The 123119-nt window shown below is 43.4% G+C and overlaps 1 protein-coding gene across 1 annotated transcript; it reads left to right on the top strand.

Moving 5' to 3' along the window:
• Window positions 1-750: 750 nt before the first annotated feature.
• Window positions 751-79441, top strand: LOC147706446 (complement C1r subcomponent-like). Its single transcript, XM_086932956.1, has 11 exons — window positions 751-889; window positions 19562-19784; window positions 22667-22859; window positions 29721-29864; window positions 29944-30140; window positions 31447-31594; window positions 32382-32503; window positions 53376-53454; window positions 56612-56752; window positions 77030-77104; window positions 78163-79441. Coding segments are annotated over exons 1-11 (2148 nt in total). The 5' UTR covers window positions 751-887; the 3' UTR covers window positions 78987-79441.
• The last annotated feature ends 43678 nt before the right edge of the window (window positions 79442-123119 follow it).

The raw sequence follows: 123119 nt of genomic DNA on the forward strand, positions 1-123119 counted from the left end.
AGCGATGACGGGGCAAAGGGCGGTGCAAGCTGCAGCGACCTCCTGGGCAGGGACCCGGCACTTAATATTTGACAAATTAAGCACTGCAAGGGACACAGGAAATAATAGAACAGGGCAAGCTCAAGTAAACCTGCAGAGTGTGTAGACTGTTCATTTCATTTAAAAAGAGTTTTTATTAATAGATTCATCATCTTTACATCACAATTGCGTGTGAGCCATCGATGGCCATGTGGCGGCGCGTGCAGGTCAAGCCTCCTCGGTGTCAAATCCATGTCAATGTTCGCACCTGTCTCAAACGTGTCCAAGGTTCAGAGAGATGGACAGAATGGATGGGACGTGGACAGGCACAGGGGTGAGACAGGGGATAGAAAGGACACCCCACAGGAGGGAAGCTGGGACCGGACAGAGACTCTGTCTGAAGAGAAGAGAAGGGAGGAGGCAGAAAAGTGCACTGAACAGGCAGGGCCTGTAAGGACAGGCACTCACAGTCACAGGGCAGCATGGGGGTGCCTCGGACAGGTACGGAGGAGATACAGCACTGCAATAATAAGCAAAGCTGGGCACAGGAGACCACCGGCCGGAGACCACCGGCCGGGGTGTGTGAGGGCACCGAAGGAAGACAGTGCGCAGACAACACGGGACCGAACAAGAGTCAATAACTTAGGCCGGGGCCGAAGCTGCTCTGTGGCCGGGAGGGGGCAGCACAGTCCAGCGATAGGAACGCAGAGAGAAATCCGGGAATTCCCTCACATCTGTCATTCTTGTGCCTGGAGCCAGGACACTCCCCGCGCCGCCCCCTCGGCCGGGATCCGCTGGGTCCAGGGAGCGCTGCCCCCGCCGGGCAGAGAGCGGTGTCCGGAGACGGGGCGAGCAGGGGCGGCGGCAGCATGTGAGTGTCCGAGGAGAAGGGAAGGGGCTGGGGGGAGGAGGGGGTGATGAGGGGGTGCTCCAGGGCTGGGGTCAGAGTGGACCAGATACCTCTGGTCCGGGCCTGGCCTGGCCACGCTGCCTACTGGAGCCGAACATGTGGTCTCCTAATCTACCCTGAAATACAGCCCCTGGTGTTTGCCCCAGACCCGTCCATCCTCCCCCTGCCCCACCCCCCACCCCCACCCAGCGCAGTTCTAGGCCCGACCTAGCTCAGCCCTCTCCTCGCTCTGTCATTACTTACTTCCTTGTGTCGAACAACTTTCAATTACGTTCCTAAGCACAATATTTAGTCCAGGGAACGCACGCGGTACTATCACTTCTTTTGAGACATTTCAAAATACTCTACCTGAGCCTTCTAATAGGACCTTTTATCGTCTTGAATCCCATCTCCCCGTCGTATGAACGGGTGTTACTTTTTTTGCTTTTATGTTCTTTGTTTTATTAATTGATTTATTTATATTAGTAATTTTTAGGTTTTGTGCGGGGGAGCGCCTAAGACCCAGTCAGAGACTAGTACCTCAAAATATTTTTACATCTCATAATACAACAAAGGACAGACGATGAGGCTTAAAATGATTTCAAACGCAGCTGTTTTGATAAGAGGGGACCTTGCAGTGTCACAGTAACCCGCTCTCTCACTCGCCCCCTCGATCCACCGTGGTTTCCCGATAGTTCCGTTATTCCCGGTCTCTGCATCGGGACACTTCGCTTCGGCTGTGCTTATATCAATCAGGTATTTGACACACATTTGTCAAATACCTGATTGATACTAAGTTATTGACTCTTGTTCTTGTGTTTGAGTGTCTGCCATATATTGCAGCACTATACCTCTACTTGTACTTTGCACGCTTTTGTAACCTGCACACATGTCACATGTCGTATTTTGATTGCCCACAATTGTCACTTTTGCCTCATGTAACTTAACGTTTGCTTTTGTAATTTGTTCACTTGTAATGTTCTCCTCATGTATCAGTTCTGTTCCTATTGTGAAGCGCTCTGACACCTTAGGTAAAGTCAGCGCTATACAAAAACGCATAAAAAAAAAATACAAGTTCCTTTCAGTTCCAGGATGAATTCTTTATTCAGGTACACATATTTTGATTTCGTAAGCTGTTGCGGACCCCTGAGTAGGGGTCCCCAAACCACACTTTAAGCACCGCTGCAGGCAATTGAAAATATTCGCCAATTTGGCAATTGTGCGTGTTTGTGCAGGTCAGAATTGTGACACCGCTAGTTTTTCATTAACGGGAAACTGCAGAACAAACTCACTGGAAGTAAAGGGGTGAAGACTTTAACTGGGGAAATCAGACCAGGTATTGACATGGCTTGGTGCGTTAATCACAGCAAAATGCGTGCGCACAAAGGAGAGGTCAGCCGGATCAATGTTAAGGGCCGTGCTGCAACGGGGCAAATTAGTGTGCGCAGTTATTGCGCATGCGTGCGGTGTTCATGCGTAATTTGAGCAAAGACAAACGCCAGATCAGGGGCAGAGTCGGATTGGGATCCCAATTCGGCCCTGGCACTGACGAAAAAAGTGGCCCACATTCAAGAGGCGTGGCCCATATTTAAGGGGCGTGGCCCACATTCAAGGGGCGTGCCCTTTCATGAAACACCATTTGCACAGACAAGGAATGAAAGTGGGAGGACACTGTTCTTGCACACGACACAGGGCCAAGGTGACAATGGCCTACATGCTGAGCAACTAAAAAAAATAGCAAGGCCCTTTTTGTCACAAAATTATTCCAGCCCTCCAGCACAGGAGCACCTGAAAAGCAGCAAAGCCCCTGCTATTACTAACCTACTCAGCCCTCCCCAGACCTTCAGCTCAGGAGCACATGAACAGAGGTAAGGCCCCTGCAATTAGTAAATTAATCAACCCTCCAGGCCTTGGGAAAATGTCCTGGCAGGGGAGCACAAAACACAGCTTTCTGGGTCATCCAAGGTAGCCAGGTAGCCAGGGGGGAGGCTGAGGTGAAGCTGGTGCATGGGAAGTGCCTTCCCAGTGTGTTCTGGCAGTTTGAGTATTTACCATTTACTGTAGTATTACCCTTGTACCTGTGTATGGTACCCTTTTGTAACTTGCACAAGTCACTTTTCTCTTGTAACACACTGTTTGCTACCTCTCACTTTTGTTTGCTTTAGATACTTGCACAAGTGCCACCATTGCCTACGTAACGTTTGTTCTTGTGCTGGAGTGTCTGTCATTAATTGCAGTATTATACCTCTACTTGTATTTTGTACGCTTTTGTAACCTGCACACATATCTCTTTTTCCTCCTGTAATGTATCGTTTGCTCCTCTTGTATTTTGTTTGCTCACTATTGTCACTTTTGATTCATGTAACTTAACGTTTGCTTTTGTAATTTGTCCACTTATAATTTTCTCCTCATGTATTATTGCTGTTCCTAGTGTGAAGCGCTCTGACACCTTCGGGTAAAGTCCGCGCTATATAAAATCGCATAAATAAATAAATAAAACAAAAACATTCCAAACATCACCAGGCCCCCACAGCAAGACCCATTCTTCCTCGCCCACTATGCCCTGAATGTGAAGGGCTGTGGGCGAGGTGTTAAGACTAACACCGTTTCTGGGCTGCATGGGCGCCAGGGGGCCGAGGTGCAAATGGCTCAAAGGCCTGAGAAACACCTGGCCCCCAGGGAGGCCGATTATTGCAAACAATCACCCCTCCCCAGCCCAGCCTCAGCTTGATTGCTTGGCAGGGTAGGGGTGAAGGAGAGCCCACAGCTGAAAATCGCTGTCTGGCCGCACAGCGAGGCTGCTTTCATTTTCTCAGTCTCTGTCTCCGTGCCCTCTGTGGGCCGGTTTTTTTTCTCCCCTTTCCTAGTCCACTCTCTGTGGACTGGGACAGGGGAGGAAAAAAAACAGCCCACTGAGGCACCGGCCCTTCGGCCCATTCCCGAATGCCCGCCTTGCCAATCCGCCCCTGATCAGGGGCCCTCTGTCATGATAGGCTCCGCTGGCACAGCGCCTAGCGCCTGCTTTCATGCGCCAGCAGTGTATAAAGTGAATTTTTTTTTAACCCGACATTTCACCAAGTTAGGCAATATTTTGGGGCAGCACACCTTTGAAACAGTGAGTAGGATATCATTCTTTTTGTTTCTGAGCAGTGCTGTTATAATAATGCACTGATTCAGAGAAATATGGAGATACACAAATTCACTTTATGCACTGCGGGTGCATAAAAAAAACAAGCGCCGGGGTCCGCGCTGTCCAGCGAACCCCTCAAGACTTGATGCTGCGCCCCTGAACTCAAACTCCGCTGCAGGAAATCCGGATTTACTGTTGTGTGAACAAAGTTCCTCAAAATATTGGGTCTACTTACATATGATGCAAGGTACAGCACCAGAACAAAGTTACTGCACTACCCTGCATGTATGTATGTATGTATGTATGTATGTATGTATGTATAGGCATTTATATAGCGCACTACTTACCCGTAGGGTCCCAAGGCGCTTCGACCGCTGCGAAACCCTTCCTGGCTTCCTTGAGAGATGGTCCCTTAATGGGTATCTCCAGGGTGAGACCAGGCATCCCCGGCGGTCTGGTGGGGCCGTTAGTGAAGATGAGGCAAGCTAATGCCCAGAGTTGCCGAGTGTGATCGCTGATCAGAGTGGGCACCGTGGCGAGAGAATTATCGAGTCCGCTGACCCTGGTCCAGAAACCTGCCGCGCCGGGAATCGAACCCTGGTCCCGGGCCGTCCTCTGCTCTCGGGTCTGCCGCCTCTAACCAGTGAGCCACACAAAAGGAGAGAACTGTGATGCTAGCTGTGCCCTCCATCCCCAGAGATGCTGAGAATAATAAAAACTGTGTTACAAATCTGATGGCAGCGTCTCAGCATAACACCCTAATAAGGAAGTTATAACCCACATTAAGGCAGTTATGGGAATAGATGTGCCCGCAGGCCCAGGGGTAATGCTTGAAGTTTAAAGTTTATTTTATTATGCTTGATTAATTAAAACCATTGCATTTACCAATTCTTTTAAAATAGAATATCTTACACTTTAATGATAAAAACATTGTTAAAAATCCCGGCATTTATAAAAAATGAGTGAATAGGAACAAATAAGTCATTCAAGTCATTAGAGGAAATGCTCAAATTATTAAAACTTTCTGCGCATTGCTCATGTTAGATTATACATTTTGTTTCTACCGTATCCATTCTTGTAGAAATGATGTCTTTCTTGTAGTAATTAGTCCTTGGCCAACACAGACCGGTGTTTCAATCTTTTGGCGGTTTTGTCAAGGAATTTAGTTAGCCGGCAGTTTAGCTGCACTATCTCTGGGTTAAAACACAACATGACTGCTTGTCTGCAAGACCTAGCTCCATACTGTCTAAACACTGGCTTTAGCAGGGTTATCCTTATGTCTCTTAGCTTCTTACAGATGCATATAACATGGATAACATCCTCGACACCACAGCCGCATAAACTACAAGACTGGTCTCCTCCTTTCCTCTCCTCTAGATACTTGTAACTTGCTACTCTTTCCAAACAATGGCCATCGAGAAACCAATTAAGATGTTTCTTCTTATGATAGTTGACTACCATTATTTTTGTTTTGGTGAAGTTTATTTTTATCGCATTTTGTTGTGAGAATGTATGAGTTGCATTCAATAGATGCTGAAGTCTAATTGGGGTCCGACTTATCAGAACTAAGTCATCCGCATATAACAAGTTTGACAGAGTCGTGTTTCCTAGTTTTGGTGCGTGGGCTGCGCATCTGTTCATCTCCCCCGGAAGATCCGCTAAGAAGAGATTGAAAAGCAATGGGGCTAAGACGCACCCTTGTTTCAGCCCAGGGGTAGTGCTGTTGGGTCTCTGGGGAGAACACTCCAATAACTGCCTCTAAAGACATAGGCCCAGATTCACAAAGGTGTCACGCAACGCAGCGCAACACCCAAAGAAGCTGCACTGCGTTGCATGACAGGGCGAGGCTACAGAGTTATGGCTCTCTCCTCCCCTCTCCCTAGAGCTGGCGCTGATTTGTGCTGCCTACGCCAGGCACACACCTTTGCGCCATAGTGCATAATGCAAAGTCGGAAAAGCAAGGAGAAATATTTCTTCTTTTAATGCCTGCTTTTCAGGGCGTTAATTGTTGGCACTAGACCCTGTCTACCAATGTTGGTATATAGGATTTATTTGGAAATCCGATATACACTTGTGGCCTTGGCTAACAACATTCTTTTAAGGTACAGGCGACTACAAGGGGTTTTGTTTAAACATGTAAAATCGTTGCATCAAAATATCACTTATGAGTGCCCAGATAGTGGCCTCAGACACATAAATTCTCAAAATCAATTTAGATAACCAAAAACAAATACATCTAAATGAGGAACTAGTGTACTATTTCTTTGTTAGAATTTATAATCAAACAAACCAAATTGAGGGGACATAAATAGTCTCATTTATGGTAGTGACAGAAATTAATAATCATATGGAAAATTATGTTCTTGTTACCTGTGTATTAAACCCAATTCAGATGCCTATTTACAAAGCAATTTGCCTAAGCCACATCCAACATTTCTCTGGCAAGAAAAATAAGTCATTGTTTATTTTTTGAAAACATTGTCTTGGGTAGTAGGTTAAACACATAGGGCCTTATTTTGAATATCGGTGGAGGATACAATAATTATTGCAGCTGATAATAATCTGATACCAAGGTAATCATAATTTATTGGATAAGATAGTTATCACATATTCTAAGTTTTTTTGCTGATTGCCCCAAAATCTGCATCTCCCAGTAAATTCCTGATTTTTTTTTAACTTGTTAGCTTGCAGCAACTTTGCCCCACAACATTTTTAACGAAGGGTGCGATCTTAATTACATCTGGTAAATACCTGTAAATGTAGCACTACTAGTACCTGAGATGTGTGCAGGGATCGCAATTTAATGGGACACCTTTAATCAGGCCCTAAAGGGGTTATTTAGAGATCTGGTGGATGCCCTCGTCCACCCTTTTTAGAGAGCATGCCAATGTATACAATGTTATTATGGCAATGTGTTGTGCATCCACCAAACTCTAAGTCACACCTTAACCCTTTTGGTTCTATTTACACTTTCTCCAAAGTCTTTTCTGTTATTGTTAATATTTGTTTACGGGCCTTATGTGGATGCCAGTTCCTAATGCTGGAGCCCCTCTTACCCCACCTCATCCTCCTCTCTCAGGGTCATCTGTTCTGTTTTCTACACATTGCACAGCCCTTTCATAAAATTCAATTTTTAGCACCTCCATGTGGTGCATGGCACATAGTGCATGGATGTGTGCAAAGGCACTACATGTGCCCCTAGGGCCACTTTGCAGTGGCTCATGAGGAATGGAGGCCCTGTTTGGGGCCCCCAAAGTCCCTTTCTGATGGCCTTTTCACGGCGGTCAGGCAGCCTGACGGAAAGGGACATCGTAATCCCGACGGTGGTGCCTGCTTCGGCACCGGCTCCATCCGGGATCACGATTCCGACCTCCACCCCGTCGAGATCACTGATCCTAGCAGAGGGGGAGGTCCGTCCCCCAAAAGACAAGTGTCTGAACGCCTGCATTGTAAAGTTACAGTCGGACTGAAGGGCTGTCCGTCGGTGGGACCGCCACCGATGGCATGTTGGTGGCAGTCCCACCAACATCATAATGAGGCCCTAATTGTCTGTGATGTGTGACAATGATCTGCATATCTTAATACAGGAGTAGGATATTGTTCTGGGCACTGGTGCTTGGTCGACAGTGTGCGTGTGTGTGTGTGTGCACACACGCTCAGGATAGTGCACTATTCTTGTGTCCTCATTCGTTTGATGTTGGGAGTTCAGCATACCGTTTTTTTGTGTTTATGGATCCTTGCACTTAATGGCACATAGAATCAAAGACACAATATTGTGAATACCATTGTGGTTTTGACTATCGATGGTAAGTATATATTTTTTTAAACAATCATATCAACGTTTTAAATAACTATTATTTAATATTGTGGTTTTGGTTATTTATATCGATCTTATGTTTTTTAAAAAAAATATTAACATTTTTATTTGTGTTTTATTGAGGTATTTTACAAATATTTTTAGACTAATGTTTTATTTTATTCTTTTCATTAATTTTGGAAATTACTTTTTTATTGTTGAGTTAACTTTGCATATGTTTATTAAAAATATGCAATTGTTTTTTACATTTTTAATTATGATTTAGGAATATTTATTTTTTAAATGTAATGTTATTTATTTTTGAGATATTAGTTTAATAGGGGTTTTGGGGGAGCATTTTGCAAGAGTGTTTTTATTATTTTTAAAATTAATTAAATGTTTCATAATATTTGTTTGGATATACTATTCAAATGTTTATTTTAATTTATGATTCAGGTTGTTTATTTCATAGGGTTTTGTGTAGGTAGTTTTTTAAAATGTAATTTTTTTTAAATGTCATTAAAAACGATTTGTGTTTATTTTGGTTAAACATTCATAAAAAAAACTTTAATAATTTTAATAAAAAATGTTTTATTTAAGAAACTTGTTTCTGAAGTTTTGAACCATTGTCAAGTTTCTATTTAAGAGAAAACATGTTTTACTTAATTTTTACAAATGTAAAGATGCATTTTGTAAGTTAGATTATTGTGTTACTCTAGGTTGATATGGCAGATATAATATTTTTTTAAGTATTTATATTTATATTACTTTTATAGGTTTCATGTTTTAAATAATATGATTTTGCTTTTTTACTTTATTAGGTAATACATTTCTAATAAATTTATTGTTTTTTATAAATATTTATTTATGTCCAATTTTTCAATTTTTTCTTTTGTTTAGTTTTAATTGGGAATAGTAAATTTGGAATCTCCCCCTTCCCCCGACTCCAACACTTTCCCCTATGTTGTTAAGTTCGTAGTGGGAATAGTAACTCTGACTCAAGCCCCACGCCCAAGTGCCCAATGTTTTCACTAATATTGCTTACTTTTTAATGGGAATAGTACATTTTATCCTCCAAAGTCCAGTGCTTTCCTGAAAGCGGGTTTGTTTTAAGTGAGAATAGTTGATATGACCCCTCCAGAGTTCAATGCTTTTCCCCATTTTGTTTAGTTTGACGTGGGAATAGTAAATCTGCCCCCCTTTGTGACCAGGGATTTCCCCAGTGTTGCTTAGCGTGGAGTGAGAATAGTACATTTTACACCAAAGAGCCCAACACTTTCACCACTTTGTGTAGTTTTCAGTTGAAATAGTTAATGTGACCTCCCACCCCAGAGTCCAAAGCTTTACCCAATGCTGCTTAGTTCAGAAGGGGAATAGTAAATCTGACCCCTCCGGCGTCCACCACTTGCTCCATTTTTTTTGGTTTGGACAAGGAATAATAAATCTGACCCGTGTGCCACTATAGCACCCATCATCTGCCACTGCATTGCTAAATTTGGATTGGGAATAATAAATCTGAACACCCCTGGGCCCAATGCTTTCCACACCACAGCTTAGTTTGGAGTGGGAATAGTAAATCTCCCCCTTCCGGATCTCAACACTTTCCCCAGTGTTGATTAGCTTGAAGTGGGATTACTAAATCTGCCCACCCTACTCGTATTCAGCACTTTCCCTAATCTTACAGGGTTTGGAGTGGGATGTAAATGTAAATTGATACTTGTATAGCGCACTACTCACCCGCAAGGGTCTCAAGGCGCTTGTACGAATATCGCAGTGGAAACCATCCTGGCTTTCCCTGTGAGGCGTCCACTCCTGGGCACCCCCAAGGTGGAGGCCAGGCATCATTAGTGTTGTTGGGGCCTTTGTGGAGATTAAGCAATCTATTGTCCAGAGTCGCAGAGTGGGACTCCATGATTGGAATAGGCACGAGGCAAGAATTATCAGGTCCGTGGAATTTTTGAGCCTAAGACACACCGAGGCAGGGAATTGAACCCTGGTCCCAGGCCAGACCTCTGCATCAGGGTTTGCCGCTCTAACCATTGAGCCACACTTATCCACTCGGGGAATTGAACCCTGGTCCCGGGCCAGACCTCTGCATCAGGGTTTGCCTCTCTAACCATTGAGCCAAACTTCTCCACTCAGTAAATATGCCCTCTCAGCATCCTGTGTTTTCTCCAATGTTGTTTAGTTTGGAATAGAATAGTAAATCTGACCTCTCCCAAGTGTATGTTAGTTTATAAAAAATGTAAATGTTCTAATTTTTTTTATATTTTTGCATATTTATAACAAATTATTTAGCATTTTTAAAATAAAAAAAGCTTTGGTTCATGAAGATGTTCAGTTTTGATGATATTTTCAGATACATCAATGTTTATATTAAATATTATACTTTTTCAATTGATCTATGTTTTGTCAATTAAATATCTTTCAATGTATAAAAGTGATATCATTTTTTATTTAACTTTAATTTAAACATGCATTTTTAAAGAATAATTACAAAATAAGTTCAATGTAATCATATACAATATTTTTTAAGGAGAACTGCAACTTTCAATAAAAATTCAAAGGAATTTTCATTAAATATATTTAGGGCCCTTTTACCAGTTTGGCAGTCCGAACGCCACAGAACCACATTCTCCCTCGCCAGCAGCCCACAGCGCTGGCAATCTAAAAACCGCTGTATTACGAGTTGACAATAAGGCCAGCGTTGTGGAGGCAGGGATCTTACAGTGGTGGTGCGTGCTTTTACCAAATATATCAATGCCTGTGTGTGAATTTCAACTGCATATGTGTCGGATGCACACATATGCATGATATATGTGGAAAAATATCATATACTCATTAACATCATTCAGCCCACATGTGGGTAGTCCTAGCAATGGGTATATGGTATGAAAAGACTCACCTGCTTATCACTGCACACAGGATGTAATCCTCGGGGTGAAGATCCTGCTGTGAAGGGGGGACCTGGAGACAGGGCTCCATGTCAGACTCTGCCCGGAGGAAAAAGAAAGGGGTGAGTACGTACCATGAATCCTATGTCTCTGCCTCTTTGAAGCAGGCGGTTGGACCGCCGCAGTCCGCTCGTAGATCAGGCAACTTACAATATGCACATCGTTAAAGCAGCTCCCCCGTACCGCCTTATGGCAGCTGCCTTCCCCAGATCGCGAACCCATCGGTCTGCTGCAAGTCTCGGAGGTCCAGCAGCGGGTCTTCCCAAAGCCAATCTGCCCAACCCATAATAAAGAAGTTGGACTGCTGAGTTCTTCACGCTGGGACTGCCACTGAGATAGGACAGCCAAACTCGTCATAAGTCCCTTAATGTTTTAAAATTATATCGTCCAAATTTGTCACATTACATTTTCTTCCTAATATTGTTGTTAATTTTAATGTTAATTTAAAAACGTAATCTTATTGTAGTCTATGGGCCCGATTCACAGACCTAACGTAAGACAAAATCCTAAACTTACTACGTTTGGTATTCACAGAAGTTAGGATTCTGTCTTAAGACAAAATCCTAACTTCTGTGAATACCAAAAGTAGTAAGTTTAGGATTTTGTCTTAAATTAGTTCTGTGAATCAGCCCCTAGATTTTTGCATTGGATCATTTTAAACATTATAATTATTTTAAGACAATTGTGTGGAATCAATATTTTTTAAATTTAATTATAGGTGTAGTTTGTCAATATTACAGTTATCTATATTTTAACCTCAATATTATTATAGGTTGATAATTTTGTATTCGATATTCAGGATAACTGCTGGTTTTGTGTTTCCACAAGGCCCTACATTGCACAAGTTGTGTGTGGCTGTAGAAAAATGATGCACAAAGAACTGCTATGCACAGCATTGCGGTCTTATTACCGTATATTTGTCTGGGGCCCCTTTCATGAGGCAAGTATCACTCGTTATACCTGGGCCACTCTCGCAGCATGGAAGTGCATAATGGCATCACAGGCACATACGCTCTCACTCTAGTGGACTTCAAATCAAGCCACTTGTCTTTTTTTGCTTCCTCTCCCCCTGAGTCAGTTCTTCTTCCCACTTTGCAACAGAGGGTACCCAGGGGGCCCCCTTTATTTCCCCTAGGAAACCTTGCAGGACCCTCTAGTTGATGGGTACTCACAAACATTTTCCCAGGGGGCCGCAAAGTTTGGTCTATGGTGTGACCGATAGTGGATATGAGTGGGAATGAAAAGTGGGTGTAGGGGAAGCAAAAGCATCTATATCTAGTGGCTGTCTTTAAAAATGAAGGTGTTCCTAAAGTTAAGGGCCTAGTTACTTCCTTTCCTAGCTGCAATTAACCTTTAAATAAGTGCTTGCTGTATATTTAATTTTGTTGTCCATGTTAGTGCTGAGTTGGGTAAACAGCAGCACAATGCTGCTGCTGCCCAGGGGGCCCTATGCAAAGGTCAGGAAGGCCGCATGCGGTCCCCAGGCCGTACTTTGAGTATCACTGCTCTAGTTAGTCGTTTGGCTTGAGGCATGATGCATGGGGCTCAAACCCTGGACCTGTGGCCTTTCCTGGGAAACCAGTACCACCCGTACATTTGTCGCTGGTACTGGATAGGCCAGGGATTATCATTGCTTCAGCTCCAGGGCATGTGTTTTCACTTGCAGCTGGTGACTAGGCCTGTACCAGATCCATTGTCATAGAGAAAGATACTGGATTAGCGGCCAGATTCATCAAGCTTAATTGCGCTCGCAAAGGGCCAGATTCTGAGAATCTGGCCCTTTGCGAGTGCAATTTTTGCATTTGGATTCATCATCCCAAATGCAAAATTCGCTATTAAAGAATTTGCACATTTGCGAGGAATTGCATTTAAGGAATCTCTATTTGAGATTCCTTAAATGCAATTCATGAAACATTTTAAAATTGCGAAATCGCAATTTTGGGCCGCTATTTACCGCGAGGTCAAACCTCGTGGTAAATAGCGAAAACTTTGAAAAATGCATTTAAATGCATTTTTCTAAGTTGCATGTTACACACACACACACACATGTCCTTCGGACATGTGTGTACGCAACACCAATATAGATTATATTTCAGGGGTGCTACAGGGTGTCCTTCGGACACCCCTGGCACCCTTGAAATCGCTTCCTTATTTGCGATTAGCTAATTGCTAATCGCAAATAAGGAATAACTCCCCATTCATTCCTATGGGCCTTTAGGCCTTTAGGCCCATAGGAATGAATGGGGAGTTATTCCTTATTTGCGATTAGCAATTAGCTAATGGCAAATAAGGAATCAGTGGGAATCGCAAATTCAATAACGATTCCTACATGAATCCCGTTTTGCGAGTCCTTAATAGCGAATCCTTAAAATTCGCTATTAAGGACTCGCAATTCCTTACCTTGATGAATCTGGCCGTAGATCCCTCTGACAGACAAACTCACATTACTCCCTGTGCACGAGTTGACTCATTATTCCTCAGCCAGATAATAAGAGCTGAGTCCAGAACATACAGGGTATTACCTCAGAGTGTAGCAGTAGCATGTCCCCTTTCACTGTCCCCTAAGCGTCTAAGGACACAATTTTATAAGCAGTCTCTGATCTCCTCTTCAGGGCGCTCGATTAGGCAAATGACTCCCAAGCTTAGCAAGAAGTAAACTATTGGTATTTACTATTCACTGCATTAAAAATATTAATATTTAAAGGATATAGTTTCATAATATTTGTTTGGATATACTATTCAAATGTTTATTTTAATTTATGATTCAGGTTGTTTATTTCATAGGGTTTTGTGTAGGTAGTTTTTTAAAATGTAAATTTTTTTAAATGTCATTAAAAAAGATTTGTGTTTATTTTGGTTAAACATTCATAAAAAAAACTTTAATCATTTTAATAAAAAATGTTTTATTTAAGAAACTTGTTTCTGAAGTTTTGAACCATTGTCAAGTTTCTATTTAAGTGAAAACATGTTTTACTTAATTTTTACAAATGTAAAGATGCATTTTGTAAGTTAGATTATTGTGTTACTCTAGGTTGATATGGCAGATATAATATTTTTTTAAGTATTTATATTTATATTACTTTTATAGGTTTCATGTTTTAAATAATATGATTTTGCTTTTTTACTTTATTAGGTAATACATTTCTAATAAATTTATTGTTTTTTATAAATATTTATTTATGTCCAATTTTTCAATTTTTTCTTTTGTTTAGTTTTAATTGGGAATAGTAAATTTGGAATCTCCCCCTTCCCCCGACTCCAACACTTTCCCCTATGTTGTTAAGTTCGTAGTGGGAATAGTAACTCTGACTCAAGCCCCACGCCCAAGTGCCCAATGTTTTCACTAATATTGCTTACTTTTTAATGGGAATAGTACATTTTATCCTCCAAAGTCCAGTGCTTTCCTGAAAGCGGGTTTGTTTTAAGTGAGAATAGTTGATATGACCCCTCCAGAGTTCAATGCTTTTCCCCATTTTGTTTAGTTTGACGTGGGAATAGTAAATCTGCCCCCCCTTTGTGACCAGGGATTTCCCCAGTGTTGCTTAGCGTGGAGTGAGAATAGTACATTTTACACCAAAGAGCCCAACACTTTCACCACTTTGTGTAGTTTTCAGTTGAAATAGTTAATGTGACCTCCCACCCCAGAGTCCAAAGCTTTACCCAATGCTGCTTAGTTCAGAAGGGGAATAGTAAATCTGACCCCTCCGGCGTCCACCACTTGCTCCATTTTTTTTGGTTTGGACAAGGAATAATAAATCTGACCCGTGTGCCACTATAGCACCCATCATCTGCCACTGCATTGCTAAATTTGGATTGGGAATAATAAATCTGAACACCCCTGGGCCCAATGCTTTCCACACCACAGCTTAGTTTGGAGTGGGAATAGTAAATCTCCCCCTTCCGGATCTCAACACTTTCCCCAGTGTTGATTAGCTTGAAGTGGGATTACTAAATCTGCCCACCCTACTCGTATTCAGCACTTTCCCTAATCTTACAGGGTTTGGAGTGGGATGTAAATGTAAATTGATACTTGTATAGCGCACTACTCACCCGCAAGGGTCTCAAGGCGCTTGTACGAATATCGCAGTGGAAACCATCCTGGCTTTCCCTGTGAGGCGTCCACTCCTGGGCACCCCCAAGGTGGAGGCCAGGCATCATTAGTGTTGTTGGGGCCTTTGTGGAGATTAAGCAACCTATTGTCCAGAGTTGCAGAGTGGGACTCCATGATTGGAATAGGCACGAGGCAAGAATTATCAGGTCCGTGGAATTTTTGAGCCTAAGACACACCGAGGCAGGGAATTGAACCCTGGTCCCAGGCCAGACCTCTGCATCAGGGTTTGCCGCTCTAACCATTGAGCCACACTTATCCACTCGGGGAATTGAACCCTGGTCCCGGGCCAGACCTCTGCATCAGGGTTTGCCTCTCTAACCATTGAGCCAAAATTCTCCACTCAGTAAATATGCCCTCTCAGCATCCTGTGTTTTCTCCAATGTTGTTTAGTTTGGAATAGAATAGTAAATCTGACCTCTCCCAAGTGTATGTTAGTTTATAAAAAATGTAAATGTTCTAATTTTTTTTATATTTTTGCATATTTATAACAAATTATTTAGCATTTTTAAAATAAAAAAGCTTTGGTTCATGAAGATGTTCAGTTTTGATTATATTTTCAGATACATCAATGTTTATATTAAATATTATACTTTTTCAATTGATCTATGTTTTGTCAATTAAATATCTTTCAATGTATAAAAGTGATATCATTTTTTAATTAACTTTAATTTAAACATGCATTTTTAAAGAATAATTACAAAATAAGTTCAATGTAATCATATACAATATTTTTTAAGGAGAACTGCAACTTTCAATAAAAATTCAAAGGAATTTTCATTAAATATATTTAGGGCCCTTTTACCAGTTTGGCAGTCCGAACGCCACAGAACCACATTCTCCCTCGCCAGCAGCCCACAGCGCTGGCAATCTAAAAACCGCTGTATTACGAGTTGACAATAAGGCCAGCGTTGTGGAGGCAGGGATCTTACAGTGGTGGTGCGTGCTTTTACCAAATATATCAATGCCTGTGTGTGAATTTCAACTGCATATGTGTCGGATGCACACATATGCATGATATATGTGGAAAAATATCATATACTCATTAACATCATTCAGCCCACATGTGGGTAGTCTTAGCAATGGGTATATGGTATGAAAAGACTCACCTGCTTATCACTGCACACAGGATGTAATCCTCGGGGTGAAGATCCTGCTGTGAAGGGGGGACCTGGAGACAGGGCTCCATGTCAGACTCTGCCCGGAGGAAAAAGAAAGGGGTGAGTACGTACCATGAATCCTATGTCTCTGCCTCTTTGAAGCAGGCGGTTGGACCGCCGCAGTCCGCTCGTAGATCAGGCAACTTACAATATGCACATCGTTAAAGCAGCTCCCCCGTACCGCCTTATGGCAGCTGCCTTCCCCAGATCGCGAACCCATCGGTCTGCTGCAAGTCTCGGAGGTCCAGCAGCGGGTCTTCCCAAAGCCAATCTGCCCAACCCATAATAAAGAAGTTGGACTGCTGAGTTCTTCACGCTGGGACTGCCACTGAGATAGGACAGCCAAACTCGTCATAAGTCCCTTAATGTTTTAAAATTATATCGTCCAAATTTGTCACATTACATTTTCTTCCTAATATTGTTGTTAATTTTAATGTTAATTTAAAAACGTAATCTTATTGTAGTCTATGGGCCCGATTCACAGACCTAACGTAAGACAAAATCCTAAACTTACTACTTTTGGTATTCACAGAAGTTAGGATTCTGTCTTAAGACAAAATCCTAACTTCTGTGAATACCAAAAGTAGTAAGTTTAGGATTTTGTCTTAAATTAGTTCTGTGAATCAGCCCCTAGATTTTTGCATTGGATCATTTTAAACATTATAATTATTTTAAGACAATTGTGTGGAATCAATATTTTTTAAATTTAATTATAGGTGTAGTTTGTCAATATTACAGTTATCTATATTTTAACCTCAATATTATTATAGGTTGATAATTTTGTATTCGATATTCAGGACAACTGCTGGTTTTGTGTTTCCACAAGGCTCTACCTTGCACAAGTTGTGTGTGGCTGTAGAAAAATGATGCACAAAGAACTGCTATGCACAGCATTGCGGTCTTATTACCGTATATTTGTCTGGGGCCCCTTTCATGAGGCAAGTATCACTCGTTATACCTGGGCCACTCTCGCAGCATGGAAGTGCATAATGGCATCACAGGCACATACGCTCTCACTCTAGTGGACTTCAAATCAAGCCACTTGTCTTTTTTTGCTTCCTCTCCCCCTGAGTCAGTTCTTCTTCCCACTTTGCAACAGAGGGTACCCAGGGGGCCCCCTTTATTTCCCCTAGGAAACCTTGCAGGACCCTCTAGTTGATGGGTACTCACAAACATTTTCCCAGGGGGCCGCAAAGTTTGGTCTATGGTGTGACCGATAGTGGATATGAGTGGGAATGAAAAGTGGGTGTAGGGGAAGCAAAAGCATCTATATCTAGTGGCTGTCTTTAAAAATGAAGGTGTTCCTAAAGTTAAGGGCCTAGTTACTTCCTTTCCTAGCTGTAATTAACCTTTAAATAAGTGCTTGCTGTATATTTAATTTTGTTGTCCATGTTAGTGCTGAGTTGGGTAAACAGCAGCACAATGCTGCTGCTGCCCAGGGGGCCCTATGCAAAGGTCAGGAAGGCCGCATGCGGTCCCCAGGCCGTACTTTGAGTATCACTGCTCTAGTTAGTCGTTTGGCTTGAGGCATGATGCATGGGGCTCAAACCCTGGACCTGTGGCCTTTCCTGGGAAACCAGTACCACCCGTACATTTGTCGCTGGTACTGGATAGGCCAGGGATTATCATTGCTTCAGCTCCAGGGCATGTGTTTTCACTTGCAGCTGGTGACTAGGCCTGTACCAGATCCATTGTCATAGAGAAAGATACTGGATTAGCGGCCAGATTCATCAAGCTTAATTGCGCTCGCAAAGGGCCAGATTCTGAGAATCTGGCCCTTTGCGAGTGCAATTTTTGCATTTGGATTCATCATCCCAAATGCAAAATTCGCTATTAAAGAATTTGCACATTTGCGAGGAATTGCATTTAAGGAATCTCTATTTGAGATTCCTTAAATGCAATTCATGAAACATTTTAAAATTGCGAAATCGCAATTTTGGGCCGCTATTTACCGCGAGGTCAAACCTCGTGGTAAATAGCGAAAACTTTGAAAAATGCATTTAAATGCATTTTTCTAAGTTGCATGTTACACACACACACACACATGTCCTTCGGACATGTGTGTACGCAACACCAATATAGATTACATTTCAGGGGTGCTACAGGGTGTCCTTCGGACACCCCTGGCACCCTTGAAATCGCTTCCTTATTTGCGATTAGCTAATTGCTAATCGCAAATAAGGAATAACTCCCCATTCATTCCTATGGGCCTTTAGGCCTTTAGGCCCATAGGAATGAATGGGGAGTTATTCCTTATTTGCGATTAGCAATTAGCTAATCGCAAATAAGGAATCAGTGGGAATCGCAAATTCAATAACGATTACTACATGAATCCCGTTTTGCGAGTCCTTAATAGCGAATCCTTAAAATTCGCTATTAAGGACTCGCAATTCCTTACCTTGATGAATCTGGCCGTAGATCCCTCTGACAGACAAACTCACATTACTCCCTGTGCACGAGTTGACTCATTATTCCTCAGCCAGATAATAAGAGCTGAGTCCAGAACATACAGGGTATTACCTCAGAGTGTAGCAGTAGCATGTCACCTTTCACTGTCCCCTAAGCGTCTAAGGGCACAATTTTATAAGCAGTCTCTGATCTCCTCTTCGGGGCGCTCGATTAGGCAAATGACTCCCAAGCTTAGCAAGAACTAAACTATTGGTATTTACTATTCACTGCATTAAAAATATTAATATTTAAAGGATATCGTTTTTGTATTCTGCATCAAACATGTATTGTTGTGGTGCTCCTATATTGGTGATGAATTAATACCATTCTCGTGTTCGGTGTTTGCCACCCATCTCTTGGGGTGCCTTGGCATTCCGAATGTATAGTTAAGACATCCCTCCTGTGCTGTTGAGTGACCTCAAGGTTGGGCCACCCTACTTTACCCTTTGCAATTTACCACTGGTGTTTATTTTTGCGGTTACTGCCTTCCCATTCTGAGACCCTATTTTCATGAGGCGAGCTGGTGGCATCTACTTCTAAACAAGACTAATCTGACTCTCTCCTCTGCTCCAGTTGGCTTCAGTTGGAATAGTAAATACACCTCATGGACTATTTTGGGGAAAGTTGCACGTTTTCAGATAATTTAAGGCCAGAGTTAGAATAGCATTTCTAGGATCCACAAAACCCTCTGCAAGCCTGTCAAACAGATGGCAAAAAACTCAAACTTGCTATAGTCAACATGGCAAGTCCCTTGACCAATGGCCAGTGAGAACCCATGACAAGGAGCAAAAGGCAGAATAGTATTTCTTCTATGAGAATATGCAGAGAAAAAGAATGTGCTTTCATGAAACAGAAAGAAAAACTTTGACTCTTCAACACTGGCTAAAAGCGGACATTTAAGATAGATCTGTCGAGAAATGAGTTGCCCGCAGTAATGAAGTACTTCTATGAAAACAGAACTTACCTAGAGTAATAATGTTCTTGGTGTCTCTTTGACTACAGGAGCGAATACGTTGTGGTAACTCTGCTTATTTGTAACACTCTGTTTGTGTTCTCAGGTTTGCGTTCTTCGTCTGGAGTTCCTTCATTGGACTGGTTGGATCGGTCGTGATAACCAGGCCTTATTTCGGAGAGATCAAGTCTCCCAATTTCCCCAACCCATACCCTAATGACAATGCGAGCTCATGGGACATTATGGTGCCCAAGGGTTTTTCGGTGAAGCTCACTTTCTGGCAGTTTGACCTGGAGCCATCTGAGTCTTGCCTCTACGATTATGTGAAGGTGAGTGTTAAAGGTAATATCTCCTATGTCGTGAGCTATCAAGGACACTAACGTATCAAGTCAAGTCAAGTCAAGTAATTTATATAGCGCGCTACATACCCAGAGGGTCTCAAGGCGCTTGAAGAAGGGTGGGGAATTACTTGTCGAATATCCAGGTTTTAAGTTGCGTTCTGAATGCTAGGTGGTTTTGAGTGAGGCGAAGGTGAATGGGGAGTGAATTCCAGGTTTTAGCTGCCAGGTAGGAGAAGGATCTTCCTCCCATGGTGGTTTTGTTGATGCGAGGAACAGCAGCAAGGGCTTGGTTGGAAGAGCGTAGCTGCGGGAGGGGGTGTAGAAGGAGAGTCGCGCGTTGAGGCATTCGGGTCCAAGTTCGTAAAGTGCTTTGTGTGCGTGGGTGAAGAGGCGGAATGTTATCCTCTTATTGATAGGGAGCCAGTGGAGGTTTTTCAGGTGACCAGAAATGTGGTCTTTACGCGGGATGTCTAGTATGAGTCTGGCAGATGCGTTCTGGATGCGTTGTAGTTTTTTCTGGAGTTTTGCGGTGGTACCGGCGTATAGTGTGTTTCCGTAGTCCAGGCGGCTTGTAACCAGTGCGTGGGTGACCGTTTTTCTGGTTTCGGTGGGGATCCAGCTGAATGTTTTTTTGAGCATGCGAAGAATGTTGAAGCAAGATGATGATACGGCGTTGACTTGTCTGGTCATCGAGAGTGAGGAGTCCAGGATGACGCCCAGGTTCCGTGCGTGGTCTGTTGGGATGGGTGCTTTTCCAAGGGCCGCTGGCCACCAAGAGTCGTCCCAGTCTAGGAATACCACCTCCACATCTCTAGATCAAGGTCTATCCTCAGTTCACTCACCAAGCACCACTTCTCTGTTCTACTGCTCCCCTCTGTGCTAGGGAGATTTAGCAGGCATTCCCACCCAGTTCTAATTCAACATCTGTCTTAGGCTGTAGTGAAGGCACAGCTCCTCTTTTACCACTCTCTTTTCTGTACATTCTTAAGGCACACAACCACCTGTCTCCTCTACATGCCCTTCTTCATGTCTCTATCCATGTCTTCTACAGGTAAGCACCTCCTCTTTTAACAGAAGCACTCAGCTTCATTGCGATTCAGATTTAATACACCACTTTCACTGCCTGGCGCATCGCTCCACTTCTGTAAGTTCCTCTACCAGGACCTAATGCACAAACTTACATGTGTACTACACTTGTCAGGACATTCTGAAGTAATAGACCTCTACATCTACAGCTTTTGTCTGGGCTGGACAGTTCTACAGTGCACCCACACCTACACATCTTATCTGTATCAAAGGAGATTGTTGCAGAAATCCACCTCTAGCACCCTCTTCTCAGTGATGGGTACAATAGACACAGCTTTCCACTTCTAGCACTCTCTGCTTGGTGATAGAGATACAGCTAACACATCATGCCACCTCTAACAGTCTCCAGAGCAGTGGTATATTGCAAGCCCTTTCCCCAAGAAACAGCCTTCCCCTTCTACTCTCTCCTCAGTGATGGGATACTCTGAACACACTGTGCTACTAATAACACTAAGGGGTCCATTATGATGTCGGGCGGATTTCCTCCGCCAGGCTGGCGGTGGCTACCGCCAGCCTGGCGGAGGAAATCCGCCCGACATCATCAGCCCAATTCCCCCCCTGCCATATTAGTATGGCGGGAGGGACCGCAGCGGTGACAAACAGCGCCCGCATGTTTTCCGCCCCGGTCGCCTTGCTGCCGGGGCGGAAAACCAGTAACATGGTGGCGGTGTCTGTTAGACACCGCCCGCCATATTACAATGGGCTGTGGACAATGCCTTTCCGTGGCGGCAATGCCGCCACGGAAAGGCATGCGGAGACTCCCTGCGGGGGCCCGTTGCGGGCCCCCTGGGAGTCCGTGGCTTGGGGGGTGCACATGGGGGGTACCGATGGTACCCCCCCGCATTTCAAAGTGCAACATGGCAGGCACCGCGCGGTGCCTGTCATGTTGCCCTTTGAAAGGCACAACATGCACTTTTACCATTGCAGTGGGCGGAGAATTCAGCTCCGCCCGCTGCAATGGTAAACATACAGGATGCGCCCGCCTGCATGGCGGGCGCATCCTAATGCCGATGTCGGGACCCCCGCACTGTTAGCGGGCGGTCCACTTCTCCGTTAGGGTGGCGGGCGGCCAAAGCCCGCCCGCCATCCTAATGGACCCCTAACTGAGGTGGTGGGAGATCAAAGACACAGCCTACCACTTCTACGCATCTCTTCTCAGTTACGGGATACCTCAAACCCAGAGCTAGTATGCATCCCTCCACTTCTAACCTATCTCTCCAGTGATGGACACCTCAGACTCACCACTCCACTTATATTTTCTTTTCCCTGTTGTGGGGCACCTCAGACACATCCCTCCACTTTTAATCTCTCTCCCCAGTGTTGAGGTACTGTAACAACACCACTCCACTTTTAGTCTATCTCCCCACTGATAGAACACTGTTAACACACCAGCCCACTTGCACCCTCTCTCCTAGGTGAGGGGGTCCTCTGAACACAGCACTCCACATTTACCCTCTCTCACCAGTGATGGGATACCATAGGCACATCCCTCCATGTATATCTGCTCTTTCCACTAAGAGATACCTCAGACACATCCCCTGAACACATCCATCCAGTTCTGCACTCTCTCTCTTGCACCCTTTCACTCTTCTTCCAGTCTCTCTTCAGTGGTAATATATTAACGAGGCACATCAATAATTTTTAAACCCTTACTCCTCAACAATCGGACACTTGTGTCCATTAATTTCTGCAACAGCAGTCAGAAGACATCCCAACTTTACCTCTGACAATGCCTCTATATTTGCCAATCATGCACAGGTTTCTCACCTTCTCTTGATCCCTAGATCTCTGCAGACAAAAAGGACCTGGGTCGGTACTGCGGGCAGGTGGGCTCCAAGTTGGGCAACCACCCTAATCAAAGGACGTTTGTGTCCAGAGGGAACCGAATGAGGCTGTTCTTCAAGTCAGACTTTTCCAATGAGGAGAATGGCACCACCATTTTCTACAAGGGCTTCCTGGCCTACTACCAGGCAGTAGGTATGTGATACCATGCAAATACATCCTAACCTTCAACCCTGTAGCAGGTAAGTGACACCAGGCAAAGCATTCCACAATGCAATGTGTTCTCTAGCCCATGTTCAGACATTACACCGTACCAGGACATCCTGGTCTATAACTAGGCCTCAGTAATGACATCACTCAAGCTCATTCCAGCCTATAGCATTTGGTATAATGTTATGTTATGTGTTATATTGCATTTAATGCATGAAAATAAAGTCAAAGCTTCCTTCTCCTCCCCTCTCCCCCCTTTTTCCTTCACTCAGACATTATTGTTTATTGATTCCTTCTATTCATGCACCTTTATTATGTATTTTTTATTTTTTATTTATCTTGTATGATGCATTTCTGATGTACTACCCTTTTGTACTTGGTTTCAATAAACTTGAACTTAAAAAAGCTTCCTAACCAGTGGCTATTCCATTTGGAAGCACTCCATTCCATGATAACCATTGCTAACCCCCAGCAATATAGTTAGAATTGCTGCACAATGGCCGGTCTAGAGTAGAACACAAGCAAATCCAGATACACGTGGACTCCTTATTCTCTCTGAAGCTACAACTGTGTATGGTGCTCCTACTTATCAAGACTCACTGAGACAGCCTAGATGGGTAGGTGGACATTTATTAGCCAATGAAAATATTTCTTTGTAGAATTCTATTCATATACTTTTATCTTCTTAGTATCTCGACCTTGCCTCCTAGGAGCAGTGTTATATCTGGGTTTTGCAGTTACATCACACCGGGTAGCATTATACATCTGTTGGGTTGTGCTCTTGAGGAGTTGGAAGCTGCTCCTGGAGTCTCTGGATCATTAAATGACTAGCTGTCTCCTCATACTTGCTTCCCTGCCAGTGAGGCATGCAGAAGCCTGATGGTTGGGTTGTGAAGGGTCTCTAACTAATAATTAGACTCAGAATTGGTGGTTTAGTGGAAAGAATGCCAAATGAGTAGTGTTTTTGGACACCAAGTTGTTTTAACTGCAATACACATTTCAAGCATAAATCATAGCCCTTGTTTTCCTCCAAAGTCTGTGGAAACCAGTTTTGCTGTTGTTATTGAAACGTTCAGCAGGTTTGATCTGTTTTTTGTTGGTGTTTTTGATTTTAGTTTTGTATCTTTATCTTTAGTTTGTTTCAGTTTTGTGTTTATGCTTTTGCTTTGTTAATAAAAGGGATGAATTGATTCAGCAGCTTTCAGCAGTATTTGACACTGTCCACCAACAGTCACTACTGCAAAAACATAATCAACTTGGAATATGTGAAAATGCTCTAACATTGAACACCTATTACTTTAAAGGCAGAAAAAGCTTTTTAAACTTCTTATACCTTCGCCTTTTATTATCAGTCCCTCATACTTAACTGAGGCATCCTGCAGGAGTCCATCATATCTCTTCTTTTAGACAAAATCTTGCTAACCTCCATACCAGACCTAATTAAATCATCAACCTCACCTGCTACAACTATGTAGATCATATAAAAAAAGAATCTAAAAAAAGATGGCTCTGATCATCGCAACAAATCAAAGCTTCTTGACTACCTTCATACAATAAATGTGCACATTATGAATAACCACCCAAATCTCAACAACACAATGGCAGAGATCATGACCTATGAAGCTTGGCAAAACATCAGCGTTCAGCCATATGAACCGAGGAATGCCATGCCCCTCTAACGACATCAAGCGAGGAAAGAAACCCCAGGGTAACCCTGGATATATATCCATCCTTGATATCACGTCAACAAGGTCATAAAGAGCAGCTAATACAATGAAAATGCTGCAGTATATTTTCCCATACCTTCTATAATAACAAAAGCAACAAACTGTCTCAACACTCGTAAGCTCCAATCATAACTATGTCAACAGCTTTTACTTTGGTACCCTCAGTTCCATTAAATGCAAAATGCAATTAGTCAAAAATGTTGCTGCAAAACACAACCTCACCCTTTTCTCAGAAAAACAATCAACTCCAGTTCTACAATCAGTCAACTGGCTACCTACAGCAAGAAGGGCAATGTTCAGTGCAGTCTGCGTTGTCCACCGAGCCTCCCAAGGAAAAGCCTCATGATACCTGCAAGTTAAATTCAAGCAATCACAAAAAATAGGCCCCCAGTGTGCCAGGTTTGCACCGCGGATCATCATGCCACCTTGCAATACCAGATCCGTAGAAGGCACCTCTTTCGTAGTACAAGACTCAAACCTATGGCGGTCACTCCGGCCAGTATTTGAGATGTTTAGACTTACGAAGAGAGATGAAAACATTCCATTTCAAAGATAACAACATCATCTAATAACCTTGGGATAGAAAGTGGACTAATAATCGCTACTTAAAGTACACACTACATTACGAAGGACCGCCCTCTGCTTACCATGGGTGCCATAAAGGCCTCTGATAAGTATCTGCTGTAGGGTCAAGTGAAGGGTCACCTGCCTGAGTGTCCTCCAAAGAAGCTTCTGGTGAATCCTCTGCAATGCATTGCTTAAATCACACAATTTCCAACACTTGATAGATAGACTTACAGATGATTCCCAGACAAAGGATCAATCAGGTTAAGGTACATGAAGATAACACATATTCATTATTTTCTCAAAGTACAGTAAATGAGGTTAGTCTAAACATCCCTTGGACCTTCAGTTATCTGCAGCATAATGAGATACATTTTACCAAGGAGTGCTCTGTAGGGGCTTGTTTGCGCATTCTATAAGAATTACCTGAAGAAATCACTTCACACGGGAACAGAAAACAAAAGATACATCGTTTGCGATTGCCGGTTGAGTTTCTCCTGAAATAAAGAAAGATACACAACACGAAACAAGATGGCAACCAAACGTTACCCATTTTAAATTGCAGCCTACATTACCAGTGGTGAATCTAAAGGAGAATAATTTGCGAGTTACACGTTAGTTACCAGCTGCTTGTAGTTCAAACAGCATGTACAATATATAGAATTATAGAATTACTGGGGTATTTTTCACTGATGTTATAGAAAATTAGAGTGAAGCTCGAGCTGTCTATGATGTCATTCAGAACCCCGAGGTGAAAATCATCCCTGTGATTGATGGCTACCCATCTATAATTTTATGTTATCTATACTTCCAATACCCTTTCACTATCATTAACTGCTTTCAGTTCGTCCTTTTTTTTTTACAACTAAATATATATAAATATTTGAAAAATACATTCTTAAAAGTTTTAATATCTAGAATAGATTATTTTTATATAAATATCATAAATTAACAGCATGAGGGGTTTCATTCTGATACCTCTTGAAAATTATATATTGTAGATTTGCAAAGTAAAACATTGGTGCCCTTTCAATTTCCCCTTTTTCTGACTAAAGTGCACTTTACAAATTAATGTATTTCTTCAATTGAACTCTTCCATCATGGGAGGTGTGACCAACTTTCAAAGTCTTCTCTGGTTGCTGTTTGCGACAGACACAGGCATGATCAGTCAAATCTTTTAAAGTTCATGTCTTTTTTTAAAGTTTAGAATGCTTTATTGATATTATAGGCAATGAAGAGCATCAGTACAGAATCTGAAAGCAACAGGATATTAATATAATAGAGCATATTATGAGGACTGGTATCAGGAAATATCCTTATAATAGAAAAACAGTGCTAAGAAGAAGTGCATTTTAAAAATAATTTTTTGAAGCTAAGAGAAAGAAAAGAGAAGCAGAAAGAAAGAAAAAGAAAAAGAGAAGAACATGGGGAGATAAAGTAGAGAGAAAGAGGAGTCCTAAAAAAGGTACAACAGTAAACATTTTTAACAGCGGTGTTAAGCATATAATAAACAACAATAATATATATAACAAGAAGAATCAATTTGATACTCTAGATAAAAACGTAATTAATGGTAACCATAGTAAGTCTCTTTTAATCAACAAAGAAGTGGTAGTATCTTGAGATCTGTCCATTCTGTGATGATGACATAGTAAATTCCACCATGCTTGATAAAAGATTTTTGTGGTATCTCTACAGTTAGTGGTGATGATCTGGAGGGAGATTGCTAGAAATAAGTTGATGAAATTGCCTTCATTGTTATGATTGACCCAAGCGGGGAGAGGTTGCCCAAACAAACATGTTTCATGTGGAAGGGGATATTAGACAATAAAATGTCGTTTAATTTGGCCATACACGAGACCAAAAGGCTTTGACAAGGGGACAATGAAAAAACATGTGAAGAAAATCCCCTTTCTCTGCAGGGCAGGACCAGCTTTTGGGAGAGTCTATTAATTTGAATCTAAAAAGGTCGCTAGGAGTAAGAAATATTCGATTATAAAAATAGTATAGGGTCTGTGTAGTACTGGCTGAGTGTGAAGTAGTGTGTATTTTGGACCAAAGGGAGTCCCATGAGCGAAAGGGGAGGTCAACGCCCAAGTCTTTTTCCCGTATTAATTCCAAAGGGGATTTGGTTCTGACAGCAGGAGAATGAGATAATAACTTATAAATGGTGGCAGCTTTAAATTGAGTGGAGAAATCAATAGAAACAGAGGAAGGGGATTGATGTTCGGGTAGAACACTAGGGTTTACAGGGAGGTAGTAGCAAGTGAGGACATCCTTGAGTAAAGTATATTGGGATGCATGTTGCAGAGAAATACTATACAAAGATTGAAGTTCAGAAAATGACATAAAAGAACCATCTTTCAGCAATTGTTGGGGAGTAATGATACCTTTATCAATCCATTCCTTCCAGAATAAGGCGCAATTGTGAATCCTAATTTTATTATATCAAATCGGGATGCTTAGGGTTCCTTGAGTCGGAGAAGGATGTATGCCAGACGAAACTACAAGAGCCCTTGAGTGGATAAAAGTATTAAAGGACATGCGCTTCGGAGGCGTAGTAACGTGGATAGCAGAGAGGAGAGAGAAAGGAGAGTTCTGGACTTGTTCCAAGGCACTTTTTTTTTTTGCGCTTAGCTTAGCTTAGCTAACATCTTGGCACGCCCACTTTGCATGTCATTAGTGATAAATATCACTGACATGCAAAGCGGGGCCCAAGATGGTCGCTATCTCATACTAGCTGTCGCTACTGGTGTTAGCGACAGCTAGGTAATAGGGAGATAATTTTATCTCCGCTTTCTTGGCTTTTAAAGCCAAAAAAGCGGAGATAAACCCCCTTGATAATATGCCCCTTAGTTCCTTCATTCTAGCAGGGTAGAGTAGGTGACTGCTAAAAGAGGCCATGATTCCAAGTAGGCTGGAACTTAGGGAGATTTACTGCACCCTGTAAATACCAGTTCTCACTGGTAAATACCGCCTATTAAGAGTTTGTTTTCTCTGACATAAAGAGGGAAATTACATTCATCAACGAATCTACCTCAAATTCATCAGGGTATGATACATTTTATGGTAGGGTGGTAATTACCGCAGATCTCATAGATCCGATTTCTGCAGAAACTGGACTTGTACAGGGAATGAAATTTATCAACCCACTTGAAATGACGTACAGGTTGTGTGCATGGTTTGTGGTAGGTTATTGGGATATCATGGAAGATTCTCACAATGTCACACCTGGAATTTGCGGGTGGTGCAAAAGGTATCAGAAAACGAATGGGCCAGGGGATAGTACAGGATAATAATTGAGAAAGCAGAATGCCCATCAGGCTTAGATAATAAATAGTTTTTCCTCTGAGTGCTTTATTGTTCAGTTTTCCAGTCAGGCTGGCTGGTTGCTCCTGGAATAGTTACAGGAATTTGCTTGTTTGAGTCCTAGCTTACTTTGTTGTTATTGTGTATGCGTGTTGCTAGGCCTTCTGTTCTGTGTGTATGTTATTTTGTTTCAAGGGGGCTGAATTATGCCTGGATTTTACTTTAATGCCACTCTTTTTTAGATAATACTATTTTAATATAAAAAAAATGGAATGTTTTGTGTTTTTGATGTACAGTAGACAAGGGATGGGTTATTTGAGTCGTCGGCTGCTGCTCTTTGGTTCACTTAACCATTAGAAGGCCTAAACCTACCCCCTACCTTGATTGTCATTACAAATGCTCCAGAGGCCATGTTCCTTCCACCAGAATCTCAAGCAACTCCAGACACTAGTAAGCCTTTTGAGGGAGGTGCAGCTTAAATCCCCCAGCACAGCAACCTCTGAACCCATTGCTGCCCTTGCCCTTCCCATTTAGGGAGAATCACTCAAGACAACCCAAAAATAATACATGAAAATGCTCAAGTCAACATGGGTAAACCTTTGGATGTTGTTTTAGGCAGTATTCCCTCCTTGTTAGTCTGTACGTGTCAGAAAGCATCAACCACATGTAAAATAATTTTGACGCCACCCCAAAGGACAAGTCCATTCTGACTTGGAAGGCCGCACCCCCATTGGACGAGAACACTGCAAATCCTGCTCCATTACAAACCTCTTAGGACTTACTGACATGCTCCTTGAATTTTTGGCATAAGAAGCTAGGAACCCACATCCAGGCACCCACAGTCCAACGATGAAGATTATACGAGACAGTCAACAAGGGATGAATGAAAACACCTCCTAATCTTCTAGGATTGCCAGTCTGAGAGAGCATCAAGGCTTTTCTTCAAACATGACCCTCATGATTACTGACCTGCATACTTTAGGGCTTGTCCAAGAGTGATATATATGCTGGCCTTTCCTCCTGAATTGGCACTGATTTACTGAAAAAGGACCCTCATTCACCCATGCTATTCCTAATTCCAATTCCACCATACTATTATTTTCACTGCTGGTCCACCTCACCTCACTCTTCCCTTTTCACATCACATTCACTCCACCTTCAGTCCATCTTTCTGTTTTCTCTATCAGGCTCTCCCCCTCATTCAATGCCCTAATCTTATAATCCTCTCACTCCATTTAATCCACAGACCTTAATGAATGTGCCCAGACCACTGATGATGAAGCCCCAGCAGAGCCGCCCTGCAGCCACATCTGCCACAACTATGTAGGAGGCTACTTTTGCTCCTGTCGCCCGGGTTTCCAGCTGCAGAGTGACCGGAGAACTTGCCAAGGTAAAACCATGGGTCACAAACCACAGCTAATCTTTGGATCTTGTGTGGTCAGTTGTAATTATTAACCTCTGTCTTCCAGTTGATTGCAGCAGTGAACTGTACACTGAGGAGTCTGGGTTAATCTCCAGCCCAGAGTACCCCCAGCCGTATCCCCCAAACCTCCAGTGCAACTACAGCATCCGCCTCGAGAAAGGGCTGTTTATCACACTAAAGTTTCTGGACACCTTTGAAATCGATGATCACCAGCAAGTGCGCTGTCCATATGACCTTCTGAAGGTGCCTCGAACTGTCCTTTGGATGCGTCTACTTAGCATACAAAGCATTACTGGAGAGAAAATGGGGACCCACCTTAAGAATGTTCATTATTACATCTGCAGGCAGTACTTTGCCCCCCCCCCATCACTGTTCACTTCATTGTTCTTTTCCCCTTTCCTTTTCTTTCAACAATTTCATTCATTGACTCGCTTGTTAAGTTGCTGGTTCTCTTTCCATTCTTCAACTCATCTCAATTGCCATATGTCTTCTCCTTCTTATTTTTTCTTCATCTTTTAGCCTCCTAATCTTCCCTATGTACAATCTCCAGCTTCCTTAGTTCATAGACTTGATCTCATGCTTTTTTCTTCAACCACTAGCCCTTTCAGTTTTTCATACTTACAAATCTTCCATTTACCTCAACCAATCATTAATTTTATGTCTCAACTAACGTAAGCCCTCTTTCCGTTTCTGTGCTTATATACCTGCCCATCCTTCCCTCATTTCTAGATTCACCTTCATTGTTTCATGCCAACAAACCCTTTATGTCTTCAGTTCATTGAGATTAATTTTTACAATTTTACATTCATGTCCTATTTGTTCCTTTTATCCAAGACGTCTCTTTCTAAACATTGGTTCAACACCTTTCCATTACTCTATCCAGCTAATTGTTCTTTATTTTTTCCTCTAGCAGTCCTTCCTCCCACTTTCTTGTGTTGCATACATTTATTGTGGTTTACTGTTATCATTTAAATCCCATTCTTTTTTTCAGGCATCCTTCACCAACCCATTACATTTTCCTTCTAGAAGTCTATCCACACGTACATCCAAATCCCATTCACATTGTTCATCACTTCAACCATTTTATTTGTGCAGTCCTCTTTCTCCCTTTGATGAATTAGTTTACCCATGCACAAAAGTTCTCCTTTTCCCATTAATGAGGACATTGGTCCATCCTTCCAAGTTCTCTTTATGTCCATCTACACAACTCTTGACCCTTTTGCATCCTTCCACTCATTCATTCATCTTCAATGTGTCTGTGTGTATTTAGGAATTTTCCCTTTTATCATACAAAACATCAGTTCATCCAGCTATCATTCACTCTGTTAATCCATGTGACAATCCACCTTGCCCCCCTTTCTCCTTCCACCAGTTACTGTGTCCTAAAATTTGGAACCTTACTACTTAGGGATTGGTCCAACAAATTTTACCTTGGTCTGCTTTGTTATTGTTGTCTCTGCTCTAATCAGATTATTGGAGTCCCTGACCATAGTTTTTCCAGGCTCACATTGCAATAGAGTGACCCGATGCACTACCTTCTGTACCCTAGATAGAAGCCGGAGAACAGGAAGTTGGTACTTACTGTGGCAGGAAGAGCCCAGGCCTCATCAACACCAAGACCCACACTGTGGACCTCATCTTCACGACGGACGACTCTGGGGACAGCCGTGGCTGGAAAATCCGCTACACTTCAGAGAGTAAGGCTACTATCTTTGCCTCCACAATGTTTCTGCCTCCTTACTTCATGACAGATTTCAAGCTCATGTCTCAACAATACTCTTACATGCGATGGGCTTTTGAACATAAAATCCCAACAAAAAAGCTTCTCTTTCTCAAGTGGGTTGTTTGAAGGTTTTGAAATATGTTTCACATTTATCCCAACAAGGATTGCTCAAGTCCATTTTCATGATATAGACAGACTGTAGAATTTATGTAGAATTTGTAAATCCAATGCAGGATCTTTCGGCTTGCTCTATGGATAAAATTGAGTCAATTTAAGGTACAAGTTGTTATTTTTATAAAGGATGTGGTGCTAAGTTGTGCAATTTGGAAATTAGGTTTAGCAGTTCAATTACTGGCTGTGGAACAGCGAGATCATAAGTCTCACTGGTCCATATTTGTAATCCATACCTTCTCGCAAAATTATATGATCGCAGGTAAATAGCTGTGGGCGAGATCTGCTGTCTGCAGAAACAGGGATAAGAGAGATATACTCCCGCATTGAATGCTATTGACTAGTCTGGCCAAAACTAGAACATGCATTACTTGCCAGCAGTGTTTTTTTCTGGTTTACAACTCTGCCATCATACCCCAAAGAAAGCAATCTGTAATGTATCAGACTGCATTGCTATGGTCTCCAGGCAGCTGGAACACAGGAATGAATGCTTGAATGTGCAATGCTTGTGATATGAATAGTATTGTGTCTTCTCACCTGTACCTGAAAGCCTGCTTCTACATCCAGCTCTCTTGTGTTCCTGCCTAAAGGGATAAGCTGCCCGCAGCCCGTCCCGCTCGATGAGTTCAGCATCATCAAACCTCAGATTGCAGATTACCGTTACCAGGACTATATCATCGTGAGCTGTAAGACTGGGTACAAGCTCATGGAGGTGAGTCATCGGCACAGATGCTGTCCAGTCTGGTCACCCCTTCTTCTGGTCCTGCCTGATCTACTTGTCTTATGTCTGTATTGTAAATTCCTTGTTCATCACTTGTTTCAGAGATCATCGTTTACCTGCTCTCCCTCTGGGTCATCTTTCGTTTTCTATTCCAGTCTCCTCTTCCTATATTCTGCATGGTTTACTTACTGGCTCCTACCTGTTACTCTCATTCCTCTATCCCACCTCCATTCATCTTTCTCCTCTATTAAGTCAATTTTACCTATTTTACTCTACCTCTCCTTAATCCTTCTTTCCTTCTTTCTTCTTTTTCAACCTTAATGACTGTCTCTTTATTCTCTCTATCTGACACTTATTTGTATTTCTTTTTCTCTTATCTTTCTCCCTTAGTGCCCTTTTGTCTTTGTCAGTCCTCATATCTCAATAAGGTTTGTTGGCTATTGGGCTCTCTTTGTGGTCACAAACAAAAAAAAGAAAGCACCCATGGAACTCTGGGCCTCATTCAGACTTTGGCAGTGCTACGCCGGCCTTGCTTTGGCACAGCACCGCCAAAGCCGTGCACGGACTGCATGCCAGACTACGAGTTCAACTCACGTCTGGCAGGCTTTTAGTTATCTGTTCCTACAGCGGTTCCCTGAAAACTGGCACTGCAAGGGGAACGAAAAAAGCAGTTCCAGCCGGCATGAACTATGAAGTCCATGCTGTGCTGGAACTTTGGGTGCATTCAAACAGGGGGTACATGTTGTGCTCCCCTGAATGCATCCCATTGGTGGCAAGGGCATGGGGTCCCTGGAGAGCCTCTTTTGTTTCCCCACCGCCAGCCTTTTTGTGGTAGGTTCACCGCCATGAAAAGGCTGGCGGTGGGGAAACTTGGACGTGGACTGGGGCGGTCCTGTCTTGCATATTGGATACCCCTGTCCGCTGCACTACGACCAAGGAATGGCAGTTCCCTAGCCCAGCGATGGCGGTCCGAATTGCAGTATCAGAATACGTCAGCCGCAGGACCGCCACCGCGAGTCTGGCAGTCAAAGACCGCCAGACTCGTAATCAAGCCCTTTTGCATCTCTAATTATATTTGTAAACTCAGTATAAGTTTTAATATTAGAACTATAGGCTTTTCAGAAGCCAAGGAGCCAAACAGAAAATTAAACCAGCACCAACCTCCTAATAAACACCAAGTGAAACAAGTCAAATCATTTAACCTGATGTAGACATTCATCAACAGAAGGAGAAATAAATGTTAGTTAATGTTTACAGAATACAGCTCCAGCAAACCAAATCAGATACAAAGTTAAGAATGTTTTTATCAAATCACAGGAAGGCATGTCAAACATTTTTAACAGGTTGCTTACTGAAGTATTATGTTTTATAAACACTAACATCACCACACTCACAGATCCCTAGAGATTGAGAATAAAAGGGCAATAAAAAAATGTAGGGAGATTCTCTTCCATAATGAGTTGCTATGTCTTCTTGATATTTTCGTAGGTGTCCAAATACATTGTGGTAAAATGGCTACTCCCCAGCGGTGTTGAGTTTAGAATTCCTTATTGAAAATTAATATATACTTGGCGTAATGTGGAACACCAATTGGGGCAAGCATCCACTCCATGGTTGTCCCATAGGTTCCATGAAAGTTCCAAAATGTTGGCAAGTACACAGTACCACTAAACCTTAAAGTAGTCCTTTCCTATGCCTCCATTCTCTATTGCCTCTGGAATATTACACTACTTAACGTTCATTTAGTCATTTTCTCTAAGACCTCTGAGGCTTCTTCTGAAACCTGGTCATAGTTTGCTGGTATGCAGAAATTTTTTTTTGAGCCCGCAACTCTAGTGATTCTATTATCCGAACCAAGACATCCATCTTACTGCCGGTTCTGCACCACCTGAATCTTACCCTGATGCCGCTGTGGTGCATACAATTTGACCATGATGTAACAGCAAAGTATCTTTAGCAAATTCTCAGCAATCTTTAAAGGGCCTCCACATAGCCGACCTTTAGAGTTACTTGGGGAAGTGACAGTGGTTGGGCGGTGTCCTTTTACGTGATCCTTGTGTAATTTACCAGCACTTCATACACATGACGCGTTACCCTGAATGCACAGTAGAAAACTGAAGGCCATATGTATGCACTTCCTGCTCACATTTTGCAATCAGTAGTTTTGCAACCATGAAGCTTTTTTGTGAGAGTCAGCAGACAGCTAATGTCTATAACCCTTTCGCTGCTAGGCACCCCCCGTGCTAAGCCTTTTTTGGCTATTCAGGGTAGTTCGCACTTAGGCCCCTGTAACTTTTTGTCCACATAAGTTATCCTCGTCAAATTTGCGTCCTTTTTTCCCAACACCCTGCGGTTTCTAAAGGTACCCAGGGTTTGTGAATTTCCCTGTAGGGGATGCAGAAATAAGCCAAAATTTAGTTTTTTTGTTTAAATGGGAAGAAATTGCTGCAGAAGAAAGCATCTGTTTTTTTCCCTACAAATAGCAATAACACAATGGTTAGTGGTGCTGAAATCAACATCTTCTCAGCTTCGAAGGACAGGCAGACATTTGTCATGAAACTTGATTTTAACCTCCTTCCAGCAAGTGGTATAAACAGGTGCGAAACTAATAATGGATCCTGGAAAGCATTACAAATCGGCTTACATTTGGAAGGCAGAAATGCAAAGAAAGTCAATTGGTAATAACACTTGTTCTACTATTCTGCGTTCCCCTAAGTCTCCAGACAAAATTGCTTCCTCACTTGTGTGGGTAGGGCTAGTGTCCGCAACAGTAAATGGCCCAATACGCAACGTGGACACATCACATTCTTCCAGTAAACACTGACCCTTTTTTGCAATGTGTCTAGCTGTGGATTTTCCGCCTGATTCATCATGCTCCCGTTTTGCGAGGCCCTAATAGCGATTCATAGCGAATCGCTATTAAGGACTCGCAAAACGGGATTCAAGTAGGACTATGCAATAAAAATGCGATTCCTTACAATTCCTTATTTGCGATTAGCTAATTGCTAATCGCAAATAAGGAATAACTCGCCATTCATTCCTATGGGCCAAAAGGCCCATAGGAATGAATGGGGAGTATTCCTTATTTGCGATTAGCAATTAGCTAATCGCAAATAAGATTGCGATTTGAAGGGTGCCAGGGATGTCCACAGGACACCCTGTAGCACCCCTCAAATGAAATTTCACACAGGTGTTGCACACACACATGTCCAAAGGACATGTGTGTGCGCAACATGCAACTTAGAAAAATGCTTTTAAAAGCATTTTTCTAAGTTTTTGCTATTTACCGAGAGGTCTGACCTCTCGGTAAATAGCGGCCCGAAATTGCGAATTAGCAATTTAAAAATGGTTGATGAATTGCATTTAAGGAATCTCAAATAGAGATTCCTTAAATGTAATTCCTCGCAATTTAGCGAATTAGCAATTACCGATTTTTGCATTTGGGATGATGAATCCCAAATGCAAAAATAGCGCTCGCAAAGGGCCAGATTCTCAGAATCTGACCCTTTGCGAGCCGATTTCAGCTTGATAAATCAGGCTGTTTGAATCCTAGCTCAGACGGCACCAAGGGAAACCTAGCAAACCTATACATTTTTTAAACTAGACACCCATGGAAAGCCAGGATGGGGTGAATTGTGTGGCTCTCTCTAGGTTCAGTCACCCAGAATCCCTTGCAAATCTCAAACTTTGTCAAATAAACCTAATTTTACTCACATTTCTGTGATGGAAACAGTGCTTAATTTGAGCCAGTGGTTTTCGGTGGTCGGCAGCGGCACTTAATTGTCAGCACCGGTGCCTGTGACAGTCTACCACAAGGTGGCTCTGTCTGGATAATTTAAAGATGACTAAAACAATAGTCAATAATTAACTCAATATACATTAAAAATGAATATTACCTGCCGCCCAAGCCATTCTTATAGCTTTGGGGCCTGAAATAGTCCAAACTGTCACACTTGTTGGAGTGTGAATGTTAGTACTTGTGTTGTTACTATCACTGGCGGTGCTGGCAGGGGCAATGTGTGATACAAGGTGCATTTGCCTCATGATGATAGCCCTAGCACTTATTTCTTTGCAAATGAAGCAGTGGATGGAGTTCTGGAATCTGCGTGGATCTACAAACCTCCATTCACCCAGCATTCCCCAAAGTTTCCTAATAAAAATGGTACCTCACTTGGGGAGGACTAGTGCCCGCGTCAGGAAACGGCCCAAATTGCAACGTGGACAGGCACATTTTTACTGTGAAAACGGACACTTTTTAGGTAAAGTGCCTAGCTGTGGATTTGAAACCCTAGCTCAGCGATCACTTAGGGAAACATAGCAAACCAATACATTTTTATAAAGTAGGCACCCAGGGGAATCTAGGATGGGATGACTTGTGTGGCTCTCACCAGGTTCTGTTACCCAGAATCAACGAATGCAGACGTTTCCCTTGAGTTTCTATATTCTAGAATTCGATCACCACATAAATTATCTTGGATTCTCTGAATAGTTTAAGTGACTTTATTCCTCATGCATTCTGCGCTCACAAACCTTTGATGGAACCACAAACTAAGCACTTACAGTCTAAAGCTATATGAACTACGTAGCCGAGATGTATATGTTTGTAAAAAATTCTTTAATTTAAAATTTCATGAAACAAAATTTTTTCACATTTATATTATATAAAACACAATAATCTGTATCTCATTTGGTTGGTCTTCATATGTATATCAACACGCTGTTATTCGGTTCTATTCACGTTTGTTTTTCAAATCCTCAAAAGAGATATCAGTTCATCTTACATTTATAATTACATTCAAATACAATAAAATAAAACCAAGTCGACGCGTTTCAGTGGATCTTTGCTGTGCGCACCACCTTCCTCAGGACAGTTTAAAAACACTTCTGTAAAAACAATATACAAAAAACCACAATCATTTATTTATCCTTGGCATACGTTTACAAGACGTAAAGACTTCAGAAGCTTCAGTGCATTAACAATTTGATCATCATGAAGACATTGCTCTTAAATACAGTATATACATTATTTGTATACTTCATACAAGCCTAATATGCATGATTGTCGATCTTCCATGGGTCCCTCATCATAATCTTCTACCCATTCCCTGTGCTGGTTTTGTGTTCCATGTTAAATGCAACCATTCTCTCATTTACTTACTGCTCATTTATTGTGGCCAGTATTTGAATCACCCGACTATGCTATACTCAACATTCATACGTACAAAATGCAGCGCCCAGATATATTGGCATACCTTTGGTCTCATAACCATACGGCCTCGTTGTTTATTCACGAAGCTGATTCCGGACTCTTATTATTCGTGGTCCTATATTGAAGGAAACATGATGTTTATTTAATGTTTATCCTTCTATGTCTATCTCTTATTTTCATGCCTTATACTTACTGGTTATACTATACAGGATCTTTGTTTTTAGACCAATTCCTATATTTAGTTTTTCAGAGTTTTTCCGCGTTTTGATAATTCCTTTTTACTATCAAGGATACATCCTGGCACCTAATAATAAGAAACAATTCATACATTTTTTATATATAGGATGCTGGAGTTCCCTTTCAGATCTTTTTATACATTGCACTGTTTTCGCTTACCAGTATAAAGATATTTAAATATAATCCCATGTGGTTCTCCTCTTATTCATGGGTTTATTCCGTTTATTTTATACTTCGCTTAGGGACTTTCATCTATTTTCTCACTCACAGTATTCTGCCAAAGACAAGATTAAAAATAAGGGAACATCTTTCAGAACCTCCCAGTATGTAGTACTTTCTAACAGGAGTAACGCTGTTTACTTTCTAGTTCTGGTAGTTAGTTTTGTTGCTCCTCGCTATATTTTTTATTTAAAGAGATTGAATATGAGCATATATTTTAGTATCTTTAGTATGCACTATTTACTCTCTCCTTTTTACAACTAAGTTTTACTGCCTCCTTCACTATCATTTCTGATCCATAGTTACATAAAGGTATTTCTTCTACGTAAGATTATCGCTCCTCGTTATAAATTACATAAAGGTAGCGTCGACTCAATGTGTAGTCGGTTGCGATAATTTCGCCAGATTATGATGAGGGACCCATGGAAGATCGATAATCATGCATAGTAGGCTTGTATGAAGTATACAAATAATGTATTTACTGTATTTAAGAGCAATGTCTTCATGATGATCAAATTGTTAATGCACTGAAGCTTCTGAAGTCTTTAAGTCTTGTAAACGTATGCCGAGGATAAATAAATGATTGTGGTTTTTTGTATATTGTTTTTACAGAAGTGTTTTTAAACTGTCCTGAGGAAGGTGGTGCGCACAGCAAAGATCCACCGAAACGCGTCGACTTGGTTTTATTTTATTGTATTTGAATGTAATTATAAATGTAAGATGAACTGATATCTCTTTTGAGGATTTGAAAAACAAACGTGTATAGAAACGAATAACAGCGTGTTGATATACATATGAAGACCAACCAAATGAGATACAGATTATTGTGTTTTATATAATATAAATGTGAAACAATTTTGTTTCATGAAATTTTAAATTAAAGAATTTTTTACAAACATATACATCTCGGCTACGTAGTTCATATAGCTTTAGACTGTAAGTGCTTAGTTTGTGGTTCCATCAAAGGTTTGTGAGCGCAGAATGCATGAGGAATAAAGTCACTTAAACTATTCAGAGAATTCCAGATAATTTATGTGGTGATCGAATTCTAGAATATAGAAACTCAAGGGAAACGTCTGCATTTGTTGGTTACTACTTACCCTATTCCCTTGGTAGAGAAGGGTTACTCTCCTTTTATTTATTCTGTTACCCAGAATACCATGCAAAACTCAAATTTTGTCAAAAAAACACATTTTCCTCACATTTCTGTGATGGAAAGTTCTGGAATCTGCGTGGACCCACAAACTTCCACCCATCCCGCATTTCCCAAAGTCTGCCGATAAAAATGGTACCACACATGTGTGAGTAGGCCTAGTGCCAATGACAGGAAATCGCCCAAAACGCAACGTGGACACACAATATTTTTACAGTGAAAACAGAACCTTTTTTGCAAAGTGCCTAGCTTTGGATTCTGAACCCTAGCTCAGACGGCACCTAGGGAAACCTAGCAAACCTATATATTTTTGAAAGCTAGGCACACAGGGGAATCCAGGATGGATTGGCTTGTATGGCCCTCACCAAATTCGGTTACCCAGAATCCCTTGCAAACCTCAAACTTTCTAAAAAAAACCCACATTTTCTGCAGATTTCTGTGAATGTAAGTTCTGGAATCTGCATGGTTCCACAAAATTCCTCCCACCCCGCATTTCCCAAAGTCTCCCACTAAAAATGGTTCCTTACTTATGTGGGTAGGCCTGGTGCCCGGGACAGGAAACAGGCCAAAACGCCATGTGGACACACCACATTTTTACAGTAAAAACTGTCCCTTTTCTTGCAAAGTTCCTAGCTGTGGATATTGAACCCTAGCTCAGCCGGAACAGAAAGGGGTAACTTGTGTGGCTCTTACCAGGTTCTGTTACCTAGAATCCCTTGCAAATCTCACTCTTTGCAAAATTACAAATGTTCCTCATATTTTTGTGATGGATAGGTCAGAAATATGCATGGGATGCACAAAACTCCACCCAGCCCGCATGTCCCAAAGTCTCCCAATAAAAATGCTACGTTACTTGTGTGGGTAGGCCTAGTGCCCATGGCTAGAAACAGCACACAACGCAACATGGACACATCACATTTTTCCTGCGAAAACTGACCTATTTCTTGCAAATTGCTTGGCTGTGTATTTTGAACCCTAGCTCAGCCGGGACCTATGGAAACCTAGCAAACCTATACATTTTTGAAAACTAGACACACAGGGAAATCCAGGATGGGGTGACTTGTATGGCTTCCACCAGGTTATGTTACCCAGAATCCCTTGCAGACCTCAAATGTTTGTAAAAAAAATATTTTCGTCACATTTCTGTGATGGAAAGTTCTGGAATCTGCGTGAATCCCCAAATTTCCACCCAGTATGCATTCCTCAAAGCCCCCTCATAAAAATGGTACCTCACTTGCGTGGGAAGGCCTAGTGCTCACGAGAGGAAATGGGCCATAACACATCATAGACACACTACATTTTTACAGTGAAAACTGACCCCTTTTTTTGCAAAGTGCCTAGCTGTGGATTTTGAATGCTAGCTCAGCAAGCTCCTATGTAAACCTAGCAAACCTATACATTTCCGACAACTAGACAACCAGGGAAATCCATGATGGGGCGTCTTGTGTGGCTCTCATCAGTTTCTGTTACCCAGAATCCCTTGCAAACCTCAAACTGTGTGTAAAAAACAATTTTTTCTCACATTTCTGTGATGGAAAGTTCTGGAATCCGCATGGATCCACAAACTTTCATCCACCCCGCAATCTCCAAAGTCTCCCGATAAAAATGGTACCTCACTTGTGTGGGTGGGCCAAATGTCCACGGTATGGAAGGGCTTAAAACATGTTGTGGAAACATGAAAATTACCCATCACAAAAGGGTCTCACCTGGGTTTTTGGCCCTGCACTCGGCGGCCATCTAGGGAAACCTACAAAACCCAGACATTTCTGAAAACTAGACACCTGAGGAAGTCCAGTGAGGTATGGCTTGCGTGGATCCCCCAACATTTTCCTACCCAGAATCCCCTGCAAACCTCAAATTCAGCTGAAGAAAATCAAATTTTTCTCAAATTTCTGTGTGAGAAAGTTATGGGATCACAGGGCCGAAACAATTTCCCACCACTCGGAGTTCCCCCTGGTCTCCCGATAAAAATGGTACCTGACTTGTGTGGGTGGGCCAAGTACCTGGGACTGGCAAGGGCTCAAAACGTGTTGTGGAAACATGACAATGACCCATCACAAAACTACCTGGTTTTGCAAGTGGGGGGTCACCTTGGTTTTTGGCCCCAGGCTCGGCTGCCATCTAGGGAATCCTACCAAACTCACACATTTCTGAAAACTAGACACCCGGGGGACTCCAGGGAGGTATGGATTGCGTGGATCCCCCAATGTTTTCGTACCTGGAATTCCTGCAAACCTCAAATTTAGCTGTAAAAAGTCACATTTTTCTCACATTCCTGTGTCGGATCACCGTGCTGGCACAAATGTGCTACCACACAGCATTCCCCTCAGTCTCCTGAGTAAAATGATACCTCATTTGTGTGGGTGGGCCAAATGCCCGTGACTGGGAAGGGGCAAAAACATAGGGATTAAGTCGATAGTACAGCGAACGGTAAGCGCTACATAAAAAAAAAAATGTTTTTAGGCGATTTTGCATGGGACACCCACACAAGTGAGACCAAGGGGAATGCTTGGTAGTAGGAAATTTGTACCTGTGCGGTGCTCCTACAACTTACCCACACAGAAATGTAAGGGAAATGTAGCTTTGTAAGTGAATTAGAGTTTTGCAGGGGGATTCTGGGTAAGAAAACGCTGGGTGATCAATGCAAGGCACACTGCCAGCTAAGAGTCAGTACACGCGCACCACCATCCATGCACACCACCAGCCAAGCACCATCTAAAAACACACCACTAGTCAAGTGCCATCCATGAACATCACCAGCCAAGTGGCATCTACGTACCCGGCCAGCCAAATGCTATCCATGCACACAATCAGCCAAGCGCTACCCCCACGCACCGCCATCCAAGAAGGGCCGGACTGGGAACAGCAACCAGCTCTGGCAGATTGCTGCTTGACTCGCCGTGTCTCCCACTTTTGTTTCTGGGGCTGGGGGCAAAACTAGCCCCCAGTGACTAAATCGCCCCACAGCCAGAAAATTGGCACCCACCCCTGCGGCCCACTGGAAAAACACCTGGTGCCTGCTCCGGCCAGTCCGGCCCTGCAGCGAAGCACCATCCATGCACACAGCCAGCCATGCACCAGTCCACATACACCGCCAGCCAAGCACCACTCCACGCACACCACCAAGCAAGCCCCAATCTACATACACCATCATCAAGCGTGAGTCCACCCACACCATTAGCCAAGTGCAGGTCCACACAACACCCCCAGCAAAATGCCAGCTAAAGGCCAGTACATGCAGACCATCAGCCAAACTCCAGTTTACACAAACTCTCCCTGGTTTGTTTTCTGGCCTCGTGTGGGTGCAGATGAGCCTAAAAATATCAACAAAGCAGCGAAAATGTGTGCCTAAAAAAGAGAGCAATCCTTGCCTTGGCAGAAAGACTTATTTGGGGGTTGGGGTTTTAGCCTGTCCATTCTCAGCAGCCCGCACGCCTACGTATAAAAAGACAACAAATCCCTGGTGCCTAGTGGGATTTCTGCCCGGGAGGGGGGTGGGAGGGGGGGTGGGGTGGTGCCGATTAGGAATCCCATCTGCCTCCCAGGGTATTCAGAAAGACTGCAGCAAATTTTTATGGAGGGTGGGGGTATTGGCATGCCCACTCTGGGCATCCCCCACCCCAAATTATAATAAAAACATAATCCCTGGTGCCTAATGGGCTTTTTCGCCCCACCCAGAGAAGGCACTATTTCCCCCATCTGCCTCCAAGGGGGGCAGAAAGACTCTGTTACACTTTTTTGGTGGTGGGGCATTTGCATGCCCATTTTGAGCTGCACCTACCCCTACATATAAAAAAAAATCCCTGATGTCTAGTGTGCATTCTGCCCCTCCTCAGGGGCAAAGAAGGGGCTATTGCCCCATCTGCCTCATCATGGGGGGAAGACTGTGGATTTTTTTGGGGGGATGGGGCATTGGCATGCCCATTTTGGGCGGCCCCCATCCCTACGCATATATAAAAAAAACTATTCCTGGTGCATAGTGAACTTTGTGCCCCCCAGGGGGGCAGATCAGGGACTATTGCCCCATCTGCCTCCTATCGGTGGCAGAAAGACTGTGGAATTTTGCGGGGGTGGGGGGATTTGCATGCCCATCTCGGACAGCCCCCCCCATCATGACTCCCAGGGGGGGAAGAAGGATTGTTGAATTTTGCATGAGTGGGGGCATTGGCAAGCCCATCTCGAGTAGCCCCACCCCTACATACGATTAAAAAAAATCCCTGGCATCAAGTGGGCTTTCTGCTGCACCCGGGAGGGCAGATCGGAGGCTCTGCACTATCTGCCTCAGGGGTGAGGGGGGGGGGGGGGGGGTGTTGCAGAAAGACTGTGGAACTTTGCAGGGGTAGGGGCATTGGCATGCCCATCTCGATAGCCCCCACCCCTAAATACAATAAAAAAAAGAATCCTTGGCATCCAGTGGGCTAAATATCCCCAAAAACAAATGAGGGGAGCAAAGGGCCTTGCCCAAGGGGCCGCTTCTCCCTCTCTGGGTAGATCCCTGCTTGGGGATCGCCCTCCTGAGGCCACCAGACGCACTGAAGGGGTTAACTACCTCACAATAACGAATGTTTTTTTAAATGCAGCCTGTTTTCATAAAAGGAAATAGTGCTGACAAACGTTTATCATTTTATAAATGTATTACCACCCCGTGTTGGGAGTCGGTAAGTTTGAAATATTTTGCAATCAATTACGGTTACAAAACTTTGGTATAACACATACCCATTGGCTATTTGAAAGGAAGGCCTAGGCCATGCCCCTTCCAAATTGTGAATTGGTATTGATTAACCAGGCCATTTTAGCGGTTGGTTAAAATGTACAGACTTCTAAAGTGGTTTTAGTACATTAAAAACATTTTAACAGCCACAAACACATTGGGCTTAATTCACAAACGGTCTCCGCAGCCATGGCGAAGGCCTTGCAGTTGTGTCGGGGGTCCTGCACTAGTACAGCAGTTTTCCATTGCGGAGGTCTCGACACGAGTGCAGGACCCCCGCCGTGACTGCAGAGGCCGTTTGTGAATCAGGCACATAATTTGGGTGTTTGGGACCCTTACAATACTGAGTTCATTTTACCCTGCATGCTTAGTGAATTCTACAACAGACTGTTATGCTGAGGTGCCCTTGTCACAGACATAGCTCATTTAAGCAAATTTTGGAACTTTAGCAGCTGATGTGCTACCAAAACTTTACTAACAATGTTGTGATAAGCAGGAGTTACCTATCTGCAACTACAGTTTTTAGGCACTTATATTTCTCATTCATTCACTTGCTTTGACTAGCCAATACCAGTTTGCCAATCCTTGCGGTGTTGTAAAAACAATATTATCTAAAATGTATTCAATACTGAAGCACTTCCCCCTCATTTGGAAGTTTACTACCTCCAGTAATTGAGAAGATAGACCCTGAGCTGTAGCCTTAGCATCCTCAGCAGATTCTATATCCTAGAGGGTGAGCAGCATATTACATCCTCATTGGGGATGAGGGTAGGTTGCGTGTGAATATATAAATGATAATAATGGTGGGGGAATTGTGATTAACAGGAAGCAATTGTTTCACCTTCAGTACTGACACTTTCATAGCTGTGCTCTTAACAAAGTTTATTTATTTTATTTTTATTTAATGCGATTTTATATAGCGCGAACATTACCCGAAGGTGTCAGAGCGCTTTCCAAAAGAACCAGTTGCGTTACATAAGGACTTTGGATTACATGAGTTACATAAGAGATACTAACAGAAAAAAAATTGCAAATGTACAAGGTGTAAAGTCACACAAGGAAGAGATAAAAACTGGAAAAAATTGCACATGTACAAGTTGAAAGTCACTCAAAGAAGAGATACAAACAGATTAACTCTAAAATCACATAGGAATGGTAGTAAGTACAAAAGTCTACTACATATACTAGTGGTTAGAGTTCTATATCTACAAATAGTAAATTCAAACAGGATTACATTTTAACAGCAATTAGGCTTAGATAATTATATAATACATATTTACATAGATATTTAAAGCCCCCCAGCAGAAAGAGAAAAACGATCAAGGGTCATCAGGAGTCCTGAGGGAAGAAGGAATGCAACAAAGGTCAGACAAAATGGCGGGTCCGGGTCGGGTATAGACGGAGACCATCTCAGGCGGGAAGCACAAAAGTCAGGAAAGTCAAGAATCCAGAAGAAGAACACAGAGAGCAGGATTCCATGGAATAGAGTCAGAGGGGGACACAGCATAGGACAGGATTCCTTGGCGAGGGACTGGCTGTTGGTCCGGAGTTATCAGGAGGCATTATGTCCTCCGCAGGCGCCATTTTGGAGTCAGGCAGGACCCCGTAATCCTGTTATTATCCGCTAAAAAGAAGTGATCCTGGAAGGCACTCTGATAGCGAAAGTAGGGACCCAGCAGATCCCGGCGCGGAGAATGGCGGCAACGCAAAGGAATTGTGCCCTGGCGTCTGCTCCGGAGGTGGCACATGCCCAATCGCCCGTGGCCCCGAGGGCACAGGAACACAAGCGGCCATCACAAAAGCAAACAGCAATCCGGACATCAAAAGGAATATAGTATAAACCCCTTTTGGAGTTGCTAAGCAGTACAACCTATTTCAAGGATGTAAGATTAGTGAGGCTTACTTGTTATTTAAAGTGGTTCTTCAGCACCCTAGAAATCCACATCAAAGCACACAGCAGCCGAAAGGTTCGTGCTTTGAAAGTGTCTTTTCAGAGTACTCCGACATGTAGGCTATAATGGCTTTCTTTTTTCTTTATTGGGTATGGCATTTATTTGCCTCATGTTAATCTGCTTGTCTCAGTAGCCAGCAAGTAAATCAAGACAGTGTTCATCTTGAGAGCCCGGTCTTCGAACTTTGTTATCCCTTGATGCTAGCACAAACTACCATGCTATATTTGACCAACTTTCGGACATTTTTCTGAACACATCAAAAAATAACGTACATCTCTCTTTGTAGCTAAAGTTCATAAAAGTCTACCTGTGGGCATTCAGTGTTTTTTAAATGATAAAGAGATAAAGTCTTCCTTTAAGTTTGGAGAATGGGATACTTCATCACCAACTTTGTGGATATCATACTCCCAAATAGTTCAGAAAATTTTCCCTGACAAAACCTACTCGATGTTTAACACAACAATCTTGTTTAACCTCTTTCTAGAAAGCATTACTTCAACCAAGAAGTCAGAAGCCTTTTTAGGTTCATACATAAATTTAACTTTGAGCCAGTTACTATAATATTCCACCAATACCAGGTCAAAACAGCATTTGATCGGGAGAGCATTAAATGAGCCCCCAAATCCCATCCTTACTATTCCCCAAATTTGACCCCTATGGCAATGGGTGGGCGGCGTCGTTTTAAGACCTTCGATGGCCTTTCTCCAGTAGCACAAATGATGCATTTCCATGAAAAATCTTTATTTACAGGATCTATAGACGGCCATCAAAACAGGAACAAATACTCCTCTTGGTCAAGGAGCACCCAACATCACCTTCAAATGCATCAGTGAGAATTAGTTTCCTTTGAGGAACCGGAGATGCTAACCCCTCCACACAAAATAACACACCTTCATCTTTCACTGACAGCTCTTCAGAGAGCTTATGATAAGATCGCAAGTTGGTGGCGCAGATTAATATCCCTATCCACATCCTTCACAACCAACCCTATGATTTTTTTCAAAACAACATCTTGTTTCTAAGCATCCTTCCATGTTTTCCTCCATTTCTTCTTAGAACCGCACATACTTGCTCCACCCTCAACAGCTGCAATACAGCAATCCTCACATTCATCAGTCATTTCAATATTGTTGCCCCTCTCTATTGGAAACCTAGATAGGAAATGTATCCTACAATTCTTTTGATCAGGTATATGAAGAATATAACATTTGAATTGCAGAAACTTTGTTGTGATCCTTGCAATTCTAGCTTGTAGAACTCTTTCTTCACCATTACAGAAACAAACCAGTGGTTGGTGGCCAGTTTGTAACTTGAATCTTCTTTCCCATATAATACTGTAAAACATTTCCACTGCCCACCAACATGCCAGTAATTCTTTTTCAATGACCGGGCAGTGTGATTGTTTTAACCCCACAGGCACAAAACCCACAGCAAATTCATCTTTGCCTACTCCATGAGTGAAAATGGCTCCTAAACCATGCTTTCTGGCATCTACAGGGATACAACATGGCAAATTGGTATTGTAAGGTTCCAGGCCTTTAGAAGCTTGGCCTTTCACCCACTCAAATGTTTCCCGACAACCATCTCCGCAATCCACATTTAAAAGGAACATTGTTGTTGCAACATATTTTTCAAATTAACGTCAGCGTTGCATAATCAGCTAGGGATCAAGGATTGAACTTTGGAGTGCACTATCAAACATCTTCTCAAAGTTGTGCTCAATGATGGAGAAGATTTGGACAAGTATCAGGAAATAGTAAAAAAACAAAACTGCATTTAGGATGTAATGTGAAACTAAATATAGGTATGTTGAAGCACAATTAGGAGTCCTTAAATTACCTGTCATCCACCACCACATCTCGTTCAAAAGCCACAATAGTTTTGCTAAAAATTCTCAACTAAATTTCCTTCATCACTAACAACATTGACACAGGCATTTTTATTTTGTGCACTGGGTACCCGGGCAAAATGCCCTACACCTCCAGACCACATATCTTTTTTTAATGTTGGGTTCATCCTTAGCCCCCTTCACCATTACTAGAATTTAATAACCCATACCGCTTTTGTTTATTTTTTCTTGTTCCCCCCATTTTGGAAAATGTTATATTTGCTTAATGCATCGGTTTCTTTTCCAGTCATGCACAATTCTTTTACCTCACCTTGTGGATTTTCAGCATTCTCCATCATCATTATCCACATTGACTTTGGCTTTTTTTCCCTTGCTGCTCTGCATACCCTAGCGAATGGGTGTCAAAAACCACACTCACCATGTATTTTATTTTTTGTTCCCCAGTCATATGGGTAGCACTCTTCACCATTACCAGAATTTACAGTTTACCTGCCCCCTCTGATTCCACCTTTTTAGAAATCTTGCGTAGCGTGTACAGTTTCTCAATCAGTTCTTTAACCATGGCTCCACATTTTCAATGCCATTTACTATCTGAACAGCTTCTACGCTTCTAGCAGTGAAGGTTTCCAAGAAGTTCAGAACGTTTATTTTCTTATCAGATCATCTTACAATCAGTCGTTCCCTTATCAGTGGTTTAGTAAAAATCTTAAATTGACAAGCAAGCTTGAGTGCTAGCACATCTGAATCAATAGTCTATTCTGAGAGCTGTTCTGTGGAGAAGAACACTTCTTTGGACAGCCACATTTTATTGAACAGTAAAATGTCCATTAAGCCTTTTTGCCAACTCCTTGTGTTGGTCATACTCTTCCCACTCTGGCAGTTTAAACACAAAGTACTGGAAAAATATGTTTGCTCTCCATTAGAAAATACTTCTCTTCCTTTTTGTAGATACATGATCTCTTCAGTGGTTACAAGATACATATCAAAGGCCCTGCACCTTCCCTTCCAATGAATTGTTGACTGGTTTGTAAATGATGCAGCTAGTTTTGAAGATGGTCCAGGCCAGTAAGGTGAGGAAATGGAGTTCTATCAGGATGAGGATGATGTGATCATATTTCTTCCAACCCTGGATTAAACATACTGCTGCATGCAGGATATCCCTAATAATGTGAAGAAGATATCTGACATCTTACACGAAATTGAGGAAACTGTACCCCTCGATTGCCCTTGCCTACCGGACCTTATCACCCCATTAAACATCCCATCATTAGTTGAGTTCGCCCCTATGTCCAAACTAGAATTACTTAACATCATAGGCCGAGTTAAATCGGGTTCCTTGGTAGACCCCTGCCCTCCTGACATATTCAAGGTGGCAATGCCAGGAATAGAGGAAGAGGTCCTGCACTTATTGAACACCTCTCTTCGCACAGGACAGATCCCTCTAGCCTTCAAAGAGGCTCGCCTGATCCCCTTATTGAAGAAACCCGGTGCAGACACAAAATGTCTGAAAAACTTCCGGCCCATCTCTCAGTTGCCTTTCTTGGCCAAAGTGATTGAGCAGCATGTGTTAGCTCTTCTCTCGGCCCATCTAGAGAGTAACAACCTGCTGGAGACCAATCAGGCAGGGTTCCGTGCTAATCATAGCACGGAACTAGTTATGCTATCTATTCTAGATGAGCTAAGAACCCGGGCTGATGTAAAAACACCAAGTGCCCTGATACTATTGGACCTCTCCGCGGCGTTTGACACCGTGTGTCACAAACAGCTCCTGTCGCGGTTGAGATCCTTTGGTGTCATGGGCACAGCACATGCATGGCTTGCATCATTCCTGCAGGGTAGGACACAACGAGTGCAGCTGGGCGATTTACTCTCCACCCCCGTGCCGATCACCTGCGGGGTCCCACAGGGCTCTGCTTTGTCACCCCTACTTTTTAACATCTACCTGCAGCCATTAATTGCTCTCCTGAATAGGATGGATTGCCTAGTGCATAACTATGCCGATGACACCCAGATCATCATCCGGCTGGATGATGGCCCAGGAGCATCCACTAGGCTACAGGACATACTGAAAACCACAGTTAATTGGATGTCTGAGAACTCTCTGAAGGTCAATCCAGACAAGACGGAAGTGTTGCCCATTTCCATCTCGGGCAACCCCTGGAGCGATAAATTCTGGCCTAAAGAGTTGGGTACACCACCAAAACCGGCAGCCGCAGTCAAAAGCTTAGGCCTATATGTGGATAACAAATTATCCATGGAAAAACAGGTTTCCACTGTAGTGGGCACCTGTATAGGCCTCCTAAAACAACTAAGGAAGATCTCTGCATTGCTTTCATTCCCTACTTTGAGACACGTGGTCTCAGCCACAATTCTGGCTAGGCTGGACTACGGGAACTCCCTATACCTAGGCTTGCCTCAGCGGCTGCTGGACAAGCTTCAGGGAGTTATGAATGATGCAGCTAGGCTCATATTCAAAAAACCTAGGACTGCCCACGCCTCTCCCCTGATGCAGGAGCTGCATTGGCTCCCAATACGTCAGCGAATTGTATTCAAGGGATTGTGTATTGCTCACAAGGCTCTGCACGGCAAAGCACCCAAATATTTGAAATCCCGAATATCCCTCTACACACCGGGTAGGACTTTGCGTTCGTCGGACGCCACTTTTCTGTCCCAATCTCGCTTCAAACTGACCACGGTGGGGGGCCGTGCGTTCTCCAACGTGCTTCCAGCTTTGTGGAATAAATTGGATTCAGATCTCAGGAAGGAAAGTAATTTACTTCCCTTCAGAAAAAAACTAAAAACTGTGTTGTACAAACAAGCATGGAGTAGCTCTTAGGTGCACAGCTGATTTCAAGTGAATGTAACATCTCATTACGTAACATCTTTCACGTAAATCTGGACAGACAGCGCTTAGAGACCCCTGTGGTTATAACGCGCCATACAAATTAAATAAATAAATAAATAGTGCCAGTGTGGAGTTGGGGGGACATTGAGCAAAGTGTTACCATCCTCCAGATGCAAGAGTATAGAGCTTGAACAGCAGTTCTGAAGCCACTTTCTGAAAATTACAGTTTCACGTACTTTACAAAATAGGGAATTGGTACCAGGCTGTCTTTGTTTTTTGGCAGTGTGTTCCTAGAGGGTGAGATTGGTGTCCTGGGTTTTTCCAAGTGACTTGGTATTTGGTGTAAATTGGGGTTCAAACTGGTCATGGTCCATGTAATTTAACCATGTTTTTACTATTTCTTGCTTCCTCTTCTTGTCAAGTAGCATGAATTCTGTTTCGGTTGGGTGGAGCTTCAAAGAGGAGCTAGACATCTAGGTCTGGATGAGATGCAGGCAGTGTTGGAGGTGCTGGATGGCAAGAGCAGAAGGGAATTTTAAGGAAGTCAGGTGTATCATTGGCATGTTGATGAATACTGATTCTGTTATCTCTAAGAAGAGCCCGTAAGGGCTCCATGTAGAGGTTAAAATGATGACGGGAGACAGTATGGACCCTCAGGGACTCCGAAAGTGATGGGGATTTTTTGGGACTTGGCCGTACCCATGTGAACAAATTGATATTGATTATAAGAGTAGGTACAGAGCCAGTGAAGGACATTGCCCGTGAACATCATTCGAGACTCCAAGGTGTGGGGTCAGGGTTTAATAGTCGACTGTGTCAAAGGCAGCTGAGAGATCCAGCAGTATCAGGATGCTGGGATCTTCTTCATCTGTGGTCAGGAGGGCATTGCCTAAGATCAGTAAGGTAGCGGTCTATGAGCTGCAGCATGATCAGGTTAGCATTTATATGATCATGAAGTTGAGCGTAGACTGCTTATTCAAAGAGCATTGTGATGTAGGGCAGTAAAGTGATAGGTCTGGCTTGGCAAGGTCATTAGGGTCTAGTGTGAGTTTCTTAAGGACTGGGAGGGTCTGGCCTGACCTGATGTGAGCCCTCTTAACTCTGCAGTAGTACTTCCCTTAGTGGATGGAACACCATGAAGATTTAATTTCGAATGCCATTGTCTAGAGATGTTAGCTGTGGTGGACAGGCTGTGCATTTGTTTTTATCCCATTTATTTTTTCTGCAAGGACCTGAATGGTATCCCCAAACAGATGGGGATATCCAGGGTATTTGGTTGTCAAAGCTGATTTGCATTACTTATGGAACTGCTAGGATTTAGACCCCTGCCGGTTCCTGAGAAGTCTTTCATAATGATTGGCAAAGTTTTGTTTGTGTGAGAGAATGCATTGTTCGTTGTCCATCTCAGGCCTCCTCTTCATGGCCTGCTTTGTCTTACCACTTTTTGTCTAATGATTCCTCTCTTTTTATGGTGTGTATTTAACTATAGGCTGAACATCATGGTGAAAGTTTACAGATTATAACAACATGCTTATCTCGTCAGATGTGAGGTTGAACACCAGTTCTCCATCCATGATGATAACTTTGGCCTTTTCCCTCTTATCCCCAGAATAACATTCAAGTTAGCCGCTGAATTTACTACACACTTACCACACTTTCTTTTAAAAAACTCGATAGGTGGTACACTGGAACCTGTCCCTGTTTGGAAGAGTGTTGTTATTTCCTTCTAGCTGAACTCCTTATTGCTGCCATCCTTATCCATGCAACTACAGCAAGGAGACAGGAGATAGAGCGCCTTATGATCCCTGCAGTTGTCATGGGGTCTAGACATGGTTTACTAGCAAAGAGCAAATGTGAATGTCTAGATGCTTTCAACTTTTTTGTGTGCCTTTGGGCCTCTGTGCCTCCCAATTGAGGTGATATTTAGTTGCTATTGATTCTAATGCTTCTCCTTTATCTCACAAAAATCGTGGTAATCTATGTAGATTCGAAACAAACTGTCTGCCTTATCCATTAGGCTGTGGAAGGAATGTACATTGTTTGGAAGTGATGCTCTATGGATTAGTATTTTGTGCCGTTCTTCATTGTTACTCTCACCCTCCTCATCTTGAGCCTGGTGATCATTATCGTCTACAGCACATCTTTTATCTTCTGCCTCTTCATCTACTTCATGTCATTCCTAATAATCAGAATTTGACATTTTCTCCATAGATTTCAGTCTGTTTTTGGTCCTCCTTTCCACTATTTCCAACTTTACTATTTGTCTTCCACTCCCTTTTGTTTCTTATGTGTTTCCTTCACTTTTCTCCTTCCTCTTTCCTTTTACCCTTTTTGATGCTTCCCTCAATTTCCTCTTTGTCATCTCATACTTACTTCCTCTCTTTATCTTGTCCTCGCTCTTAATTACTTTTGCTTTGATTTTTTAATTAATCTTGTTCTGTTTTGCTATCTTTATTAACATCATATTTTCTCATGTTCTATTGTACCTCTCTGTTACATGTTTATCTAATTTGCTCTTCATTTTCTCCACTGAGACACTGGCTCCCTATTCTCCTTTCCTCTTTGTTGACTTATATCAAATCTCAAATCTCTACTAACAAACTTTATGACAGATAAAGAACTCTTTTGGCTAAAGTCTCCATTGTCAAGTTCACCCATTGCTCCTCATGGAAATTCGTCTTCTTCTAGAATGGCGTAGAGCTGAGATCCTTCACGGCCATCTGCCAGAACGATGGGACATGGCACAGGGGTCTCCCTCGGTGTGAAAGTGAGTGTACACAATATTGTTACTCCTCCTTTTGCTGGCACCAAAATCAACTAATTGCTGATGCAACAAACAACCAACACAAATTGTAATAGACTTGAACATCACCACCAGACATATTTGCTCTCTGTGGACTGCACATAACCACATTCATAATCATGGGCTTTCATTTCTCATAGGGAACATTTTTATCAAATTAAACAAGATCTGTGTGCTCTCCCAGCTCCATGATCCATGCATCAATAGTAAACGTAATGGACAAGAAGACCCTGTCTGACTGTTACATGTTCTGTCATGTATACATACATACTTCTCTGGCGGTGATAGTGTCTATGGAGTGAGGGATAAGACAGAGTTTTCATAGGCAAATGTTTTTGTTTTAATAATAACTTTGGCACTGTTTGATGATATCTGCACCAAACCTTTCCAAAAAGAGTTCTTCAATGTTGTCTTACTCATAGAAAGTGTTGTGCCGATCCGTCAAGCATTGACAAAGAGAAACAGGGTCAAGGGGAACAAAGGTGCAATTTCTGATTATAATTCCTATGTTAAGCTTTGCTCTGTTGTAGTGAACAGCATTACATTAAAGTTGTCACAAAGTTAGAACTTTACTCAAGGACTGTGCTTTTATTAATTTGATGTTAATCTATTTAGTAGCTTTAGAGAAATCAGCATCACACACCCCACCTCCATACTATGGTCCGGGGAGGGGGACCACGTGCCTCCCACCCCTTTTAAAATGAAATTGGCCCCCAAGGATTGGGTTCCTGGACCTTAAAATGGCTCAGGGAGGGGGCCGTACAACCCCCTCTCCATAGATAATGAGCTGATCTCCTGCCCCTGCCCCTGGCCCACCCCAAAGGCACCCCATTCGAAATAAAGATTTTTTTTAAATTACCTTTATTGCAGCATTCCTGAATCACATATCCGGGGACCCTACCTAGGTCCTGTGACCTATTTGCTAGTCCTATAAAAATAAAAGGTAAACCTGCCAGCAATCCAGGTCCTGGGGCTAACCCACCCTACCACATGGCCTTCAGTTCTACACAGCAGGAGTTGGCCATCAACAGCTGCGAATTGGGCCACAGGCCTGGCATTGCAGTCATGTGCATCAGGTATAAACCATCTTCTTTGGGCTTTGAGCAGGCCCTAACCCTAAGCCAGGCCCTACAGTTAACCCCTGCTACAGCTTGGCTAACAAGGGTTCTGCTCAACCCTACTGCACACTGGCAAAAAAATGCATAAAAGAGGTTGGCTGTACACAGTAACCAGGGCACAGGAAGATGTTGCATGTGGTATAGGGGGATTTGTGAATCACTAGGCAGACTTCTTGGACCTTGGAGGTGTGCTGGTTATGGTTATGACTACAGACCATAACAGATATACTAACCATAACTTAAATACCAAATATAATGCGTATGCTCTCAAAATATTTACACCAATAAATAACAACACCTAAAAGTAAAATGTAGTTAAATAGGAATGCATACTCTAACAATAAATTAAGGCTATATCCAGATTTGTCTATTTCATAGTGTTAACGGTATTATGATATTGAATTTCATCTTTAAGATTATTTATGTCATTTTCAATAACATTGGTTACATCAAGGGAGATGTTATGGGCATTGCATTTGTTTTTTGAGTTATGGTTTGCATGTCTGTTGTGTGAGTTCGGAATTACATGCCTAACTATAACGTATTATTTTCAGAGGGTTTTCTATTTTAATTCACAGCCATAACTCCACGTTAATTGTGTTTTTCAAATGAATGTATATGGTTCTCATACAGTCAGGTGGCTGCTTGAGACTCTTACACAGAGGAGGGGATACAAAATGGGGCTGAAGACCATAACAGAGTAGCAGCAGCAGCAATAGTTAAGTTGTCCTATGGAGAAATCGAATGAAAACAACTATAAGGTCCAAAACATAATTGATGGACACTCACTGGTACTGTGTTGCTAACATCCAGGTGGAAAAAGTATTAGAGCAGCAGGTGCAGTATTAGTTGGATAGGTGGTAACATGTTTCATTGTCTTTAGAGGGTGACAGTGGCATCTTCTGTTTTAAGTTCATTTCAAATAGTGGGACAAGGTTTCTGATGTACTTGGGGTGATGTGGCGACATTTGGTAATATGTGAGTTTAGAGCTAAGAAGTTGTCTTGTATCCATTTTTGTAGTTTACATACACAAAAACAAAGAGTGAGTATATTTTCAGATATAACTGTCTATTCTCAACATTTTGAGAAATAGAGAGTACCAGCTTCTCAAACACCAAGATCAGTGGTTCAAGATACAGGTTGAGATGGAAATGTGTGCCAGCATGGAGCCCAGAGGGACATCACATGACTGTGCTGCCCTTCCTGAGATTTTGTGTCTACTCTTTACTATTTGAAAATGGCTACTCAAGAAAGTGGGGAGCTAGTTCAGGGCTCAGCTTTGAATGTCCGTTCAATGCCCAAGTGTTGCTAGTATCCTACATTGATAAGCTGTGTCATGGGCTGCTAATAGAACAAGAAGGACAGTTTTGCAGGGGTCTCAAAAATCTATAGTTATGAGTGGCTGTCTCTCTTCTGTATTCAGAGCAGAACACAGATTAACAGATCATAGGTAGGTATTCATAGGTAGGTGTTTGTCATTGATGTGGAGTTCTACTCTCTATGTTACACCATGTGGTGGGAAAAGCCTTCATTTTACCTCGTGTGCACCATGTATTGGGGACAAGATTGATGCACCATGTGTGCCTTCTTCCTGTTTTCTAATATGCTATGGGGACAAGTTTGAGTGATAATGATATCTCTTCTGTCTTTATTACACCATATGATGGGATTAGACATAACATGGCTATAATGACACTTATAACATTAAAACAAACAATTTATACATGTTATGTTCTACCTCATGCTGTTTTTTAGTATCACCAATTATAAAATTGTATTTAATGGCAGCAAAAGCAACACCTTTACCAATTCTCCACAAATAAAAAAATAATGTGAAAATGTACTCATTTTATGAACAAACAGTGTTTGACATATGAAATTGTACACCACAAAAAGAGTAGATTTAATTGACTATACTAAGTTTAACTATACTTTCTCTGAGTGCTGATGTTTTGAAATCACAAGGTACATGTTTGGACAAACAAATCCTTTTGTCTTTTAGTTGTGAGCTGCATGACGCCTCAGAAGTTGACCAACGGAGTATACAAGTATCAGACGAAATCAGACGTCAACACTTACCAATCTGTGATTAAATACGAATGCAATGAGCCATACTACAGAATGGTGAAACAGAGTGGCGAGGGTAAGTGGCTCTATAATATGCACATCTATGATGAACTCTGGGCAAGCAGTGCCCACCAGAATCATGAGATTGAAGAAAATTATCTCAAAGTCTGATTGGCCAATGAGCATCCTGATTGCAAGCTGATCGCCACTTAAAATTGGTGCAATATTAAACATGTTTAGGATCCAAAGCATTAAAACAAGAACTGGATTGAAAGTTCATTTTCAAATGGTTGTCACCCAGAACCAAAGCACGTTTTCCAAAAGGGAACATAAGGAATGTGTGATAAATAGTAGAGGAGGTTATAAAAATCAGTTTGGGCAGCGAAAAGGGTGTGGGAAGACGCTACATCTTATACCAGAAAAGTTTGCTCCTTTGCATCATGGTACAATTTGCGCTCCCTTCAGTGTTGAATGTAGAGTTAACACTACAGTCAACACTAAGGGAGCGCAAATTGTGCACAGCGTGTACCATGATGAAAAGGAGAAAACTTTTCTGAGTTATAATGCAGTGTCTGGCCACACCTTTTCCCTGCCAAGCTGATTTTCATGACCTCCTCTACCATTTAGCACATCTTCCTAATGTTCCCTTTTGTAAAAATTGCATATGGCTGAGATACCCGCCACCCCCTCTCAACACAATCCCCAAATGAGGGAAACCGGAAACAGTTCTTGAAGTTTTTGGAAGTGGGAGGGAGTGACCCTCCCGGCCGTATTTATTAAAAACAAAAATTAAAACATTTAAACATTAATGTACAATTTCATACCACACTGCGATGTTTGGCTAACCTTAACAGATTCTCTAATACAGAGGTTCTCCTAGCCGATCTAACATCCTACAAAACATTTACTTGAAACATTGAAATTGTACATCCTAACGTTTAAGGGCCAACGGCAAGGTCGTAACCGGTGTCAAGATCCCTAACCAGACATACCCCCCCCACTTGGGAGGGGCGACAGCACTGAGGCGTACTCACGTGCAACTACTACAATTTCCCTTGTCTTGACGGGGGCACTTATCAACTCGACGCCAGTTAAAGGTCGTTCGAAGACTCGTGTGAGGTATCTAGAAGGTATCGTAGACCTCCCCCCAACCCCACACAACTTACCGCATCTGCCGTCGCAGATGTCACTGGCCCCGGGAAATTCCCCAGGAGGGGGCTGTAACCCCTCCTACACAGGAAGGGGCCTTGACCGCCTTTCCTCTTCTTCCGGCGACCCATCCTTAGAAGGGACCGCCTCCCCGTTGAGGGGCCAAAGGCCACCTCCCCCGAGCGCTCCCATCCGTGTTGGGTGACGCCCACTCATAGGGATCTTCCAATTAGTGCTCACCGATCATGACCTTACCGCCTACCGCCTGACCGAAATAAATACGACAAGTGCTAACTAAACGAAACTACATTGGCCACTATGACCGAAAAAACTGTGTCTAAATGGACCTTAAATCCGACATTCTTTAATCACCAACTTGTAACATTATACCAATCTTTATTACACATTAAATATCAACATAACACCAAAACAACCTGAAAACGAAATAGAATAACTGATCAACTTTATTAAAACAACTAGCTGTCCTCAGGGGCTGGTGGGTGGGTCAAAATTGGCTCTTCGTTCCGTCTCGAGCTCACGTGCAGCGGGGAGGTGCAGCTTCAGAGCACAGGAACAAGAGGATGTCTTCTGGTCTTGCGTCTCTTTTTATCCATCTTCAGGGCGGGCGTAAACCCGCCCCTGCCTGCCCCGAGGGCGTGGCCGGCGGCGTCCGTGTCTAGGCCAGCCCACTCAAGGGCGGGAAAAAGCGCGCCCCGGCTACGCCGCTTCGGGCATACCAGCCGAGACGCGCCTCCCGCCCAAAAATGTCTTCCCGGGGGGATCGAGGCACTCTGCCATACGTTCGGGGGGACCGAGTGGTCGCCCCTTTCCATATGGCTGAGATACCCGCCACCCCCTCTCAACACAATCCCCAAATGAGGGAAACCGGAAACAGTTCTTGAAGTTTTTGGAAGTGGGAGGGAGTGACCCTCCCGGCCGTATTTATTAAAAACAAAAATTAAAACATTTAAACATTAATGTACAATTTCATACCACACTGCGATGTTTGGCTAACCTTAACAGATTCTCTAATACAGAGGTTCTCCTAGCCGATCTAACATCCTACAAAACATTTACTTGAAACATTGAAATTGTACATCCTAACGTTTAAGGGCCAACGGCAAGGTCGTAACCGGTGTCAAGATCCCTAACCAGACATACCCCCCCCACTTGGGAGGGGCGACAGCACTGAGGCGTACTCACGTGCAACTACTACAATTTCCCTTGTCTTGACGGGGGCACTTATCAACTCGACGCCAGTTAAAGGTCGTTCGAAGACTCGTGTGAGGTATCTAGAAGGTATCGTAGACCTCCCCCCAACCCCACACAACTTACCGCATCTGCCGTCGCAGATGTCACTGGCCCCGGGAAATTCCCCAGGAGGGGGCTGTAACCCCTCCTACACAGGAAGGGGCCTTGACCGCCTTTCCTCTTCTTCCGGCGACCCATCCTTAGAAGGGACCGCCTCCCCGTTGAGGGGCCAAAGGCCACCTCCCCCGAGCGCTCCCATCCGTGTTGGGTGACGCCCACTCATAGGGATCTTCCAATTAGTGCTCACCGATCATGACCTTACCGCCACAGGCCGGATAGTTGACCGGCTATCCGGACCCCCCACAAAACTCCTACCTAAAGGTCATGTTTCAAAGATTTCAACCATGCTAAGAGGTCTCCTAAGAACAACTCATTCCCCACCCAAGACAAATGCACACCATCCCCCGAATACATCCTGTCATCATTAATACAGCTATGAGAAATAGAATGCAATGTCCTGGAACGGAACAACCTACTCACTTTATTGTTAAGCTTTCTAACAGAGTGATTCAAAGCAGGTATAGAGATAGCCCCCCGCCACACTTTTCGTGGAATCAAATGGGACCATGCAATCGTGCACCCCGGAACTCTCCTCGCCAACCAACTTACAGTGGAAAGCATTGCCTCCAGGAGTAGTCGTCTACCGATGGTGACCAAATCATTGCCCCCAACATGCACTATAACTATAGACGGCGGTGACCTTGTCCGCCCTAACAAACCCTCAAAAAATGTTTGAAACTGGTCAATACAGAGACCGCCCCTTCCGTAGAAGGACATCCTGTACCCGTATTCCCCAGCTACGTGAATCATGTCACCTGCTTTGAATACGTCTGCGGCACGCCTCACGTATGAGTGGCCCACGACCCACACCTCCTTTTTCACAGCCGGTGATGTCTGACCGCTGACCCGGTGTAAGGTCGACTGCATAGTCCGCCCCGCCTCGTAGGCTTGCGTAACTGAAACCAAACAAAAACAAGAAGCGTGAGTACAGAGTACATAATTACAGCTTCACAACATGTGCAACCGCACATATCTTTTATAACAATTGGAGGACCAACGCCCCATTCGTTTCACTTGCTCAACATTAAGACCCCTGGCTGTAGCTTCCGTAGCAGCCCCTATCCGAAAGGAATGGGTCCCAAATTCGCCCGGGTTCAAGCCCGCAGCGGCAACTGACATCGCAAGCACCCGCTGAAACTGAAATTTCGTCAGTGGGGTGGCGTCCGCGTGTCTTAACAAAGTCCCCCCCCATGATGCCACCCTTCGTGCTAGGTAATCCTCTAAACACTTCACCGGACATATGGAGGACCCAGGAATCCTGCGTATGATGACGCAGTCACCCATCCCATCTTGGTCAGTCTTAGACCTTACAAAGGAGACAGTCATTGTTTCTCCCCTGATCTGGACGTGTTCCTGGCACAAACCCCCCGCCACATCCAGTTTGTTCCTTGCAACTAGTTCGCTTACCCGCATTGCTCCGTGAAATGCTAGCGTAAACGCGGCTCGGAACAGCACTGCCTCAAACTGAGATGAACATGTGGCAGGAAGTGTAGCCAACAACTGGGACAATCTATCCAAACCTATCGGGCGCCTTTCATCTACTCTGCGACCCTCAAGGCGTTGCCACCCACGCAGCGCTTTCTGTACAACGAAAGACGCTGTTGGGTCCTGGATAGCGTGTGCTCTGGCAACAAAGGAAATGGCAGCACGATGCCTCTGGGCCGTAGCCACCGATTTCCCAGCCCTACGTAAGGACATCAGGAAATTCACCACCCATTCCTCATGACCCCAAAGTCGCTCTCTATCACTCCCCAAAAAGGCTAAATAAGCCCGAAACGCCCCTTCATATGCCTTCCTCGTCCTTGGTGCTAGACTCTCTCCCACGAGGTGACGAAGTTCGGGGCACCGAGAGACCAGAGAGCTTCGGTAAAGGGTGCCGGCTCCGGGTCCGCTGAGGGAAGGAAACCCGAAAAAGCCTGCATTTGAAAACGAGACAGTGCGTCAGCTGCCTGATTCATCACCCCTGGCACGTGTTTTGCTCTGAATAGCACGTTCAATTGCATACATAGTAAAACAATTTCTTTAAGCAGTCTTAAGATCAGTTTACAACGTGCTGCCTGACTATTGATGCACTCGACCACAGTCATATTGTCCGACCAAAATATGACCGAGTGATTTTTGAACCCATCGGGCCATGTTCTCAAGGCCACCAAGATGGGAAACCGTTCGAGGAAAGCAATATTACTCGTCAGACCCTTCTCATGCCACCAAGTCGGCCATCTTTGTGCCGACCATTTTGTGCCGAAGATGGCGCCAAAACCTATGCTTCCCGCCGAATCTGTCCATAGCCCCAGCTCCTCAGAAGACACGGCTGGTTTATTCCAGACGATTCTACCATTGAAATCCGCCAAGAATGCTAACCAAATACGCATGTCCTGGCGGATCTCGGCCGATAGTCTCGTGCGATGATGGCCTTCTTTAAGGCCGACCATCGCTTGGGCAATTGAACGGGAAAAGGGGCGGGCCATTGGTATTACCCTCAGGGCAAAATTCAACTGTCCCACCACCTGCTGTAATTGTTGCAGCGTAACTTTTGATGCATTTATACACAGTTGCAGCGCAGCCCTGAACTTCAACACTTTCTCGGCTGGCAAACGGAAACACCCCTCAATGGAGTCCAACTCGATCCCCAGAAACTCGAGGCAAGTCGTAGGACCCACTGTTTTACCCGGCGCCAATGGCACGCCTAACTGTTTCATCAACACACAAAATTCGGCCAAGGCCCGGCCACATTCAAGACCCCCGGCTGCCCCAAGAAATAAGAAATCATCAAGGTAGTGCATTACATCTTGGAAACCCGTTTTCTTTGTGAAGACCCATTGTAGAAAACAACTGAATTTCTCGAAATAAGCACAGGATATAGAACACCCCATTGGCATACACCTATCCATGTAATAACAACCCTGAAACATGAAACCTAGGAGACGCTGGTCGTCTGGGTGTACCGGGAGCAATCGGAACGCTGACTCGATATCTGACTTCGCCATCAGCGCCCCGGGCCCCAGGCGATTCAAAATGGCTACGGCCTCATCGAAGGATGCGTACCGCACCGAACACACTTCTGGATCGATTGCCTCATTTACGGAAAGACCTCGTGGAGCCGATAAGTTATGAATTAGTCGGAACTCTCCAGGGTCTTTCTTGGGGACTACCCCTAAGGGAGAACAAACAAAATTCTGGACTGGGGGTACACTAAACGGGCCAGCGACCCGACCTCGAGTCACCTCTTTTCGGATCTTATCCTGTACTACGGTTGTATGCTGCAGGACGGAAAGTTGGTTTTTACACTTATCCACACCCTGAAAGTCCCCTACCGGGATGCGGAAACCATACGAAAAACCGTTTCGCAGCACCCCAGCAGAAGTACGATCCGGGTAATCACTGAGCCAAGGGATCATTGCCAGGGTATCAATGGGAGTGGGTAAAGGCGCCCCTCGGACTATATTAGACCTGTTTGGCACCTCCTCTCCCCCCGTTATCACCCGTTCTGGCTCTGCACGAGGCCTCAGGATGGGACGACCCACAACCACTACATTCATGTTTGAATTTACACGATCCCTGCGGTCTCGTACATTTTCCTTTGTTGTAATTAAAACAGAAACCCTTTCTTCCGGTATTGCCGGTAGGTTTCGAGTGATCGTCGGCCCCCGAACCTGATCGAAAGGGCGTCCCCGCATATTGTCGGGAGGATTCACCCACATTACTTCCCACCAACGGCATTTTTAACATCCCTGACTCCTTCATTTTATCCCAGGTCAAGGCATCATAACAATCCCAGGTTAAACTTTTATTATGCTCCTTTTCCTTTCTGAACATATTATCGTAACAAAACCAATGATTCCCCTGGTGCGATGTCGAGTACCCCATGATTCGTGATTGGTAGATTGGGAACTCGGAAAGCAACTCAGGCCTACGTTCCCCCAGGATTGATGTAAAGATTCCCCAGGCATTGCCCCAATTGGCGATATTCTCATTCACTTTAAAGGCGGCCATTTTTGCGCGCCAAACACTCGGATGCATTAGGTCCTTCTGACTCTTTACATGCTCCACCTCATAATGATCAACAAGTAACGAAAAAATGTTCACATACTCCCCCGCCCAAATCTTTTCCTTAATTGCCAAAGGAACATGTTGCCCCAACTTTTCCCTCCGAGAGGGTGTTGACTCATCCCTCGCGATCGGCAATGGCCGCTTACCTGCACCTGACGCTGCCTCTGTGGTCGCAACCGTCCCTGGTGCCTTGTCCCCCACTGCAGCCGGCACGGGCACCTTGGCTGCTTCCCGTTTCTCCCGCAATTGCTTAATCAGCTCCTGCGCTTCGACAGCCGTGGCGCCCTCGTTACCTTTTCCCAACCACGCTGCCAATTGTGCTGCCAACTCGGGCGGCATATCATCCTCGGACACGGGGGTGATCGGATTCCCCTCCTCTGGCACGGGAGTTGGAGCCTCGAGCGGAGCACTGGGACCGGGGATCTCCTCTCCCGCTGCCCCCCTCCTGGGCCTCTTGTTTTTCCCCCCCGGGGCTGCTCCCGCCAAAAGGACGTTTTGGACCCCTTTCTTCATTCTTGTCCACCCGCTTCCTTAGCTCGGACATCTCCTTCATGAGAACACGCAGCATCTGGTCGGTATTCATGCGCTTTCCAACCTTCTTCGGCATTCTCCAACAAAGTAACTGAAAAACAAACAAGAACGATTAAAACGCTCAAAATTGGCTCTTCGTTCCGTCTCGAGCTCACGTGCAGCGGGGAGGTGCAGCTTCAGAGCACAGGAACAAGAGGATGTCTTCTGGTCTTGCGTCTCTTTTTATCCATCTTCAGGGCGGGCGTAAACCCGCCCCTGCCTGCCCCGAGGGCGTGGCCGGCGGCGTCCGTGTCTAGGCCAGCCCACTCAAGGGCGGGAAAAAGCGCGCCCCGGCTACGCCGCTTCGGGCATACCAGCCGAGACGCGCCTCCCGCCCAAAAATGTCTTCCCGGGGGGATCGAGGCACTCTGCCATACGTTCGGGGGGACCGAGTGGTCGCCCCTTTCCATTCTGGACCATTGATTACACCTCACAGCCTGAGCCAGAGAGTAAGGCCCGGGTGCAGAGAGTACGGCCCAGGTGCGGAGATTCCAGCCCGACTGCCGACATAAAGATACGACTTGTAAATGATCTCTGTGAATACCAAAAGACGTAAAGCTAGACTTTTATTTGAGATTCCCATTGTTTTTAAAGTGTTGTTTTTAATATCATAAAAAATATTGATTTCGAAAATGTATGTAACATCATTTCTAAATGTTATTTTGTATGTAATTTATTGTAGTGTGTTTCATTTTATATGTTTATTAATTGATTTTATTTGTGTTTTTGTATGATAATTTATTAATTATGAAATTGTTAAAATTGATCTTTTTAGCTAATGTTTAAACATAATGGATTTACAATTTTTTTAGCAAGGTGATATTGGGTTTTTAGGGGAAAAGGGTGGGGAGATTTTCAAAAAGTGGTTGTTTTAACGTAAATTGTTAATTATTTTAATGATATGCCAATTAATATTGTAAACTGTTTACATTCAATCTGTTATGTTAATAATTTTAATGAATGATCATTTATAATTCACTAAAATATATATTAATTATATACAATTTAAAAATAGTGATTTTATTTAAAAAAGCAAAATAAATATTTACATTGCAAACTTTTTTGCATTATAATATATAAACATTACATTTAATAAAGTAACAATAAAAAATTATATAAATATTTTATATTTAAAACATTTTGTGGAAAGAATTATCATAAATAAAATAGTTTAAATATTTTTTATGTTGAAATTTGTCATTGTAAAATATTTTTTTCCAACGATTATTCATTTAAAAAATTGGTTTTATATATGTTTTAATTTTCTGATCATTAACTTTGGATTATGATTTAATTTTTTATGTTATGGTTCAAAGTTTTGTAATGGTACTAAATATATTATACATATATTCATCATTATTAGTGATAACACTAGTATTTCATATGTTAATGTTTAAAAATGAATATATAGGTGTTTCGTTTTGGTTAGTGTGTTTTTTAATTAAATGTTTATTTTTGTAGATCAAAACTTGTGTGTGAGTATCGAGTATTGATTGGTTATATACCATTTTTAGTCTGTAGCACCTTGAATAAAATGTTGGATTGCAGTGGAAATGGTAAACATTACCTTTTTAATGTCTAACAACTTCCTCAATTGGGTTATATTGGAGTTTGTGTCCAACACCTTCCACAATTGACTTAGATTAGAGTGGGGATAGTAAATGTCACCCCTTTAGTGTGCAGCACCTTCCCTGAATTGGTATAGATTGGAATAGGAATAGTAACTGTCACCCCTTTACTGTCCAAACATCCCACAAATTGGTTTATAATTTTATGGGAAGAGTTAATGTCACCCTTTTAGTCTCCAACACCTTCCCCAAATTGTTTTAATTTGTAGTGGAAATAGTAAATGTCACCTTTTAATGCCCAACACTTTCCCCAAACTGGTATAGTTTGGAGTGGAAATCGTAAATGTCAACCCTTTAGTGTTCAACACTGTCTTCAAAATAGTTTACTTTGGAGAGAGAATAGTACATGTCACCCCTTTAGTGTCCAATACCTTCTCCAAATGGATATAGATTGGAGTATGAATAGTAACTGTTACCCCTTTACTGTCCAACAACTTCCACAAATTGGTTCAGATTGGAGTGGGAATAGTAAATTTCATCCTTTTAGTGTCCAACATCTTCCCACAATTGGTATAGACTGGAGTGGGAATAGTAAAAGTCACCCATTTAGTGTCCAACACCTTTCCCAAATTGATTTAGATTGAATTGCAAACAGTGACTGTCCCCCCTTTGTATCCAACACCTTCCCAACATTGGTTTAGACTGGAGTAGGTAATAGTTAATGTAGCCCCTTATGTGTCAAATGCCTTCTCCAAAATGGTAAAGATTGGAATGAGAATAGTAAATGTCACCCTTTTAATGTCCAACACCTTCCCACAATTGGTATAGATTGGAGTGGGAATAGTAAAAGTCACCCATTTTGTTTCCAACACCTTTCCCAAATTGATTTAGATTGAATTGCAAACAGTGACTGTCCCCCCTTTGTATCCAACACCTTCCCAACATTGGTTTAGACTGGAGTAGGAATAGTAAATGTCACCCATTTAGTGTCCAACACTTGGTTCACATTGGAGTGTTATTATTTCATTTTATAATTTTAGTGTGAAATCCTTTGTACACATGGTATTTGTATGTGGTAGAAATATTTTGTGTTATTTAATTAGTATAAAAAATAATTAGTTGTATGTTTCTAATAAATACCATTAGTAATTACATATTTTCATGAAATAAAGACATGTAACACATTTTCAAAATGTTTTATGTTTTCAAAGTTTATTTAATGTATAGATTTACATTTTGAAACATATATATTTCAACTTAATATAAACATTTTCATATAGATGGATAAATAAAACATTTGAAATGTATTTTATCATAACATAAAAAAATTAATCATATTTAAATACTATTGAATTTTGTACATTGTTCACTTTCTCCCCATTGTTTATTACTTTTTAATTTGTTGTATATACATATTTGCAACATCTTTTTAATGTATGTTTTGTCAGTATATATTAAATAGTTGTAAGTATTTCATGCTATTATTTATTTTATACTTTACAATTCTTTAAAAAATTTTACAAAACATCTTGACATGTTTTACATGTTTAATAATTGTAAACATTTTAATACATTTAACCCACCTCTTTAATATTTTCCCTATCATTTCTATAGGAAGATAGTCTATTTTTAAGTTTTGTTTAGCTGCCTTTTTTTATGGCTACCTTCTATTTTGTAGTCTATCTGTGTCATTATTAGTCTATTTTCTGTGATCCAGGTTGTGGCAAGGTGCTGCTGTTTGATGGAGCAGGTAAGTCCTTCATAAGATTTTTTTAAGGATTTTCAGAGTAGAAGGTTTATAGGGGGGAGGTCTAGAGATTAGTTATATTGTTATTAGTGGGTATTTTATACATTTAGGGCTTGATTATGATGCCGGTCGGAAACAAAAACTCCAGACCCCTTGTTGGATTCGGTTCCGACAGACTCGTGGTTGGAGGTTCTGCTTCCGATCACCGTTCGGAAAGTCTCTCATTGACTTCAATGGAAGCCTGTGTTCCGACCAACAACACAGGCTCCAATTGAAAAAGGGATGGTTGCGGAAAACCTTGCACCCTGTGGTTGGCAACCCATGGTGCCTGTCACACTGTGTATGGTTCTATAGGGTGCTCCCCCACAGCCCCCAAAAGGAGGCCTTGGGATGAAGGGGGGCATGCTAGGGGCCCCTAATGTCAGTTTCCAACAGCCTTTTTGTGTCGGACGGTCCAAGTCGGAAAAACTGTCCAATTCCAACATCTTAATTCGTCGGTCATAAATGCGGTCTGTAGAGCTATATGATTCAGCTTCGACCAACTCGGAGTTTCCGAATGCCAGTCGGAACAGATTCGGAATAACCAAACATTTACTTTTCCATCATAATCGGTTGCTCAGAAATGTTTCAGACTCGGTCGGAAACATAGGATCCGACACGGTTAAGGAAAATTCGAATACCGTTTGGAGTCTTTCCCACCAATATTGTAATCAGTCCCTTAGTTATATTAATGGTAGTGTTTTTACTAGAGTGTAGTTTTGGGTTTTTGTACACTGTTTTAATAATGTATTATTATGTTACATTGTGTTATGTTAACTATTTTATGATGATTTAGGGCCTTATAGCGAGTTTGGCGGTCTGTGAACCTCTGTGGCTGCGGTCACCGTATGACCGCTGCAAGGCCTGAGGTTCGACCGCCTGATTATAATATTGGAGCACATGGGTCACTGACGACACTGACGACACTGCGAGTACACTGCCGACCACAGGGGTCGCGGTTGGGGCAAATCAGCTGCCATAGGGCGGTACAGAGGAGTCTCACTGTCGTCCATATTACGAATTGGCCTTTTGACGAGCCAACCGCAGTGGTGAGATCACCGTCTAAAGGTCGGCAAAAACGAAGGGTTTAGGATGTATATTCACCCCTTTCCTGTTCTTCCCATCAGAGTTTGACGTGGATTCCTTTCTCCAGGTCTCCCCTACACAGCAGCATCTTCACTCCTAGAAATACGATCCTGTCTGTAGCGATACACAGGTAAGTGCTCTTTACAGCATATTCAAATTGCTGGGACTGCTCACATATGGTGGTATTTTTCCACATGCGTCATGCACATGTTTGCATTCGACATATGTGCAGTCGAAATGTACACACAGTCATCAATTGTTATGGAAAACCATTGCCCACCACTGTAAGACCGCCACAGCTACACCACGGGCCCCGCGGTCTACTCATAATACTGAGGTCTTCTCACAGCTGCGGGGTTCGGGCAGTCAAACCGACAAACGGGAATGTAATGTGATTTTTAGCTGGGTTTTCTTGTTCACTTTATGTTTTTATCTTCGAATGTGATCTATGGGCATTGGAAAAATTTTTTAGGAAATCAATTTTAGTTTATAATAAACTAATATTTCTAGCTTTGATTTCCTTTTTTTGGGAATTTGAAATGTCATTTATGTTTTTTAAACACTTTTTTTGTATGGTTCCTAGATACCTTGGATTGCTTTGAGGAATGTCTATTAGATTAAGTCTATTTTTGAATTTTTTGGGGAGTGTTTTGGAAAATATTTTTCCCATTTTTGGTGGATTATTATTTTTGACTACATAGATACAAAGTAGGCCAGGGCGGAGTTCTCTGAGTTCCGCTATGCCGAACTCAGCGAAGACTCCAAAAAACCTCATCCACGCTACACCGAGTTCCACAAGTGGCGGAGTGCATTAGGTCGTGCTGTTTGAGCTGATTTTTAGTGCTGGGTGTTTGTCCTGCACTGGAAAATTAGTGTGAATGGCACCATACGCAGCACAAGCGAATGCTGCTTCTTTCTGCCACTCAAGTAGATGTTCTACTCGAGCTGCAGCTTCCTCAATGCTAATGGAAGGTTTCTCAACAGACGCAGTAGTGGTCATCCATGACAGCCCGCAATGAAAATTTCACTGGGAGGTAGTCTGGAGGAAGATTTTCCTCACTCGCGCTTGCCAACTTAACATTGGTGAATGTGGAAAGAAGAAACTTGTTTTTCGGATCTCCACGGGGTACATGGACTCATGGAGCACAGAGTGGGAAAAACTCCGCAAACTCAATCAGTGCAGCGGAATTTCACACCCAGGCCTAATGCAGAAGAAAATCTGCAAGTACAAAGCATCCAGGGCCCGATTGCCATTTTTGGTGGAGGGGTAGTGCGGCAGTGCAAACCACCCTGCCAGCTCTCCGCCAAAGGTCGCCGCTGCCTACCTGCCAGATTATGACTTTTCAGTGGTCTGGCTCGCAAGCGGCGTGGCGGTCCCGAGGCAGTGCCACTTTCAAAGGCAGTGGTGCCTTTGGCACTACAAGAATCCTGCACAGCATGGACTCGAAAGTCAATGTTGTGCAGGAACATATGTGCATGCACACAGGGTGGCACATGTTGTGCCCTCCCTGTGTGCATCTACATGTGGTTGAGGCACAGGGGGGCCCTCTATGTTTTCTCTCCTCCAAGGTACATGGAGGAAGAACCTCCATGTAAACCTGGAGGAGAGGGAACTCGTAATATGATTGGCGGGACCATGGCGGTCCCTCCAAGCATATTGTGGCATCTGACCATCACTCGTCAGAGAATAGCAGTTCCCTGGCAGAGCCGGCGGTCCCGGGGCAGTTCGACCACCCAACTGCTAATGGGGCTGTCAGACCACCGGAGAGGCGGTGGCTGGATCCGCCACCATCGCACCAACACGAGTCTGGCTGTCCCCAGACCGCCAGACTCGTAATAAGGCCCTAAGTCATATTTTTTTGGGGTGGAGACTCTTTTATGTTTGTGTAAATATTATGTGATTGTTATTTGGAAATGTGTAGTTTATGTGTTGTGTTTATTTTACTTGAGGAATTGAGTTTTGTTCTTTGATTGTTTTGTTTGTGTAAATAATTTATATTTTATTTTATTATGTCAGTCTTATTTAACATTAGAGGGTTATGTAATGTTTAGATTGAAGTGGAATTTAGACTGAATAACCTCCTGACCTCCATCATCACAGTTCACATCTGCTCACACACCTCGCAACACTCAAGATTAGCATGTTGCAAAAATAGTTGCTTCATAAGTATGGTAACCATCAACCATTAGTTTTGGTAAATAATGGTTTTGGTAAATATGGTAACCATCAACCATTAGTTTTTGTAAATAATGTTTGTTTGTGCGAAATCGTACATTTATTATGTTCATAATATTCAGGAAAAACTCTAACAAGGTTCAGTATTGCTGGTTTATGAATATTGCTTTGAACAGGATCTGTGGCTCCCACCTGGTGGGCACTACAATGCAAACGAATGTGTACAAAATATGTATCCTATTGCGGCTTATATACTTCTGGATGTTTGATTGCAAAACTTAACCATTATTAAAAAAAAATGTGTTTAGATTGATGTAATAAAAGTTTATGTTTATTATTTATATTACAAATGATTTGTGATTTTGATTTAAAGTTTGTGACTTTTTTGGGGACTTTTGTAGGTTAATATTTATTTTATAATATGCGTTTTGGCTATTATTTAAAAGTAATCTACTCATTTGTTGTTTATGAAGATTCTGACTTTACATTGTAGCATGTTGTACATTCTTTTGGCTTGCTTGCTAACTATAGGTGCAATTTGCCTAACAGATTGATCCATTCATATTTGTTGGTAGCTTTGCTCTTTTTGCAATGGTTATATAAACTTATGTAGGTAGGTTTCTGCCTTGTGTGGATTGGAAGGCCATTGTGCCATTCTTCTGCTGCATTGTGTGTTTTTACTTCCTGTGCCAAGGTGCTGTCATAGACATTCCCCACCATGGTATTTGAAATTTGGGTTGGCGTCTGTGTCTGGAGCGATGCAGTTTGCAACCCAAGTGTCTTCGAAACAATCTATTAGGAGACTTAGTTTTTCTTCATTTTGTTAGTCAATTGTAGTGGTTAGATACCTCTGTGAAGGGGGCATGGGTTAGTGCAAGAGGTGTCTCCATATGTGTTGATTGAAATGATAGTAACAGCCCCGTATGGCTGTGTGTGGTAACTTTTTTTAAAATGGTTTAAAGCATGGCTTTTTCAGAGTCTATTCTTATTTTGTGTAGGTAGTATGTAATGTATGTATGTAGGTATGTATGTATGTAATTAAATTTGTAGGGCGCACAGCTACCCACAGTGGGGTTTCCCAGCGCCAAGATGACAAGGCCCAGAGGTCAAAAGATAGCTTATTGAGGGAAGAACCAAGTCTTCAAGTCCTTACGGAACTTGGCAAATGAGGATTCAAATTTCAATGTCACAGGAAGAGAGTTCCAGAGCTTCGGACCAAGGTGAGCGAAGGAGCGACCGCCCATTCTGACAAGTCTGATCTGCGGGATCGAATAGTTACCCAGTGATGAGGACCTGAGAGAGGGGCGGGGAACATAAGGGTGGACGAGGGACAGAAGATAAGGGGGCGCTAAACCCTGCTTGATTTTAAACATGAAACAAAGCGCTTTGAACTTTATGTGGCTCTCTATCCGCAGCCAGTGTAAGTCCCGAAGGAAAGGGGAGATCGACGATCTCCTAGGGACACTGCAGAGGAGACAGGCAGCTGTTTTCTGTACCAGTTGAAGCTTCCTCTGAATCTCCTGGCTGCCACCCAAGTAAAGCACGTTACTGTAGTCCAGGCGAGAGATGACAAGGGCCTGGACCACGGTTTGTCTGGTAGAAGCTAGGAGCATCCAGAAGATTTTCCGCAGCCACCTTAAGATGGTAAAATAGGTGGCTGCTACACTGACTGCTTGTTGACGCATAGATAGAGAATAATCGAACATGAAGCCCAAGTTGCGCACTTGGGAGACAGGATGAGGTAACGGACCCATTTCTGAGTGCCAATGTTGAGGGCCCCAAAGATGTTTGTCCTTACCTAGTATCACTACCTCAATTTTGTCCCCATTCAACTTCAAGAGGTTAGCCTGCATCCATTCAGCCACCTGACTCAGGCCTAGCTGAAGAGTGGAGGGAGAGCCGTCCTTGTCCGAGGAGAGTGTAAAGATAATTTGGGTATCATCTGCGTAGGAGTACAGGGCTAGCCCCGCCTCCTCCACTAGTGAGGCCAGGGGTCTCACGTAGATATTAAAGAGCATTGGACTCAACGTGGAACCCTGGGGGTCCCCATACGCAGATGCTCGAACAGAGGAAGAGCAATTAGGGGAACAAACCTGGAAGGTTCGCTGGTTCAGGAAGGAGGCTAACCAATTCAAAGCTGGTCCTACCACTCCCGCGATTCTAAGTGCCTTAAGGAGAATAGAGTGCGACACCGTGTCGAGCGCAGCACTTAGATCCAATAGGATAAGTGCTGCAGTTTCTCCCTGATCCAGGCAGAGCCGCAAGGCCTCTGTTACCCCTAAAAGAGCCGTTTCTGTGGAAAAATACGTACGGAACCCTGATTGGGAAGGATGTAAATATCCCACCTTCTCAATATGAGAAGTCAAATGGATGTTAACGTGTTTTTCAAGAATCTTTGAAAACACAGGCAACAGAGAAATAGGGCGGAAATTAGAGTGGATATTGGGGTCCGCCCCCGGCTTTTTCAGCAAGGGAACCACCATGGCTCTCTTCCAGTCAGCAGGAACTGTGGACTCGCGCAACGAGGCAATAAGTAAGTCTTTAATGACCAAAAGGAAGTCCATAGAAAGCTGTCACAAAACTGCAATAGGAATAGGATCCTCAGGGGAGCCAGATTTCACCCTTTCAAGTCAGCTAAGGAAAGAAATTTGATCCAGCCGAGGCCACTCAGATAGCAGGACTTATTTTTAGATAAAGAGCGACAGTTGATACTCCAGAATTTAAACGTGGAGTTAACTGAGCCCTAAGAAACCTTAAGAGGGAGGGTTCCAACTGACTTGTTACCGAACTGCAGCTGAAAGTGAAATTACAATCGGAGCACTTGACATAAAGGTCCGACAGTATATCAAGGGGTGCACAGATGTGAGATGATGGCTGGTCGCTGGGCGCTGCTGGGCGCTGCTGGGCGCTGCTGGGCGCTGCAGGGCGCGGGCGGGCGAAGACAGGCTTTCCTCTGGCATGCCTCTGGCGTGCCCTCGGCGTCCCCGCTGCACGCGTGCGCTGCGCGCTTGCATCCGGTCATTTATAAGCGGCCTGTCGAGACCGGGGGCGTGGCTCAAGGCGGAAGTAGTCCTTCCTCACCACTCGCGGTTATGAGCGAGGGGAAGGAGGCGCCGTGTTTAAAAAGTAATGCAGATTAGCTGACAACACCCTCCCAAGCAAATCCCACAAGTCCCAACCATAAAATCCAGCGAAGGAACAAGTGTTCCTGTGAGAGTTAAAATTTTAAGTGCAGGTATGCGAAATCAGGCTTGGCAGCAGGCCTAATAAAGTCTATTGCAGACAAACGCGCGCCTGCACCTGGTCGCTTATAAGTGGCCAGTCGTGACCGGGGGCGTAGTTATTTGTTTAATGTTTAATCTGGTTTAAGCGGCCATAGTAAGTGCTGCTTTTTGGCAATAGGGCATATATGAAAGCAATATTTGTATTCTGATATTATGCATGTATTGTGTATATTTGAGTTATGTCATATAAAAGGAAAGGTGTCTCTGTATATGTCATTGTTAAATGTTCAATTCCTGTGAACCAGTGCCTTCCTCTCATATATCCTGAAAAAGCTCACTTCTTTTTCTGTCACATTTGGGATGTGGTTGTGTTCTACATGAATTACGTTATCATCTTTTGTAGTGGCACTTCCATAGCATGCACTAGAATAATATTTGGTTCTTTACCAATTCATATTTCCTGTTCACTTTTTTGGTTGGAGGTGTAGCCCATGTGGCTTAGTTACTGTTTTTCTTTCTGAGAAGGAGAGATATCTGGCTTTCTCTCTCGTTGTGTAGTAGAGTAATAGTATAAATATATTTTTTTGAAAATTACGTTTATCCATTTTTACATATACAATTATGCATCTACTTCTATTTGTTACACTTACATGAATGTTCTTTTCAGATTTTTCACACCTTTATGGAGCTTTTCTGTTGAGGGTGCTGTAATGTCGAGCAGGAGCTTTCTGTTCTGTTGGATGAAAAAAAGGCTGTATTATTAGCGGTCCGGTGACTGTGCCACAGCGGGGGAATGCTAGGCTTATAGGAAGAGCCTGTAGCATATCCCGCAGCCTTGGCAGCAACCTTCAGCACATCGGTGCACTGTGTGCCATGCAGCATGTCGTGCATGGCATATAGTGCATGCACTCGTCAATCAGATAGACTCTTTCACTTCCTCTTAGAGAAAGGTTTTTAGGACAAATCACAATACTCTTCAAATCCAACCAGAGAACTGTTTAGATCCCTCTAGTTTTTTATTTCGTCTTGATTTCTTCATCTTAAACCCTTGCAGATCAAAAAATATTTTGATGATGGTGCAAATTACTTAGTGATACAGATGCAAAAACTCTCTTATTTCATCCTCCATCTCTTATTTTCAAGAGGTGTCATACCATTGCTGCAGCTTGAAAAGCTTGCACTGGCTCGCATCAAACAAGAGGATTAGATTTAAGTTATACCTCATGCATAGAGGCTGTTATGAAATGGAATCCTCTAACCTATCAGCTTGCTTCTGCAAGCACAGTCCAACATGGAGATCACACTCTCCAAACAAACTTTACTCTTTTTATTTCCCAAAATTCAAAGCTCAAGTGCTAAAAGTAGGGCATTTGCTGTTTGGGGGTATATGTCATTTGCTGTCTGTGACTATAAGCCTTGAAATGTATTGTCAGGAGTCTGAAGGGCATTATATCTTGGTCAAATCAGCGACATGACGACGGTATATGCCTGAACGTATTGCACTTTGTATGTCTTCTTCTTCTTGGTTTATGTTTGTTCAACTATTCACTTGTTGATTTAGAGGCAAATGTACATTGACTTACAGAAGATTGTTCATTGAAACACAGGCAGGAGTACCTTAATTCACATTCAGGGGCCAATTCAAATCGGTAAACCAATCGTACGACCAAATCGAATCCGTAGCCCTTTCCGTACCACTCGTACAATTCCATCCGAATGGCATAGTACGATTCGTTTGAAAAATATACGACCGAATCATTGCGAACCGTGCAAAAAGCAAGGGAAAATCTGTACGACACTGACCCTCACAGTGAACCGTACGAATCGTAAACATGCTGTACGATCCGACAAGTACCATCCGGACCGGGGAATGAGAACGCAATTCGTACGGAAAACGTTGCGTATGAGCGATTCCTACGGAGAGCCACAAATCACATACGCACGTACCCCAACGCACCGTACCCCTATGCACCCTACCCCTACGCACCGTACCCCTATGCACTTAAGCCTTGACATGTATTGCCAGGAGTCTGAAGGGCATTATATCTTGGTAAAATCAGCGACATGATGACAGTATATGCCTGAACGTATTGCACTTTGTATGTCTTCTTCTTCTTGGTTTATGTTTGTGCACTTACTCAAGCAAGCAGGTGTTGATTTGGAGGCAAATGTACATTGACTTACAGAAGATTGTTCATTGAAACACAGGCAGGAGTGCCTTAATTCACATTCAGGGGCCGATTCCAAATCGGTAAACCAATCGTACGACCAAATAGAATCCGTAGCCCTTTCCGTACCACTTGTACAATTCCATCCGAATGGCATAGTACGATTCGTTTGAAAAATATACGACCAAATCGTTGCGAACCGTGCAAAAAGCAAGGGAAAATCTGTACAACACTGACCCTCACAGTGAACCGTAAGAATCGTAAACATGCTGTACGATCCGACAAGTACCATCCGGACCGGAGAATGAGAACGCGATTCGTACGGAAAACGTTGCGTATGAGCGATTCCTACGGAGAGCCACACAATCACATACGCATGTACCCCAACGCACTGTACCCCTATGCAACCTACCCCTACGCACCGTACCCCTACACACCGTACCCCTATGCACAGCACCCCTACGCACCATACCTCAATGTACGTACCCCTACGCACTGTACCCCTAAGCACCGTACCCCAATGCACCGTACCCATACATACCATACCCCTAAGCACCCTACCCCTACGCACCGTACCCCTAGCCACCATACCCCAACCCACCATACCCCAATGCACCGTACCCTTACACACAATAACCCTAACCACCATACCCCTACGGAAAATGCTGCTTCGATCTGTATGGAGGTCGCATACTGCGTGTTCCGAATGCGATTCGTACGGATTTTTAAGACGTATGGTCTTTGCAATTCGTACGGAGATCTGCTTTGGGTCCAAATCGTACTTCATCGTACGTACGGGGATGTTTAAGGGTACGATTCGTATGGGAAATATGCTCTGTATGGCTATTTGTAAGGGATTTTACCGAATCGCAATCGGCCCCTCAGTCATAGATAGCTTGGATCCAAAACACAGATATATCTCACCTCATCACATGATGGTGTGATCTAATGCATACATATGCATGGACAGACAATAGTGTACATTGGCTTAGTGATGGGGTGCAGTCATCAACTTTTAGGTACAATCAGTAAAATGATTGGACTAGTTCATAGAGAAATATTAATGAAAATTCATACCATGTATCCTTTCACTTTCTGAATACCAGTTGCTCAGGTGCTGAAATCCTACTATGCTCAGGAGTCTGTCTGTTTCTCCAGAATATTTAACATTCATCTCTCCCACTGGCCTCCTCTCCTTTCCACAGGCCCATATACCTGCACTGCAGAGCGTCGCTGGAAGGACAACCATGGCTCTGAGGACATCCCGCAGTGTCTACCAGGTAGGTGTTGACTTAAAGATGAGGGGATATTAGTTAACACTGAGTATGAGGAGCTGAGAAATGCATTGCCCATCTACACAAGGGGGACTTGGAAACACATACCCACACTCATCCATATTTAGGATTTAGGAAAGGTGAAAATATTCACTGCTTAAAAAAATTATACTTGACAATTCAGTAGCAGCCCACTTTCTAGCTGAGAAACCAGCTTGTCCTTAAATCGCCCAATGGTTTCCTTGCCCTGTACCATGTACAGTGCTCCACTACCATTCAGCTAGGTTTCTGCTCTACAAAAACCCCACACATACAAATATGCATAAAACATGCATCCTGTCAAGGAAGAAAGGGTTCTCAATCCATGCACTCTGGATCTGAAAAAGCAGCCTCTGGCAATCAAAACTGCTCCAGCATTGCTCCGAACCAGGAAAGAGCTGAGGACACGCTTCTCCAAAGAACTTTACATCACTATAAGTAACATTCCACTTCCACTTTCAGAACCCAACTTCTCCTTTATTCACTCATTGACGGCATCCTTGCTTTTGACCCCGTCCCACACTCAGCGCCTTTTGACTTTGCTTGTGTTGTACAGAAACAGGATACGTAGAGTAATACGTACATTACAGTGGCCTTAATGCCACTGCACAGTGAAAGGAGGGGGATGACAGAAACAATAACAGAAACGGAATTTAGAAAGCCTCCTGACAGGCAAGGACATAATTGAGTTATTGAATGTCAAGGGAAATAAGAGGTTGAGTAGGCTCCATGGTGATAAGGATTGTAAATCCTTGAATGAGCTGTGTAGGAATGTACGAAAAGAGAGAGAGAGGGGTAAATTGAAACAGAGCAAGAGAGAGCATGAGATAGAAAGAGAGACGGAAACAGAGAGAAAGGAAGCAGAACGTTTGAGAATATATATTGAGGAGATGTAATGTTTTGCATTCTTGAGTTGTGCTCATTCTACCAGCCTGAATCCTGTCTGGTTGATGAGAGAAGGAAGATATACTGGAACAGACAGGAAAGGAGCTGGGAAAGATAATGTGTTCCTTCTTCTTTTATAGTGTGTGGGAACCCGAAGCACCCTGTGGAGCACACCGGGAAAATTATTGGCGGGGACAAAGCAAAGGCTGGAAATTTTCCTTGGCAGGTGTATCTGAAAACAGAAGGCCCAGGTGGTGGTGCATTGATCAGCGATCGCTGGATTCTCACTGCGGCTCATATGCTAGTCTTCATAGGGGACAGTGATACAGAGAAAAGAGTGAGCGATGTGACTGATGTGCAGGTCTTCATGGGCGATATTGATGTGCACAAGCAGATTGAACTGGCACCGTACCCTGTAGAAAGCGTATTCTTTCACCCCAAATTTATCCCTGTACAGCACAACTTTGATAATGACATTGCTTTGATCAAGCTGAGCAAAAGTGTGACCATGAGTGCAGACATCATGCCCATCTGCCTGCCCTGGAAGAACAACAGCCAGGTTTTTTATGAAGGGGAAAACTTGGGCTATGTCAGTGGATTTGGTACCACTGAGGACAACAAACTACCTACCAACTTAAGATATGTCAGACTTCCAGTGGCTAGGAATGACAAGTGCAAGGATTTTCTCAAAGAGAAGAAAGTAGACGGTCAAACCCCGGTGTTCTCTGACAACATGTTCTGTGCCGGCTTCCCACCGGATGGGAAGAAGAAGAATAAGGACTCATGCCAGGGTGACAGCGGAGGAGCCTTCACGGTCTTGGACCAGGAAGCAGAACGCTGGGTCGCCACAGGGATTGTGTCCTGGGGTTTAAAATGTGGCAGTGGCTACGGCTTCTACACCAAGGTTAACAACTACAAGCACTGGATTGAGGAGGTGATGAAGGGGGAACCTCCAGTCCTCTGATTCCACTCACAGAGTTGAAGCCAACCCAAGAGGGAGTGGGGAAATCTCCATCAGCTCCTTCCACCCTCTTTCTGGCTCTCTGTGCCAAGTCATATCTCATTCCATGTCTGGAAGAGAAGCTATGCCTGGTGCTCCTGTGCTCTTCACAAGGCAAGGAAGTCCTCTTAACCTCTTCAGCCCCTGTTTCTGCTTACAAAATCAGACATTCATTTTAAGAAAGGGAAACCTCAAAAAAATGTGCTAAAGCCTTGCTGCCTGGTACTAACTTGCTTCATAGTTTTGCACCTTCAGACCCCTCAGTCCAGCTGCAAGGAAAGTTCCTAATCAAAGGTTTATGGGAGTTTGACAGTCTTCTTTGTTCCTTGCTCTTGGTTGACAGTCTTTGTGTTGACTATTCTTGCCTTAAGCTAACATCCCAGTTGCTATTCCAACAATAAAAAATACAAATACTGAAATACGCGGTTTGTTGTCACTCATTGATCCACCAGGAGGTAATATTGGCTTCATCTGTTGAGCTTGGCTGTGTCTCAACCAATTGCAGTAAGCTTTCAACAGTGCACTCTTCTGTGACCTCACCAACTCTGTCACTATTTACCAAGTGCTTTAATGCTGTGCCTGCCCTAGGTCAGTAGGTGCACAAGACCAGCTTCCGATAAGGCAAAAGAAGACACTCAGAACAAATTATGCGTTATTAGGTGAGAGAACATGTATATGATCATGGGAGAAGACGCAGTGTGTATTGATTTTATGTATCTATGTATGAGCAAACTGTTGTTTTTAATGCTTCCGATATTTTTTCATGTAAAAAATAGCCCCAAAACAATTTTGTCTTGTATATATTATTGATTTTGCTCGATCGTCTCTGGTAGGCCCATGGACTTTAATTAGGTGTAGCAGTTGCTCCCCCGGGCTTGCTTTTCACCCCTGGCTCTTTACTTGTACTTTTGTTTGCAGGGGTCAACAGACATTGACGAAAATGGATAGCAACCAAAGTTTTTAGAGGATTTCTAATTTATTTTCTTTTAATTTACATGATGCCTGTCCTGTTTCTCAACAGCAGCAAAAAAGAGAACTGAAACACTATGGTGGGGCTAGGAGAAGACCCTATGATGTCATTAATGGTTAAAATATCATTTCCGCTACTTGCTTTGAGGTGAATCAACTTCATCAGCAAATTCTCTTCACTTGAAGTGTCTGAATGTTGTGAACCCCCATAATAAATCTGAAGGATTCAAATTCTGAGGTGGTTCCCATTCAAGCACTCTGGGTTCTGAAAACTATTGAAAATGATGAGTACCATTGAGGTAGCTGCTACTTCTAATGTTGCCTCCTATCTTCTCAGGTGAGCCCTCAAAAACATGAGCCCAGATCTACACAATATGATCTCCCACCTCACTTCTATATTTGTATTTTCCCAATAAATATTTGTCAAATGATGCCTTTAATCATACATTTCAAATGATGCCTTTACTCAGACATTTTAAACCAGCCAGCCTGACATTTGGAAGTGTTCTTTGCAGGATAATACACTCTTTCCATCACTGTTTGGCTCTCTGCTTCTTGAGCATTTCAGATTCCTCTTTTTCTTCCTGGTTCTACTGGAACCAGCTATTACTGCACTTCTTCTGATTAAAAAATACATATTTGGACCCAGATTATATAGTGAAACATAGACCTATTGCAGGTTTCTCAAAAACTCCCAGTGAGTCCCTGGAAAACAATCTTACCCACAGCTTCAAAGACCTCAGATAACACTGATGCATTAGACAGATATCTATCTAGAGTTCAACTCTGTTTTGGTGCTAAGGCCATTAATGTCAGTAGTCCAACAGATAGAGCTGCAAACCATGTAATTTTCTGTAAAAGCCAAATATACAACTGAGGTTAGCATCTCACTCAACTACTACAAGAGCCTGACCATCTACTCATCAGAAAACGAAACATGGGAGCATTGCAGCTCTGACGGTAAATGGATATAAGACTGAAGTCAAACTCTTTGGAAGAAAACCGGTATTAGCAACCAGCAACTACAGGGCACCATAGTCACCTTCCTTGGCTAAAAACTTACTCTGGCCACTAAGGTTAAGAATGGCCTGGTGTGGCTTTATCTATAATTGACAATAACATAACGTGCATTTTTAAAGCAAATGTCCATCCTTGATACTCAAAGCGCTGAAATAAAAGCTATTTATTAAAATCAATTGTTACTCAGTTTTATCGACCTCAACATGATTAACGGCTGATGGATCCCCCCCAAATTTGAACCTGGGACCATGAGGTAAAACACAAATCCCTGAAATAGATGCATTAGTCCAATGAGCCACCAACTGTGCTATGATCTATGAGATTACAGTGGTAGCCAAATAATAATATTTCAGTGGTACAAGTTAAGAAACATTCTATAAGTTTACCTTTAAATTTAAGAACATCCATGTGAGCTCAGTCGCTAGCGCTGCCTTGACTATGCCAAGGATCTCAACGTCAGGGTCACCAAGAAGCTTCTGCATGATAACAAGTAGCATAGACCTCTGAGGTAAGACACATTCCAAACTTAACAGATGCAATCAAGTTTCAGAGTATTGGGACAGATATACTGGTTGCAAATTGGATCCCATATGGAGAGGCGGTGTGAATTAAGGCTTTCAATTTATGGAACACGTGGTCTATTTAAGATGATTGCATTGTCTCAAATGTGTATGTGCTGCATAATTATCTCTTTTCCTACAAATGTCAGTCCTCACTACAGTACGAAATCACAGGTTACCTCTCGACAGGGGGCATACTAAGGGTTTTCTTCAGAAAATTTGTACAATCCCCATTTAAGTATGGACTAGTATTGCTGACATTCAACTTTACTATTGGGCAGCCCAGTTAATTTCCATAAATGCTGGACCCTGCAATATGCCTGGAGACGGAGGCCCTTGGCATTCCTCAACTTCTGTCACTGTTGTATTGCGATAGACCCCTCTATGTCTCTCCCTCCAATCACTAAGATCTCACTAGACTGCTGGCACTGGGCGCCGAGGGGAATGGGCTGTCATAAGTGCATTACTAATAAGACACTCCTGTGGTTTTGCACATGGTTGTCATCTATGGACAGATTGACTGGGTTCGGCGCCTGGGATATTAATGGGATGCCCAAGGTGGGAGATGTCTGGGAAACAAGCCACTTTAAGGCATTTGAGCAGCTGGTGGCTGACTTTAATCAGCATATTTCCCAGTACCTCTGGCACATACAACTCAGACATGCATTAGATGATCACAAGGCGGACCTTTGCCGCTCTTGACTCCAACCCACTCGAAGCACAATTAACATTGGGTAAGATCGAAACTAAAGGTACCCCAATGGTGAATTCTCCTGATCTCTTCCAACCCTTATAGGAGAAGTGGGAAGAAGATTTAGGCCCCTCAGAGGAACAAGACTGACTGGATTGTTGGAGGCCAGGGTGGTCGCCTGCCAAATATTTCGGCCTTGCTCTGCCTAATCCAGTACAAGTATTTGCATTGCATATACTATACGCCATCCAGGTTGCTTAAATGGGTCGTGGAAGGGAGGGGTGGTGCCTTAGATGCCGTATGTCTGAGGGAACCTTCTTCCACGAAGTGTGGGAATGCCCAGTGAATCAGGCTTACTTGATGACAATACATTCTGCACCTACTCAGGTTAGTGGAATACCACTTGTAAATGACCCCAGGTTCATCCTGCTTTGCATTTTTTCAGATGAAGCTGGAAATTGGGCATGGAGAAAACTTGCCTTCACTGGCCTGTTAATTGCTAAACAAGACATAGCAAGTCAGACATTGGAGGGCTCCCTCTGCCTCACCCATAGTCGAGTGGCACAGGGGCATGGATATTCTAAAAAAAATCACAATAATCTGGGGTGGGTGGTGGGCTTGTTTTCATTGCACAATTGCTAATGCTCATTAGTGAGATGCTGATTTACTCCTGGTAATTGCATATATGAATGTATGATTATATTTCCTCTCCTGTACACCTAAGCAGTGATTGTGGGTTGTGAAGTGTTTTATATTTTACAGTTTCAATGTCTATATTTGAAAAAAAAGCAAATAAAAATACATTTTAAAAACAAATGGTCACAATTTGTGACCAGTAATTTTGGGACCAGTAAATAATTTTCCAAATCACCTATGTATAAATAGGTTGGTTTGGAAAATTCTAATTTAGAGTTGGCTCAACCTGTCCTAAATATATATTCATGTTTGAGATCACAAATTGCAACTCACTTCCATTAGAGGCCATCATCTGGATGGTGGCCTGTTGGGGTTAGCAGACCACCATATCTGTTATTGCTTTCAATATACTAAGCTTTTTTAATGCAGTCCATTTTCCTTAAAGGAGACTGGACTATGCTTAAAAAGAAAAGTTTATGTTTAAAAAAAAAGTGTGTTTGAGAGGTGGCAGTGGGCCCCGGGGCCACTGCCTCCTTCCTAACAAACATTTAGGGCCTAATTTTGATGTTGGGCAGATTAAAACCACCCAACATCGTTTCGGTCGTGGTGCCCCCGACCTCCTGTCAGCGGTCCCGACCTACCAATTAGGATGCGGCCGAACAGTGTTCAGTCGCACTCCTATTCTTTACAATGGGACCATGCATTCCAACTAGAATGCATGCTCCCATTGTAAAACAAAGAGGTGCTGTTCATCCCTGCACCCAGTGGCAGGCACCTTATGGTGCCTGCCACAGGGTGCAGGGATGAACAGGGGGCCACCATTGGTGCCCTCTCGGCCACCAACCGGAGGCTGTGCACGCATGGGGGCCCAAAGTCGACTTCTGCGAGTTTTTTTGTGTCGGGAAGGTCGGAACAGAAAGGCTGTCAGAATCTGAAATTGTAATCTTTTGGAAGGAAAGAACCACCCTTGGGATTACTGAAGTCATTCCGACTGGTGAAAGCCAGTCGGAACGACTGGTCCGGTTCCTCTCTGACCAGCACCATCGAAATAGGTCGGTCCGAAAGGAATCCGACCGACTGATTACGAAGCATTAGGAAACGGTCAGAGCTGTTTCCTAACACATCGTAATCAGCCCCTTTTTTCTGAATGGGTTACCACCCCAACCTGTTGGTCAGTAACATTTCAGTGGTTTACGGCTGCTATCTGGAACCTTAAGAATTGATCCATAAGGATAGAAATTGCTATTTGGAAGGAACACATACAACATCCCCCTTCCAAATAGGGATTCCTTGTCCATCTCTAAACCCATGTTAGGAGTGGGAAACAAGGTACAGATGCTTAAAATGGGTGTTCATAGCAAATGTAGCTGTAGATACACATGCTTAGCATACTCCTTCCATTTTGTGTTGGGCTTAGACGTTTGCAAGTTGTTTCTGTTCATAAAAGTAAGTCATGAGATGTGACGGGACTCCTCCTTTTGGTGTACCTTGTGCATGGGCACCAACTCCATGTCAGATTGTTTTTCATACAGCGGGTAAGAGAATGTATGGACTGTGACCATAAGTAAAGTGCATGAAGCGCAATGTGCACTAAAAGTTATAAAGCAAGAGATCGGCGTCAGGCTTCTGAGAGGAGGGCCGCTGACAGATATTTGTAAGGCAAGCAACCTGATTAACACCACATACGTTTACTATATTATATATAATGTTGTGTCAAGAATATTGGGACACCGCACATCGTCGACAGGAATTTCGAAGGTAAAAAGTTCATTTTTGTGTTGTTTTGAATATTGTTGTAAAAAACATCGATGTTGAAAATATCATTGCATGTAATATCGTTTGTAAGTGTTAATTAGTATGTATTGTATTCTAATGTGTAATATTGTATGTTTTATTATTTTTTATTTTAGTAAGAAATTATTTTATTTATTAAAATGTTGAAGTTTGTATTTTTAGTTGTAAGAATGTATGTAATTATTAATATTTTTAGTAGCGGGTGTGATGTTGGGTTTTAGGGGATAAGCGTGGGGAGACTTTGAAAGAATGTATGTGTTAATTTTGATAAATAAAAGGTAAATATTTTAAAGATATGCAAATTAATAATTTTGAATTTTTAAATATATTTTGTCACATTATTTCAATTGTATGTTGTGATTTAAAAAAAATTATGTTTAAATACATAGATTATTTAGAAGTATTTTATATTTAAAAATCATTTAATTAAAAAAAGTGTGTAATTTTGTTTGTAATTTTTATAAAAAAATGTTTTATATTGAAGTCTTTATAAAGTAAAGAAATATGGGGTGCGTGGCTTCACTAGCCACGATGGCGGACGCAACGAGCTAGAGCTCCACGCCAGTGACCCGTCAAGCGGCATCCATCAACCGCAGTGGCGGCCCCGGAGCGCACCGAAAGGCGTGCGCTGCACTGCAGCCCTACTGAGGGACTGGCAGAAGCAAAGAGCTTAGGACAAAACGGAGAATTGGCAAGTTTTGGGTTAGCCGCGAGGCCAGTGCCGCCTGACTCTAGAATGGCAGCCGCCAGAAGCAGCCCAGGCCCAAGGATGACACCCTGAACAACCGGGCCCCAAAACTTGTGAGGGCCCGATTGGGCCCGGGAGGAGAGCTGTAGAGTGGCCCTGCCCGACCGATCAGCAATCTGGCCAGCTGGGCCTGAGGAACTGGCTGAAATTCAGACAAGTCGGCGCCCGACTGGGCGAACACAAAAGGGCGACCGCACCGGCCTGGCGGAACTACGGATCGTGAGGCTGACGAGCTGGGGGTGGACCGGCCTCAGGAACACAGTGCAAGTGAAAGCTGAACTCCCACTGGAAGACTCGAAAGGTCTGGGTAATCACCTGGCTGCAACCTGCTGTGTTGCCACGAAGTGCTGTGCCCGGTGACCGAGGTGACAATCCTGGTGGCCAGCTGAGCCCGCACTGCTGCCATTGATGAGAGTGGAGTCTAGCGGGGAGCATAAGTGACTTGCCGGTGGCCCCTGCGGGTGGTTCTGAAGTGCGGCTGTACCGGCGGAGACCAGGTGCGATGAGAGGGGGTGTACCCTGGCCTGCGCCCGTGGCTGCCGAGGTGGTGCAGGTTTGGGCATAAGGCTGCGGCCCACAAGCTGCTCATGGTGTCAATGCCGGGAGGGGCAAGAAGGCTTGCAGGGGTGATGGCACGACCAGATGACTGAATGAGGGAACCCCGGCAGCTCTAACACAGCAGACGACATGGTGTGCAGCCCTGATTCACCGCAAGCAGCGCGCCGGTTTGTGGGTGGAGCTCTGTGCAGCGGGATACCCAGTGCACGCTGTAATTACCATCACAGATAAAAGAGACACTTACAGGTACGGTTGGGCCGCGTGAGGCACCTGCATAGACCTAGGACTAAGCGTGTGGTGCACCCTGCTAACAAGTTCCCATACAGCACAATGACTTTCGTCTTCTAGTTAATATCTGCTAGGAGCCTGGGGGAAGCCAAAAGCCACAGCGCCACAATCCCAGAAGGCACCATGGAGGGACCATACAAGCCGGAGAACAGAGGGTAGGGAACGAGATGTGCCATGGCACCCTACTTCTGTGATTGGCGACTGGTCATCGGAGAGGCAGACAACGTTTCCACCCTTGCCCAGGCGCACAGGAATGGACATGAGGTGTGGCCCTACAGAGAAGACCTGAAGGAGGGGGAGTGGTGGTGACACTGGGAACGCCAACCGGGGTGGCAAGTCCAAACCACCGACTGCGGGAACGGGGTTCTGAAGGCCAGGGGTCACCCTCATTCCCCCATTCCACCCAGAGATTGTTACAGTGCCACGGCACAGCCCCTCAAGGGACCCTGTACCAGAGGGCCTCACCTACCTCCCCCATGAGGAGATCGTGTACGGAGCCCTAGCCCCAGCTAGACCATTGAAGTGGGGGCCCTCACAAATAAACCCGAGTCAGCCCGGATTCAAAGACTGGATCAAAGAGCCCACAGAGGCACAAAAAATGGGGGGAGGTGACTGATTCCACCAGGACTCACAAAGGCACACCACCCACGGCCCACCACCCCTCCAGAAGGGGGTTCTGAACACGTCGAGGCAAAGTGGGGGAGTAGGCCAAAGTCACCCGGAACTGGAGACTCGGGGACAACCTCCCATCCACAGCTAACCACGCGGGCAGAGTAACTGGGAACCTGGGACACCTAAAGACAACCGGGGTACCTCAGCCGCCAAGCCAAATGAGACCGGGGTCTCTGACATCAGCGGGGCAGAAGACAGGCGCAGACCCCAACACCATCATGTTGGAGAAACTCGACAAGGTTCTGGCTGCTATAGAGCACTAACGGGTCACGATGGAGGAGCGCTTCAGCACCCTGACAAGAGACCTCAAGCTGCTGTGCGATGACAACAGAAAACTGGCAGACAAGGTGGGAGATGGGGAAAAAACACTATTGGCAATGATACCTAAAACTCAGGTACAACAGAACTGCATCAAAGACTTGCAGGCCTGTGTCACGATTCCTTAGGACGAAGCAACCTCCGTATCCTGAACCTACTGGAGGAGGAAAAAGATCATTTTGAATATACAGAGGCCTGGCTCCGACACCTTACACCTCGGGAAGACCTTACCTCATATTTCTCAATCGAAAGGGCACACAGGGTTCCGGCACGATGACTGCCCCCGGCCTCACGTTCTCGCCCCATGCTGGTGAAGCTACTCCACTTTTGGGATCAGGATGCCATCTTATGAACAGCCAGACAGAATGCCCCCATCACGGTAGAGGACAAAAATGTCATGCTCTTCCCAGACTACTCCACAGCGGTACAACGGAAATGAGCATAATTTATGGAGATAAAGAGACGACTATGAGAAAAAGGCAAACCTTAAAATAATACACAACAATACCATTGTGTTCTTCAAGGATCTGCAGGAAGCGACAGACTGGCTGCACTCGAGCTTAAAGACTGGCTCATAGCAAAAAAAAAGTTTCAGCACCGGGAGTCAAAACCACCCAGCCTCCGAGACATGGAGCACAAAGCACCCAGAGTCAATCCGGAAAGAAGTCACTCCCAAAACCACTTGCAATGCCGAACCTGGAGCAGATCATAGTGGAGCGCAGGAAGGCCACACAAGCAGTGGCAGAAATGGGGGCAAATCTCTCAACCTCGGATCATGGGGACACTCCACATATTTTCACACCCGAAGAAGATCCCAATGACTCAAGCGACTCTCATGAGAACTCTGGGACCTTGACCTCCGTCAGGCCACAGACGACCACCACCAACACATGCCCTCTGATCGCACAAGCGGCCCTGCCATCTCATCCCACATCACACACTGAGTTTCATGCTAGTGCAGACCCCCAAACATCACAGCTGAGAGTGACCCCCACTAGAGACACACAGACCTATGAGGGCCCATTTGGCGTGGTGGGTCTCAGTGGTTCGCGGACGTCAGTCAAAATACACCTTCAAACGAAACGTTAGTGAGTATATAACTGTACCAGTTTGGATGTGCTATTTGTTGCAGCAGATCCCTTGTATTGGGTCTTTCAGCCTAAAGAGATATAGTTCAATCCCTCGACCAACCGTATACCCACTCCACCACAAAGAGATGAACCATTCGCTGACACACTTACACTTCACACCAGGCATCCCACACCTTCCATGGGGTTTTCAAATGGGACCCCCGGGACATCCCTCCCTTGTTGTGTGTCCCCTCAACCACCATGAGTTCGCCGGCAGATGTTAAATTTCTCACTCTAAACGCACATGGAAACAATATGTCATCTATGCTTACATTAAATGCCAGCAAGGGCAGGTCATACTCTTGCAGGAAACTCATCTTACAAAGGGAGAACTTGATAAGCTTCAAAAGCGATGGAGGGGTACCTTTTGAGCCACAATGTATTCGGCATAAGCGCGAGGAGCCCTCATTTGGCTTAGGCCGGGAGTCCCCTTTTGGAGACTAATAGAAAGATAGACCCCAACGGTAGATACTTCCAGCTAGAGGGACTATTGGATGGGCAGCCAATACTGTTCGGTAGCATTTATGCTCCAAACGCTGAACAAACACTATTCGGGGAGACCCTCTCACGAAGCCTTGCTCAATTTACATCTTCACCGTGGGTTTTGGGTGGGGATTAGAATTGCGCGTGAGATCTCCACTTAGACAGATTGCATCCACTGACCTTAACATCCCAAGTCCATGCGCACACAGCCCGGTTCCAGGCCTGGGCAAATCACTTGTCATTGACAGGCGCTTGGCGACATTCACACCGACAACGAAACTCTACTCCTACCATTCAAACCCCCACAACCTACGAGTACGGTTGGACCGATTCATGTGTACATGCACGATTCTCCCTCAAGCACAACACTCAGACTATTTTGGTAGGGTAATCTCAGATCACGACGTACATTTTTTGATGCTTAGATGGCGTCCGCCCACACCACCACAGTCCCTACCTGGAGGCAGTACGTACTCCATGGACTCTAGGACGCTCGAGTGGGATACCTTCAAGGTGGTCATGAGGGGTGCATGCATCCGACAAATAGTGGGGCAGCAGGTGGTATAAGTGACGGAGCAGCACCTGGCGCAATTATCCAGAGAAGCAGACACACAGGCTAATCTCCACACGCAAATAACAGAAGCCAAGACCAAATAGCAGAGGCTTGTGCAGATTTGTGCAGATACAACTTCTGAGCCTACGCCGCCAGAGCTCACAGGGAGGGAAACCGGGCCAGAACCTTGCTGGCGTGGCTAGTCCTGCAAGACCAGAACACCCAACCCATCACCAGTATCAGAAACACGACAGGCAAGGTCATTTACGCGCAGGAAGACATCATGCTAAACTTCTGTGAATATTGCAGTCCTTAGTATAAGGAACCATCCCTTGACAGAGGGCACATCCAAAAAGTACTACATTCCAGCACTATCAAACAGAAGACGTACGACAATCAGACCTCACTAGACGAGCACATCACGACTGCGGAGATCAAACACATGATCCATCATCAAAAACAAAGCCCCGGTACATGACGGATTCCCCATAGAATACTACCACACATTCTCCCAGCAACTAACCCCCCAACTGGACATAGTATACAGAGAGGCACAAGAGACTGACTATTCCCCCAATCCATGTGAAACTCCGTACTGGTGACTTTCCCTAAACCGGACCAAGGCCCACTGCTAAGGTCCTCATATCAACCTATTACCCTACTGATGGTGGACTGTAAAATACTGGGGAAGATCCTAGCAGGCAGAGTAACAGGTGTGCTCTCACGCTTGGTACATCCGGACCAATGCGGGTTCGTGCCAGGATGAAACACCTCTCAGAATATACATTGGCTATTTCATATTCAGGATGGGGTGCAAGACCAGTTCCCGCATCCCACGTGCCTTATACTTTACCTGGAAAACGCCTTTGACACCTTGGCATGGCAAAATCTATTAGCGGGTCTGCAACGAATAGGGATGGGACCCCAACTCCTAGCGTACATAAAGTGTTATACACTGACGTCACCACCGGGGTCCGTGTAGGCCAACATATCTCTCCACCTATTCAGGTGACCCGTGGGACGCGTAAAGGATGCCCCCACTCCCTGTTGCTGTTCGCCCTTGCAATGGAACCACTGGCAATCAGACTTAGGGAAGGGGGTGAGCTTTGGGGTATACCACTCAAGGGGCGAATTCACAGTGTGTCTCTCTATGTGGATGACCTCCTCATTTACGTGAGAGACATGACAGCGGACCTCACACCTCTGTGGGCCACACTGGATGACTTTGAGAGAGCTGCAGGCTTAAGGCTAAATTAGGTCAAATCAACTATTTTTCCCCTTCACCCAGACACCCCCCACTGGGAGATAATGGCCTGGGAAATCAGGTTAGCCTGGAATGGGACCGCTCCTAGGTATCTGGGAATCAGGCTGTACCATACTCTGTGGGGTCTCCTTGAGGGCAACCACTATTGATCCCTACGGGGAATCAAGACCAAGGTCGCCTTCTGGCAAACACCTCCATTAGGCCCAATAGGGATGGTGGCTTTTTCAAACACGATCGTAGTCCCCCATCTTCTCTACTTTTTTGCAAATGTCCCAGTGATCCCTCCAAGGGCCTTCTTTCAGGAACTAAATTCCTTACTTCTGACCCTGGGTTGGGGCAGAGGTCGCTGCAGAGTTGCTCTGACGACATTACAGCTCCCTTGAGACTTGGGGGGGCTGGGAGCCCCATCTTTTGAGGCCTACTTCCTTGCTGCACAACTGCACTGGCTCTCGCGTTGGACAGCGGGGCGTCATATGGAGGAAATGGAAATGTCAGCGGGGACGCTGTTAGCTCCAGAAATCACCCTAATGTTCCTACTGGGGTCTAGACCCAATCCCTCCCTCTCTGTTTTGGTGAAGGTTGCCCGATCCTGCATGATGTGGATCCACTGTATTTCTCGAACAACGCTAATGTACTCCTCATTATTGCCACTTGCGGGTCTACCTAGGGGACATAGCCACTACCCATCTAGGGATTTACAAACCGATGGCCAATTAACCTCGTTTGAAGGTCTAGCAGAGGGAAGCAGGCTTCCTGCAGGACGATTCCTGCTTACCAGATAACTCATAGCGGACTGTAGAAGGAGGTAGGATCTGACAGGGGAGAACCCAAAACACACCTTACACTACACGTGATATTGAATATGGGTGCAGAGAGACACCTTATCATTTGAATCTACAAATCAATCATAAACTTCACATGTGCACCACTAATGAGATTACAGCTCAAGTGGGAAGAGGAATTTGGCCAGGCATCACATGACAAGGAATGGTTAACAGCGCTAGAGCATCATAAAAAGTGTTGCTTAACCAGCGCTTTAAAACCATCCAATTTAACATCCTACACCACGCGTACCTCCCACCCGGAGCGGCTCAAACGCTTCTTCCCTGTGACGCACTTTGAATGCCCGCCTGCCACACACCAGAGGCTCCCTTTGTTCACAAGCTATGGTCCTGCCCCACCCTGCAGCCCTATTGGGCAGAGGTGCATGCCACAATATTGACGGCCACAGGTCTGAAAGCCTCGCCTCCTGGGAAATCAGCGCCCTGGGGATTTTTAAACGAAAAAAGCAGAGGAAGGTGGCGACTCCTTTTGCGATATTGGCCATACTTCTCGCTAAGTGCAATATTACACTACACAGTGCTCTTCATGTGGCCCCCTATAGCTACCTGGAATGGGGTGGTCCAATAATGGGGCACGGCTGAAGAGGACGCAATCCAGCTTGAGAAGGCATAGGGCGCACGGAGACGTCCCATATCTATGGAATGGTCAATGCTCCTCCACAGCTTCAAACAGACACATAACATCCCTACGATTTCACCAGAATTCACACAGATAGAGTCCGACCCCCTAGCAACTCGCGCAGCACTGGAACTCCCCGACAGGGCCCCCACTGTCTTATAAGTTGCGGTGTGAAAGTGATTCCCAGTGCCAATAAACCAGCAGTACCCAATGTCCTAATTCCCAGCCCCCCTTCCCATTACAGAGTTATTCATCCCAGTTGGGTCCAAATAGGTGAACTCATTACATCACATTTTCAGAGTAGTCAGTTGCACTGAATAGACCTCAGTAACTAATGAGATAGGAGGAGACCCAGTCACACTAGGCACCCATACATGATCAGACACGAGATGCCTACCAGAACAAAAATGGACCCTGATGTTTTTCTGTTCTAAAAGCGATATGAATAGACAAATGTTACATGGCTATCAATGACATTATGAAATGTATACTCTGTATGCACATGGAAAAATAAAATAAAAAAATATGAAATGTATACAACCTTTGTAAAACTGTAATATTGTTAAGTCCGTCTTTTTTATGTTTATAAATGCTGATAAATATTTTAAAAATGTACTTGCTAATGGTATTTAAAAAAGTAATTTTATAATTTAAAATGTAAAGATGAATATTAAGGTTTGCAGTAAAATTAGTGTGTTTTTAGATATTTTTGTACAATTTATACTACACAAACAATGTGGGATTATGTAGAATTGATTGTCTTTGTACTATTTTCTTTTTGTATTATGTTATGTAAAATATTTTATTTTAAAGTGGACATTGAAAGTTTTAACTATTTAGGGCCTCATTACGATGTGGGTTGGAACGGCTTCGACCATCAGTTGGAGCCCCACAGCCCACATCGTAATCAGCTGATTGGATTCCCTTCCAACCGACCCATTTTGATGGGTCGGTCGGGGGGATTCCAAATCGGATTTCCGAATGGCTTCCGATGAACTTTGAGATCCCATCTGCCATTCAGAAATCCTGCAGTAATCCCTTGGCTGGTTCTTTCCGGCTGAGGGATTAAGATGGCAGCCTTCCTACTGTCTTTCTGTGTGGGCCTTTCAGACACAGAAAGGCATTGGGAATCTGTCCTTGGGGGGCCCCCAGCAGGGACCCCATGTGTGCAAAGCCGCCGAATGGCAGCCTAGGGGACACCTATTGATTTGGAATGCATGATCCTATTGTAAAGAATAGGCATGCAACTGATTAGGGTTTGGTCGCATCGTACTTCCTGGTCTGGAACCGATGACAGGAGATCGTTTGGCTCCAGTTCCAAACCGATGTTGGATTGACTCCGGTCCGTCCAACATTGGAATCAGGCCCTTAGCATTCAACACCTTCTCCAAATATGGTTAGATTGGAGTGGGAATATTTAATGACACCCCTTTAGTGTTCACCACCATCCCCAATATTGTTTCAATTGGAATGGAATAGAAAATAACATCCCTTTAGTGTCCAACACCTTTCCCAATATGGTTTAGATTGGAGTGGGAATAGTACATGACACCCTTTTAGTGTCCAACACCTGACCCAACATGGTTTTGATTGGAGTGGGAATAGTAAATTACACAATTATAGTGTCCAACACCTTCCCCAATATGGTTTATTTAGATTGGAGTGGAAATAGTAATTGACACCCCTTTAGTGTCCAACATCTTCCCTAATATGGTTTAGATTGGAGTGGAGATAGTAAAGTACAGCCCTTTAGTGTCTGACACCTTCCCCAATATTGTTGCGATTGGAATGGAATAGAAAATGACACCCCTTTTTGTGTCCCACACCTTTCACAATATGGTTTAGATTGGAGTGGGAATAGTACATGACACCCCATTGGTGGCCAACACCTTCCCCAACATGGTTTAGAATTGAGTGGGAATCATTTGATGGCACCCCTTTAGTGTCTAGCACCTTCCCAATATGATTTGGATTGGAGCAGGAATAGTAAATGTCACCACTTTAGTGTCCAACACCTTACCAAAATTGGTTGAGATTCGAGTAGGTGTAGTAAATGACACCCCTTTAGTGTCCTATACCTTCTCCAATGTGATTTAGATTGGAGTGGGAATAGTATATGATACCCCTTTAGGGTCCAACACCTACCCCAATATGGTTTATATTGGAGTGGGAATAGTAAATTACACAATTATAGTGTCCAACACCTTCCCCAATATGGTTTATTTAGATTGGAGTGGAAATAGTAATTGACACCCCTTTAGTGTCCTATACCTTCTCCAATGTGATTTAGATTGGAGTGGGAATAGTATATGATACCCCTTTAGTGTCCAACACCTTCCCCAATATGATTTATATTGGAGTGGTAATAGTAAATTACACAATTATAGTGTCCAACACCTTCCCCAATATGGTTTATTTAGATTGGAGTGGAAATAGTAATTGACACCCCTTTATTGTCCAACATCTTCCCTAATATGGTTTATATTGGAGTGGGGATAGTAAAGTACAGCCCTTTAGTGTCGGACACCTTCCCCAAATTGTTTGTGGTGCCCCGGTGTGCATGCACATCAATACGTACACGGCGTGGACTGCATCAGTCCGTGCCGTGCAGGTGCTGCCTTTGATGTTCCCATTGCAGTGCTTTTTTCATAGGCACTGCTGTGGGACAGCCAAAGAACCACCCGCCAGTGACTGTAAAAATCAAATTCTGGCAGACAGTGCACACACAGGTTTGGCGGTGTAGGAACGGGACATGGCGATCCTGCTTCCATAGCACCAAACTATGTGGACTGTCAGACTTATAATCGGGCCATAAGGGCCCGATTATAAGTCTGACAGTCCACGGACCACCAGACTTGTGGGGGCATGGGGGTGGCAATCTCCCGACTGCCCTATTAAGATTCAAGCAGTTGGATCGCCACAGGCCTGCCGCAGCTACCAGGGAACCATCATTTCCCGGCAGTGTTGCGGCAGTCAGGAGGCCACACTATGCTTGGCGGGAGCGCCATGGTCCCATCAAGCATATTACGAGTTTCCTCCCTGCCGGCGGTGTCATGGAGAATCCTCCTCCATGAACACAGCGGCAGAGAGGAAACAAAGGGAGCCTTGTAGGGCCCTCCGTGCCTCCTCCACATGTGGATGCACAGAGGGGGTTACACTATGTGCCCCCCTGTGTGAATGCACACCAGTTCCTGCATGGCATGGATTTTTCAGTCCCATTGCGTTCCTGTTGAAGTGCCCATTTTCAAGGCATCTCCGTGGGAACGTAAAAAAAAGCCCGCAAGACAGGTGAAAACTCCTAATATCGCGGGTGGTCTGACCTCAGCTTTGGCGTGCAGTGGTGGTTCAGGTATGGTGCGGCAGTGGGGTGGACCTTAGTGTCTAACACCTTCCCCAATATGGTTTAGATTGGAGTTGGATTAATAAATGACACCTCTTTAGTGTCCAACACCTGTAACGACTGGATTTTTGGACCAGATGGGATCAGCTCCTGAGAGCCCCTCCAACCCAGCCGGAACGTAACCACCTCCCTCCTCATGACCATCTATCCAGGCACCTGGGTACCTACCTGAGGATGGGGAACTCGCAATATACAAGCTCATATCATCAGAAACACCACTAAATCTGTAGGGATACTAAGAATACTCACTGATTACTAAGGACATCCATGCCCTACACCACACTCATACCTCATAGTCTCGCGACCACATGGGTCCAGAATAATCTACCCTGGGGCAGTTCTGATTATCTACCATTACACACTGATTACCCTCAGTGCTCACTCGACACGCAATCTGGCGTGCCATACACACTGAGCTGCAGCCTCAGTGCTCACTCTCTTTCACACGATCTACAATCCGGCAGATCTAAACACTGACCACAATCAGTGTTCTCACTAACGCCACTTACCAATGACGACCACTTTCCTATGAATACCTTCAGCTCTCTGTCTCTATATGTTGGGAAGTCTCTCTCACTATTCACTAAGGGTTCGCTACTACAATAATATTATGGGATGGCCGAATTACCTGGTATAAACTTTATCCCTTAGTTGCAGGTCTCCTATCTCCCTAATTATTCAACTATCACTTACCTGATCAGGGGTAACATCTGTTCAAACAGTAATACCTGACTAGGAGACAAGGTTACCTCCACTGTATGGGGACAAAGGATATACACACTATGTGATTGAGTTATTCCCTGATTTAAGCGCTCCTACTCCCTTTTGATCCGTCAGTTGCTCAACAGCAACTGGTTAGAAGAAAGGCTAGCTTTATCATAAAAATAACACATAAACACTAGTTCACTAAGAACTGGGGTCTCTTTATTTTAACAATGATGAAATACACATACACAGATCTGCGGGGTCTCTATAACTAACAGGAACTTTAACACACAGCTGAAAGAAAAGGATTAGACATACAATAGCCTAGGGAATAAGGACAAGATTAAGGGGTAAGTGGAAAGAACGAGGTCACCTTGGGAGTATGAAGTCTTGCTCTAGCTGTCATCTGGGCTCCTCTCTCGTCTGTGTCTTGGCTCATCTCAGACTCTCTCTCCTGCACTCTTGGATACACATCTGCGCTGATCACTTTGCACTGGATTTCTCTCCCCCACGGACTCTCTCCACCTTCCAACTTCAATATAATGGTTTCTGCCGCTCTGATAACTGTTCATTCTACTAGCTTGTTCACTCTGTGTAAATGTCTCTGTGCCAATGTCCAATTAACTCCAGCTGCTCCCACAGGTTAATCCACGATATAACGTCAGTCTCTTCTAAAAGGCATTACTTCAGACTCCAGCTATTCACAACTCCTCCTGATAAGTAACTGCTTCTGACTGCTTCCTTCAGTTCCAGCTCACTGACTGTCTGTTTGTCTTCTCTCTGTTCCAAGCATCTTCTGTCTCTTCTCCTCCTGCAATTCCACTCCTCCAACTCTACCAACACTCTCTGCTCCTCCAATTCAACTCACTCTCTCTGCTCCTCCAACTCCACCTAACTCTCTCTGCTCCTCCAACTCAACTCACTCTCTCTGCTCCTCCAACTCAACTAACTAACTCCGCCTCTGCACTTCACTAATATAGAATGCTGTCTCCTCATGGAAAGTTCCAGCCAGCAGCTTCCTCCCACCGATCCAATGCACCAGGCTCCTTGCGCTAGACGCTCCCACAGTGACCAGCTGCTTGTTTCGTCTAGAGACCTGAGCCCAGAGACACTTCCTGATTAGATTCAGCTCTGGCCGGTTCTCTCCGGTTCGCTTAGGGCGAACAACAGCTCAAAACCAAAATATTACCTTTTCCCTTGAAGCCTCTCAGCTCCATCAAAATGGAGTCCCTCTAGTTCTGGGCCCTGTACGCCTGAGAAGGATGAAATAACCCTTAGCTCTGCCAGAGTACCTACATAAACCATACCAATGTGTAATATAAAGTCAGGACCACAGGATCCAACCTCTACTATAAGCAATAATGACAGGCCAAAGCCAATAGGCAATAGATGGCCTCTTCTAGGTCTGGAAGAAAGGGCTTAAAAGGGCCAACACAAGCTAGGAATACATATCCTAGATGTGAGCAAGATTAAAGTCTATATCACTCCCAAATAGGGCCAAAAAGCCTGTCTATACAACACCTTACCCAATATGTCTTATATTGGAGTGGGACTCATAAATTACACCCATTAAGTGTACCACACCTTCCCAAAATTGGTTTAGATTGGAGTGGGAATAGTGAATGTTGCCCATAAAGGGCCTCATTACGATTCCGGTTATAATGCCTCTGACCTTTGGTCGGAGGCCTTACAACTGCCATCGTTGGTTTCACTTCCGAGCAGCTGATTATGTATCAGCTGGTCAAAAGTGAAAGTGGCCGCTCATTCCAGCTGGCCTCCGAAGGGCTCAGGGGGGATTCATTCCAGGGTCCTGAATGCAGTGGCTGTTCCCTTGTTTTGCTGGGCGGAGGGGCATCTTCAGTCTCTAGTGCAGTTCTCATCAGGGGTATGAACAATGGGGTGGGGGTTGCCCTCAGTCAGTTCTTTCCACCCTCGCAGATGATGTCTCTCACCCAGGAGGTCTTTCAGCAAGTATGCAGGGGGTTTGGTGTTCCTTTCCTGGACCTACTCACTTCCTGGCTAAATGCTCAGCTGCCCAGGTTTTGTGCACACACCTAGCTGGAGGAGCTTTGGGGGGTGGATGCTTTGACCATTCCTTGGCCATCCTGTCTTTCCTCCAATTGCTCTGATTCCCAAGGTTCTTGGCCCATCTGGTGGTTGTCATGGTATTTCCATTTTGGCCATAGGGATCTTGGTTGCCTACTCTCAGGCTCCTTGCTGTTGAGGGTCCCTGTGTGATTCCCTGCTTCCCCTTTCCCCTGCAGTCAGCTCCTTTGTTGCCTCTCCCGCGGTTGTGGCAGTCAGTGTGGAAGTAAAGGGGATGGTGTTGATTTGCAAGGGACTGCCCCAGCATTTAATGTTGGCCATTCGGCAATCCAGTAGGCCTTCTGCCTTCAAGTCCTGTGAGAGGCACTGGGGGAATTTCCAGCGTTGGTGTGTGTCTCTTCAGTTGTCTCCCCTAGAATGTTCCCTGACAGATGTGTTACAGTTTCTTTGGGAGGTTTTCAAGAAACAATTGACGGTGTCTGCACTATGGGCCCAGTGGGCTGTAATTAAGGCATTTAAGTCCCCTTGGGGGAATCTGGCCGATGTGGATGACTTGGTGTCCCGGGTGCTGAGAGGGCTTTCTTTGTCTCACCCTTTGGTGAGACCTCTGTTCTCGTTGTTGACTTGCCACTTGTGTTGAGGGCTTTGGTTGTGGCTTCCTGTGAGCCTTTGCAGTTGCTTGACATTAAGTTTCTCACTTTGAAAGTTGTTTTTCTGGTGGCTATCACTTCAGCTGGGGCCTTTGGTGAAGTGGTGGCATCATTGTATTGTAATAGTTATAATATATAATATCTTTTAACTTTTGCACATTTGTCGTTTACATGTTTAAAATGCATTTACTTTAATTTTGTATACTTACATGCATGTTCTAGTTAGATGTTTCACCCGGTTTTGCAGCTTTTCCCTTGAAGATGTGTTAGTGTTTCAAGTCGGAAAGTAATTCCCTTTGGGCGAATTAATATTAGTACATAAGTACTCACAAACATACAGTGAACTAACCAACACCTCACATATAACAAGGAAGCAATGCAAACAGGTGAAAATTTCAATATATGTGAAAACACTCTGGAAGAAATATAGTATTAAAACAATTTATTTAGCATACATTACATCAGTTAAAAACAAAAAATTGGGAAACAAATACAGGACGGAACAATAATCAATACAAACAACATTCCAATAAAAAGGAGTTTACAGGGAGAAAGGATTAAACTCAAACACAAAACAGTAATTTTGAATTTTTCCTTAATTTGTAATCCCGGATTAGCTCCTTGGGCATCGACACGTTTCGGCGGTACAATCAATTTAAAACCGCCTTCATCAGGACAGTGTATAGAAAATGTTTCCCAATACTTTCTGAAATTTAACCCCTTTACTGCTAAGGCATTATACCTGCACTCATTCACTTTCCATTGAAATCAATGGAAAGTCCATGACGAGTTACCCTTGTCATTAGCGGCGAAGAGGTTAAATAAGATCAGTCTTAGTCATAGTTTATAAGTACAATAGATCAAATTAAATGGCAGAAAATAAAACTAATATCCTTAAAAAACGTAATGTTTCCAGCTCAGTATATTAACACACATAAACATTGCTTCCAGTACATAACAAAACATGCAACATAATCACAGACATATTAGGTTACTCCATTTGTAGCCTAAGATCATTTAATTCATTACATCATAAAGATGAGTTCCTCATGTTTGACAATAGTATAAAGGACCCATCACTAATTACCTAGATAGGAGACCAGGAACATATGACTTTCCATTGGTTAACGATAAGAGGTAGGGTAAATAATACCAAATCCTAATAAAATAGAGGTGGCAGATATGGAGAGAAAATGATCTACAACCTACCTCAAGCAAGAAATTGGTCTAGCAGTGTATCATAAGGGGTGTTCAGCCTCCTTATCATTCAGTAGAGATATTCGTCCAGCGAATGATCTTCATCTGTTCAGACTTCCTAATTAGGAGAGGAATGAACATCATATTTAATTTATTTCAAAATCATGGTTTCCTTTTTATTGGCCAATGTAATCGGCTTATTGATGTACCACAGTAGCATGTATCTAGTTTGTCATAACACAGCTATTTATCAATCCTGGACACCTACATATCCACTCGTGAAGTGTCTGCGCTGATTGAAGCGAACCTTGCCTGCGCTGACTGAGGAGATCCCCGTCTGCTTTGACCGTGCTACAGGAGTAGCAGAAATCACCGCCTGCCTGGCTGCCTGATCGGCTTGGAAGCCGTCAATCACCGCGTGTGTCCTGAGGAGTGAGAGGCGCTGGCCCCGGGGCTGCGAGGACCAGCATTCCACATCTCCAGCTGGTCCTCTTCCCGCGAGTGCCGCGCCCCCCCCAACGTGACACGCCCCCAGCTGAGCCCGTCATCTTCTCGTGGCACCCGCTTCGCGGGTGCCACTCGTGAAGTGTCTGCGCTGATTGAAGCGAACCTTGCCTGCGCTGACTGAGGAGATCCCTGCCTGCTTTGACCGTGCTACAGGAGTAGCAGTAATCACCGCCTGCCTGGCTGCCTGATCGGCTTGGAAGCCGTCAATCACTGCGTGTGTCCTGAGGAGTGAGAGGCGCTGGCCCCGGGACTGCGAGGACCAGCATTCCACATCTCCAGCTGGTCCTCTTCCCGCGAGTGCCGCGCCCCCCCAACGTGACACGCCCCCAGCTGAGCCTGTCAACTTCTCGCGGCACCCGCTTCGCGGGTGCCACTCGTGAAGTGTCTGCGCTGATTGAAGCGAACCTTGCCTGCGCTGACTGAGGAGATCTCTGCCTGCTTTGACTGTGCTACAGGAGTAGCAGAAATCACTGCCTGCCTGGCTGCCTGATCGGCTTGGAAGCCGTCAATCACCGCGTGTGTCCTGAGGAGTGAGAGGCGCTGGCCCCAGGACTGCGAGGACCAGCATTCCACATCTCTAGCTGGTACTCTTCCCGCGAGTGCCCCGCCCCCCCAACGTGACACGCCCCCAGCTGAGCCCGTCAACTTCTCGCGGCACCCGCTTCGCGGGTGCCACTCGTGAAGTGTCTGCGCTGATTGAAGCGAACCTTGCCTGCGCTGACTGAGGAGATCCCTGCCTGCTTTGACCGTGCTACAGGAGTAGCAGAAATCACTGCCTGCCTGGCTGCCTGATTGGCTTGGAAGCCGTCAATCACCGCGTGTGTCCTGAGGAGTGAGAGGCGCTGGCCCCGGGAATGCGAGGACCAGCATTCCACATCTCCAGCTGGTCCTCTTCCCGCGAGTGCCGCGCCCCCCCAACGTGACACGTCCCTATACCTCAAAAGCGATCTATTGCACGCGCATCACGGGACGCGCGCGGGTCGGAGCCCGGGGCGAAGGGCGGGCCGTCTGTGGCCGTCCGGGGACGCACGAGGACGGGACTGGCCCCCCCCTTTCATTTCGACCATCTCTACAGAAATCAACTTTCTTGGTAAGATACTAGGGGAAGCCCAATTAACCTACAAACAACATCAGAGCTTACATCGGTTTACTTGTGAGATAACATTTAAATAAAAATAATTTAACGCATATAGGTTAACAAATGGGCTTCAAAAAACTACGCTCCCGTACGATATTTATGAAGAGAATGGGGACAGAGAATGCTGTTCGGAAATCTACCGACAAAGCCATTAAACCTGGTCGGATAACTCTAACGCCGGCAATCAGTACATACTTCACTACACTTACAGCTAAAGACACTCAAGAATCGAATACATCAGGCAAAGAAACCTCTCTTAACGTTTCCGTAATCATAAGGGAATCTGAAAGCACTCCAATGATACCTAACTCACAATCTAAATTGGGTCATCTGGCCCCCGATTTAAGTAGCAAATTACTTTGTACTCCAATAGATCTACAAAACCCTGAACAGGAACCGTCTACTCTAAAAACCTCAACTCCTATCAAAAATGGAGGGAGCTCAATGTTATTTGGCGACTCAAATGTTAACAAATCAATTCTAGGACCACAAAATTCGGAACATGGAACAAGCCAGAATAATCAGGAAAAAACATCTCCTCCAATCACCTTACTTGATCTCTCATCGGATCCTTTCAACTTTAAAACAAATAATAATATCATTAACACAACTTCACCTATATCAAAAGCCTTGTTCTCGCTGCAAGAGATTTTGGAATCTGTCCTCTCTTTTCTGGGAAACATTCTAGAAAACTCCGATCAAACCCTGGACGTTCAAATAGGGATACTAAAACATCTAGTTGATAAGAAAAAGAAAAAAGATTTCTTCTTAGCAGAGGAAAATAATTTACCAACGAAAATAAAATCTGAGCAATATGACATATCGAAAGAATATAATAAAGATCAGAAGAAAAGATCACGCGATTTTGGTACCCAAACTTCTAAGACTCAAATACAACAAAATCAAAAGACGGAACATTCAAATGATTCAACAATATATTCCCTAAAAAACTTTTCAAAGAAAAACATCAGCAAAAAATCAAACATTTCCCAATATTCACAAAAAGAAGTGAAACAACCACACTTGTAAATGATTCCGTACCAGATACTCAGGAAATACACACCTCTAAAATAACAAACCAAGAAAATGAAGAATTCACAGATAAAAAGAAACAGGAAAATGACATAGAAGGAAGGAAAAGAAGGAGGAAAAAACCAATAAGAAGGATTCAGAAAAAGAAAGCTTACAAACTAAAATTTCGAAAATCAGTTATAATACAAAACCTAGAAGAGGAACAAGCCAATAAAATAATAGCATCTGAAAACACTGAAAAATTAGCAACTAGGAAAAACTTTGAAGAAAAGTTGCCACAATTAGATCTAAGAGCGCAAGAATATGTCCCTATCAGACTTCTAGAGGAACCAGATCAAACCAACAACAACAAAATTACGGAAGTCATAAACAGGAACAAACAAAGAGAGAAAGAGCCTTCTCCCAAAATTCTACAATTCGAGGAACTTTTTCCTAGTGATTCAACTCCACTTAACAGAGGAAGGATAATACATCTATTACGACATATTAAGCCTCTACAATCATTGAGCAGTAACGAACTTGATTTAGTAATCTTTCCCATCAAAGACAATACTAAATTAGTAAGGGTAACATTCTGGTCGTCTGTTCTTCCAGAAATTATACTGAATGACAAGGAGACACTACACAAACACGGCTATGATGTAGTGGAAAGAATGGAACCAACGGTCAGTAAAGCTCCAACCGGGTATAACGCTCAAATACGTGCACTCTCTAATTCATATGGGAAACAATTCCAAAGAAACTATGAGGTGACAGAAGACCAAGAAATCACGCACTCAGATATACACTCTGTAGGGCAAGAAAAACTAAAAATTCTGGTGAACAAAGGTCAACGGGCTGTTTGGTACCAAGCTCCTAAAAAATCTGAGAATGACAACAGTACAAAATCTTGGGCTTGGGTTTCAGAGACTCTGAATAGCAACATAATCAAGAGCACTCAACAACAATCTGTTTAGCACCGGCATAAAAATAACCTCCTGGAATATCGCAGGTGGAATTAAGAACAAACTGTCCCCGGCTACCAGAAATCTACCGGATATCTTGATCTTACAAGAAACGTGGGCAACCGAACCTATCACTGTTCAAAACTATTATGTTTACGAAATTCCAGCAACAAATACTCATCGAGGTCATGCTAAAGGCGGTTTGGCCATTCTACTAAGTGAAGAATATTTGTGGGCACAGGAACTATTAGATACTAACCTAGAAAACCTACAGTGCATCAAAATCTCCGCTAAAACATACAGCACGGCCCACCCTAAAACAATTCTCCTCTTTAACGTATATGCTCCTCCGGGTAAAAAGCATGATATAACATTCTTAAAAATCATGGAAAAGATCGAGACTATAACAGAAAACCATCTCCATTCATCCTTTTTAATTTTCGGCGACTTCAATAGTAAAATTTCTAACTCAGAAATTAATAAGTGGGCAAAACAACACTCAGAAGAAGGTAAGGATATCATATCCCCGCAATTCCCGGAGGGCATACTGACTGATAAAAGAGGGAAACTGTTATTATCAACATTGACAAATCTCAATGGAGTAATAGTGAATGGCAACATGGAAGGGGACATTCCAGCAAACTATACCAGGCGGGGTAATGGGACTCCATCTATTATAGACTACATAATTAGTAGTATGGATTTGCTAGATACAGTCACACATCTGCTTAACCAGTTTTGTCAAGAAAGTGACCACGCTCTAATGCATTTGACAACAGATTGGTTACCTAAATCTTCTGCAGCCTGTCACATTATGTACCAAAAAAGCAATATAGTGGTCAACAGCGAAAAGAGACGTATTTTCTGGAACTCTTCGACCATTGACAAAATCACTTCTTTGATTGATCATTCTCAATTTTTAATGAAAATATTCTCTGAAAATCCTGTTGAAAATTTTGAATTCATTATAAAAGAGTTCAGAACTCTCATCTTAAATATGACAGCAAAGGACGCAGCAGGTACCAGTAAGAAGAAAGACAAATATAAGCGCACTTTTAAGAACTCTGAAGTAAAGAAAAAGTTAAATAAATACATACGCGCCCAATATATGAATCCTACACCATATATAAAAAAGGAAATAAACAAAACGAAAAATCAACTAAGACGCGAGAATCAAAGAAATAAAAAAACTTTACAAGATCGTAATTGGGTCGACATCCAGATAGCAGCGAATAAGAACGACCAGCGCAAATATTGGTATCTAATAGGAAAACTTACTGGATCTAAAAAGAAATTACAATCAATACCGGTCCCTCCGAACGCCTGGGAAACTTTTCTGAGAGATCTTTACAGATCAAACTCAATAGTCCCATCGGAAAGTAGTGAAGTTTACAACAAAGGAAAAGACAAATGTCCAATAAATAAAACTACAGCAACATCGGTTGAACTAAACATACGTAATGCAAGAACAACGGGTGCTTCTGGCCCTGATCAGATTCCGATCAAAGCATTACAAATTGGCCCAAAGGAATGGAGCCAATTGCTATATCCCCTTTTCAATTATATTTTAGATACTGGTCAAGTTCCAAAATCATGGCAGGGAAGCATAATCATCCCCATTCACAAAAAGGGAAGCAAAACCCAAGCAAGCAATTACCGCCAAATAGCACTTATAGATGCCGTGGGCAAAGTATTTGCAGCAGAAATTTTACATCGTCTGAAAGAATGGGCTTTCACGACAGGTCAGATACCGATGTTCCAAGCAGGCTTCAGACCTAAACATTCGGTAACAGACAATATCGCAGTTATCCAAGTCATCCTCGACAAATATGTAACACAAAAAAGCCAGGTTGTTTATGCTGCTTTTATAGATTATTCTACAGCATTTGACCGGGTAGACCGATCAACACTGTGGAAAAAATTGAGGAAGCTCGGTATACATGAACAATTACTACAGTCTATAGTAAGCTTACATATCAACACTTGGTGTCAAGTCCAAATGGGGGGAGAAAAAGGTTATACAAAAAGAATCAAAACCGAAAACGGATTAAAGCAAGGGTGCCTTTTAGCCCCAATCCTATTCTCCCTCTATTTAAGCGACTTGTGTCACTACCTGCAATTGGGCTCGAACCTACCTCCAAAAATTGCTGATCACAAAATAAATGCTCTGCTATATGCTGACGACATAGTGTTGTTGGATCTTACCCCTTTTGGACTACAAATGTCACTGGATATTCTGCACAACTACTCCAAAGAAAACTATTTAGTCCCAAACATCAAGAAAACAAAAGTGCTAGCCTTCTCGGGGAGGAAACAAAGCGCCAAATATACCTGGAGTTTAGGAGGAGAAAAGATAGAAGAAGTTAAGGACTATCCCTACCTCGGCAGGATCCTTTCAAAAAATTTAACTAACACAACGCAATTGAATAATTTACTAAGGAAATCAGATATACATGCCGTGGCCCTCCAGAGACTCTATAGCGCAACAGGGAATAGACATTTTTCCTTATTGATAAACATCTACAGAGTAAAAATACCACCTGTACTTTCCTATGCGACGGAGTACATACCCATAAAACAATGGGCTTTCATGGATCGCAAAGAGGGAAAGATTTTAAGAAAAATTATGAAACTGTCAGATGCAGTACCTGTTCAAGCACTGAGATTGGAACTATCAGTCACAAGCTCCTACGCTGTAGCAATTGCAAATGTAATTATGTAGGCCTACAATTTATTGCATGCAAAAGAGAACACATTAAGGTCACTGCTGAAAAAAGAAACCTTTGGGCCTGACACTAAAAAGCAAGTCTTCCGAGAGAACATGACTGAAGCATTTCGCGTAGCAAATATTAGCACTGAACTGTTGCTTACTTGGTCACCAGCACAACTAAAACTGTTTCTAAAATGCTTCACCCCAAAACTAAGCTACGAAGTGGACTCTCGACACTGCACCAAATTACCTACCTATAAACCCTTTGTTGACTTACTAGAATATAAACAAAGCCGGTCCTACATCGGGCTAACCTTGACACATGGCGCAAGGAGAACAATTGCTATGCTTCGATTGGGCATCCTTCCCGTACTATCATTTACCTCAAGATGGTTTCCGGGAGGATCTCCTTTATGTACACTGTGTGCAGGATGTGATCAAACTCTGGAGCATGTCTTATTTGTATGTCCGAACCAGAACGTAATTTTAGCCCGTACTAGATTCCTAGAACCTATATATCGTTCCTGTAGAATCACGACGGTGAGAGAACTTATAACTCTATGCAAACAACCTCCGAATGAATTAGTCTGTTATAATTTGTATCAATTTTTGTAACCGTTTTTATCTTTGTATTGATAAAATTGAATCTCTTTTATATATGTAACTTGTAGAAAAATTTTGTGGTCCTCTGTTGAGTACCAGTACAAATAAAACTTTTTGACTTTTGACTTTGACTTGACTAACTGCTCCCATTGTTGCCCATTTCTTAGAAAAGGGCCATAAGGAATCTGAATTTGGTTGGTTCATAATGGAAAAAATTAAAATACGGAAAAGAGGTGGCAATATGGTTTCCAGAAGAAAAGAAAGAGAACAGTGGTATATTTCCTACCCCGACACAGTTAAAAGGGGTTTAAATTCAAGAGAAGAGTGGGATCGCATTATCGGAGCAATATAGAAAATCTCTTTGCTCTATTTAGATTTAATTTGATCTGATTTGCTGAAATCAAATAGTGTGCTTAGGTAACCTAATAGCTTAGTGGTTAGATTATGGATGACTAGCTCTCAGAAACATGCGCTTAAAAAGTAGTGTATCGGGCTAAAAAGTAGTGTATCGGGCTAAAAAGTAGTGTATCGGGCTACTAAGAGAGGTGCAGCATGTGCACTGAACATGCATTAGACACACAGGAATATGTGTGATACACTGGGTGGCCATTATTATGAATGTACACTACCAACAGGAAAGCTAGATTCGCACACGTGACGGGATAACCTAAGCATACCTCCATCATCCGTGTGGTGTCCGTCTATAAAACGAGGTACCCAAGTGTAACTATAACCGAGTCAATACCGACACTTGAATTTAGGTAGTGTAATCAAACAGGAAAGCTAGATTCGCACACATGACGGGATAACCTAAGCATACCTCCATCATCCGTGTGGTGTTTGTCTATAAAACGAGGTACCCAAGTATAACTATAATTGAGTCAATACCGACACGTGAATTTAGGTAGTGTAATCAATCCGGAATTCTATATATTTTTTTATGGTCGATATAAATATATTACTACACATATATAAAATCTTTATGATGTGTAGTATTATCTCGTGTAAATATAGTGGTTGATTTTTCTTACGTACTAGGTTCAAGGGAACTAAAAGGTTACAATAATAATATCACAGTTACTGAGCAACGCGGTAGATATCACGGGGAGTCTTTTCTCCTGCTCTATTACTTCCGCGTGCGTCATAAACAAACGCCCGCGAATCATGCTCTATCGGGTATTTAAAACCGCGCGTCTTCCATAGGTGTTGTTAGCCGGTAAGACGAATAGACAAGCACGCGGAACGTACGAGATCTACGGACAAAAGGTAAATGAACTTAATGGGGAGTACGATCTATAACGCGCCACCACGAGAAGGGCACGCTCTCTTACATAGCTTGTATGTTTGATTTCTTCATAAAATGCAGGGTCTACAGAGAGGAAATTGCCTCGTGTAGTGGGTATCCTACTTGGAACCCTGAACCTTGAATTTTACTGATTCCGTAAAAACGCTCCATTGAGAGGTGGAAGTCGGAACTAACAATAGAATTACCGCGTGCTTTGGACGCAGCGCTTTTAACCTTTCTGTGAGTATACCTAGTGACTCGTGTACATTAATAGGCTTCATCCGGGTGGTATTGAGCCAATAATGGCATGTTCTTTATTTTCAGCCTCCAGTCACTAAGCTGGATGCGTCCACGACAATGAAATATATATAAACGCTTCTTGTCACTGTTTTTAAACAGTAAGTATAAGGATGGATAGCCATTTCTATATGTACCATTATTTTTGTCCTAATATCGTTACGTTCTCCGTGTTGCCTTGATATTATTGGCACGCATTGATCTTATGCGTCTGTATATATTACATTCAGTAGAACCAGGGTTTATTTATACACATTGCCACCTATAAACATGGCAGAGAAGAGAGGTTTTTTGCTCGTTGTTCTTACCAATTCACGTGTGGATATGTAGGTGTCCAGGATTGATAAAAAGCTGTGTTATGACAAACTAGATACATGCTACTGTGGTACATCAATAAGCCGATTACATTGGCCAATAAAAAGGAAACCATGATTTTGAAATAAATTAAATATGATGTTCATTCCTCTCATAATTAGGAAGTCTGAACAGATATAGAAGATCATTCGCTGGACGAATATCTCTACTGAATGATAAGGAGGCTGAACACCCCTTATGATACACTGCTAGACCAATTTCTTGCTTGAGGTAGGTTGTAGATCATTTTCTCTCCATATCTGCCACCTCTATTTTATTAGGATTTGGTATTATTTACCCTACCTCTTATCGTTAACCAATGGAAAGTCATATGTTCCTGGTCTCCTATCTAGGTAATTAGTGATGGGTCCTTTATACTATTGTCAAAGATGAGGAACTCATCTTTATGATGTAATGAATTAAATGATCTTAGGCTACAAATGGAGTAATCTAATATGTCTGTGATTATGTTGCATGTTTTGTTATGTACTGGAAGCAATGTTTATGTGTGTTAATATACTGAGCTGGAAACATTACGTTGTTTAAGGATATTAGTTTTATTTTCTGCCATTTAATTTGATCTATTGTACTTATAAACTATGACTAAGACTGATCTTATTTAAATTTCAGAAAGTATTGGGAAACATTTTCTATACACTGTCCTGATGAAGGCGGTTTTAAATTGATTGTACCGCCGAAACGCGTCGATGCCCAAGGAGCTAATCCGGGATTACAAATTAAGGAAAAATTCAAAATTACTGTTTTGTGTTTGAGTTTAATCCTTTCTCCCTGTAAACTCCTTTTTATTGGAATGTTGTTTGTATTGATTATTGTTCCGTCCTGTATTTGTTTCCCAATTTTTAGTTTTTAACTGATGTAATGTATGCTAAATAAATTGTTTTAATACTATATTTCTTCCAGAGTGTTTTCACATATATTGAAATTTTCACCTGTTTGCATTGCTTCCTTGTTATATGTGAGGTGTTGGTTAGTTCACTGTATGTTTGTGAGTACTTATGTACTAATGTTAATTCGCCCAAAGGGAATTACTTTCTGACTTGCGTCAATTTTGGAACCCTATCCCTTTGGTCTTGGGGTCCCTCTCTCTTTTATTAGAGATGTGTTAGTGTTTAGCAGCTGCTTTCTTTTGTGTTGACTGATAAAAAACATAAGTTACATTTTAAATGTTACTTGGTTGATAGTTTGTAGGGGCTGAGATTGTTAGTTTTGTCTTTGCTATTTGGGTGAATTTATAATTCGTTTTTATGTATACTTACTTTCTTATTTGTTTTTGCTGGTTTGTGCTGGCTGATTTTTTCTGCTAGTTTATCGGGTTTCAAATTTTAGATTTTTTCATTTAGGAGGTCAGTTTGAAAAAGATAAAAGTTGGAAAGTGTGTTCATATCTATTTGCTATTTTATATTTTTACATTTGCTAACAGTTATGTTTTAGTTTAAAATAAGTGTTACAGACTTGATTTTATAGTTATTAGGAGTTATAAAGAATCTGGCAGAGATTCCTCATCTTACAGAGTTTGTTGTTTTTGAAGTATTTAGTTGTTGTTAGTATGCCTTTTATATTATATTGTTGATTTTATTGTTTGTTTGATTGTATTGGTTAAAGGTGTTTATAGTTTAATGTTATTGATTGCTTTAGTACAGTTTGATTTTTTTTAATCAGTTGAATCCTTCTATGGTAAACGCTAATTTGTGTTTTACTATAAATGTATAAAATATAGTTTCATATTTTGGTTTGTACAATTATTCATATATTTCATAATATTTAGGTTTATATTTAATTGTTTGTAGCTAATGCTAATTTTTTGTGGTTTTTAGGTCAAGCCTAGAGGCAGCGCACAGGCTGTATTCCCTCTGTGGGGCTTGAACACGTCCACCACACACCCATAGGTTTCGTTGGTGAATAGTGTATAATTGTCCTTCCTTGTGGCTGTTTTGTTCCTGGCCTGGTGACTGCCCCTTGATAGATGGATCCTTTCAGTATGGGCCATATATTTTCTGTGAGTGGCTTACTTTTTCTTTCATCCCGCTCCTCACCGCTTGCTAGCATACGGTGCTGCTTGCAGTTCATTTAATCGCAGCTTGTTGTTTCCAGTGTCATTGTTCTGCGATCGCGCCAGGTCCCACCTGTTGCTGCTTCTGTGGTTTGGACTAGTTTCACTTGTGGATGTAGACCATCTATCTTGTTTTCTCTGCCATTAATTATCTCAGGCTGTGAAATGGCTACAAAGTGGTACCGAGAGCATAACAACGGTGCTGCTTGCAGTTCATTTAATCGCAGCTTGTTGTTTCCAGTGTCATTGTTCTGCGATCGCGCCAGGTCCCACCTGTTGCTGCTTCTGTGGTTTGGACTAGTTTCACTTGTGGATGTAGACCATCTATCTTGTTTTCTCTGCCATTAATTATCTCAGGCTGTGAAATGGCTACAAAGTGGTACCGAGAGCATAACTAATAAATACATAAATATTTAAGCTGTGTCAGGTTAGGGTTGTTGCAGGGCAGAGTCACAGCAGACAGCACAATGCAAATGAAAACTCATGTGAAACTTTTGCACTGGCGTCTGCACAACAATATCTATGGTCAGTCGGGTGAAATGTTGCCTTAAGCTGTGGAAACTTATGTGTACGTGTGAGAGTGAGATTTGACCTCCGTTTCTAAAAAGACACACTGAAAGGCATGCTGAGGTCCGATTTGGCTGATGACGAAATGTTCATAATAGATGCATTTTGCAACCAATCGCTGCAAATGAAAAAAACATTGGCATTATTTATGCTTAGAGTATCTATCCAAGGGATTTCCTCTGCACTTTCATGGGATAAAAGTCTGAAAAGAGTCCTTCCTTATTCCCTTCAAAATGCTGCTGAAAATGTGAACTTTAAAATGTAAAGACACAGTACTTTGCTACTGTCAAACTTTGTGTACATTGCTCTAAGCTCCTTTGCAGTCCCTCAGCCTTCTAAAGTTGATATATTGAAACCACCACCCATGTTAATAAAACATTAGGGTCTCTGTATCTTTTAAATCTACACTAACAAGATCTTCAATTATTGGGTACATCAAACACTCTTTTCTACTTAGGTATATCTGTCCACTCGGGAGTCATCGTTTAAAAACATTGCTAAAGCCAAAAGCTCTGGCTAAACACTTATAAGGTCCCAAAGGGGAGACCTATTGGCTCGGTCAATACTTGATATTGTATATACTTTTGGATATGTGCATTTTTGGGGTGAGTATTAAACATTTTATTTATGTAGTATATTTTATTCAAATTATTAAAATTAAAAATGTGTATAATACATTTTGGGTTTATTTAAAGTTGTTATTTTATGTTAAAAGAGTTTTTTATTGTTTTATTAATATTTATTTCAATATGTTGGTGATAATATTGTACTGGATATTGTTTGGATCAATATTTTTGTCATATTCTATGTTTATTTAAAGGTACAAATATTTCTGATATTTTTGTTTTCGATATATGTAAAAAGTTATATTTGTAACAACAATATTAGTGTTCTCAATAATTGTGTTTTTTTTAGTTAAGTATGCAGAGTCAATATTTTTGTTACCAATATTTAATTTCCGATATGTTTGTGTTTTGATATTTGCTGGATTTATATTATGTCAGTGACCCGCCTACTCCACAGGTTTAAAGCAGAGGAAAGATCACCATTTAATGCCAATTCCATATTTAAAAAAAACATGTGTTCAATGACCCCAGTACATAAGAGAGACTATTTACACCACCCAACCCAATGGTCAACGTTTTTTAAAGAATTACCACACAGTGCTGGGGACCCAAGTGTCTAAAGAAGCTCTTGCGTTGATTGCCCTACTGTGGTATATACTATATTACATACTCATTTACACTCCAGGACCATCTATTTCAAATGTGTGCTAGTGAAGGAGACAAATTGTGGAAGACAGAAATTCCACAGTTAAAAGGTACAGGTTGCCTGTCGTGCCTTCCACCTTTGTCCTGTCAAAATCCCTTGTTTTGTTCTGTACTCTCAAAAGACATATTTCTACAGAGCCCATCTGTTGCTAAAATGTTTGTTGTGTTCCACCTTCCTGTATGGTCAGCCTACTTTCGAAATAGTTTCTAAAGCTTGTTGCACGCACTCTTGCCAAAATTTGCATGTGAGGAGTACAGTAGCAAAAAGCAACAAAAAAAAGCCACTCCGCCATACTGAGAATGCAACTGACTGTTGTAGTAGGTGAAGGTAAGCTTGTTGGGCGTGGTTTATGGTGTTGGGGAGTGAGTTCATTGAACATCTAGCAGTTCAGGGTGGATTTACACATTGGTGTACATGTACAAATATGAATAAAACTTTTGCCTCTGAAGGAAAGAAGATCGCTGATGACTTAAACAGCATGCATTGGCAAAGCGAATAGGTGTGGTCTATTAAAAGTGAATAGTGTTTGTCACAAGCGCTGCAATGGTCAGATTTGGTGAGAATTTTGTAATAAAGAATGTATCAATGAGCCTCATAAAGAGAATCAGTGGCCTACACTGTACATGTATCAAAGGACCTAGTAACAGCTACCACACATAATTGATGCCACGATTGGCCAAGTAAAACATCAGTGGCCCACATTTGACAAGGATTATTAGGATGATATGAGACATAAAAGAATCATGTTTTTTTTTTAGCCTCTTAATAATGTGTCTGTTCAAGAATATGAATGTGGTGAAATGTATTTGATGGTATTACGCAAGTCGGAGGTTTTTCGACCGACATCAAATTAGACCCCTAAGTGTTTATTAAGAGAGAGTTTTTTTAACCCTCTCTTAATAAACACTTAGGGGCCTATTTCGATGTCGGTTGGAAAGCCTCCGCCCTGCGTTATACCATGTTCATATTCTCTCAATGTTCATTGAGAGAATAGTTTATTAAGAGAGAAATGGTGGTGGGGTTGTGGTGGTGGTGGTCTTACGTCTGCCACATCATAACCCTAGTGGTCATGCCACCCTGAGATCACCGACTCTGCCAGAGAACCGCTGTTCCTGGCGGTGGCATGGCAGCCCCAAGGCTTCCATATGGTTGCCAGGACTGCCGTGGTCCCACCAAGCATATTATGAGTTTCCTCTCTGCCAGGGTTTTCATAGCGGTTCTTCCTCCATGAAAACACTGGTGGAGAGGAAACAGGACCCCCTTGTGCCTCACGCCTGGTCTGCATGCACAGAAGTTCCAGCACAGCATGGAATTCTCAGTTTTTGACGTTCCCATTACAGAGTCTATTTTATGGGCATCGCTCTGGGAATGCCAAAGGAATCGCCCACCAAGGACTAAAAATGTAAATATATGATGGGCGGTTCTCACCCGGGTTTGGCGGTGCGGCGGCGGGGTGGTCTCGCCACCTCACCATCAAACTCGTAATCGGCTCCTTAGTGTGTATATTAAGAGAGAGAGCTTATTAATGTAGCAATGGTAGAATCGTCACTGGACATAATTACATTCCAACACCTTTATTTGCTTAATTGAATGTCTGAAGCCTCCAATAGATGTATTTTTGCCTTGTTGCCTAGCCCTCCCTTATACTCAGGGGCACTGGAATCATGCGGCAGGGGAAGGTCAAATTAAGTGGCAAGGTTGAGTAAATTATGCAGCAAGAAAAGATAAATTATGCAGCACATTTTGTGAAAGTATCATTTCATTATTTTGTCATTTTTAAACTTGTTAACACTGTCTGGGCATCAAAAAGCGTGGAGGTAGCAACAGGGATAGAGTCGCAAAACAGCCAAATGTAACCTTTATCAAAATTCTTTATTCTTCTTCGAATTTACGAAATAGGACAACAGCCAACCCGTTTCGTTCCCATTATTGGAACTTCAACAGGGCTGCAAACAACGTAAAACAACATATAAATAAACATATATATAAAAATATTTACAAGATCAACAACACATATATAAAAACACTGTCTGGGCATTACGTGTACCTCATTAGTACCATTTTAACACCCAAATATAGCAATAAGCTATAGAAAGGTGACTAGTCAACCTTTGCAATGGACCTTCCACTGTGCTGCAACACGTGTCACTGCATTTCTACTAATTTTTGGACCCGTTGAGCTAGAAACATTTTTTTTGTTAGTCTGCAGATTATGTGGCAGATGATGGATTATGTGTCAAGTATACAATTATGCAAAAATTGCCCCACATTCAAATAATTCCAGTGGCTCTGCTTATATTACTCTGTAGCATTTGTAAAAACTATTCACCCAACTAGAGTTGTAGAGAGGAGCTTTACAATGCATGGGGCCCACAGAAAGTGTGCAGAGTAATGCAACTAACTTTCACCCATTTGTAACAACAAGCACAGGAAGGGGCAGAAAACTGTAAGGGCACAGTAGAACAGGGGGACATGGAGGCTCTTCGGATGGGAAGTGAGCCAGACTGACAAACACACAGCTCGCATACGCCTTCCACATGCCACCAGAGATGTTTTACCAACCATATCTTGCTGATAAGCTCCATTAAGGGAGTAACCAGTCCTGAGTTGCTTGTGTTCTTGGTCAGGGAGAAACTGACCTGGCAGTTTGGACCTGATTGTTTCCACTGGAGCAGGATTAGGACTGATTTGCACATGACTGGGTCCAAAGTGAGGTGGCATGGTGGGAAAAAAACGAGGGATTGGGATGTGGACCAAGGCAATTGCCAGTGGCTAAGATAAATCCATCACCTTGTTTTTTGATACCCATGGTGTGATGGGTATGTCCAGATGTGCATCGTGTGCTAACTGTGCCACTGAAACCAAGCTATACTTGGCTGTTGAGCTCTAATAAGGGCAAAATCATCCCTGAGTTACTTGTGCTCCAGTTCAGAGAGAACTTGGCCTGGCAGTTCAAGCTGGACTGGTCCCATTGGAGCAGGGTTGAGACTAATTTGCATACGGCTGGGTCCAAACTGAGGTGGCATTGTTGGTGAAAAATAATGGACCAGGATGTGAATCGAGCAATTTCAAATAGTTGAGAATAATTCATGCATTATGTCCATAGCCTTTTTTTAATTATTCCCTAAGTGTGATGGGCATGCCCATACGTGTGCTCACTGTGACACGGGAACCAAGCCATAAGAGGTTGATTAGTTTTAATAGGGGTGGCCTGGCCTGGCAGTTCAGGTTGGACTATTCACGTGGCTGGGTTCAAACTTATGAATTGGGATGTGGCCCTGAGCAATTGTCAGTGGCTGAGATTAATTTAGCCATTCCATCCATCACCATGTTTTGTGATGCCCAGAGATGTTTTAAGGCATGGGAAAAGTGGGCATTTGCCCTGGGCTCCCACCTTCCAGTGGAACCTCCGATAAAATGATTGGGATAGTCCCAGGACTCTCCCTCTCTCTTTCTTTCTCTTTTTCTTGCTCGCTTCCTCTCTTTTTCTTGCTCTCCTCTGCAGTGGCGTAACGAAACTTGAGGGGGCCCCCCTGCAAACTACATGGAGGGGGCCCCCCTCCCATCCTCTTTGCCAGTCTAGAGCTCTCAGGCCAGCGACCCGCCATACTGCAGGGGATGCGGGGCGATTGTTACGCCACTGTCACCAATCCAGCCGTTATAAATAACACTGGATGGTGGAGTTAAAGGTTGGGCTTAGTCTGCCTGCAGGCTATCATAGGTGGTGGTCTGTTCATTACAGCGTCCCTGCCATCAGTATGCCGGGGAAGTTTGCCCAATTTTAGGCGGGTTTCCTGATGCAGACACCATCTATCCCACAATCTCTGGTAGACCCATGCCTATACACAGCGATATTAGGTGCACTATGCTTCCACCACGCTGTCTACCCTCATGAGTGTTACTAAAGGTCTAATACAGGCCAAAGTATGAACACCTTCCAACAATGCATTCCAAGGACACCAGGAATCCAATAGAAATAGGAGCGGTTCATGACCATGTCAGGGGTATACAGCACTATTGAAATATTGCAGAAAAGTGCTATAGGACTTGCAAAGTGTAATATAAATAGCTACATGAAGACCAATATAGTACTACTTTTTGAAAGACATGGATCACAACGATCGTTGAAAAACTCCTCCTTACATCACAGCGAGTGGCTGACATGTTACTAAAAATGAAACTGAAACGAGAGGCGGTGGCGTGTGTGTGATAAATTCACTGCCTGTGCCTGCAGCAAAGGCCACTTTAAAAGATTGCGTCACCCGTGGTGCAATTCTGCAATTCAACTGGGGGGCCCTTGTGCATGGATGAAATTTGCACTAACTGATCACACAAAAAACACTTTTCCACTCCTCCCTCTCAGTGTGAATGTTAACTCAAGGGCCAGTACTACGTTGCATCACCAGTTCTTGTCCTAATTTATAACAGGCATCTGTTGGATGATCTGATTCCATACATATGGATGGACGCACAGGCTCAGGGGGTTCTTTGAAAAGTAAAAGCAACTGTGGGTTAGCGGCAATGCACAATAATTCCATAAAATGTATATCATTATCTGAAATTTATATCATCTTTCTATCTTCCAATGTCCTTTGATCTAAATTAAAATTATTAACATTGATTCTATTAAAACATATTTAATCTCTTAATAATCTTGGGACCACAGAGTATTTGTGGAACAAGACGTAAGCGCACTCTTATCAAAAACATGTTGCTAGCTGAGTCCAAACCTTCACACTCAGAACAAAAGTGCAAGCAATACCTTTTACTCAGTCTTACTCAATTAGGTACAACTACCAATCATCAAACAAAAGTCAGAGTCTCCATTCTAAACCAAACGAAAGGAATACTAAGATTGACCGTCTGTACCCTGTAGAATAGTCTGACCACTTCATGGACCGGTACTCGTTCGCCCCCCCCCCCCCCCCACTCTTCCCCCCTCCCCTCCATCTTGCATCGACATCCAGGCTGAGACTCTCCACTACAGCCTGGCTGGCTTGAGCCCAGCCCTGCCAGTGCTGAAACGAGGGATATTTCTATACCACCTGCCACTGATGACCAATGCTGCCTGCGCCCTGCCCTGAGGCTGAGTGCACCATTGCGGGCACTGACGGGCAGGCAGGGCTGGCTTCCTTTAAGGACTCTCCCCAATACCTCCCCCCCCCCCCCCCCTTCCCCCTCCACTCCTATCCTGACACGATACAAAATGACATTGAAGCTTTGGAATATGGGTGAAATAGACAACACAAATAGACATCGGGGAGACCTGTTTGGCCACAAGACGACATTCTTAACACTGTCTGTAAGGCTCATGGCGGTGCCAGACGACATTCATCTTGTCTTACACAAGAAGCTCACAATAGAGCAATAATCGTGAAACAGTCCAGTTCTGAGCGCTGCCTGTTGGCAAAGGAAGGCTTCGCTCACAGATGCTCAAGGGCAGACCGTGTTTGTCTTGTTTGTGACTCGGCTCATGTGGGTGACAGAGTGAATGTGCTTTCAGAATTCAGGATAGGTGGGGGAGTAATGTGTACCAAATAATTTCAAACTTCTGGGCAGCAATGACATGATTTAAAGAAAACATTGGTTAAAGCAACTGGTTTGGTGTTGGCTGGCAGTCTTTTGACTTGTTCAACGCTTGTTTTGCATTTTTGTTTTTTTAAACTGGATGTTGAGGGAACTCCTAAGCCTTCAACATTAAATTTTTTTAAAAGAAGATTGGATTAAAGCAAAAATATGTTTGGGTTAAAAAAATTAGCTTACTGGCATTAAAGCACCTGCACTGAGAGGATATAATCTGTGATTGAGGTGTCCTGGTTAAAGGACAGAACGGCCTCAAGCACAGTGAAGTTAGCCAATGGTTGAAGTGGGGGGGGGGGGGGGGGGGGCACCCATTTCCCCACACAATATTGGGCTGAAAGAAAATATGAATGACAAGACAGCAGCCCAGTGGATGGTAAGGGGTGGCCAAAAGCCCTGTTAGTCCTTTTCACAGTATTTACCCCGAGAGACCACTCCACCCTTCTTCAACGGCAGGGCTGCTTGAGCCTTCATCATTCTCGATCCTCCGCCAGCTGAATATTACCTATCACTTTGTTCGGACGGCAGCGAGTACAGTCACGTGCACACTCCCTCGAGGACCCAGGATGACCCAAGATCTGTTGAACCCGTACATTACTAGCGTGTGCAGGAAGGGTCACAGCGTGGCCCCACAGAGTGTCCAGGAGGGTCTGATGCTGGTGTTGTCCTGGGGGGTTGAGGGGGTTGCGAGGGGGTGTGGGGGAGGGGGTCCCCAGGGCTCTGTTGCTAGGAGACCTACTCACCGTATAACTGATTTCCAATGAGCCCTTGTATGTACATCTATCACATGTACAATGGTGTAACGCAAAACGATGGGCCCCTTCAGAATGTGTGGTGTCTCCGAGGGTCCCAATTCAGACGTAGGTTTCACGTAGGTTGAATGGGGGCTGTCCTAAAAGCTGGGGCTCCCCTCTGTACTGGAGGGGGGCAGGGACCTGTGTTTCCTCTCTGTGCATTCAGTCTCTTGAACACCTTTTTCCTCCTGTAATGCACCGTTTGCTCCTCTTGTGTTTTGTTTGCTCCCGATTGTCACTTTTGCCTCATTACGTAACGTCTGCTTTTGTAATTTGTTCACTTGTAATGTTCTCTTGTATCAGTTCTGTTCCTACTGTGAAGCGCTCTGACACCTTCGGGTAAAGTCCGCACTATATAAAAACACTTAAATAAATAAATACGAGGAGAGCCAAGCGCCTGGAGGCAAAACAGTCCTCACTGCAAGATTTAAAGTAGGGGTGGGTTTCTGCAAAATTGTGTTCTCACCATATGTTCACTCACAACCTCGGGCCACACTACTACCGATCTATCTCTTGTCGTGGATGTACTAGGAACCGTTTATTGTAAAACCTCTGCTGACTTAAAATTCTTATGTTCATTACCACGAGCTTTCAGTTGCATTATAAATGAAAGGTGTTAAGATTAGTCCAACTGGGTTGTTCTATCTTTATAGGCCTCGGAAGACAGAAAGATCATGATATTGCACTTAAGTGTTAGGGTGACTGCTGTAGGCGCATGAAACCACCAAGCTAACTGCCCGTCTATCTAACACAGATAGATTGATCCATCCTCCGTTACAGTCCGAATCTGACAGACTCCTGAGTCCTGAGTGAGCAGGACACACACAGACACACGACATACACACTCGCTCACACTCACCTTAGGCCTGGAATGGATGACGGTCTGCAGCAGCTAAGGCGAGCAGGGCGGGCACACTGCACTGGGCAGCAGAATAGACACGGGGCGACTGACTAGGCGAGGGGTTTGAAGTTGCCATCAGAGACAAGGGCCTGTCTAGTACTAGGGCGTACTATTCTTTAGTACCACGGCGGCCGCACCTGTTCTGGTCCGGTACTTCTAAAGTCACGCGCTACACGCACTACAATGCTGCTGCGTGTGACAAAATTGGCACCCTGGTCACGAAGCGAGCACTCTCCACCCAAAAGACCGCGGAACCGCGGCGCGCAGACGCAACCTGATAGGCTGATAGACAAGTGCGCGCCGCCACGGGCCACCGCCACGCCCACGAGCACGGACCATTTTTTTTTTTTTTTTAATTATGTTGTTGTGAAGACAAAGAGCCGTCCTGCCCAGTGCAGTGCGCGTGCACCAACTATTTAAATAATTTAAAGGCTCGGGGAGGCCGGCAGGGAGTGCGCATGCACCGCCACCATAGAGTTAAATAAAATAGAGGCATGCACTGTGTCACCGTCGGTGCGTGCGTGCACTGTTTGGCCTGGCTAACGGAGTTCCTTACTGTCAGTGCTGAGAGTGAGGGAGAGGCCCCTGGCTGTAGCGTGGGGGGCCCCCTGCACGGGGCTGCCAGTGATACGCCTCTAATGTTTAAATACAGGCAGTCCGGGCCGGCACGGCACCGTCCCTCGTGGTCGAGGTGATGTGCTGTCTGGCTGGGGGCTGCCGACAGGAGAGACATGAGAGGGCCCTTGGAGCGTGTGAGAGGGCCCTGGGTCGGGGGCGGGGGGGGGGGGGAGTGAGACTGTGTTAATACAGTCAGAAGGTTTAATTTAACCCGCTACTGTCTGCTAGCGCCTAAGCCCAATGCTGCATTGCTAGCAGCCGTCTTCTTCCTCTGCTGAGAGTAGTGAGGCCAGGGGGCCCCCTGACCCACGGGCCCCCCCGCACTGCAGGGGCTGCGGGGGCCTGTGTTACGCCCCTGCTCCTCTGTCTCTATATCTATCTCCACCTCTCTGCCCACCTCTGCCATTGTCTCTCCACCATTTCCTGACTCAACACTCTCTACCTTCCCACCTACCTCTCTTTCTGTACTTCACTTATTTCTTGCACTCTCTCCTTTCATTGCTCAGCTTCTTTACCTTTCGTGACTTCTTGGTATAGTTTTCACTTTCTCTTTCTCCATACTTTCCTTCCGCTATTTCAATCGCTTATGGGCAACACCTGTCTACTTAATGGCTAAAACCACCACTACCAACTAGATACAGTATGATCTTTCCTCAACTTAAACTTACGGCTCATACATCACTCACAAACTTGAAATTAAGGCTCTTTACGTTTTTTATTGATTAAAAAAAAATACAGACAAAAAACTATCTAGTTTCCTGCCTGTATTTCTTTTGAAATATGGAAGAATAAATAGGTTTCCGTTTAGATGTTTCTCAGTACTGTCACTTATGATTGTTAGGCCAATACCTGAACAGATTAACAGGTAGAGTGCAATTAAAAGAAAAAATATATTTTCAAATTTAGCTTAAATAACTGCAGCAGTACAGCTGTTTACGCTGTTCTTCAATGCAAAGGCTTTCAGATAACTGTCTTGTACCGTAAATGGAAAACACCCATTGGGCATTCACACATTAGTAAATATTTCTTGGTTAAATAAAAACAGAAATATACCCATTGCAGCTTAATTTTTTACATTAAGCACAAACTAAATATGGAAAATTACGGATAACATGAGAAAAAAATAAATATGGATGAATACAGATGGAAATTTTAACAAAATACCATAAAGCTGGAAGCACTACTTAAAATGCATGACATAATAATCCTATCTCCTTTAACCACTAATGAAGAAAAATAACATTAGATTACACATTATCCCTTGTTCTCTCTTACTTTGAGGATTAAAGTGCCATATAAGAGTTTTGACACATTGAAAAATCAGTGTTCAGCTTCCAAGATTCACAAATATCCACAAATAATCACAGAGTGATGATCAGAGAAACTATGATGACATGTTTTCTCTGTTGAAAAGAAATCCTATTGGATTGATGGTATAGGGGGGTACACTGAGACGGAGAGTATGTATTGATCCCAGCCCCTAAGTTCTAAACTGGATCCTTCTCTACTAAGAAGATGGACACACTAATATTTACTGAGCAGGTCAATACAGTCATACCAGCTATCTTAAATATGATACATGACTGTGCACAGGTCTATGCTCAATTGCTACTGCAACAGCCCAATAATCACCAATACTGGACTCAGATGGAAACAAATAAGAATGATATATTTAAGCATCGGGTTTGAAAACTACCAGAAAGAGTCCATATGATAGACTGAAAATGAAACACATAGACATTAAAGATCACTATTGTGAATGGATGCAGTACAGCAAGCAGGAGGACAAAACCTTGAAGGTTGATAAATTACTGTGCCAATGCTAGAGACACTTCTCCGAGAACAGCGGAAATAATAGACAGTGAACGTGCAGGGTGAGACATTCATTTTGAACAAGATGGCTTTGAGGCCTTGTTAGCATATGCAAAGAAAATGCACTTTAACAGGTCACAACAAAATAATTTCAAAGGCAATAACATCATGTAAGTGTACACACATTTGAATGCAGATCCATATTATGCTCATTAGAAGTAATGTACAATTTAATATAAATGCACAAACATTTCTTCAAACGTATTCAGAAAAATTGTCAACTTATGAATTCACATCCTATCATTTTGAAGCTTAAGGTTTGTGTATCATATTGAAATAGACAGATAAATGTATACTTCATTGCATGCTTATTAAAAAGTTGGTAACAAAACTGAACATTTTCAAATGGACTCAATCTGGGATGCTCTGAAATAGCAGTACTCAGATAAAAAAGACTATTCCAAAATTA

Source organism: Lissotriton vulgaris, chromosome 7 (assembly GCF_964263255.1).
Source record: "Lissotriton vulgaris chromosome 7, aLisVul1.2, whole genome shotgun sequence".
Lineage (NCBI taxonomy): Eukaryota > Metazoa > Chordata > Amphibia > Caudata > Salamandridae > Lissotriton > Lissotriton vulgaris.

What these genes read in the sequence shown, in the direction of transcription:
- LOC147706446 (XM_086932956.1), top strand. An exon ending in TGACCGGAGAACTTGCCAAG is followed by an intron (nt 29,865 to 29,943) that starts GTAAAACCATGG and finishes TCTGTCTTCCAG; the next exon opens with TTGATTGCAGCAGTGAACTG. An exon ending in CATCCCGCAGTGTCTACCAG is followed by an intron (nt 77,105 to 78,162) that starts GTAGGTGTTGAC and finishes CTTCTTTTATAG; the next exon opens with TGTGTGGGAACCCGAAGCAC.